At 51.7% G+C, this 141,073-nt stretch overlaps 3 protein-coding genes, 1 long non-coding RNA gene and 1 pseudogene across 4 annotated transcripts in view; 4 read left to right on the forward strand and 1 right to left on the reverse strand.

Moving 5' to 3' along the window:
* The first annotated feature begins 10,447 nt into the window (after positions 1 to 10,447).
* XKR6 (XK related 6) lies at positions 10,448 to 83,203 on the forward strand. Its single transcript, XM_049771108.1, has 3 exons — positions 10,448 to 11,223; positions 75,802 to 75,998; positions 81,042 to 83,203. The coding sequence occupies exons 1-3, from the start codon at positions 10,448 to 10,450 to the stop codon at positions 82,004 to 82,006; spliced, it is 1,938 nt and encodes a 645-aa protein (XP_049627065.1). The 3' UTR covers positions 82,007 to 83,203.
* LOC126007506 (uncharacterized) lies at positions 27,770 to 27,870 on the reverse strand (annotated as a pseudogene).
* LOC126005857 (uncharacterized) lies at positions 38,097 to 40,326 on the forward strand. Its single transcript, XR_007494824.1, has 3 exons — positions 38,097 to 38,369; positions 39,270 to 39,674; positions 40,176 to 40,326. It is a non-coding gene; the product is annotated as an uncharacterized LOC126005857 (long non-coding RNA).
* Positions 83,204 to 115,225: 32,022 nt separating the features above from the next.
* Positions 115,226 to 132,027, forward strand: PINX1 (PIN2 (TERF1) interacting telomerase inhibitor 1). The gene is made up of 7 exons (XM_049771135.1): positions 115,226 to 115,350; positions 116,943 to 117,052; positions 118,194 to 118,286; positions 119,974 to 120,052; positions 120,833 to 120,925; positions 122,386 to 122,462; positions 131,493 to 132,027. The coding sequence occupies exons 1-7, from the start codon at positions 115,332 to 115,334 to the stop codon at positions 131,928 to 131,930; spliced, it is 909 nt and encodes a 302-aa protein (XP_049627092.1). The 5' UTR covers positions 115,226 to 115,331; the 3' UTR covers positions 131,931 to 132,027.
* A 7,824-nt stretch (positions 132,028 to 139,851) lies between these two features.
* The window catches only part of SOX7 (SRY-box transcription factor 7), a 5,119-nt gene continuing 3,897 nt past the window's right edge, over positions 139,852 to 141,073 (forward strand). The window contains exon 1 of the mRNA XM_049771129.1: positions 139,852 to 140,121. Within this exon, the coding sequence (XP_049627086.1) occupies positions 139,884 to 140,121 (238 nt within the window). The 5' untranslated portion in view covers positions 139,852 to 139,883. The remainder of the gene's footprint in view (positions 140,122 to 141,073) is intronic.

The following is a 141,073-nucleotide window of genomic DNA, read 5'->3' on the forward strand; positions in this document are numbered from 1 at the left end:
GCAGGTCATTTGAGGGTAGGAGATCTCTGCTCCCAACCCTCCTGGTGCCAGGGCTGGCATAGCCATGGGGACAGTCCCTGAGTAGGATGTGCCACTTGGCTGGCATCATTTCTGCATGGTGGGACAGGGTCAGGACTTTCCCTGGACCCATTTCTCTGGGAGAGGGAAAGATACTCTGGTGAGGCCACCTGGGATGGGCCTTTTGTTTCCTCTGTGTCTATTGAAAAAGGTAACAAACCCTCAGTTTCCCATGAAGTGATGATGCCCAAGCCAGAGAAGTAAACAAGCTTGGCTAAGACAAACAGCTCAGGGCTGGGCACGCTCAGGGGAGTGTTCATCTTAGACACAGTAGTCCTGGTTCCCCTCACCCACCATCACCATCCCAGGGTCCACTAAAGGAAAAGAGCCTGGGGGAGGGACCTACCAGACTTTCCACCTCATGAGAAAGGACAGAGAGGGCCCTGGGTTGGGAGTTTGAGTGAACTGCTCATAAGCAAGCCCTGCCCTGTGCTGGTTCCATGAGACATGAGGGCATCTGCATACCTCAGGCTCTGGTGGGTGAAATGACACTTTTGCTGGTGCCCAAGGAGAAAACAGGACATCCTGCCCACCTCCCTGCCCTGCCTACAAGCCCAGCTATTTCTCCAAGCATAGGTCATGATGGAAGGTTCTGAAAGGTCTATCCCATGGCACATGATACAAGCTGCCAGGGCCCAGTAGAGTTGTAGTAGGAGGGCCTAGATTGGGCAGAGAAGGGGGCATTTTACCTCATCTCTGCCTCATTCAGGGCAGGGGACAATAAGCACTTACTTATGTATGTGTGGTAAGACCAAAGTCACCCAGAGTTTGATTTCTAGCACACATGGGAGTTTTCAGGGTGCATTTAGGGGTAACTAGGCTCTGGAGGCAGCAGAGAATGAAGGTGGGGGGGTTGGGCAGAGGGCACGAGCAATGTGGTTGCTTTAATCCTATTTGTCAGTGTGAGTTTTGTGGACACAGGAAGGAGAGGAACTTTGTGTTCACAGTGGTCAGGGCTGTAGCACCGTGTCAAAACACTGACTGGTCTCCTCAGCAGCCCCCAAAGGCCAAAGCTCAGGGGAGGGTGAAGCAGAGGAGTTGAGATTGCTCACTACTGCCACTTCCCTCCAGGATTCCAGGAGTCTCTCTGAGGTACCCCAACACTCACCAGTCCCCAGTGTTCCTGTGCTTTATGCAGGCAGTGCTGAGGAAGGGCTGGGGCACTATACTGCCTCCCTGGCCCTGTGGGGTGATTTTCATCAAGTGTAAATTTATACAGACAAACAAATAATTCGTGGAGAGCTAGAAAGCCAGTTCAGTGATTATCACAGAAGAAAATGATCCTCCGGCATCCAGACTTGGAAAAGGGTTTAGGGCTTATTCTGGGAAGATTAAGACCATTGGTCTGTGTTGGGGCCGGTGAGGTGGCACTAGAGGTAAGGTGTCTGCCTTGCAAGCGCTAGCCAAGGAAAGATCGCGACCGAGGTTCGATCCCCTGGTGTCCCATATGGTCCCCCCAAGCCAGAGGCAATTTCTGAGCGCTTAGCCAGGAGTAACCCCTGAGCATCAAATGGGTGTGGCCCGAAAAACAAAAACAAACAAAAACAAAAAAAAACAAAAAACAAAAAAAAACCAAGACCATTGGTCTGTGTATAGTTCAGGCATGAATCAAACAGTTTGAGCAGAGGAGAGAGAGAGAGAGAGAGAGAGAGAGAGAGAGAGAGAGAGAGAGAGAGAGAGAGAGAGAGAGAGAGAGAGAGAGAGAGAGAGAGAGAGAGAGAGAGAGAGAGAGAGAGAGGAAAGGGTGAAGAGGAGAAGAGAAGAGAAAGGGGAAGATGGGGGAGAGAGGTTATGAGGAGTAAGCGAAAGCCCCCAACAGACCCCAGAAGGTACACGGGCATGTTAGCCATCACTATCCAAGAAGGTGAGAGAGATGCTGGAGTAATACCACAAAGGAGAGAGCTTTTGCCTTGCAAGTAGCCCACCTGGATTCAACCTCCCGCATCCCATAGGGTCTCCCAAGCCTATCAGGACTCATTCCTGAGTGCAGAACTGGGAGTAACCCATGATGCCCCAAAACAAGACAAAATTAACGAATCCATTCATGCAATGCTGCCTGTGCCCCCTACAACCCACCCCTCCCTAGCTTGTCTCAGCCCAGGTATCTCTCCCAGCTGCCAACATTGGAGGTCAGAGCATCTCAGGTGTCTCCTTTTCCTGTCCCTGCATTCCCATCCCCATCCTCTTCCTGAGGCAGATGGAGACTCCAGCTTGTAAAGTTTGTATGGAACTGGCTTCTCCCTCCAACAGCACAACCCTTCTCCAGTCGGCACTAAGTCTGGAATAGATGAATAATTCAGGAGTTTGCTGGGCTGTTTGGAATGTTTCCTGACATGTTGAATGTGTTCTGTTTTCTAGAGACCACAGAAACAACATAGCATGCATGCATCAATGCTAAACCATCATAGTGCTTGAACTCTTACAATCTCAGGAACCACAACAGTGGAAACACAGTGGGAACTCAAGGGTCGTGTTGTACATTGTGTTGCCAGCTACAATAATGACCTCACATGCAGGCATCATGGGGATGCTTGGGGTCAGGCTTTTGTCACAATACCAGACATGCCTCTCTCGGAGTGATTTCTGGCATCTGTCACCTCTCCCCCTGCAGATGCTGTGGCTTTGGTCCCAGCCCTGAGGATCTCATTGTGGCAGTGACAACAGCTCTATCTGTTGAAGATGGATGCAGGAGACAGATGTGGAGGGAGCTCAAGGTGGGAAAATTCTGCTCCAGAGAGGCACAAAGACATTCAACATGGAGCTAGTGTCTTTTAGTCCCATACAATTGCCAGGAAGAAAGAAATGTGACCAAGTTCTGGCTTTGTGTTCTCTTGGTTTTCTGGTGTGTCCTTAACAGGGAACCACTTAAGGTGGCACACACCAGTGTCCACAGGACCCCAGGCCCAGCTGCAGCATCACAACTTTGCTATTAGCAAAGTATTGGTTGGGGCTTTGCACTCACCCATAGGCCTGGTCCAGGAGAGTTCTCTCCCCTCAAGGGTCCTGTTAGTGGCATGTTGGCCCAATTCACTTCCCTCTTGATAACTGCAGAGAGTCAGTGTTGGCTGCCTGGTCCCATGAACTTTCCTGGTATGATTTCTTGCTCCATCCACTCACAAATAAAGCCTCTAGCTCAAGATGCCATGTGATCCTGAGTACCAGGTCACTGGTGCTGTGTTCTGGGGCTCAGAATCAAGATCCTGTCTGTCCCCAAAGGGCAGAGGGTAGCATAAGATTGAAGCTAGCGGCAGAAGTTTTATGGGCCCATCTGAAGGTCTTCCTACATGTCCTGCTTATGAAGACAGAGCTCTGGCACAGGGAGAAAGGTCCCAGTTGAATTTTTTTTCATTTCTTTCCAAAGATTCTGAACAGTGATGCGAAACTGAAAGTCTGATGCTGAAAACTGAAAACCCAACTTGTACATTGTGCAGTGCTGTTTGGAAGGACTCAATTGCTTTCATATTGAAATTTAAATTCTTTCTTTTAATGTGTTCCACAAAGTGCTTTAGCAAAATAAGTGATGAGTAAAAAAGAACTATATCTGAAAGAAGGAGCTATTTTGCCAGTTAAAAAAAAAAACAAAGACAATTAGTCTTGTCTGGACCAGCAAAACAATTTATGTCTGAATGAGTTTCAGAAAAATTAGTCTTTACATTGTTACCTCTAAAAAATGTCATTAACTCAGAACACCTGAGTTAGAAAAGTAGGGACAGGAAAGGAAGCGGAGGGCAAGGCAAGGTTGTCTGTGATGGCCAAAGGGTGGGTGGGTGGGGACACACACATAGGAGGCAGGTGCCTGACCCCTGACCCCAGATACAGGTGATTCTGTCTGCCAGAGCCATGTCCTTCACCCACTGCCCCTTCACTCCACAGCCACAACATTGGGCACAACATTGGGCAGCCTCCCATCTCACTTATGAGCCACTAAGATTGGCTCCTGAGCACTTTAGTTAAAGCATTTTTTCCCTTCCTCCTCCCTCCCTCCCTCCCTCCCTCATTCCCTCACTCCCTCCTCTTTTCCTTACATCTTTCTTTCTTCCCTCCTTTTTCCTTCCTTTCTTTACTTCCTCTCTCATCCTTCCCTTCTTCCTCTCTCCCTCTCTTCCCTCCTCCCTGCCATTCATGTCCCTTTCTCCCATTCATCCTTCCTTCCCATCTCTCTTTGATCCTTCCCTTTTTTCTTCCTCACTTCCCTCCCTCCTTCTTTCCTTCCTTCATTCCCTCTCTCCTTACCTCTCTCCTCCCCTCCTTCCCTCCTTCTCTTTCCCATACTATCACCCTGCCCTCTCCCAGGCATTTGTAACCAAGACAGTAGATCAGTGGTTTCCAACCTTCCCGCACTTTCAAACTGTCAGTGCCTGAACTGGTGATTAAAGAATGTTGATTTAGGTTTGGAATTTGACCTAATCCAGGCATTGCTGACTTCCCAGAAATCAGATTGTGGCACTCTATTTAGGAAGATTTGAGTTTTGGAAGAAGATATGAGCCTCTATGGCTTAGGAGAGCATCTGATATGGAATAGCACAATTATTACTATTATTTTGGCTTTGACATCCCACCCAGTGGTGCTCAGGGACTACTCCTAACTCTATACCCAGGAATTACTTCTGGTTGGGCTTCAGGACTACATGGAATGCTAGGGATTGAACCTGGACTGGCTGCATGCATGACCAATGCACTACCCACTGTCCTACCACTCCAACTCCAGAAAAGCATTATTGAGTACTGACTCAATAACTAATTTCAGAATGAACATAGCAGAAAATTTTGCCTTTCTGAAAATAGCAGAGAATTGGGAAGAAAAGTCCAAAGTGCATTCCAAATAGTCAAAATTTATGTCACAATTTTCATATATTAAATATGGCTTCCTTCACTCATTAGAGAGTCTAAAAACCTATTTACTATTTATTCCTTTTTTTTGGGGGGGGGTCATGCTCAGGGATTACTCCTGGCTCTACGCTCAGAAATTGCTCCTGGCAGGCTTGGAGGACCATATGGGATGCTGGGATTCAAACCACTGACCTTCTGCATGCAAGGCACACACCTTACTTTCATGCTCTCTCTCCAGCCCCCACTATTTATTCTTTTATAAATATTTTCACTATATTTTATGGTTTGGTTTCCCAGCTGATATCAGAATCAAAGCACAGGGACTAAAGCTGTTCACCTGATGGAGCCCTGGAAAGAAGAATGGAAATATGCAGATTTATCAACAGCAGAAGGTGTTCATAGAGTTCAGAGTCACTTCTCAACTCCACATCTAGCTGGGGGGGGGGTCTCTCATCAGGAGTTAAAAATTTTTTTAGAGAAAAAATGAACATGTTTAGGGAACACAGACGTGAACTTTCTCAAGATCTGTAGAACTGCTGTGACTGTTAATGATCATTTCCATGGAAGAAAGGAACACAGTTTAAATCTCCCCGCTCAAGGGATCAAGATTAAAGAGTTGTATTAAAAAAAACTACAAAATAAAAATAAATGAGAAAATGAGAGGGGGGGATGATAAAAACGCAGATCATATCCCAATTTGAGGAAAAGGGGCATGATAAAGGAGAGAAGGAAGGGAAAGAGGGAGGGGGAGGGGTTAAACTTAAAGGTTACAGAAGTATTGGGACTGGAGTGGGTCTGAGTGATAGCATAGTGGGGAGGGAATTGCCAACCCAGGTTTGATCCCCAGCATCTCATATGATCCCCAAGCTCGCCACAAGTGATTTCTGTGCACAGTGCCAGAAGTACCATCAGATGTGGCCCCAAAACAAAAGAAAAAGAAAAGAGAGGATTGGGGTTGGAGAGAGACCTCAGTAAAGTCCTTGCCTTGCATGCAACTGACCACTGTTCAATTCCCAGTACTGCATATGGTCCCTCAAGCCCCACTAGAAGTGATTTTTGAGTGCAGAGACAGGAGTAAGTCCTGAGCCCCACTGGGTGTGAATGTATGGTTAAGGCAGCTCACAGGACAATGTTTTTCTTTTTCTTTTTTTATTTCCCCCTTTACAAAACAAGAGAGCCCTTTTAATAATATACCCATGAGTTTTATAAAGATTTACCTAAAAATGCAAACTACGATTCTTTAGGCAAAGTCTAAATTTCAGTTATCTGGAAAAGCAGCGAACTGGGTTATTTAACTCTCATATTTAGTGGTGCCCTCTATGGCGCTCAGTGCTGGGCTCATCTGGAACAACATATTGGATCCAGATTTTAAGCACAAAGAGACCCCATTCACAGTACAGTTCAAATTCATGGTGCACTTCCAGTGGATCTTGGTGCTGCTTTAGTATGGAACTGATTTTAATTTTAGAGCCTCATATGTTCTGCAGTGTGTCCCTACCCCAGAAGGCAGAATGGTAAAATGACAAAGCAGCAAATGTCAAGTTAAAAAAAAAATTCCTAGGCACTCTGGAAACCTGGTATCTCTACTTGAAAATGTGATCATGGGGGCCAGAGAGATAGCACTGCAGCATTTGCCTTGCAAGCATCAAGAATCCGACCCAGGACCTAACGTGGTTGGTTTGAATCCCGGCGTCCCATGTGGTCCCCATGCCTGGCAGGAACTAGTTCTGAGCAGATAGCCAGGAGTAATCCCTGAGCACTGCCGGGTGTGGCCCAAAAACCAAAAAAAAAAAAAAAGAGAGAGAGAGAGAGAGAGAGAGAGAGAGAGAAAATGTGATCATGATGAGCACATTTGACACAGTCTCATTTGTCAGCCTCCATAGCAAGCATAATTTACTTTGTTAATTTCACAACTAGACCATGTTCTCTCAGGGATAATAAGAATCATAAATATGCCACTGTTGTCTGTGTTTGTATCTATTTCATAGTCTCACAGGCTTAAAAAAAAGAAATACATTTAAAAATATAAATTAATTGCATTTATTTTCTAGTTGAATTAAATGTTGGATTTTTTTTCCCCTTTGTTTAACAGAGTTACTAAGTCTGAAACACTAAGATAGAGACACCACTCAATGAAATTAGGAAACTATTATCTTGGTCTGATGTAAACATCCCATTACTGTTGTTATAGTATTAACATAATTGTCATGTTAATACCATATCAGTTGACCACTTATTGAGGTCTTATCTTAGGTATCTTGTTGAGTTTTGTGTGTATTATCTTCAGTCCACTCAATACAGTTTCAAAAGCAGGGAGCCAGAGAAATAGCATGGAGGTGAGGCGTTGACTTTTCATGCAGGACGGTGGTTCGAATCCCGGCATCGCACATGGTTCCCTGTGCCTGCCAGGGGCGATTTCTGAACATAGAGCCAGGAGTAACCCCTGAGAAGTGCCGGGTGTGACCCAAAAACCAAAAAAAAATTTTTTTTTCAAAAGCATAATTATTAGTCTCGTTTTGTAATTAAGGATTAAGAAGGCTGACTCTCTTGTTGAAACAATTTAGATCATTATTTTAAAGGGATTTGAGGCCCTTGGCAGTTTTATACCTTATGCCACCTTTGTGAGGCATTATTTACTTAAATTCAGTAAAGGGAGACACAGAATCCTAACTGTATGTAGAAATCTTACCTCTTAGGCATAAGTTTTCCTATTATGGGGTGTATGTGGAGGAAAATAAGAGACTTAAACCATAATATGAAAATAAAAGATAATAATGTGACTTATTACCAAAGGTAGATTTAGAAATTATGGGTCCTCTCAACCCTTGGTTAAAAAATACCTGCAAGGGTCTGGAGAGAAAGAACAGCAGGCAGGACACTTGTCTTGCATGAAGCTGGCCTGGATTTGATCCTTGGCATCCCAAAGGGTCCTCTGAGCACTACCAGGAGTGATCCCTGAATGTAGAACCAGGAGTAACCCCTGACCATTGCCGGGTGCGGCTCAAACACCCCCCCCCAAAAAAAAAAAAACCCGGGGCCGGAGAGATAGCATGGAGGTAAGGTGTTTGCCTTTCATGCAGGAGGTCATCAGTTCGAATCCCGGCGTCCCATATGGTCCCCCGTGCCTGCCAGGAGCAATTTCTGAGCCTGAAGCCAGGAATAACCCCTGAGCACTGCCGGGTGTGACCCAAAAACCACAAAAAAAAAAAAAAAAAAAAAAAAACCCAACGAACCAATCAGAAAACTTTGAGTACTTTTTGTAATGTCTTCACAAGCTTTACTTAGGCATAAACACTCATGAAAAACTTGTTCCCTACAATGTGGATTCCTTAGTTTGCCCTGCTATTTCCAAAATTTAAGGTGTGATAGTGCCAGAGATACTATTCCTCATAATAACAATTTCCAGAGTTCAAAAGCATTGTACTTCCTTCCACAGAACCTCAGTATCACACAACATTTACCTAATTCATCATCAACCTTCCAAAGAAAGTTAGTGGCATCTTTAGAAACTTTTACTAAAGGAAAAATCAGAAGCATGAGTATGAAAACCAAGGAGGCCAGCGAGGAAATTCAAGGTATGATCTATTTTCTGTTGTGAACTTGGAAATGCTCCTTTCACCCTACAGGTAACAGCTAAAACCATGTGATTCTCTATCTGGCTTCAAACAGATCATTAGAATTCAAATCCATTCAGCGCTGCTTCACTCTAGTAATTTGTCCGTTAAGATTAAGGAGTGTACTCTGCACCTACTTTAATGATATAGCACATTGATAACATTTTGACTCGTTTAGAGCAATGTTTACTGACATTCTTAGCAAGGCTAGCACACGCACACACAGACATGTCCATGTGCTTGGAAGGTATACCAGACCTTCTGGTAGTTGGAGCAAGTGCTGGATACAAACTCACTGTCCTGAGTTTTTCCAACGTAAGGTCACAGTGGTAAAAAAACAAACAAGCAAACAAACAAAAAACATAGTTAAAGAGATTGGGAGAACCCCATAGCAAGGAAGAAAAAAATTCAAGGTCACAATATCTATGCCCCACTCAAAGTTTGTACTATACCATTCAAGACAATCAAGATGACTTAGGAGTTTTCTTAGGTGGGGGGATGCTTTGACTTCATTTTTCTCTGGTTAATTCTTTACAAACAAATAAAAAACATAGTTAAACAGAGTGGGAGAACCCCATTGCAATGAAGAAAAGAATTTCAAGGTCGGGGCCGGAGAGATAGCATGGAGGTAAGGCGTTTGCCTTTCATGCAGGAGGTCATCCGTTCGAATCCTGGCGTCCCATATGGTCCACCCCCCCCTCAATGTCTGCCAGGAGCAGTTTCTGAGCATGGAGCCAGGAGTAACCCCTGAGCACTGCCGGGTGTGACCCAAAACACACACACACACACACACACACACACACACAGAATTTCAAGGTCACAATAACTATGCCCCACTCAAAGTTTATACTACCATTCAAGACAATCAAGATGACTTAGGAGTTTTCTTGGGGGGGGGGGAAATGCTTTGACTTCATTTTCTTCTGGTTAACTCTTTACAAACAAGCAAACAAAAACAAAGGCCAACAAAGTCATCAGGGACAGGAATGTTTTTTGGGGGGGTCAACAGAGATAAGGTACAGAAGAGGGGGAAGTGTCTAAGCAGAAGAGAGGGAGAGCCAACTGTGAAGTGACTCCCAAAGGTGGTTCCTCCACTTCTCAGGCCCTCAACACCAGGAGAGGGAGAAACAGAGAAGAAAACTCCCAGAGGCATCCCATGAGATGAGGCTGAGCCATTTTGGGGGGGTGGGGAGGGGAAGAGAAGAGGTGAGAGTGGAGGGGGGAGGGAATGGTCCAACTCCACAATGAGGTCATCCTAGCTCCCGGAAGTGACTCGAAATCACCTGCTCGGCCGAGCCCCGCCCCTTCCCGCCGAGGCCCCGCCCCCGAGCCGCCGCGACGCGTCAGGGGGAGGCGGGGAGGGGGAGGGGGCGTCTCTCCAGCCGCCGAGCCGAGCCGAGCCGGGCTCCGCCGCGAGACGCGCCGAAGGAAGGGGACCCCCGGACGCCCGGCACGGCCCCCTTCAGGGAGCACCTGGCCCCGCCCCGCCCGGCCCGGCGGGCTACAGACACGCCGGGGGGTCAACCTGATGGGTTTCGGGGTCAACGGAAGAGGGGAAGGGGCGCCCTGGCGGGGAGAAGCGCCCGGCCCCCCACCCCGCGGCTGAGGCGCAGGAGGGCGGCCATCTTGGCCGCGAGGGGCGGGCCCGGGCGCGCCGGGCGCCTCGCGATTGGCCGGCCCGGCCGGAAGTGACGCGCCGGCCCCCGGAAGCGGCGGGGGGGTTCCCGGGCCCGGCTGCCCCCCGGCGCGCGTCGGCTGCCCGGGCGCCCTCCCCGCCCCCCCGCGCCAGTCGGGCCGGCCCCCGCCCCCGGCCCCGCCGGCGGCGCCCCCCGCGCGCGCGCCCCCGCCCCGCCCCGCCTCCCCCGCGCCGCGCCCCCGCCCCGCCCCCGCCCCCAGCGCGGCGCCGCGCCGCGGAGACAGCCAAGATGGCGGCCAAGTCCGATGGCGGCGGCGGCGTGGGGGTGGGCTTCGCCCAGCTGCACAACCTGGACGAGGCGGTGGGCAGCGGCGGCGGCGGCGGCGGCGACGAGGACGCGGAGCCCGGCGGCGGCGGCGGCGGCGGCGGCGGCGGCGGGGACGAGCCGGGCGAGAGCAGCTCGCTGCACATCTGCCACTGCTGCAACACCTCGTCGTGCTACTGGGGCTGCCGCTCCGCCTGCCTGCGCTCGCTGCTGGCCCCCAAGGCGCGCCGCGGCCCCGCCAGGCCCGCGCGGCCGCTCGACGGCGGGGACCAGCCGCTGCAGCCGCCCGGCCGCCGCCCCCCGACGCCCGCCGCCGCGCCGCCGCCCGTGGAGCGGCCGTGGCTCGACTGCCTGTGGATCGTGCTGGCGCTGCTCGTGTTCTTCGGCGACGTGGGCACCGACCTGTGGCTGGCCGTCGACTACTACCGCAAGGGCGACTACGGCTGCTTCGGCCTCACGCTCTTCTTCGTGCTCGTGCCGTCGCTGCTGGTGCAGAGCCTGAGCTTCCGCTGGTTCGTGCAGGACTACACGGGCGGCGGGCTGGGCGCCGTGGAGGGCCTCAGCAGCCGCGGGCCCCCGATGATGGGCGCCGGCTACGGCCACCCGCACCACCAGCAGCAGCAGCAGCAGCACCGCGGCGCGGGGGGCTCGGCCACGCCGGGGGCGCAGCGCCTGTGCCGGCTGTCCGTGTGGATCTGGCAGTCGGTGATCCACCTGCTGCAGATGGGGCAGGTGTGGAGGTAAGACGGGGGGAGCGGCGAGAGAGTGCGGGCAGGACGAAGGGATCCCCCCCCACCCCGCAGCACCCCGGCCACGCCTTTTGGCCCGAGGAGGCCACTGTCCCCCGCCCGCCCACCCACCCCCATCTGACTCCGGGGGCCCTGCGGCGCCCTTTCCTGCGCCCCCACCCCCCCCGAGGATCGCGCCTGGGTGGCTTCTTAATGAGCCCCGGCCCAGACCGCTTTCTCACCACCACCACCACCACCCCCCCTCCCCCGGCTCTCCGCAGTGGCTGCGCCGGGGCCCAGTGCCCTGACCGGCGGGCCGCCGGCTCTCTCCCACGCCCCCTCCTTCCCCGCAGTCGTGCCCCTGCAGACCTTTCCCGCTCGGAGCCAGGAACGGGGGAAAGATTCATTGGTTTGTCAGCTTAGACGTTCCTGGTTCCTTCGGTGGTGGTGGCCTGCCTGCAGGGGAGTGCAGGCACATTCCCAGCCCCTCCTCCCCGCCGGCATCTGGGCCTGGACCCATTCCTGGTGGGCCGCTCTCCTTGGTGGCCAGGCCTGTGGGATCTTGACCTGAGGCCCTGACCGACCGACCGACCGACCGGGACAGAAATCTCCCAGGGCCAGTGGCTCCCTCCCTTCAAGACCGGTTCCCCTTTACCACCACCACCCCCCCTTTAACTGCTGTATCCTTGGCTGGCTAAACTGGGGGGTGGGGGGGGATGAGCCCTTTAAAATCCGGTGAGGCTGTGCACTGCGCTCCAGTCAGTAGGAGAGCAGAGCAAGCGAGCCAGTGAGGTTCTGCAGACTGGAGAGACAGTCTCCCCAAGAGATTGCTCCAGGTGCAGTCGTGGCCTCTGAATGTCTGTTGGAGGAGATGTATTTCCCAGCCTGGGGGAGATTTGAGGTGCTTGGTGTGGCCATGAACGTGAGGTGTTCTCAGGTGAGGGCTATAAAGGAGCAGCTCTGAGCAGTTTGTTCAGGTCTGGGCTAGATGATCCCTGAAGAGGCTCAGGCAGGCCTCAGGGAGTACAAGTGTCCCTGGGTGCCTCTGTCTGGTGCCTGGCCCAGCTGGGCAGCTTGATTCTGCACACGCACACTGGCTGCCTGGTCCTGGGTCCAGGGGACCCACTGGTGTCCTCCCTGGAACCCAGTCACTTTCTTTTCTGGCTGCTCTTGTTTGCACACCATTTTCCTGCTCCTGAGTTTATATGGTGGAGCAGGGGAAGAAAATAGGGAAGAAAGTGATTCTATTACAGTTGTTACCGTGTTCAGAGCCTGGGGTGCACAGAAGCCTTGGAGATACCTTCGTTTGGGTTTGAAGATCTGAATTTACCCAAGGGGAGTGGCGTGTGTATGGTATAGGGAATGCCTGGCCTGTGCTTGGTATTGGGGACACCTTTTATTTGGTTTCTTGCAGGTTGGTGTGATGGAAAAGGGGCTGGCACCCTAGGGAAAGTGTGCGAGCGTTTATCATACCTCCATTGGCCAGCAGAGTCTCAGCTGCAGGTTCGACTTCCTCTCAGGCCAGTTGGGGTGCTATCCCGTCTAGATATTTATGAAGGAACTTTTTGGATTGGTCTGCCTCTGGGATTTGTGTTCAGCAACTTTAGAAAGCCAGAGCGATTCTTTCTACTCCTCCGAGTGTTCTCTGTGTGCACCATGGCAGTTTCGAACTTGAGGACCAAGTGGAAAGTACATTTTAAGTGTAAATTTAGCTCTTCTAGTTTCAAATAGTTTTGTGTCTCTGTTTGTCCTGGTTGTGTATGTGTGTATTTAACAATGATACTGTAACCTCACAGCCAGAATTGTTAGTTGGTTTTTTTGTTTCTTTGTTTGATTTTTGGGTTACTCCTGGCTCTGTCCTCAGAAATCGCTCCTGGCAGGCATGGGGGACCATATTGGGATGCCGAGATTCGAACCACTGTGGTCCTGGGTCGGCTGCTTGCAAGGCAAAATGCTCTACTGCTGTGCTATCTCTCTGGCCCCTTGTGGTTTTTTTCTTTTAAGACAACACTATAACTCCAAATATTTCATAAAGTTATTAAAAGATAAGCAACTTCACCTCAGGAACGTTTTCTAGCCAAGAGAGAAACTGAGGCAGGTTGATGTTTGTGTGTCTTTCCTAGGTTCTGACTAAGCCCACACCTTTGTGTATGGGCCTTGTGTGCCTGCTATTGTGCCCACCCACAGACAGCTGCTCTGTCCTCGATTCCTCTAAGGCAGATGGTATGTGAGAGCTTCAAAGGGGGTGCTAGCTCAGTGACATTACGTGTCTTTGAATTTCCACTTGTGCTTTCAATTATCTTTGCTACTAAGGTTGTGCTATTTCATATGGTCACAGGACATAAAGATTTATGGTCTGGAAATCGTAGAAAGGGTATGTGGTGTTGGGAGTGAATGTGTGTGTGTGGTGTTGGGAATGTGTGTGTTTGTGTGTGTGGTGTTGGAGAGTGTGAATGTGAGTGAACATGCGCATGCGGTATGTATGTATGTATGTATGTGTGTGTGTAAATAGGAGCCTCACACTTTGTGTGTCTGAGCTCCTGCCCCAGCCACCAAGGTCTCTTGGAACTCTCATAACTGAGAAAAGATGTTGCCACAACTGGCCGTGTGTCCCAGGAATGCATGACTGCACCACTCCACCTCCTCCACTTTCTCCTTCTCTGAGGAAGAAGGGTTTGAGTCCTCTCTCATCTAACCATAGTGGGGCATTCACTGCCTGTCCCCTAACAGGTCACCCATGATAGTCAGCTGTTGCTCCAGATAAGAAAGTCGTGTCCTCTACCATACATGGTTTTGCAGAGCCTGAGGGATGTAGTCTGGGCCGCCTGCACTGTCTTGGGGGAGACACTGGTGTCCTATGCCACCTGTGGCTAGCACTGTGCTGGGAGACCTATGTGGCCGTGGCGCTTTCCCTGGTGATTGCAGGAGGATGAGTCACTGACAGGAAAGTGAGTCAGTTGGGGCCCCATTTCCCAGTGTCATTACTAGAAAGTGCGACCATTTTCCTGGAGGTTCCCTCCACAGGCCCGCACTGCTCTCCTGCTGGTTCGTGGTGTCCCCAGTTCCGAACACTACTCCTGGGCCATTAGTCTTGCCTTGTTCTGCTGGTGTCTTTCTCATGAGTGTGCTGTTGCCTCCTGTTTTCCACAGCCAAAGATAAATCAATTCTGTGTCTCCCGAGCTTTTCCTAATGTCCCATGAAGGCTGATGTGTTCTCTTGGGAGACTGGCTGGCAGATAGGGGGCTCTTTCTAGGAGTTGAGGGGAGCTGTTTTCTCCTCTCAAGGGCCCCCAACCCTTGGCCCTAGCACCATCTTGGCTGTTTCAGAATTGGAAATAGCCACATCCACAGGTGTGGGGCCCCCCACTTCCCCAATCCTAACCCAGTGTCCTGCTATGTGCCCTCCTGGACTAGTTTAATATTGTAGGTTGGTACTTGCTTTTTTGGTGGTTTTCTTCTCTCTTGACTATCACACCCAGCAGAACTCAGGGATTACTCCTGGCTCTGTGCTCAGAAATGACTCCTGGCAGGCTTGGGGACCCTATGGGAGGCTGGGGATCGAACATCCTTCTGTGCTATCACTCACCCTGCTTGTCCTTCTGAGGAAGGGCCAGGCTTTGGGTTTAAATCTCTCCATTGGTCTCAGGGGACTAGATTCCACCTTGAGTCACTGGTGACAATTGCTGCTGAGCAGAGACTGGCTGTGGGGAGAGGAAGCCTTTGAGGTCACACTGGCATAAGAGCCAGAGTGCCCCATCCTAGTGGGTGCTACTGGGTGCCTATGTTTTTTCTCTGCTAATTCAAAGAAATAGTGGGAGTCGTCCAAGTGGTGCTGAGGAGGTCAGAGGGGCCTTTATGGTGACTCTCAGCCAGCCTTTCCTATGGGTCCAGGCAGGGCCCAAGCAAGTGGCGCTGCTCTGACCCCAAAGTGCCTGCATGACCTGGGCCTCTCCACAGTGCTAGGGGGCCATGTATGCTGCTCCCTGATTGCTGTACTGTCTGCTGGGCCCTGAGTCTGCACCCCAAGTTCACAGTCACTTTCACAAGCCTGTTTCCTTTTCTGTCCTCAGTTTGTCTGAATTTCAAACGTGTCTCTCAAAGTGGTGGCCAGTTGGTCTGCAGTGTCCCCAGGCCTTATATGTATGTGGTTCAAAGTGGAAAGTGGCCGGCCCCATAACAGGATATGGTCAGTGTGTCTATGATTCAGGGCCTCTAGAACTTTGCTTCTAACTTAGTACTGTTTGTATCAAATCTCTATCAGAGTTCTGAGTCAAAAAAACACTTAAGTGTTTTGAAAGATTCACCTGAGGAGAGTTAAGTATTTTTGAATGTGTCTGAAAGTTCCATCTCTGGAGTGGTGCTGGGCACTAGCTGGCAGGGGTTGTAGGCAAAGGCAGCAATGCAGAGTGAAGGACGGACAGGTTGGGGAAGGTGGGTCATCTCATTATTAGCAAAGGACGAAAGATGATCTGATGACTCTGTGGGGAGAAAATGAGTCTCTACCGTCTAGAAACAAATCCCCCAAAGAATTAAGGACTTTAAAAGCACTGGAAGAACAGGTAGGTTCATTTATGAGCCTTCAGCGGACCAAAGCCCTTGATGCCATCGCAAAATAAAGAGACCTGTTTACCTGTTTATGTATTTTGGCTTCTGGGCCACACCTGGTGGTGCTCAAGGCTCTGAGCTCAGGGATCCCTCCTGGCAGGATCAGGAACCATATGGGATGCTGGAACCCAGGTCAGGCATATGCAAGCACCTTCCCTGCTGTAATGTGGCCCTGTCCCCTTGCTCTCTGTGGCCCCCACCAACCCAAATAGTCCTAGAGCACTCAGTGATCCATGAGGGTGAGGGGAGCATCCTTCTAACTCTAGCTCTGCGCGTCTTCTTTATCTTTGAGTAGGAAGAAGGAAAGATTACATCTGGAATTCCTTTTCAAGGGGATGCCGAGTTGGCATGTTTTGGGGTTTTGGGGGGTGTGTGTGTGTGTGTGTGTGATATGTAACATTGTAACTGACTTCTGGAACAATCCAGGAACGATTAAGGCAACTGCTGCACAAAAAAGTGTGGTCCTGAAGATATAGCAAGGTGGTGTGTGTGTGTGTGTGTGTGTGTGTGTGTGTGTGTGTGTGTGTGTGTGTGTGTGTGTGAATCTGTGTCTCCAGTCGCAAGTCCTGTGTTTTTGTGTTTCTGTTTGGTTTGGGGGTGCCAGGATCAAACACAGGGTGTCACATTTGGGTGCGGTGCCACTAAACTGCTTCTTCAGTCTAGTATGTATATATTTGACTCTCACTTAACAGAGTATATTGTGGAGGACTGTGGGGGAGTGGGGGGTTTGGGCGAGTGCTCCCAGGGCTGGCTGGAGTGCGTGCTTTTTTGGGGGAGCCATGGGTTCCTGGCTCCCAAACATACAGGCATCATATCATGACACAACTTGTCATGGAGCTTCCTGAGTAATGTTCAGTGACCTGGGATACTTTCTCAAGACTCATCTGTTGGGGAGCTGGTCAGTGTGGTGAGAAGGCAGGACAGTCTCTCTGCTGGGGCCTCTTGGTCTCAGCTTTCTCAGGAATTTACTAGATATGTCAAATGGAGTGAACTAAAGGTCTTATCCATTTTAAAAAGCCCATTCATCTATATTTACTCAGACGCTGAAATTTAGGGAAGGAATTTTAGTCATGCTTTTTTCTTTTGTTTTTTTTTTGGTTTTTGGGTCACACCCGGCAGCGCTCAGGAGTTACTCATGGCTCTATGCTTAGAAATCGCTCCTGGCAGGCTCAGAGGACCATATGGGATGCTGGGATTCGAACCACTGGACCATATGGGATGCTGGGATTGGAACCACCGATCTTCTGCATGAAAGGCAAACACCTTACCGCTGTGTTATCTCTCCGGCCCCTAGACATGCTTTTGAGTATGTAAATATTCTAAGAATTCATAGTTTCCCCAAGACCTGCTTTGATGTCCCACATTGTTACTTTGACTTTACAAATAAATTCTCATTCTTTTTAGTCACTTTGCTTTCTTTTGTTTTGTTTGTTGTTGTTGTTTTTGGTTTTGGGGCCACACCCAGTGGTGCTCAGAAATTGCTCCTGGCAGGCTCCGGGGACCATATAGGATTCTGGGGATCGAACCCCCATCCGTTTCTGGTCGTCTGTGTGCAAGGCAAATGCCCTACTGCTGTGCTAGCCCCACCTTTTTTTTTTTTTTTAATGTGCATAACATTCTCTAATGTTAAAATTTAAGGCACATTAGAATTCGGAGAAATTCCTTGTTCTGCTGACTTGGTAGCTAATCTTGTGAACTTGAAATTTTAGCTGACGTTCCTGTATTTCAAAGTAGTTTCTTTTGTAATCTGGTTAAAACTTTTACTGTTTTTTCTTTTAAACTTTTACTATTTGAGTTAAATGAAAAATCTTGTATTTATCTGTTACGTAGTTAGGTTTTCCATGTTTTTTTTTTGTTTGTTTGTTTTTGTTTTTTTGGTTTTTGGTTTTTGGGTCACACCCAGCAGTGCTCAGGGGTTACTCCTGGCTCTATGCTCAGAAATCACTCCTGGCAGGCTCGGGGACCATATGGGATGCTGGGATTCGAACCACTGACCTTCTGCATGAAAAGCATACACCTTACCTCCATGCTATCTCTCCAGCCCTGAGATTTTCCATGTTACTTATCAAGATTAATTTCATTATTAGGGAACTTTGAAATCTCCAGCAACTTATTATTATTTGGTATGTGTCTCAAATAAAAACAAACCTCTAATTTTTTTATAATTAAAAATATTATCTTAGATCGAGTTTAGATTCTTTATTTTGCCCTTTTTATTGTTGAATTTTGGCAGGAGCTGGGATTTGTTTGCAGGAGTCAATGAATATTATGATATTTACTGGGGAAACACCAGCTGTTCTAAGGGCTTAATTCTGCCTGTGAACTCAAGGATACTCCTGGTTGGTCTGCATGACCCTATGAGTTCTTGGGATTGAACTCAGGCTGCCTTTCATGCAAGGCAAACGCCTTCCCTACTATACTGGTTCTGGCCCACATTAGTGATTTTCTGCGTAGAATTTTACTAGGTTTTTCTTCTCTATAGATTTGCCCTTTCCTAATGTGGATAGACCAGGTGTTTTGCATGGTTTTAAACGGACTTTAAACTAGTCGTTTTGTATATTATGAACAGTTTCTCATCCACACACTTGGTGCTTGTGCCAACAGGTTGCTTAGAAACCCTTGTTCCGAGTGCAAGTGCTTTTTCTCATTGTGCGGAAGCAGTTTCTGTTTTATCCAAGTCATTGTGCTCTTGCTCCAGGGCTGGACACTCCTTGCTGGTTCTTGAAGGACAGGAACCCCTGTTAATAGAGTCCACAGAAAGGAGAGGTGCCTGCTGTCTCCTCTGCCCTTGAGTGGAAGGTACTGGAAGTGACTGTTGACCCGGATGCTGGCGAGACTCAGTGGACAGGAAACAGACTTTCTCTTTTATTGTCTGCCCTTCCCCCTTTCATCTTGAACACACTGAGGGGAGGATACCGGCTCATCCAGATGCCTCATTACTGATTGAGGTACTTAGAACCCTGGCGAGCTGGACTGGGGGGGGAGGGGTCATCGCTGTGCAGGCCTTACTATGAAGTTCTCTGAGATGCTGAGAAGTGCAGAGAGGGGTATCGTGCACGCCTGCTCCCGTCCACCTGGAGCTAGCGGTCAGCACGGGTCGATCACCTCAGTCAGCGCATGTCAGACATACATTGTGTGCTTGCGCCTTTCCACACTTCTCAGTACCAGGTCGTAAGAATGAGTCCCCATAACTACAGTAATGTAAGCTCGTCTGGAAAGACTTAGCCTGAACTCTGCTCCTTTCTCTGTTCTCCGGAAGCATCTGATCGCTTGCTGTGTCAGATAGCACTGGTGCCAATCGTTTTTGTTATGTTTTTATTCTCCAAACAAAGTGAATCATAATTCATGTACTACTCTTGTTTTGTTAAACTTGTAACTGTGCGTGTACACACTTTTTCACCTTCTCTCTTTCTCGATCTCTCACTCCTCTCCGTCTATGGCTCACACCCACCAGTGCTTAGGGGCTTATTCCTACTGGGTGGGGGCGGGGACCCTACTTGAGGCCCGAGATTGAGCCTTGGTCACCATAGACAGTGCCCTGCCCACCGTTCACCCTCTCCAGCCCCTAGAGCAGATTTCTGAAGAGTACAGGCATGTTCGGGGCGGGGGGGGGGGGGGCAGTGGGATGCTGCTGGTTCCTTGGCAATTGTCATTTGTCCTTTGTGCGACAAACCTAGTATTACATCCAGGCGCTTCCAGTGACCAAACTTGGGTGCCATGCTTCTATCAGAAGGTTTTTTTCCAGTTTTGCCTCATGCTTCCATCTGTGCTGTTGTGATGGGCAGGCACTACTCCCTGTGTGTCTCCCTGTAACCAAGGTTGCTGTTTTTTTTTTTTTTCTTTTGTCGGTTTGTCTGTTTGGGGGCCTCACCCAGGGGTGCTCAAGGATTACTCCTGGCTTTGTTCTCAGGAATCATTTCTGGCAGTGCTTTGTGTACCATACAAGATGCCAGGGATTGAACCCGGGTGGTTCCATGCAAGGCAAAACCTTCCCCACTGTGCTTTCATTCCGGCCTCCTTGGTAGCCGTTCTCAAGGAAAAGGAAATCAGCATTAGAGTTGGGAAATATATATTTTTTGGCATTAACATATTTGAACTATAGGGGTGGGATGGATGGAGGAAACTTGAACCTCCAATGTGGAAACAGGCCACTCTGACCAACTCTGAGCCAGAAGGAATTTGTGAGCAGCATGTTCATCAAGTCACAGTTATATCTGTTATTTGCCTGATATCATACCTAAGATCCTGGCTAGAAGTCAACATGGCAGAACATGGAATCAGTCCTTGAACTCTGAAACTGCTCGGAAAGCTCGAAGTACTTCAAGGTCATGATCCACAGAGGTGCCAGGTTAGAAGCGTTTTGTTGTGTTGGGGAAATGGATCTTCCGTTCAGAGTGAATTTTCAGAAATGTTAGATTTGTTGAAATCCGTGCCAAGGATAGGATTCCTGAGAAGCAGCTAGCGAATGAAAGGGGAGAAGTGGCCTAATGGCGTTAAATGGGTGTCATTGGAGACATGAAAAAGCGCGTTGGCTACATTTCGCCTGATAGATGCCTAAGAGTCTGGCTGGGTGTCCCCATCCCAGCGCTGGCACCTGGTGAGTCAGCTCAGGTACCTCATATCACCAAACACCAAAGCAACAGCCCGTCGAGCCCTTCCTAGGAATCACCGTGGCAGAGGCCAGAGAACCCCAGGACTTGGGGTTCTGCCTGGTGAGGACCCCAGGGGAGGTGATGCTGCCTGTGGCTGGCTGGTGTTTGGGTCTCCATGGTGGTGTAGCCAAAGAGTGAGGACCCCCCCCCCCAACCCAGGCCTCTCACTAGCTGGCAGGACTTGCCCTGCATGGAGAGGGCTATCATTTTGCTGGAAAGAAGCTTCATTCCAGGCTGCTGATGAAAAAGCCTGCCCTGCCTCCCTGTGAAGGAATTAATAGATGCACCATTGAAGCCTCTCACGTGGCTTCCCTGAGACTGAGGAGAGGAGGAGGGGGCGCCTCTGAACTGGGAAGAAAGAGGCTGCATAAAAGACTCATTTCTCCTGCACATGGAACAAAAGTTGGCAGAGCAAAGCAGGGGTGTGCAAAGCTAGGAGATTGTATAGGGGACGAGCTGAGAATTGGGTTTTGTGTGGAGGCTACACTAGGGTTCCCCTTTGCCAGGGACCACAGGACACCTTTGGTGGAGGTCAAGGTCCCACTGAGCAGGCATTTGTCAAGCAGGTTTTGGGTCTTTTGTTTTTGGGCTGTGCTCAGGGATTACTCCTAGCTCTACACTCAGGGATCACTCCTGGCAGGTGCAGGGACCTTATGGGATGCCGGTGATCACACCTGGGTCAGCCTTGTGCAAGGCAAATGCCCGCCCCAATGTGCTATCACTCCCAGCCCCAGGTTTTGGGATCTCAAAAGTGTCTGGATGGCTGGAGTGTGGTGCTTGGCTGGGCTGCCTGGTATGTCAGTCCCTAGTTTGGGTCCCAACCACCTTCAGAGCTGCCATCACATGACCCATGTGTGCCTGAGTCAGGAACGTAGGATGAAGGCTGGACCACCCTCAATTCTTTCTGGAATGGGAACAGTCACCTCCACCACCACCATCATGGATCCCTAGAACAGGCTCCCATGGCACTTTGGGGGACTTTTGCTCCTTCTGGCCCAGAGTTTCTATCTTGGCCTTTTAAGTTCTTGGAGGTGGCGGCTTCAGGAGGTCACATCCTGGCAGGAGAGGCTCTGACACAGGACCCTTCTTGGTTCCCCCAGGGCTACTGGGTCATTAGGTGCTTCTCAGCCTCAAACCCCCATTAGCCACCCCCTCCCTCCACGAAAAAGTGGACTTAGGGACACTAAGTCTTAGGCTCAGCAGACACGTGAGAAATCTGGTCCTTGCAGCTCCCACATGCTGGGAAGAACCATCAAGTGCCCACACACTTCTCCGAGGGGACCCAGTAACCAGTCCTGAGCTGGTGGGGTCACAGCACAAGCTCCTAACCATGTCATTGTATTGATGGGAGAGTTCCAGGGTTAAGTGCCATGATTTTTCTGGTCAGGCTATGGGCCCCTTATGGAAGTGGGGGGCCCCTTGGGAAGTTTCTGCTCCTGTAGCACCCATTTTAGCTGGGTTGGGGTGAATGTCTGGGGGGTGCATTGCCACTGGAACTCCTGATACTCTGGAGGAGCAAGCGCCGTTTGGAATTTGGGTCCTGTGGAACGTGGGAGTAGCGGGGATGTAAATCCAGATTCATTTGCGTGTAGTGAACAGGGAAGGGAGCAGCGCAGCCAGTTGTCGAGGCCAGACTGACGGGCAGAGGAAGCAGACGGCTCGGAGCCATCCAAGCAATCTGCTTTCATACTCATGCTTGGTTTGTTTATTTTTATTTTTATGTTTTGAGGATGATTGGGAGAAGCTTCCAAATTAAATAGAACGTGAAAGGCAGCAACTATGTAGTGTGGTATATCTGAGACAGGACTGCTGCTTTGTGACTAAGAAAGAACATTTTGGGGGCTCTGGACAGTGCCTGGGGGGGGGCCCAGGAATGAAACTGAGGTCCCGCTTTTGAAAAGCAGGTCTGGGTCTGGGCTGTGAGGTTCCTGCCTAGGGCACTGTTCATGGACAGAGACATCTTCTGATGGGAGTGTCCGGAAGAAATGGTCTCGCTCACCCTTTCCCCACCGCTCTCCTCTGCCCAGCCTGGGGTGTGAGGAAGGGGAACAGATGGCTGGGATGCTGCTGAAGAGACTGTTTATTTTAGAAACTTTTTTGCGGTGAAGGGCAATACCTAGCAGTGCTCAGTCAGGACTTATTCTTGACTCTGAGCTCAGGGATCACTCATGGCAGGGGTTGGGGAACCATCTGGGGTTTCAGGGCTGGAATCCAGTCAGCCACATGCAAGGCAACAGCCTCTACTTTGGAATTTTTTTATTTTGGTGGTGGGGGTACACCTGGTGGTATTTGATTTATTCCTGGCTCTGCACTCAGGAATCACTCCTACTGGGCTCAGGAATGCCGGGGATTGAATCCAGGTCAGCTGTGCAAGGCAAGTGCCCTCCCTATTGGGCTGTTACTCTGGCCCTTTGATTTATCTTTTAATTCAGTTATTTAGGGTACTATCTAGGCCTCTGCCTCATATCCTTTTTAAATTACTAAATTGTCCTTTAATTAAAATTTACAAGTTGTCCTTGGCCAGAATGTCTTGCAGTAATACTGAACACACTCCTCCCTTCTTAAACAGTGAGGTGAGAAAACTTAGCTTTTAAAAAGAATAAATTTGAGGGCCCGGAGAGATAGCACAGCGGTGTTTGCCTTGCAATCAACCGATCCAGGACCAAAGGTGGTTGGTTTGAATCCCGGTGTCCCATATGGTCCCCTGTGCCTGCCAGGAGCTATTTCTGAGCAGACAGCCAGGAGTAACCCCTGAGCACTGCTGGGTGTGGCCCAAAAACCAAAAAATAAAAAAAAAAAAAGAAAGAATAAATTTATTGCTCATGTGATCCATTAGAAATATGCTAAATTAAAACATCGAAGTATTATGTCTTGAGTTCTAAGTAATATTTTTTCACATAATATTTTGTTGAGGTGCGAATGGTCTTGTGTAGTAGGCTAGTAAGTTTTGGGGTCCCCTGTTCCACATCTGTCTGTATTTCAGATCTCAGGGATGAAGTTTCTTGGGTCATTTGGGACCCTGATAAATGCCCATAGTTCAGATAACGAGCACCTAATTTCCATCCTTGGGGACCTTGCCAGCTGTTCTCTTGACAATTTACCCCTCACCCCAAATCACCACTTGATTTTCCTTCCTTAAATCTAATGATTCAAATCACCAAGCAGTTGACTTAATTGTGAGATCTCTACCTGAATTCGGAGGTTTACACTAAAATTGGCTCTTATTTAGTCTTCCTTGACCCTGAGGTGGTAAAACTCACTGAGGTTCTAGTCGGAGGATCCAAAAAGTCTTTATGAAGCATCTCAGTTGATGGATTGAATGTGAAACTGCAACAGAAATGTTTCCCTCCCAACATGTCAGTGTGTGTTATAAGCTCTTCTGGGAACCCACAACATATTTAGAAATGGAGGCACACGCGTCTGTCTGGCTTCAAAGGCAAAGCCGTGAACTGTCTGTCGTGATGTTCTTGCTCTGATACTTCTGAAGATGATTTAGATCACATTTTCCTAACTTGCTTTCAGAACCTAACTTACCAACACCGGTAAGATAATAAACACATTTATTTAGTGGCTGCTCCATTGCAAATATTCCTGGGCATAAGTTCAGCACTAGTCTAGACTTTCCCTGGGATCCAGACTAGGACCCTTGTGGCCTGTGTGACTGAGGGATTATGCTTTCAGTTGGGGTGCAGATTGTGATTTGATGCAAATGCTACACCTGAGACCTTCAGCAAAGCTGTGGAGTGGCCAAGGCCAGGCAGACTCTACATGAGGTGGATAGATTATTTTGCTAGTGGGTGTCTTTGATGCAAATCACCTTTTTGTTTCGTTCTGTTTTTGTTTTGGAGCTCACGGGTTCCTCCTGGCTCTGCACTCAGAAATCACTCCCTGGAAGGCTCAGGGCACCCTATGAGATGCTGGAAATTGGATTGAAGTCCAACATTGTACAAGGCAAATGCCTTCTCCATTGTGTTCTTACTCTGGCCCTCTGTCTTCATTTTTATTTTCTTTGGATTTGGGACCACATCTGACTTTGCTTATGGCTCACTCCTGGTAGGACTTGGGGTGCTAGGGTTCAAACCTGGGTTAGTTGCTTGCTCTAGGCAAGTGCCAGGCCCCTGTATCTCATAGCCACAAACAGGCCAGAATCGTCTAGGCAAGCTGTGCCCATGTCTGGGTTTGATCTGACACTTCTACCCTAGCTCTCAGACCTGGAGATCTTGGCACATATGTGTATGCACTTTGTCTAGAAACTGATTCAGAGCATTTCCATTTTCAGAAGCACACCCATATGGACTCTCAGGAGATCTTATTTAGTGACTTTGGAGTAACTCGAGCCCATACAGATATGGGCAGGACCTTTGCTCTCTAGTCTTTGGATTATAAAACAGGTCAAGAATGGGGAAGCCAGGCAGCACCAGAGCTCTGTTAGCCTGGACCAGAAAAGGGCAGGCATGGTGGGATGAAGAGAAACTGCACTCTGGGGAGTCTTTGGCCAGTGCTGGGAAGGGTCTGCTTGGCTGTGTCCTGTTTGGGATGTGACGATGGTCCAGCAGTTCTAGAAATAGGGCTAGGAAGAGAGCCCAGAGGGCTGGAGGAGTCCACGCGGGACCGGAACAGAGCTTGGGACTCAACCTCCCCACCCCCCATATGAACCACACAGCTCACCTGTTTCTGGAAGAGAAAATCCCATGTGTCTGAGATTAAAGGGACTAGAACCCAATCTTCCTCTAGGACTCAGGAGCTCGAGCTGAGTGTCCCTCTGCCAAGAGGGTGCAGACAGACAAGCAGCAGGCCTGGGCATTTCTGCCCTCTGCGGAGTTCCAAGACACAAGAGTCGCCCTGGAAACCTCTCGGCCCAGAGCAGGGCACTTGGTATCCTTTGCTGCAGTCCCAGCCACTTTGTTCCCTGAATTGGAGGCAAGAACAGAAGGTCTAATTATAATAATCTCCCGATAATTACAATATTTTGCATCCATGTTCTCTGACGAGCCTATTTGAGTAACTACTAGCCTTCAGGAGATGTTGGGAAACAGTGTGGCGACCGTGGTGAGCTGCATCTTCTGCCCTGAGTGGGTCTGACACGAGTGTGGGTTTTCATCGCTGTTAAACCTGACACAGCCGGGGAAGTTGCTGATGAAAGTGTGTGCTGGGTGGACCTGGGAGAACTGGGAGGGCCTGGAAGGGCTTTGGAGGATCTGGGAGGACCTGGGTGGACTTTTGTCAGCTGCTGTTTGGTTTGCTGCTTGCTGAGAGCAAAGCAGGGGCCCCCTGGGAAACAGTGGCTTATGCATGGCTTCTGGGGGAACCTCAACCGCTCTGCCTGGACAGGACATGTCCAGAAGAAGCACATGCCTGTCCCAGCGCTGCTGCAGGTGCAGTATTGGGGTAGCAGCTAAACCTGCCTGAGCTGTTGTGTGTGCTGGGTCTTTCTGCCACTGTGTCCTCCTGGATTCTTTCTGGTCAGAGAGCCTGGGGGTCAACATTACCCCCATAGCTGTGCAGACCCATTGTATGTACTTGGTCCTGACCACTCACTCCAGCATAGCAGTGGATGGATGCTAGGGGGCAGCACTCGCTGCCACCCATGGCCCATCCATCTTATCACTCAAGTTTTACCCATGTGCCCAAAGTCCTAGTAGGGGAGCTTCAGGCCCAGACCACACATTGGAGGAGACCCAGCTTCACCTGGCTGGGCTTCTGGGCACTTTAGACTGTGCTGGTCACTGGGTCATACCCTGGGAGTGTCTGTGTCTGGTCACTGGGTCAGGCCCTAGTGTATGTCCAAGTCAGCTGGTCAATCTCGAGGCCAAGCTTCTGTATCAGCACCAGCGCCAGTGGAAGCCATTTCAGCAGCAACTTTAAACCAGCCTCTCTGGGGTTTTCTTTTCTCTGCAATTTTATTTTTTCTTTCCCCTGTCAGATCTTTTCCTCACAGGCTCCAGAGGGAAGAGGAGTTCGAGTAACATAGACTCAGGGCAGGGAACTGAGGGGAAGGTCCCGGCAGTGCGGCGAGATGCAGGGAACAGAGCGGTCGGCGGGGGGTTGAGGGCGGAGAACTGTGGCTGTGCAGTGCTGCGAATGCCGAGTAATTGGCCTCTTCTGGCCCTGTGTGGAGCTACCCTCGGTCTTCCGGGCTGTGCTGTAGGATCAGAGAGCCCCACACTCTGCGTGTGGCACTTTCTGCCGCCTCCTCGAGGCCAGATCCTCTTTTTGGCCTTGAATGGGCTCCCCCAGGAGGGCAGGTAGCCTGTGCCTTCCTTCACAGCCCCTACATGGGGACTTGAAGGGACTCAGGCTGCAACCCCCACCCACTAAGGGGCCTCAGGCCTGCCTGCATCTCTGTGGACCAAGGGCCCGCATGCAGAGATCAGAGCAGAGTTGCCAGAATTATGAGCCTGTGAGCTCTGTGGCCACTCCTGTCCTTGATTCTCAGAGTGGTCAACATGTGAGCACACTTAGAGGTGAATGACCCGGGCTTGCCCAGCGCAAAGCTGCTGCCTGTAGATGTAGCCAGTGGTGGGCCAATCAATGGCTGTTTCGTCCCATCTATGCTGGGGCATTCTGCTGTGCCAGAACCAAGTTTTGTTCAGATTGGCTGCCAGCAGGTGAGGGTAGGGACTGTGACCCTTTAAAGATGGGCCAGTTGAGAGCAGGTGAGGGTACTGACTGAGCTTATAAAGACAGGCCAGGTGTGATTAGGTGAAGGTCGGGTGTGAGCATTGAGGGTAGTGGCTGTGAGCATGTAAAGACTCATCTTATGAGTCTTTGGGGGTTTCTTTGATTCAGGTGAGAACTGGAAGTAGGGGTGCCAAACAGGACTCAGATGCCTTCACCTACTACCCTGCTCATCTTTCCCCTGGCCTGTGTGGGCTGGACAGTGTTCAGCAGGGCAGCGCCTGCCTTGCAGGTATGGGGTACAGAGCCTAGCCTGCTCCCAGGCAGGGGGAGAATGTGCATGGACATGGGCTTTGTGTAGGAGCCACAGTGGCTGAGCATCATGCAAGTGGGGTGCCTCAAGTTCCTTCTGGACTTCCTGCACTCAGGGCCACATTTTCTCACACTTTTTATTACAAAGCTTGTTGATTTTTGTTTGTTTGTTTTGGGGCTGCAACTGACAGTGCTCAGGGGTTACTCCTGGCTCTGCACTCGGAACCATACAGGGTGGTGGGGATCAAAACCAGGTTGACTTTGTGTAAGGCAAGCACCTCCACGCTGTATTCTCTGGCCCCAATTTTTAATATTAATTTTAATTTTTTAATATTAATATTGATTTTTAAAATATTTTTTAAATATTAATATTAATTTTTTAACGCTTCACGAATTTGCATGTCATCCTTGTGCAGAAACCATGCTAATCTTCTCTGTATCATTCCAATTTTAGTGCTACCGAAGCGAGCACTCTGGCCCCAATTTTTACAAAATCATTTTTAGGGGTCGAAGTGATAGCACAGTGGTAAGGCGTTTACCTTGCACGCGGCTGATCCAGGACAGACCTTAGTTCCATCTCCTGCATCCCATATGGTCCCCCAAGCCAGGAGCAATTTCTGAGGACACAGCCAGGAGTAACTCCTGAGCGTCATGGGTGTGGCACAAAACCAAAAAATAAAAAATTAAAAAAAAAACATTTTTAATAGTCCTGTTAGAAAATACTTGTAGGCTTTTATTGCTCTTTTGGTTTGGTCTTGTGTCCTGTGCTCCCTGTTTTCATGGGGGTGTGATCACACATGAATAAATGACCTGCTGCTCTATTGGAGAACTGTTGGTTTCCTAAAGTGGGGCACTTGGAGGCCTGTGTTTCTGGGAGATTATCTGGGCTCTGAAGGAGATAAGCAGAAAAGTACAGTTTAGGGCCTGAACCCCAGAGCTGTCTCCATTGAGCTGCACTTTGCTCCAGGTGTGAGGCTACTGGTTGCTTCGTCCCAGTACTGCCTCACACTAACATTGGGTCTGGCCAAGGGCCCGTAGGAGAGGGCTTGTCTGTGGCCATGACCCAGCACATAGCTGGTTCTGAGTTGAGAGCCCCTGAGAACCTTTGGCTCTTCCCATAACCCCAATCACCTTTCCTGATTCAGGTTATCAGCCTGGTGGACTCCTGAGAGATTCAGTCTAGGATTTCCCTGGCTTAACCAACTGGCCTTTTGCAACAATGTGTGAAAGTTTCTTACTTGCAATGCCCTGAGAGGAAAGTGGGTTCCTGATCTTTCACAGTGGCAGTGTCAAGCCATTTTCCAGCTCCTAATTAGCTGCCTTTAAATGACATTGAAATGAAACCAGCAAGTATTTAATTGTGGATTTAAAAAGGCAGTTTAACTTTTCATAGAAGCAGGCTGATGTGGGGGCTGTAGGGAAACAATATTGGTGGCGGGAACTGTGCACTGGTGAAGGGATGTTGTGAGAACATTGAGTGAAAAAAAACCCAACTATCGAACACTGTAACTGTATCTGATTCAGTTGCAACAATCGTATCACTGAAACTCAATTGTGTACTGCAGGTGATTCAGCTGGAACATTGTATCGGTGAAACAATCAGGAGCAACTTTGGAACTGTGTATCTTATAGTGATTCAATCGCAATATTGTATCAGTGAAACTCAATCAGGAACAACTTTGGAACTGTGTATCTCACAGTGATTCACTTGCAACATTGCAATTCCTCAATCAGGAATTGTCTCATTGTAATTCAGTTAAAAACTTTTTAAAACTCATTTTTCCCTTTATACACTTGAACATTTTTACTTTGTGATTTTGTAACTGAAAGTGGCCTTAGGAAAATCAAGGCCCCAGTCTTCAACGTAGGGCCTCTTATCTGCCTCCTTCTACTTCTCTGATCTAATGAGAAGGATCTTTTTTTTTTTCTTTTTGCCCACATCCAGCAGTGTTCAGGGGATACTCCTGGCTCTCTGCTCAGGAATCATTCTGACTTGCTTGGGGGATCCTGTGGGATGCTAGGGATCGAACCCAGGTGAGCCACATACAAGGCAAACGTCTTCCCTATTGTGCTATCACTCTGGACCCTGAGGAGACATTTTTTGCCTGTATTTCCTTCTAGTAGTGGAGATCGCTATTGGGTCCCACATATCCTGGAGCTTCCCCCATCCTGCTTTCCTTTACCTCCCTGTACTCTTAATTCCAGCTTTTGTTTCTTTTCCACTGGTGTTTGGGGGACCATATGTGGTACTGGTTATAGAACCCAGACTCACTGCATGCAGGACAAGCACCTTCACGTCTGTACTACCTCTCTAGCCTCTTTTCTTTTAAAGTATTTGCTTTTAGAGTTCCTCTTTTTTTTTTTTTTTTTTTTACTATTATTTCTGTGTGGGAAATATAAAGGGCGCTCTTTAATCTTGGGCTGCTGCCATTTTTCTGGGTTTCTGTTTTATATTTTAGGCTTACATATTTATAAAGCCAGACCGCTTCCAGCTGTGATGGTCTGTGACTAGGATAAAAGCAACTACTCCTTCCCTCGTTTTCCTTTCCATCTGCCTCAATTCCATTTCTTTGCAGCCCTCCCCCCCATAACCCAGCACTTGTTCCCCATGGCAGGTGGACCCTCCTCCGCTCTTATGCCCACCCAAATCGGTGTCATGAACACTCGTTGAGGCAGTATAGTACATACTTGACTGCCATGAAAGTATGTTTAAGTGTACATTTAAGCTCTAGCAGGCAGGGAATGAATGAATGCATATGGGACTGTAGGGAGGAGGCTGTGGGTGACTGGGGGGGGGGGCGCTCTGCATGAACTCAGAGTGGAAGCTAAATGGAGCTCAGACCTGGGCTCATTCTAAATGTTCCCTGTGTGGACCCTTGGGTGCTGTCTCCCCACCCCACTGTGTCCTAGGCAGCACGTGGGCATGGGCATGCAAGAGGGGCCACTGGTGATTTCTCTTTAAAGTCACTCACTACATACTTGGAGCCTCTCTATCAAGAAATGGTTCTTTTTGCCCTTGGTGAATGAGAGGGTTCTTTTGGACAGTGGGTCCTGGGGACTAGAGGGGTGGGGTGTTGATCCTATGAGGTAGGAAGCAGGTGAGAGGAGGCAGAGATTCAGATAAATCCTCCCAACTTCCATATTTGAGGCAGCATGTTTCCCACGAGAGTCATCACACCTCAGCTAAACCTCTCTGAGCCAGCCTTAAGCTGCACCCAATGTCAGCCTTTTTGAGCTCCAGTGGGGTCTGGGTCAGAGACAGTGGTGGGGTCTTGAAAGACTGAAATGGGCTGGCGGAAGGTGGCAGCTGAACCCAGGCTTTGGGAGGGAGTGAGGGAGTGCTGGGAGCAGGTTCCTGCTGAGAAGCAGTGGGGATCCCCTTTCCTGGGCCTTCTAGTGTGAGGCAAACCCCAGGGCTTCATTTCTAGAAGTACTTGGGGTTAAGGTACTTGGGGTTACCTGGAGTAAAGTCTTAGCCTTCCAGCTGGTTTGTGCTTGAACTCAGATGAGGGCTCGAATGATAGCACATAGCGAGGAGGCTGTTTGCCTTGCACAAGGTTGACCCAGGATTAGTCCTTGGCATTCCATTGGTTCCTTTAGGCCTGCCAGGAGTTATTTCTGAGCACATAGCCAAGAGTAACCTCTTGTAACCTGCTTTGTATGGCCCAAAACTAAAACAAAAAGAACTGATTCACAGCCATAAGTTTTCTGTGCAGGCCTATTTCTAGAAAAGTAGTTGAGGCCCTATTGGGTGAGGGACTTAGTTCTCTTTCTGCCTTTCCCCCAAGCACATGACAGTGCTTGGGGCCACTCCTGGCTCTCTTGTTTCAGCTTATTCCTGGGGGTGTTCCTGGACCCTTGCAGTGTTAGGCGAGCGCTTTGGCCCTTCTGTCTCTCCAGCCAACCCTGGTGACTTGGGGTCACGTCTGTTCAGAATCAGAACAGTTGTACAGAATCAAGAGAGTCAGAAGGGATCCCATTTTGACACTGTGCATGACTGCAGGAATTTTGACCAGCACAGTGTTCAGGAGTTGTTCAGGTGAGGGAGAACTGTAGCTGTTTGTTTCTCTTGTTCTACAGTTTCTCCTTTAGAACTGAAGTCAGAGGGTTCTAGGAACGCCCATTTCCACAGGGGTGTCTCTGGAGTTGGGAAGGAGCTCCTTGCTCTGTGGCCTCTTTCCTGTCTGGTGGCCACAGCACATGGCCCATTTTTGTTCTGAGAGACTTGATGAAGGCGTCGTTCCTCCCTGAGGAGAAGGGCTGCAGCAGGTGCAAGGGGCCGCGTTTCAAGCAGAGAAGGACCCTTGACTCAGCCAGAGGCTTCAGTCAGGTATTCACGAGCAACCGTTAGGCAAGAGGGCATTAATGGGCTTTGGACATGAATTGAAAGGGGAGCTTTAGGTCCTGAGCTATAGCATAGCACGCATCAGACCCAGGATGGACCTGAATTTGATCCCAGTGTTCCATATGGCCCCCCGAGCCAGGAGTGATTTCTGAGCGCAGAGCAAGGAGTAACCCCTGAGCATCACTGGGTGTGGCTCAAAAACCAAACAAAAAAAGAAAGGGGAGCTTTGTTAAGTAGACTCCTGCTCTGACTCCAGCGAGAACACAGAAACCTTAGACACATAACAGTTGCTTGCTGAAATTTTATTGGAGAAAGACTAGCTAGGATTATAATGACAAACCACTTGGGTTAAAATAAATTTCCTCTTGTGATAGAAATCTCTGGAAAGAAATGCCAAGAACCCAGGTCCTTTGTACTGGTAGCTTGACTGGTGGGTGATTGACACTTTGTCAGCTGCTGGAGATGCTGGAGTGAGGGAGCAGCAGACCCACCAGTTGGTGGGTGGGTCAATGAGATGGTGCCTGCAGGCTGGGCACCCTTGGGTGGTGGCCAGAGATAGGTCCCAAGGGTCTGAGGACTTGATCTTTTCTAGGCTTCTGAAAGCCAGGCTGGAGGCAGGTGACTGAGAGGCTGGGGCAGGTGGTGGCAACCGTGGAGCCCATTTCCCTTCTGTGCTTGAACCCAGGGCCAGCCACATGCGAGGCAAGTGCTGTCTTGTCTGGTCACTCCCAGCTTCCAGTGACAGTGTGGGCATTTCAGAGAGAGTTGAGTGCAGGGGGTGGGTGGGCACGGGAGCCTGGTCAGGCCCTGCCTTTGGAGAGTGTACCACCACCACTCCTATGTGCCCCCTTTCCCTATCAGAGAACTACTGATCCCCTGGGAACCTTTCCTGATGTTTGTACAGGGAGAAACTCCGGTGTTTAAAACCTTACACCAGGCTTTTGCCCTGATTTAAGCTGCTGCCTCCTCAGATCCCAGCGCCTGCTGCCCCTGGTCTGCAGCTCTCTTGGCCGGCATGTAAGGGGGATTCAATCCCCCTGAATGGCAGAACATAACCAGGACATGGGCAGGCCTGGAGCAGGACAGTGACTTCTGGTGGCTGAGTGGCCTCTGAACACTTGTGAGGAGTATGTGGGATTGGGGCTAAGAGGAGGAAGCTCAGCCAGAGGCTTCGCATCTCCTCAGGAGGAGGAGTGTGCTGGTGAATGTGGGGGGCTGTTCCCTGTGAGGTGTTGGGGTTCACACCTGGAGGTCTTGCTTCTGCTTGTAGAGCCTCCAGCCCTTGTGAGCTGAGGAGGGGCCAGGCCATGGAGTGTGTTGATGAGACTCTGCTAGAACCTTCATTAATGTAGCTTTGTGACCCTAAAGAAGCCAGACTGGATGCTGAGATTGGAAAGGGGATAGACCAAGTCCTTGGAGAGGAGCGAGGATGGGTCGGAAGGAGGGGGGAATGGGAAAGGGCAGCTGTTTGTTTGTTTTGACAGTAAAGGAAGCATCAGGAAAGTAAAGGTGTGGGTGGCTCATGGAAACATCCCTACATCACCTGCCCTGTCCCATTCTGACAAAAACAAAAATAAACAAACAAACAAAAAAAAAAACTGGAGGAAAAGTTGAAATAAAACATGGGCTTGGAGTTCAGCAGCTCAGTTCCAGGGTGGAGATCGTGAGGCCAGAAGTCAGGCTGTTGCTGGTCTCAGCTTGGTCACTGTGCCCCTCACTGCTCCAGTTCTGATCTTCCTAGTTTGTATCAGGACGTTTTTGCTAGGAAATGTTTAGTCACGATTAAAGGGGTGCAGGATTCCAATAGGTTCATTCTTTCCTGATCAGAGAAGATGGAGGCCTTGCCTTCAGGACAGACAGTTGGGAATCCAGGCAGTAGCTTTGTGTTTTTAGCTTTTTGTGTTTGGGTTGTTTGGGAGCTGCAGGTGGGCCATTTGGGTGTATGTGGGAGGGGGTTGTTTATTTATTTGTGTGTGGGGACCTGTTTATTTCAACAGTTGTCTTCCTGGATGTAGTTAACAGAAGTTCTACATAATTCTTTTCAAAACAACATTTAAAAATATTCATTATGATTTTTGTGGGGGAGGGGCCACACCCAGCAGTGCTCAGGGATTACTCCTGGCTATCTGCTCAGAAATAGCTCCTGGCAGGCACGGGGAACCATATGGGACACCAGGATTCGAACCAACCACCTTTGGTCCAGGATCGGCTGCTTGCAAGGCAAATGCCGCTGTGCTATCTCTCCGGGCCCTCAGTATGTTAGTTTTTTTTTTTTTTTGGTTTTTGGGCCATACCCATCGGTGCTCAGGGGTTACTCCTGGCTGTCTGCTCAGAAATAGCTCCTGGCAGGCACAGGGAACCATATGGGACACCAGGATTCGAACCAACCACCTTTGGTCCTGGATCGGCTGCTTACAAGGCAAACGCCGCTGTGTTATCTCTCCGGGCCCTCAGTATGATAGTTTTTTTTTTTTTTTTGGTTTTTGGGCCACACCCATCGGTGCTCAGGGGTTACTCCTGGCTGTCTGCTCAGAAATAGCTCCTGGCAGGCACGGGGGACCATGTGGGACACTGGGATTCGAACCAACCACCTTTGGTCCTGGATGGGCTGCTTGCAAGGCAAACGCCGCTGTGCTATCTCTCCAGGCCCTCAGTATAATAGTTTTGCGTGGCAACCTGCTCTTGCCAAATGTGGCAATGTGAGTCTTTCCATTGGCATAAGCCAGTGTTCAGTAGGGATTATATTGGGGAATGAAGTAGGCAAGTTCAAAATTGCTTTTCTTTCCTAGTAGCTTTTAGTTTTGGGAATATTTTTGGGACAAATTAAAGTATTCCAAATAGCCAGTGACTACAACATTGGGAGAATTAGTGAAGAATTTCAAAGAGATTGGGAAATGTGGTTTTTCCAGGCTCCTCTCAGATTTTGAAGGAAGCAAAATTTTTTCTGCCCTGGGAGAATCCTAATTCCATTCACTCAATATTATGAAGTCTATATCTTGATTCTAGCTAGAGAAGAATGGGGGTAGGAGGAGAAATGAAGGATCTTAGCACCAAAAGCCATTTTAGTTGGTCTTTCTTTTTGTTTTCCCTCCTTGCTTCCCTTTGGGAGACAGGCCGGCTTACATGATAGAAAGGACAGGGTATGGAGGCCTCTGCCTGACATATGGCAGACTCTGGCTCCAGCCCTGGCACCTATTGTGCCCACAAGTATCACCATAAGTCACTTTGAGCATAGAATTGGGAGTAGTCCCTGAGTACTGCAGGTTGTTGCTTCCAAATAGAGTAGGATTGGGGAAGAGATGATCATCAATTGGAGGTGCAGAGGGAAAGGGAAGCTAGAGTAGGAAGTCCTGCCCAAAATTGTTTGATTTGGCCATTGAGACAGGGCAATAGAGAGGGCACTTGCTATCATGTGGCCAAACCGTGTTTGGTTCCAGAATAGGGTTTCCTTAGTCTGCCTTGGATGCAGGAGCTTCCATATCATGCCAGGACATGCTGAGCTTGGTGGCTGGTGAGGTGTTTGTGTCGTCTTCGTCTTCATTGTTAGGTTTTCATTGGGGCTAGGGACAGGGTACATCAAATAGTGCCTGGGACTTCCCCCAGCCTGGTTGGTGCTCAGCGGTTGCCACCAGCGGGGATTGAACTCCGATCTCCTGCAACAAAGCCTGTGCCCCAACCCTTGGGCCATCTCCCCCCCACTCTTGGCCGAATGTGTCTATAGTTTGTGTCTGTAGTTTTTTCATTTCAGAATTTCTTCTTCTTTTTGCTTCTGTCCTCATCAAGGTATACTTTTAGGTGCATTTGAACCTTACAAAACAAGTAGATTGGGGATTTAATGTAGAATTTTATGGAACCTCTAAGCTACTTTCCTCTCTGTGACTGTTTTCAGTTCAGCTGGAGGCATTGTTTGTTGTCCAGTGAAGTCAGGGCTGCTTTTCCATTCCCCAGTTGAGTTGTAGGTAATTTTCCTTTTAATGTGGGTCATATGCATTTCTTACTAAGTAGATAGCATTGTTCTGTGCTTTTGCAAGTGTGAAAGGAACATTTTCTCTTGATTTCCGACTGCAACCAAGACCTCGGTGGAGTGTGTCTGGTGACTATTTTGAGGGCAGTGGCTCAAGACTCTGCCTCCTCTGGGTCCCCACAATGCCCCTCGGGGTGTGGGCTCCTACTTGTGGCTGATTCTGAGTCTGCTGAGACTTCTGCATTTCTGCAGGTTGCAGCTCTCTCTGCCCAGTCCACACTGGGAACTGTTTTTGATGATTTTTGCTGACCTTGTGAGGTGAGTTTCTGCTCTTTGATAGTCTGCCAGGAAAATTCAGCCCCAGAAGGCAGCTGCAAATCCAAAGGTGCCAGGCTGAGAGAGGAGTGGTTGAGCACCTAAGGACCAAGGAAGGAAGGGGCCTTCACTCGTTCACTCATTTATTTTTCAAGCTCTGAAGAGGCAGGAGAGTCTGTCTGTAGAAGGGGAAAGCAAGTAAAACGTGCAGTGCTTCTTGCTGCCCCGTTGAACACTGCAGTGATGAGGCCCCAGGTATCCTGTGAAACATGAGGTATGCAGCTGGAGAGGGGACTAAGAATGCAGGGGTCTCTGGGCACTCGCTATGTGGCTGGAGGGGAGCCAGAAAACAGAGACTCTGGGAAGATCCACGGGAAGTCCTTCTCTCCTGGTCATTCTGACCCCAGATTTCTGACCCGTATAGCTCAAGCATTTGTATCTGCCTCTAGGTGACACAAACATTGCTTGAACAGGAGTGGGGGACGGCAGTGATGCTGTGGAACCCCCAGAACCTTGAAGAACACTTCAGCTTGGAGTGGCTGGCTGGAGAACGTGGGGACGAGGAATGAATGGCATGAGCACCTAAGAAGGAGAAAGTGGGAGCTTGGTGCAGGGTGCTTAAGTTGCCTTCTCAGCACAAGAACGGGCCGTTCTTGACATGGAGGTTCTGCAGACTAGAGGGTTGTGGTTCCTGGCTCCTGTTGATCGTGGCCATCTATGAAGGATTCGACATTCCCTCATCTCACAGAAAGGGGGCAACCAGCATGAATTTCCCCAAGGGGACGGTGGGATCAGCATCAGGTTTTGGGGGACTTGTCTACTTTAACCCCAAGGCCATAGTTGAGCTGGGAGATGCCCTGAGGGCTGCTCATTTAGGTTGCGGATGGAGAGAACCTCCCACTAGGCACAGGATGGGTGTTGAGACTGGTGTTGCAGGTAGAAGCAGGCCCAGAGGACAGGATGATGGCAGTTGGTCCAGCCTAGAGGAGGGACAATGTCTCCAAGATTTCCTGCAGTGTTGTATTACTGGGCCCTACCCTACTCAATATTCATACTCCACCCTAGGGTGTAATCTGGTTCTTGCTAATAAAAGGCCCAGATTTTAGGAAGGCAGGGGTTCATTCTTCAGTCTTCCTCCACTAAGGTGTTTTCCTTCTTAGGATCAAGAAGCCTTGTGTGGTGGGGATTCCTGGTTTGAGTATTAGAATTCCCAAACTTTCTTGGAATTCCCCCTTTTCACTGTGTGGATTATTTCCTGTGTCGATGTTTGCTTCAACCCACATCTCTCCAGATCCTAGTTTTGGAGCCTGAGGCTTCTTTCATACTACAGAGGTCGGATGAGCTGCTGTGTCGGGGCTGCGGGAGCTTTGGTCTCAGCGGGTAGAATTTGAGCATAAACGGGAGCATAGATAGGAGAAGAGACTCCTCATGAGCATGCATGAAAGGAGCTTTCCGAAGGGACTGACCTGATCTTTCATACTCGCAAGTTTGGCACATTACGGTCTGTGCCCACATTCCTTCCATCTGTCTGCACATAAATGGTTCTTCTGCACACAGTCCATAGATCTGAGCAAATGTTCAGTTTTAGCTAGTAGGTGTCTTAGAATTGCTGAAAAAAAATTTAGGACGTTTGTCTTCATTACTCACTAGTTGGGGCTAATTCTGTAAGTGTAGTTTTGGCAGCAAAATCTCCAATTTTAAATCACGTCTTTAACTGGATGAAGTGCTGTTCTATTAAGTGAATTTTTAAAGAAGATGATCTTGGCTGATTCGGCCTGACAGAGGCGCCGGAGACATTAGTTCTTGTGCTGGAAGCGGCCAGTGCTGTCACTGAAGGAGAATTTGTTTTTGGACTGATGAAGCCTACGGGGCTGAGGCATTACATGTGGCCAAAGATTTCAGGTTTCTGGTGGGTAGTGTGGGCAGACCCCCAGTGCCATCTCCCCACCCCCATTCTGCACACTTCGCCCTCCCAGCTCTATGCCCAGAGTTGGCGTTTTTGCTTCACCCAGGACCAGGGGCTCTGCCCCCAGACACTCTGGCTACCCCCATCTGACCATGCTCGGACAATCTACGCACTTCCTCCATGCTGTGCCCTATCATTACGGGTCCCAGGAGGCTGCTGCTCTGCTTGGTGGTTGCCTGGCCTGGGGAGAGGGGCTGCCTAGTGCCACCTGTGTGATGGCATGTGTGCGAGTCATCCCTGGTCACCTGCTCACTCACCTGTGTTTTTGTTTTTAGCTCTAAGCAACAGACATGACGCCTAAGGCTGGACTGGGTGTCCGAGGCACGTGGTCTCTGACTAGACCATGTCATCGCCGGAGCCCGAACTGCTGCAGACACCATGGTAACGGCAGGGCCAGCGGGCAGCCTCCCTCCTTCCTTCGCTTCCTCCTCCCCCCTCCTTCCTTCGCTTCCTCCTCCCCCCTCCTTCCTTTCTCCTTTCTGCTCTCTCCTTTCTTCCCTTTTTCCTTCTTCACTCTTCCCTCTTATTCTTCCCTCTCATCTCTCCTTCCCTCCTCCCTTCCTATGCCTCACCCCCATGTGCTGCTATAGACCATGTGGATGGAGCTGTGGCTCAGACTCTTGAGTGTTAAGTTTACACCTTTGTGAGTGAGCCCAAGCGCCCTCCCCTGGCCCTTGTAGTATCTCTCTGGCGACCTCTGAGTAGCTTGAATCCCTTTTCTCTGTGGAAACCCCAGTTCTTGCTCTGCCCACTCAATGGACTGAAGCTCTTCCCATGGGGAAGGGAGTGCAGGCTCTGGCCCCGCATCCTGTCAACTCCTGTCAGAATCCTGGTACCCTGGGACTGTTGGCTTTTGCTTTTCTAGTGCTCTTGGACTATTTGCTCTGTTCTTCTCTCCACTCTTTGCCACCTCAAGTGCCCTCCAGCACATCAGTGGTGCCTTCAGCGCCACATAGTCGCTCACACACGTAGTTGACTTGTTTTCTGTGGTCTGAAGGGAGGGAGCGCGGTCCAGGGAGCAAATGGGTTCTTGAGGAAGTCTGCTGCCCTGGGCAGGCTTGATTTCTTCTGGGCCATGTGCTGTCCTGGGCAGTAGGCAGGCAGGCAATCTTGTTGGAGCCTTGACTAGGTTGAATTTACCCCAGGAACATAGTTTACCCCAGATCTGTGACCACACTCTCAGTCTTCATGCCTAGTTTTCCTGAACCAGGGGGTCTTGTGGCCCTTCATTCCCTCTGTGGCATGAACAGGAAAAATGTCTTCGCCCTTGGTGTTCTGTAGGCTCAGCCTGAACTATGCACGAGTTTCACTGATGAGAGTGAAATGGTGCTCAGGGTGCCCATCTTGGCACCCTACCACATCTGTGCAAAGCCATGTTAGCAGTTTCCTTCTTGGAGGCTGCTTGGTGTCCGAGGTCTGTCTGTTCCTTCAGTTCTCTGCCAACAGAGAGTGTCACAAGTGTTTGACAAGCTGCATTTTCATAGCTGTTGAGAGTGGCTTGACATTAAGAAGACTCTTCTCTGCACACTGCATGGCCCCTGCTGAGGGCGGGCAGGCAAGCTGACCCTGGTCCTCCCGTCCCTCTGACAGCAGGTGCTAGTGTGATTGGGGCTCCATGGGTTGCTTCTGTTTTCCTTCATCTCTAAAGCACTCCAGGCTTCTGCAAGGGAGAGCTCTGGACTTGAGGTAAAGTTGATGGGTGGTTCTGAAGCCTCCAGAATTGTCCATATGGTTCAGATTGCCATAGCATTGCTCAAAGCATGTGGCTTTGATGGGAAACACATACTAATAATTTTTATGTCCAGAAATTCTCATTTTTTGACATACATCCTAACAAAACCATTTTGTTTTCTTTACACCCCATCAAGACTGACACTTTCTGAAGCTAGAGGATTTTTGGGAAGGGTTGAACTTCTCATAGGTGTTGGAAGTTTTTGATAGAAGGACAGTAGTTAGGACCTCATACAAACATAGTTTCTAAGGATATGAGTATGACTTTTTTTGCTTTATGGAAACTGCTTTGTTTTGAAGCAAAATTTAAACAGGCTTAAGAGAGCTTTAGAACCACAAGAAGAAACACCTTTAACTTCAGAAAACTGTTAGCTTGAAATGAATGAAAGTGAATAATGACCTTTTCTAAAATCTTTTCCTTTTGCTTAATTTTTTTTTCCTTTTTTTGTTTTTTAGGTTTGCTTTTTTTTGGTGATGGCATGTTCAGAATCTTGGATCCCTAAGTTGGCTATATTGGAGATGCTTAGGAAGCCCGGACACTGTTACTGTATATATCGAGACCTTTTATTAGAGGAATGTGTAGGTTTAATAAAAGGTATACGTGGAATAGAGGTTGTGGTTTGGATTGTGGGTATACATGTCTCAAACCCTTTGCTCTCACACTGCTGCCTCACACTGGAGACAGTCTCGGGGTGATTTGGACTCTTACACATCCTGTTTTCCCAGGAGTCTTTTGGCTTTCTTTTCTGCTGACTTGGTGGGTGGTTTTTCTGGTTTTTTCTATAGCTTACTTAGACCCTGAGGCTTTCCTAAAATTGGGAAGAGACATTGTCACAGGACAATCCTGTGAGTGAGCTGTGCCATAATTTCAGCTCGCAAGCAACTTCGGAGCAGTCTTTTGGGCTGGGCACACTGCCCTGGTTGCTTGCATATGTGCAGCCACTCACTGTGGGACAAGAAGCTTCTCTGTCTCACCCTCCCCTCCTTGTTGCTGGGAGAGCGAATTAATGGGTGATACAGCCAGGAGCAGACAGTGTGGGACAAAGGAGAACCGCGACGCAGCACCCACAACCCAGCACCATGTCCCTACCAAGAGTGAAGGCAGCTGTAATCCAGATGCCCTACACGCCTTTTGGATCGTGGATCCAGACTGAGCGGACTCTCGGCCTGTGGAAGACAAGACCCCACGTGGACAGAGGAAGGCTTTGGAGGGATCTTCCGGAAAATCATGTACTTGGGGTTGGGTCACAGCTGGGGGTACTTGGTGGGGACTGTTCCTAGCTCTGTGTTCAAGAGTGATCCTGCAGTGTTCAGGGACCTTCTCTGTTGCCGGGGGTCACACTGGTGCAAGACGAACCCCGTGTCCACTCTCCAGTCAATGCGATTGTAGACAATCACAGGTGGTCAGTGTCCCTGATTTGGCAGAAAGGTTTCCTTAACCTTCCCAGGGCGACTTGCAGCCAGACATGGGGAAAGAGGCAGAGGCCAGGCTGATTGCAGGTCCATTTGTGTCACAATTGATCGCTACTGCTGTGACAGGTTCTGGTTTTGCTGAAGGCCACCCCCGGCTATCCCACACTTTCCTTTTTGTTTTGGTTTTTGGACCACACTTGGCAGTACTCAAGGATTATTCCTGGGTCTGCATTTAAGAATCATACCTGTTGAAGCTCAGGGGACCCTATGAGATGCTGGGGAATCAAACCCAAGTTAGCCACGTGCAAAGGAAATGACCTCCCTACTGTGCTATGGCTCCTACACTCCCTATCCCCGTAAGAATTAGTATGGAGAAGCTTAGTCCCTTCTGGGACGAGTGTTTTAAAGACTCCATCAGCTTCTCAACACTGATTACCAAGGACAGAGACCCAGAGGGGAAATGGAAACCTTCAGAATGCCCTTGCTGGATGCCGGAGCGATAGCACAGCAGAGAGGGCATTTACTTTGCATACAGTCAACCCAGATTCTATCCCCAGCATCCCATAGGATCGCCCAATCCTGCCTAGAGTCATTTCTGAGCACAGAGCCAGGAGTGATCCCTGAACATCACTTGGTGTAACCCAAAAACTAAAAAAATAAGTCTTAGATCTTCATCACACGGACTCTCATCGTTTCCAGTGTCCCTCTCACTGACTGTCATAGTCAGGCCCATCTGAGATGGTTGGAGCGGACTCGTGTCGCCGTGGCTGAGCAGAGCTTGTTACTCAGGACACGGCGGTCTGTGAGGACCCCATGGAGAGACGATGTGACCACTCTGCGGCTTCTCCCTGGACTGAAACATGGATGGGAACTGGCAGTCCCTGAGCCCTTGCTGAGTTTCCCGCCTATCTCCCTCCCCACTCCCAACCAGGCCAGTTCTTAGCCTGGGCAAGATAGGACATCACACTGCTCCCCTCCTATCTCCTGCTATGGTTCTGGGGACAAGCATCCCCTTCCTCCTGTGCTTGTGGGGAGTTCAGGGACCTGTCTTGGCACAGCTGAGAGTGTCCATTGGGGGGGGGCAGGCCTGGGGTGGGGGGTGGCTTGTGAACTGCAGTGGCCTGTGTGGGAGAGGAGAACCCCCAAGCTGCACACTGAAAGGTGATGTGGGCTCACCAGGATTCTCACTGAGAGAGGCTGACCCAGATGAACCCCCGAAGCCAGCCTTACTCAAGAGAAGCGCCTCAGAATTCTCAAAATGCCCATTACTCAGACCTGTTCAATGTGTGTATCCAAGAAACCATGTGTGCGTTGCAAAACGGCAGTGGGGGGTGTGTCTCAGGCCACGTACTATGTATAATTACCGCTGTATAATAAAAACCAAGCATAGGTGGTGTCATTATTAAGAAGTTATTTTCTGTGATGCACAGTTTCTGAGGCAATGTCTCTGCTCTCCCAACGGAGTGTGGAAGGCTGGGCCCACTGGGAGTTTGTCAGGTCCCCTGGAGCACACACACTCCAGCCCAGTACAGTACCTTGGTGCACTGAAGATGCTGTCTAGAATGACATCTCATTAAGTTAAATATGTGCAAGATCAGAGAGGCACGAACAGCCAGAACTGGAGGATACAGCAGGGAAGGCATTTGCCTTGCACAAGGCCGATTCGAGTTCAATCCCTGGCATCCTATAGGGTCCCAAATGACAGACACACACTGAGGCACAAACAAAAGGGAGAGCCATGGTTTTGCCTGCTTGTAGCCTTTTCCTAACCAAGTCACAGTGGGGCTCAGGAGTATTGCAGAGCTGCCTGGAACTTGCAGAGGGGAGAAAGGGTCCTGGCTGGCACCTTCACTGTGAGTTCACATGCTTTGATGCGGAGCTTGAGTGCACTGCTCTGCTCCATCCTCCAGTTTCATCCAGCATGGGGTGGTTTAGGGCTCAGGATAGCTTCCAGCTGAAATGGCCTTTTATATCCCTGACAGGGTTGGCCCCTCTCAGGGCAGTGACCAGCGTTTCTGCAGTTTCCAACCAACCTGAAGGCTGGAACTAGTGATCTTGAATCGCCATCAGTATTGGGCTTATCAGGACCAATTAGGACACCAACCAGGAACAGTTTCCCTGGTGTCCACACAGCTCTGGGACAGTCACTGTCTCAAAACCCAAGTCCAGAAATCTCGAGTAAATCCGGTTGTCTATTGAAATGAACTGACGCCCAAGCAGAGACATGGAGAAAGTCGCTTGTATCAATTGTGTTCGATCACTGGTCCACTGGTGTAGACAGGCTGAAATTCACTGCTGGACCCGTGGCTTTTCCCAGCTGCTGACTGTGGGCCAGCCTGCAGGAAAGTGTGGGTCCTGGTGTAGATAGGTCAAACACTGGTCCTAATCCTACTCATTCAGCCTGCAGAGCAGAAATGTCCTCCCCAATAGCAGGGACAAACATTTCCACTTTTTTCCCCTTCCAGGGACTTATGCATCCTGGTGTAGTGTGATGAGAAGGTTTTTATTAGCTTAAAAGAACTAGGCACAGGGACCCTGAAGACAGGGCTGGGAGGAGACTGAGACTGGTGGAGATGGGCCTTCTGGCCATCCCCTTCCTCTTCTTGTGGGGAAAGGTAAGCAAAATGATGGATTTTTCTGTCTTATTCTAAGTGGGGGTGTTATATCAACCTACCTGCTGTTTCCTCTCCTATCCATTCTTCCCCTCCCCTCCCCTTTCTCATCCTTGCCAGACTGGAAGTTCCTGGTGAGGCCATATATGTCCCTGTCCTGGTGAATAGCAACTCTGCAGTCACTTCCAAGTGCCTCCCTTTGCCTCTGATTAAGCAGCTCATTAGGGAAAACTTGCTTATTCTGGATTAAGTGTTTCCCTGAGAGACTTTCTTGGGAGACCCAACATGGAATTCTTCAACCTAGGGCTATGATTATCAAAGCCAACACTGGCTTTCCACGCTCCTGGGGACTTGAGTGGCAGAATAAAATGACTGAGTACAGCGAGGTGGGATTGGGAGCTGGGGACTTTCTATTTGCTAACTGCTCAGCCTCTGGTCTTCGGGGAGCTGGTCCCCAGGGGGCATTCCTTTGCTGTTAGTTTTGCAGATTACGTATATTAGCAGTCCCAGTTTCATTGGAGAAGACATTGACACTGATGGGAGTCCTGTGAAATAAGACAGTGTCAGATGTGGTGGATGTATTATTCCGTGTTCCCAGCACACAGAGTTCTCCGGGTGGGCCCTTGGAAAGTCTGGGTGAGGAGGTCGGCTGCGTTTCATCCTTTTCTGCATGGAACCTGACAGCCAGGCCAAGGCCCTAGCTGCTTGCTGGAAGGATCTAGGACTTGACTTGGGATGCAATGGCCCCTCCTGGTCCCGTACGTGGTACTGGCTCTGGGATCCATGACAAGAAGATGGGCGATGAAGAGGGGTGTTGCTAGACAGGGCACTGTGGCATGAATCTGCCCTGCCCCAGACCTCACCATGGGCACTGCAGACCAGTCGGTCCTTGGTCCAGGCCCTGGGCTGATGGGACCTTGTCTACTTGTTTTCCTGGCCACTGCTCTGCCGTCTCCCACGGAACAGAGGGGTGCCATGGCAGCATACTTGGTGCTTCCTGCCCCCTTGAGGGCCACAGGGAGCCCACCAGCCTGGCCTTGGTGCCCTCTTCTTCGACTGGGTATGCCATGGTTTACAACTGAGTTGCGTGTTCCGAAGTAACTGCAGAGCATGACTTTGGCTTTTTGTTTGTTTTGGGGCCACACCCTGTGGCGCTCAGGGGTTACTCCTGGCTGTGTGCTCAGAAATCGCTCCTGGCTTGGGGGACCATATGGGATACTGGGGATCGAACCTAGGGTCCATCCTGGATCAGCCATGTGCAAGACAAATGCCCTACTGCTGCGCTGTCGCTTTGGCCCCAGAGCATGACTTGTTGACTATGTTGCATGCATACATGTATGTGTGTGTGTATATTCATATATGCATGCAAAACACACCTTAGCGGGGGCCGGAGAGATAGCATGGAGGTGAGGCGTTTACCTTGCATGCAGAAGGACGGTGGTTCGAATCCCGGCATCCGGTATGGTCCCCTCAGCCTGCCAGGAGCGATTTCTGAGCATAGAGCCAGGAGTAACTCCTGAGCGCTGCTAGGTGTGACCCCCCCCCCCCCCAAAAACAAAAAACAAAAAAAGCACACCTTAGCCATGGCTCATCCTGTTTCTTTTTTGTTTGCACCCAATGTGCCTTACTCCTGGCTCTGCACTCAGGAATCACTCCTGGCAGTGTTAGTGGGGGCCACCCTATGAGATACCAGGGATGGAATCTGGGTTGGAAAATTTCATGTGTGTAAATGAAGCTGGTGAAGAATGTAGAAGTCACTGGTGAAGTTGAATCCCAGGTGAGCAGAGCCCCCACAAAGCATCCACCAGTCACTTTGGAAGAGTAACTCAGTTTATTGTATGTGGGAAAGGGATATTTATATTAGGGAGAATGAGGTGTGGACTCTAAGCCAATTGGGTAGGAGATGAGGGGATTAAAACTGTATTTCTGTGTTTATGGAAGACAGGGTAAGGGGGTTAGGGAAAATAGAGTATGTGCTCTGAGTGTTAGAATAGTATGTGCTTAAAGTGGTTAACTACATGTGCACACTTGCATAGAACATACATGAACCCGGATTGGCTGCATACAAGGCAAGTGTCCTCCCTGCTGTTCTGTCTCTGTGTGTCTGTCTCCAGCCTTGAATTTGAAAATGTGTGTGTGTGGTTTTTTTTTTTGTTTGTTTGTTTTTTTTGGTTTTTGGGCCACACCCGTCGGTGCTCAGGGGTTACTCCTGGCTGTCTGCTCAGAAATAGCTCCTGGCAGGCACGGGGGACCATATGGGACACCGGGATTCGAAGCAACCACCTTTGGTCCTGGATCGGCTGCTTGCAAGGCAAACACCGCTGTGCTATCTCTCCGGGCCCTGAAAATGTTTTTTAAAAAAGGTCTTGGGGGGCCGGAGAGATAGCATGGTGGTAGGGTCTTTGCCTTGCATGCAGAAGGATGGTGGTTTGAATTCCAGCATCCCATATGGTCCCCCAAGCCTGCCAGGAGTGGTTTCTGAGTGTAGAATCAGGAGTAACCCCTGAGCGCTGCCGGGTGTGACCCAAAAACCTAAATAAATAAATGGATAAATAAATAAAAGGTCTTGGGGCCGGAATGGTAGTAGGGCATTTGCCTTGCAAGTGGCTGACCCGGGACAGACCTGGGTTCGGTTCCTGGCATCCCATATGGTCCCCCAAGCCTGCCAGGAGTGATTTCTGAGCACAGAACCAGGAGTAACCCCTGAGCGCCACCGGGTGTGGCCCAAAAACCTAAATAAAAGGGTTTTTGTTTTTCCTTTTTGCCCACTTAGTGTTCACACAGCTGTGTGCTCACATAGCCTGTGTTAATAAGGATTTACTGTGTCTTGGTGTCTCGTGTTATATCAGCGATTCTCCCCCTCTCCCCCCATTTTCTGGCTTATTGGTAATCCCCCTTTGTTGAAAATAAAAATCACTCATCACCCCCTGGAAACCTACCTCCTTCAGAGGGACAGTGCCCCCCATAATTCCCTACCAGGGCCAGTACCACCCATGCTAAGGAACAGTGTAATAGTAACTTTGGGGATCCTCTGTACACACCCCAATTAGTTCTTTACCACGGTACTGAGGTAACTGGGATTCCCAGCTCAGAAGGTGCATTTACCTTCTGAGTTGACTGAAGGTTTCTTGATAAGTATTGACAAGTGTCTTCTGGAACAGTGTATCAGAACAAAAAGTACTTTTTGGCTAGTAGAGGCGTTTTGGAGGTAAACTTTCTAACAATTTGAAATGATTTTTCTTTTTCTAACTTTGCATGTGCTACTTCCCAGGCCAGTGAAATCTCTCCCGTGTCTTTCTTCTCTGTGAACTGCTTCTTAGGGTTTTGTCTCCATTTTCTCTTCAGAGTTTGTTTCCATTCATTCTTATTAATGATCCCCAGAAGCTCTGTTTGTATGAGGATTTTAGCCTTCTCTGCTCGGACACATATTTTCTCTCCTTTGTTATTTAAAGGACTTTTTTTTTCCTTTTTGATACTCAGAAAATGTTATATCTTTTAAGGCAAAGTTTTCTGTCTTTTGAATATTCTGTGCTCAGACTTAAAACTGTTCTGCTGATCCTAAATAAAGTGATCATCGACTTCCTTTTAATCATAGGCTTAATTGGAAAACAGTGGCTTTAGGAATTAACAGCAGGCATCTAGAGTAATTAACAGAGGCCTCTAGTAGTCTTAACCATGCGTCCATGAGAATAAGTCACAGCACCAAACTGACACCCCCGAGCAAGGGATCTGGGAACTAAAACTTGAACAACGCTTGTCTGAAAATACATGAAGAAATAAAAGCCCTCAACTAGGTGCCTATATCTTTGGAAAAGAGTTGGCAGGCTTCAGACTATCTTGGGGGTTAGTTTTGCTTGATTTAAGAATCATGATGAACTATGAAGATGAATTTTTTTGTTTTGTTTTTGTTTTTCAGCCACACCTGTTTGATGCTCAGGGGTTACTCCTGGCTAAGCGCTCAGAAATTGCCCCTGGCTTGGGGGGACCATATGGGAAACCGGGGGATTGAACCGCGGTCCTTCCTTGGCTAGCGCTTGCAAGGCAGACACCTTACCTCTAGCACCACCTCACTGGCCCCGAAGATGAATTTTTTTTTTGTTGGAGGTGGAGGTTTTGGTCCATACTAGGCAGTGCTCAGGTTACTCCTGGCTCTGTGCTCAAAAATCACTCTGGCCTCAGGGAACCCTGTGGAATGCCAGGAATCAGATCCGGGTCAGCCACATGCAAGGCAAATGCCCTTCCTTCTGTGCTGTTGCTCTGGCCCCAAAAGATATATCTGATCTATATACTAAGACATACAGGTGAGCTTTTGCAGCTTGATGGGGGGAGTTAAGTCCGTCAGTTTGGCATTCATTCCCCTGCCAAATGTCAGCTGTGCTCATTAGCTCACTGAAAATAATTTCTTGTTCCTCTGACATTGGGTGGGCTCATCAAAGGTTGTAGAGGAAATGGTCTTTGAATGTGTCTGCCCTGGAAGTCAGTCTGCATTTTTGAAGACCAGCCAGTCTGCCTGGTCATCTGAATCAGATGATATATGGAAGGGAAGGACAGATTTTTACTTTGGGTAGGAGACTTGTTATTATAGGACCTTAGAAAAGACAATGGTGGGCCGAAGTGATAGCACAGAGGTAGGACATTTGCCTTGCACGTGGCTAATCCTGGTGGACCCAGGTACGATTCCTGGCATCCCATATGGTCCCCATGAGCATAGCCAGATGTGGCCCAAAAATGCAAAAAAAAAAAAAAAAAAAAAGACATGATGATGATGGTAAAGATGGTGGTGGTGGCGATGAGGATTGGTGGTAGTAATAGTGGAGATTATCATGGCAGAGATTATGGTGATGCCGATGATGGCAAATTGCAGTGGAGATCATGGTGGACACAGTGATCATAATGGTGGTGGTAGTGGTTATGATGGTGGTCAGGTTGGTGGAGATGATTGTGGTGGACATGATGGTGACTGATGGTAGCGGTGATAATGATGGTGATTATAACGACAAGGAAGAGAGTAGTGGTGATTCTGTTGAGGACAGAGGTGGTCATGATAGTGGCGATAGCCATTATGTTGGTGATGTTTGTGACGGTGGTAATAAAGGTGATGATGCTTGTGATTATGCCCTGGTGAGGATGGTGATCATGATTGTTTTCATATGCTGGGGTTGATGTTGGTAGCAGTAGTCATGAAGGTTTCAAATAGTGATGAAGGTGTTTGTGAAGAATGCTTGTGGTGCTGATGCTGCTGTGATGACAGTTGTGATGGTAGTGGTTTCGGTGATGAAGGTGGCTGTATTATGGTGGTAGTGGTTGTGGTCATGATGGTTGTGATGAAGGTGGATATGTTATGGTGTATAAGGATACTGCCGATTCAGATCCAATGCCTCATGGTGAGTTCAGTCCAATATTAGCAGTGAGTCACTACTCAATTAATATGGGCTCTATTATCCCCCATTGTGGATTATTTTGAAAGGATGTTTGAGAGTTAAGGACAGGAAGCATGACTCCAAGATGTCCTCTGGTTTTGAGAATAAAGCTCTATATGCCAAAACAAAATACCTTTTTAGAAGTGGTTAATAGGCCGGAGATATGGCATGAAGGTAGGTGTTTGCCTTGAATGCAGAAGGACAGTGATTCGAATCCCGGCATCCCATATGGTCCTTTGAGCCTTCCAGGAGTGATTTTTGAGGGTAGAGCCAGGAGGAACCCCTGAGTGCTGCCGGTGTGACCCCAAAATCAAAAATTATAAATAAATAAATAAATAAATAAAAGTGGTTAATAGAAAGGTACCAAAGTGTATGTTGTTAATTTTTGTTGCATGTAATAGATTTATTATTAATTGGTAGAACTCAAAAGGAAGATGAACTATAGTTCTTACGGCATTTCAAATGTCATTTTCATATATAAAATTCTTCAATAAATCTAAATGTGTCTCTAGGTTGAGGAAAAGAAGGCAGTATTGCCCAGAATCTCTGTTACAGTTGAGGGGGAGAGGTTACAGTGGGGGCTGACGATCCCCATCTTTGAGGGCACTTTGGAGATGAGGCTCACAGTTTCCTGCCACACTCTTCTCCTTCTGTGCCCATCTGTGTCCATCTCTGTGCTAACTGGGGTCTAGGACCAGACTTGTTCAACAGAGCGTCTGGTGGGGCCATTCCAAAGGAGGTCTCTAGGTCAGGGCCTCATCGCAGTTCAGCATTTGAAAGTGAGGCCGGTTTTCCCGATTGCCCTGTGGGAGCCAGGACCTCTTCGCTGTATGGTTTAGGCCTGAGCGCTTTGGTGAAAACCCAGTGCATTGATTCAGATTCTTGTGGACCAGAAAAGTGGAGTGAGCCTGGTAGGGATCCTGAGTTCTTTACTGGCTGAGATTCCTCCAGAAATAGAGCAAAAATGAGTTTCTTTTTCTTTTTTTTTTTTTTTTTTTTTTTTTTGGTTTTTGGGCCACACCCGTTTGACGCTCAGGGGTTACTCCTGGCTATGTGCTCAGAAATCGCCCCTGGCTTGGGGGGACCATATGGGACGCCGGGGGATCGAACCGCGGTCCTTCCTTGGCTAGCGCTTGCAAGGCAGACACCTTACCTCCAGCGCCACCTACCCGGCCCCGAGTTTCTTTTTCTTATCTTTTCTTTTCTTTTTTCCTTTTGGTTTTTGGGTCACATCCAACAGTGCTCAGGGGTTATTCCTGGCTCTATACTCAGAAATCGCTCCTGGCAGGCTCGGGGGACCTATGGGATGCCGGGATTCGAACCAATGAACTTCTACCTCCATGCTATCTCTCTGGCCCCTCTTTCTTTCTTTTTTTTTTTAAATGGGTTTCTTGATCTGATCCAGGGAAAGGCTTTCTCTTTGCACCCTTTTCATGGTCTTCAATCCTACCTAGCAGGGCAAGATCCTAGTTAGCTCTGGGTGAGCGAGCAGAGAGCAAAGCAGTTTCTCCTGTTCATCTTCTGTCCCTCAGAATATCCCCTGAGTGGGTTCTTCGACAAACACTCAGCTCACATGCATATCGGCCCAGGGTGGGTCCTACAACAGACACTGAACTAACTTGGGTTTCCATCCCACATTTCCCTCTCAGTTTCATGGCTGCGATTGGAATCTTAAAAATATAGCCAAGTGAATAAAACATTAAAATGCCCATGTGCTTCACATAGACAAAGATGGAGTATAATTTAGGGAAGTGCTTGCTTTGGTTTTGCATTTGTGTGTGTGTACCTGTATTTATGTGTGCACGTGTGTACATGTGTGAGTGCACATACATTTTTGGGCAGAAAACAGGAGTTTTTCACTGTCATCACCATGAGCCAGAAACAGCTGTGGGCTTGGCTTCCCCTGCCCACCCCAAGCATCAGAACTTGTGTTGGGAAGGGACTGGGAGGGGGGGGTCCCTGTATCTCCTGTGCAGAAGCACCATGGCCCTTGTCCTCTGCCCCCAGGCTGCTTTCCTTTGTGGTGTCTTTCAGCACCCTGGACAGGTGCAGGCCACAGTGGTGATTGAGATGCCACATACACTAAACTTGCTCATGTCAAGCGTGAGCATGAGGTCAGTGTAGTGAGGGAGAGTTGAGCATGAATATGAGCTAAGTGTGTGTTCAGGGTACATATGAGTTGAGAGTGAGCTGAATGTGAGGTGAGTGAATTGAGTTTGAGTGTGAGTTGAGTGTGTGAGGTGACTTGAGTGGGGTGTGTACCAGTGTGGTGATTCAGGCGCTCCACAGTGCTGAGTACTAAAGGGGACCATGTGGATGGGGAATCCGCTTCCTCCCCATTGCTAGACACGTCCGTCCATGCAACTCATCCAGGTGGGAGTGAAGTGAGATCCAGGGCCTGGCACCAGCCCTGCCTCAGAAGGTCCAGCATTTCTGGCAGCAATTCTGGACCTGGCCCCGGAGCGTCTGCTGGGGCCACTCCTGGCAGTGCTCAGGGTTTATGCTCAGATTTGTGCTCAGGGCTCACTTCTGGCAAATTGCTCAGGGGCTATCTATGGCGCTCAGGTGGACCCAGGAGCGCCGTGCCCCTCTGCTCCCCACCCCCAATCCCCCAGCAGGAGCTCTGATCACTGTACGTGGGGTGAGTGGTGGAGGGTGGTTGTAGTTGTAGTCGCTGCAGGCACCAGGTTTGGGGGTGCTCTGTGCCCTGCCAGCCATGGAAGAGCAGATCTGTCGGGTGGGCGGGCAGCGGGTGCCGTGTTCACACCTTCCCCGCTCATTAGCAAGAGGTGCTATGGAAACAGCCTTTCCTGCGTAAATATTTTTCCTTCTCTCATCCTCCGTTCGGATATGCTTGGAGGTAAACAGTGGATCCTTAGAGCTCAGAACTTCCTGGAAATGGGACAGAAATTAGACTCGGGCTGGGCGAAGCTGGCAGCCACTCCTTTGCCCAGCTGTGTGTGGGTAGCCCTAGACCGACCCTTCTTAGGACTCTATTCAAGTCCCCCCTGCTACACCCTCGCCCCCATCAGGATTTATTAGAAATTCAACTCCGGATTCTTTTGATTTCAAAGTTCCCCTTCCCCCCAGGCATGGAGAAGCTCTTGTTTCTCTGCATAGATACTGGCTCAAGACACACTTCTGTGCTTCCTGGCTTTCTGGGGTTGGGGGAGAGCAATCCTCCACATTCTGCCAGTGCCCTGAGAATCGGAGACCCTCTGTGAGCCCACACACTCGGCCAGTCCCAGAGAATTGCGGGATCATGAGCCCCAGGGGACGTTTGAAAACCTTGCTGAGAGTGAACTGAGTTGTCTAAAGTTCCACGCAGTGCTGCAGCAGTCCAGAGACCCCACAGCCGGGCACGGTGCCCACAGCCGGCATCTACATCCGGACCAGGTGACTAGGAGCTCTGGAGATGAGCCGTTTCCCCTCTGGGGTTTTGTCTTCCTGCTCTCACGGGCGCCGGCCATGCCATGGATGAATTAAGCGGATACAAAATCAATCTCTAAGCCAGTTTTCCTTCCCAGACCAAACGTTTTCATCAATAATCGAGAATTAAAAGCGGTCGCTGAGTTGTGGAGCGTGCGCGGTGTACAGCTCCCTCGTGGGCTGTGGGCTGGAGGAAGGAGCAGGAGGGGCAGGCGGGGGTACTGTTCTGTTTGGGGGGGCCTCGGGGTGCTCTGCTCCCCCCTCCCCAAGTAGGCAGGAAGTTCTGGAACATTAGCAAGAAACTGGCCAGAAACCCAGAGAATTCTCCGCGCGGCCTACAGGGTTGGTTAGTTGAAGGAGAGACAGAAAACAGGGTCTGGCCCACCTCGCCAGGCTCAGCCTCTCCCACTGCAGGGATCCCCTGACCTGGGCCCAGGAAGACCCCCGCACTATCTCCCACAATGTTCCCCACATTGTCTCCCTCAATGTCTCCCACAATGCCTGTCTCAAGCCCCGACCCTGCCTCTCCCCACACTCCCCTGCACTATCTCTGCTATGGTCAGAGGAAGCCACAGGACCTGGGCAGGACTGGTCTGGGGCCTGGGGTGTAAAGGGGAGGGTGCTGGCCCCAAGCCTCTGCTCTATCAGTAGGAAACAAGACAGCAATCTGCCAGATCGCTAGATTCTAGTCTCAGCAAACATAAGAATAGATGTGGCTTTTACTGGCTAGGATGATGCCAGCATTTCCGGAGATGCAGAGCGCTCCTGCTGCAGCTATGTGACTGTGCGTGTGCGTGTGTATGTGTGTGTGTCTGTGTCTGTGTGTCTGTGTCTGTGTCTGTGTAGGTCTGGGTACATGTAGAGGCATGTATGTACATGCACGCGTGTATATATGTATATGTGCGATGTGCCTGTGATGTGTAGGTCTGAGTCTGCACACATGTATGTCTATGTGCATGAGCATGTCTGTAATGTATATGTGGACATGCGCATATAGAGACAGGTGAATGTGCGAATGCGTGTATATGTGTGATTGTGCGTACGTGTGTGTGGTGTGTCTGTTGGCAAGGCTTGCACCCTGCTAGCCCAGCCTCCCTCTGCTTCTGCCTTTCTCGTGCTCAGCATCCTAAGGGCCCATGGACTCTGCCAGCTGTCCCAGGAGCACTGTCACCTCTGTGTGGTGCAGAAGGAAAGGCTGGGGGTGCCTGGACCTGTCTTGGCCGGATTAGCTGAGCTGCAAGGGTAGGGGAAACCCTACCTGGCCTGTCCCCAGGGCTCTTCTGGCCCTTCCCCACTCCAGCACCCAGCCAGTGACTGTCCCAGACGGTTCCTGCCTCCACGGGTGCCCTCCCGAGTGCCAGCTGAGTGTCAGCAGTCACGGGGCGGGTCTGACTCAGTGCAAGCGTCTGGAGATCCCATTGATAAAAGCAGCATTGGGCTCGGGCAGGCAGCCGGCCAAGCTCCTCATTCACCACTGCAGCCTGCGGGGAGGGCTCTCAGGATACAGGCTGGGGGAGAAAGAAGGGGAGAAAGAGGCAGGGGTGCAAGGGTGCAGGCTGGAAGTGGCCATGGGGTGGAGAGGCCTGGGGGCCGGATCTTTGAGGGAAAGTTTGTTCCTGTAGCAGAAGGTTCTGCATGTTCTTTTGGAAAGAGGGTGTTGCTCTGCCTACTCCCGATGAGGAGTGAGTGTGAAGGGAGAGTTAGGGTGCAGGCTTTGGGATGGAACTAGGATGCAGCCCCAGAGGTCCCCCCCTCCCTCAGGCCAAGCTGAACAGAGCGTGATTTCTCCCAGTCCAGGAAAGATGGAACCCATGCTCCTCAGAGAGCTCAGGACTCACACACATTCCTGCTGTTCCCTCCTGTGTCTGTGGGTGACTGGAGCAGGAAGATGCAGAGGCAGGTCCTTGTAAGTCTGAAAGGATGGCAAGGCTGTCTGTAGGAGAAAAGTGAAAGGATTGGGGGCTATAAAATGGGGCCTCCATCATTCCTGATCTTCATCACCACCACCAGCAATTCCACCATCGTTATGTTCATCATCACCATAACCACCACTATCAGCACCACCACTATCACCATGATCTTTACCATCATGACTACCACCAACACTACTACCACTGTCATGATCTTCATCGTTACCACTACGATCATCACCATTCCCATCACCAACATCACTACCACCATTGCCGTGATTTTCATCATCATCATTGTAGCCACTCAGGATTGCCTGCCCGAGTAGCCTGGAATGGGGAGGAGAGCCCAGAGATAGAGAGGTAGAAACTACCACCATCATGATATTCTTCATCACCAACACATCCTTAGCACTGCCATCATTATTGTGATCTTCATGGTCACCAACATGATCTTCACCAACATTCTCATCATCGCTGCCATCATCTTCATCACCACCACTCTAGACATTCTTCTTATCATCATGACCATCATTGTCATTCTCACATCATCGTCACCATGGTCTTCATCACTCATATGATCACCATTCTCATCGTCACTACCAGCACCACCACCTTTGGTATCTCCACCATAAACATTGTCACCATCTTTATCCATATCATCACTACCTCCACCATCTTCATCATTATTGTGTCTACTATCATTGCCATCTTTGTTGCCATCGTCATTGCCAGCACTGCCATCTTTAGCATCACCACACACACCAGCACCATCACTACCTCAGCATAATTATCGACCACTGTGGCCCCACTGTGACTACCAGCATGACCACCACCATTGCTGTCATCATCTCCAGTGACATCACCAATGTCATCTTCATGAGCACCATCACATTCACCACGTTCTTCACCAACCCACTAAGCCACCATCTTTCTCCATACCTCTCCACCACCATCACCACCATCACCACCTTCACCCCATCATCATCACCTCCGTCTTCTCATTCTCATCATTATTTGTATGACTGGCTTCATCTTCAGCAGCACACCATCCTCGCTCATCTCTGTTGCCCCCTTCTTTTTTCTTTCTTTTTTTTTAGATCCTTTTGTTTTCTTGTGGTGGTGGTGGTGGGTGGATGGTGGTGAGTGGTGGTGGTGGTGGTGGTTGCCCCCTTCTTTAGTGCTTCCTTGGGCCTGTATTGTGTTCCTCCATCCTTCCTCCTCCTGCAGAACCTCTTGATGTCGGTGCCTGTAGTGCAGGAGGTGGGGCCAAGCCACAGTGCTCCTGGGATGTCCTATCCCTCAGAGCCCCCAGCCGAAGCTCCCAGCCAGCCTGCATGCAGACCCCTGTTACTGCCAGTGCTGGAAGCCAGATTTGCATTAATGTTGATCCCAGCCAACATTACTATTCTGTCCTCAAAAAACAAAAGTTCTGCTCCCCCTCCATTCTGCCTCAGGGCCAGTCTCCGTCTGTCTGTGTGTGCACAAACGCTGTCTCTTCACACCACAAACAGCTTGACTCAGGGAAAACATGTTTTCTCCACAAAACTGCCATTTTCGGGCCACATAGCGATGGCAGAAAGAGCTGACTTCCGTTCCCTCCCCCGAAAGAGCCCCCCAAGATGCTGTTTTCCCTGGCGGGCTCCAAAGGGGATATATTTTTGACAGCTTTCGCTGCTTCTCTGGCTCCTAGCCCTTCGCTGGGTGCCAAGTGGTGGAGGCTGCACAGGGAAAGGAGATGAGCAAAGTAGGACTCACTCAGAGGGGGGTGGGGCGCCAAAGCACAGGAAGTTTGGGGTTTCCACCCTGCTGGGAGCAAAGCTGGGTTCCTGAGCCAGCATCACACTGCTGAACGTTGGACCGAACTGCCCCATCCTGTCTGGGCATTTGCACTCTACTCAGCAGGCAAAAACCAAGTCTGCCCAGAGCAAGCCTTTGCCCTGCCCTGTCCCTGGACTCTGCTCACCCCTCCCCAGGACTGCAGGAACCCCTGAGTGAGGCCTCTCTACAAGGGGCACATGGAAGAAAGACCCAATCATATGTGGTTTTCACTAGACCTCCTGAGAATGTCTGTTGTCACCTGAGGGAGGGATGAGAAAATGGGATTCCCCAGACATGCAAAAGACTCTGCGTCATGGTTATTGAGGGGTGACTGGGAACACATGGAGTGGGACAGTCTACTGAGTCCCCAAATACTGGCGAGGGGCATCCCTCAGAACAGCTGGACTTGGGCCAAGGCTGGGAGACCTCAGATAGGTCTTTGTGCAGAGGCCGAGTGGTCCTGAGAGCAGCTGGGTGAGGTGTGTGGGGCAGTACTGAGCAGGTCTGTGTGCAAGACAGGCTGAGGTGGGCTGGTCAACTCACTCTGAACTGTGTAGGGTGGACAGCAAGTGGCCCCCTGGGAGGTAGTGCTGGGGGAGCACAGGTAGTCTGGGAGCAAAGCCATCCCCCATCAGTCACACCAGGGCACCCCTACCCGTGGGTTCTGGCCTGTGTGCATTTCATGGAGATGGATGAGTATGAGGATGGGGGACAGAAAAGGGGCCAGTTGGAGGCAGGAGCAAACCATCCAAAGTCACAGCATCAATTTGTGTTCACATTAAACACATACACACACACACACACACACACGCATGCAAACAAGCATGTGCATGCCCCTTTGCTAACAGCAAGTGTTCTGCACACACATACACATATACACACCCCTCTTCTCAGAGCAGGTAGCCTACACACTCGTACACACACATGCGCGCACACATGAACACTCCTCTCAGAGCAGGTGGCCTGCCAGAAGGCAGACATCACTTACCAACACTTCACCCAGATTGCCTGGAGAGGGAATTCCTGCTGGTATTTCGGAAGTTGGGAGGCGGCTGGGCAGTAAGCTGTAGTCTCATGTGCCATTGTCTGTACGAGCTTGCGTGCGTGTGTGAATGAGTGTGTGAGCATGCATGTGTAAGACGCTCCTGGTTGTGACCCAGGCTGGGCAGTAGGTGGACAGGAGAGCAAAGACTTTTCTCTGTTTTGTTTTAGTTTGATTTCGAGGCCTCTTGGGGCTCTTCCTGCTTCTCTGCTCCAGGACGGAACCTGGACTTCCTTTATCCACCCTTAGAGCATGTCCCCAATGCCTTGTCAGGACTCTCCCCACCCCAGTTCTGTAGGCCATGGCACCCCCACTGTCTCCTCCAGGAGGGCTCAGCTCCCCTCTGCAAGGATCTCCCCAGAGCCTCAGAGATACCACAAGCCAATGAACCAGGAAAGTGGGGAAGGGCCTGGGCATGGCCAGTGTGGAGACACATGTCCCCGGCACCACACAGGGCCATAGCGGGGACACGTGGGCAGTGTCAGTGGAGGGTGGCCATGTGGAGGGGCACTTGAGAGTTGCATGTGACTAGCTTCTCCCAGGACTGTGCTTTCTTCTCCCTCAGAGTGTGGGGCTCTGGTTCCCCAATCTCCCGTGATTAAGATAGAACCTCTCGGGGCCAGGCGGTGGCACTAAAAGTAAGGTGCCTGCCTTGCCTGCGCAAGCCTTGGACGGACCGAGGTTCGATCCCCCGGTGTCCCATATGGTCCCCCAAGCCAGGAGCAACTTCTGAGCACATAGCCAGGAGTAACCCCTGAGCGTTACCGGGTGTGGCCCAAAAACCAAAAAAAAAAAAAAAAAAAGATAGAACCTCTTATCCTTTGATTGTTTTGTTTTTGTTTTTTGTTTTTTTGGGTCATACCTGGCAGCACTCAGGGGTTCCTCCTGGCTCTACGCTCAGAAATTGCTCCTGGCAAACTCGGGGGACCATATGGGATGCCGGGATTCAAACCACCGTCCTTCTGCATGCAAGGCAAATGCCCTACCTCCATGCTATCTCTCCAGCTCCTCCTTTGATGTTTTTTAAGCGAATAAATTCTTTACTTGAGTCACCATGAGACACACAGTCACAAAGTTGTTCATGATTGAGTTTCAGTCATACTATGTTCAACACCCTTCACCAGGACACATATCCCACCACCAGTGTCCACAGTTTCCCTCCTGCCCTCCCTTCATCCTGCCTCTGGGGCAGATCTCCATATCCTCCTCCACCTCTTCCTCCTTCTCCTTTTTTTTTTTTTGGTTTTTGGGCCACACCCGGCAGCGCTCAGGGGTTACTCCTGGCTGTCTGCTCAGAAACAGCTCCTAGCAGGCACGGGGGACCATATGGGACACCGGGATTCGAACCAACCACCTTTGGTCCTGGATCGGCTGCTTGCAAGGCAAATGCCGCTGTGCTATCTCTCCGGATCTCTTTTTTTCTTTTAGAGTCTGTCGTTTGCAATACTATTCCTAAAGGGGTATCCTGTATCTCACTTTCCTTCCTTCCAGCACCCACATCTTGTCCAGAGTGATCATTTCCAACTGTCATTGTCCTAGTGGTCTCTTCCCTTCTCTCACTTCACTCCCCATTCTGTGGGAAGTTTCCTCCCATGGACCAGTCCTACTGAGACTGTCTATCACTCTATTGTCTCTAGATACTATTCTCATACTATTGTTTTAATATATTCCTCAAATGAGTGCGATCACCATTCTATGTCTATCCTTCTCTCTCTGACTCATTTTACTCAGCATTATACTCTCTATATATCCACCATGTATAAGCAAATTTTATGACTTTTTTTTTTCTTTCTAGCCCAGGAGCTCCCCCTGGAAGCCATGTGGGCGGAGCTTGAAGTGTGGGCAGGGCTTGAATGTTTGGGCGTGGCTGGGATATTCGTGGGGGCTGAGAGGTGTGGCTGAGAGAAATGAGGGCAGGGCTGCGGTGTGTGGGCGGAGCTTGGAGGAGTGTGGGCGGGGCGGTGAGGTCTGCTGGAGATATTCTGGGATGACTTGTCAGGGCCTTTAGAGCACAGAGATGTGGGGTGCCGCTGTGTGCTGCTGCGGAAACCAAGCCGGCGGAGGTGGAGTTGTCCTCCCCCGTCACTTTCCTGATTGAGACAAGTTCCAGCTCCAGCGCAGTTCAGCACATCAGAGCCCAGGTGGAGCCTTTGGTCTGGAATCGGAACAAATTGGAGCTGAAATTGCCGCGGCGGGTGCCCGGCAAGTGAGTGCAGCGAGAGCTGAATCAGTGAGAGAGAGGCAGGGAAGGGAGGAGCCAGCCCACGGCTGGCCGCGTGCCCGTGCCCAGGGGCGCCTGGCCCCACCCCCACCATCAATGCCACCAGTCCCAGAGCCCCCAGAAGGAAACGGACCCTGGGCACCGAATCGCCATCGGAACAAAGAACTGTGTCTCCCTCATCACCCGAGCCCACTGCAGGTCTCCAGCAAGGCCATCTCTGGGCCATCTCTGCAGCTGGGACCAGGGGGGGCTCCAGCAGGGGAACAGAAAGCCTGGTGCCCACGAGTGCCCAGCCGCCGCAGCTCCTTTGACACAGGATTACTCTCTCTCTCTCTCTCTCTCTCTCTCTCTCTCTCTCTCTCTCCCTCTCTCTCTCTCTCTCTCTCTCTCTCTCTCCCTCTCTCTCTCTCTCTCTCTCTCTCTCTCTCTCTCTCTCTCTCTCTCTCTCTCTCTCTCTCTCTCTCTCGATGGAGGGCTATCACACCATCTGTGCTCAGGGTTACTCTTGGCGGTGCTTGGGGACCGTATGTGGTGTGGGCATTAGACCAGAATGGGCCACGTGCAAAGCGGGCTCCTCCCTCCCGTGCCCTGTCCTGGATGCTCCTTTTTTGTTTTTTTTGTTTTTGTTTTTGAGCCACACCCAGCAGTGCTCAGGGGTTACTCCTGTCTCTGCGCTCATGAATCAATTCTGACGGTGTTCGTGGGAACCATAGGAGGTGCTACTGTGTGCAAAGCAAGTGCCCTCCTGCCTATGTTGCTCCAGCTCCCTGGACACTGTTTGGGGGCAAACACCAGCTTCTGGCCTTGGCTCGATGTCATGACGCCTCACACCTTCAGGGTGACCCTCCGCTACTGTAGACCCATGGGACCCCTCGGACTTGCAGGATCACTTGGGTTCAGTGCAGGGTTGATGTCTTTCGTGGAAAGCAGCTGAACCTTGTTAGTGCTCCTGTCAGAAGGACAGAGCAGGGGGACACGTGCCAGTCATTGCCTGAGGCCCAGCCCACCTGCCTTCCCATCACTTTCTGCAGTGCCTGGCTCAGTGCTGTGGGAGGGTCCAGGCTGGAGGCTGAGGGGGATATAGACCCGTGGTGACTCTGTCTCTGCCATCGGTGGTGGTATCGGTAGTGGGGCAGATGGACAGGAGAGAAAACACAGGAAGGACCAGGTCCCAAGAGCTGGAGACCTGTTAGGCTGTGACCCTCTGGGCACCTGGACTTCCAGTTCCATCTAAGTGCAGGGACAGGGCTGTGCCCCATCTGACTCTCTCTCTCTCTCTCTCTCTCTCTCTCTCTCTCTCTCTCTCTCTCTGTCTCTCTGTCTCTCTGTCTTTCTCTCTCAGCATTTATTTATTTACTTTTATTTAGTTCAAGAACAGTGATTTATTCTCTCTGTCTTTCAGCGTTCATTTATTTACTTTTATTTAGTTCAAGAACAGTGATTTATCAAGTTATTGCTATTTGAGTTTGAGGCATATCCCATCACTAGTGTTCCCAGATTCTGCCCTCCCACCTCTGCCTGCCATCTTGACAGGCTCTTTACGAAGTTGGGTGGCGGCGGCTTTAATCTCCTGTTTTCAGTGTTTTGGAGTCTGTGCTTTATCTGGAGAGCTGGACCATCTCTCCTGCATCCCTAATAGAACCAAAACTCAGTGCCTGTTCCCCCATTTCTCCCTTGCTCATCTTTCTTTCTGCCTGATTTCTTTCCTTCTCTGTTCTTCTCCCTGAGCTCTGGGTTCAAGGATGAACTAGACAATGTAATGTAGTAAAACATTACATTCCCTCACCTAGTCATTCTGTACACACACATCAGTGAGCTCTTTCTGCACTGGATAACCTCATTCAACTCTGTGAAAGTTTTTTTTCTCCACTCCACTTAGTGGAGTGCACTGTATATGGACCTGGGATGGGATTTTCCTCTGCTCAGAGGTCAGGCACCTTCACCCCAGGCCCCATCTCTGCTCCTACTCTTCCTGCAGGTGAGAATTCAGGATCTGGGTTGGCTGAGTCTGTGGGGATGACTTTCTTCTTCACCCCTGGCCTCTGCAAGGCCCAAATCTGTCCACAAACTGCCAGATTGTGCTCTGGGGTGGGACCTGGGAGTTGTGGGTGCCCTTTGTGGCAGCCTGTCCCATTTTGTATCCTTGGCTTGTCAGAGCTCTCAAAGCCCATGTTCCTGTCTCCTGTGGGGCAGGAATGACTGAAGAGCTGGAGGAAGGACCACCAGGAGGTGACAGTGAAACCCAGAGCAAAGGGATATGACCTGTTGTTCATTTCTGCCCAAAGGGTGATGGGTTGAGTGTACCCCAGGTCTGCTTTGGTGGAGCAGGGACTGGAGATCACAGCAGCCAGCCCCCTGAGGGCCAGGGGACACCAAATAAAGCAAACTGCTTTGGCAGAGGCTCACTGCCAGGGGACAATGTGCCAATCAGGGGTGCTCAAATACCACGGGGAAGAAGGAAGAATTGGGATTATTGGGGGCAGTGAAGGACTTGGGCCCACACCTTGTGGGTGAATGGAGCACAGGTGTCTGAGGCAGGCAGGCTAGCAGGGAGGCTTTGGGTCACAGACACGGGCTGAAGAAGGACAGTGGGGAGCACATCTGATCTCAGCTTTAAGCCAGGAAGAGGATTTGGGTGCTTTGCATGTGTATGTGTGTGCCAGTGCCCACATATGCACACAGGTATGCAGGTGAGAATGTGCATATGTGCTGGTGCTACATGTACCTACATATGTGAGTACATGTGTGTATGTACGTGCATATGTTTCTGTTACATGTGAAGCTGAGTGTGGGGGTGTCTCTCCCCAGAGTGCATTTCTGCAGCCGTGTCACCTTCTGAACCCCCAGCCCTGTTTCCTGCTCTTTGTGTCTCTGAACCCCGCACATCTCCCACCCAAAAGTGCAGGAGAGAAATGATGGTGAGTCCTGTGGGGAGACGGTTCTAGCCCCATGCTGCAGCCTGCAGGGAACTTGTTGGTGCTGGGAGGTGAGCAGCTGTTTCTGGGGTTGCCATGGTAACCAGCCTGAGGACTGTGATGGCAGGATTGGAAGGCTGGGCTTTTCCTGCCTCACCAGGGGCCCTGGTTTCCACCCCGTGACTCATTTTTTTGTTTGTTTGATTTGGGGGAGGGGCACACCCCGTGATGCTCAGTGGTTACTCCTGGCTATGTGCTCAGAAATTGCTCCTGGCTTGCAGAACTATATGGGACACCAAGGGATGGAACCATGGCCTGTCCTAGGCTAGCGCTGGAAAGGCCTTACCACTTCTCGCCACTGCTTTGGCCCCCCACCCCCGTGACTCTTTAAGTGCCTGAGGATGAGCTCAGCTGAGGACAGAGGACAGGGTAAAAGAGGTTGGTGGGTAGGGCTCTTTTGTCTGGACACTATGTTCCCCATGGTTCTGTCTTCACCTTGGGGGCCCTCAAAAGTGGTCAGTGTGGGATGGACTTTGTGGTCTGTGTGTTAGTGGACCCCTGTGGTCAGTGTGTGGGCTTGGCCCTGTAGTTAGAGTGTTCAGGACTCCCCCCCCCCCCCAGGAGTGCTGGACTTTGGGACTGAGACCTTCATTGAATGGGTGATTGGGTGACAGCCTGCAATCCAGGGGCAGCTGTCCAGGGGCTCCCTTGGATTCTGCACTCACATCTCATACATCCTGCCCCCATTTGCTGAGCACCAAGGAGACAGACCCATTTCCAGGTTGGAGGAGGCCCAGAGTCCTCGACTTCCTGTCTCTGGTCCCCATCCCCAGGACATCCCCATTCCCCATTGCCCTATGATGGTCTCTAGAGTCTGCGGGGACCAGGGCTCAAGCACAGCCTCCTCCAACACCAGGGTGGCCATGTCATTTCCCTCAGAATCTTCTCAACACTCCAGTATCACCTCCACTGCCTCTGGTCTTTCTTAGTGAGACCATGTAGCCAGGCTTGAAAGGGTTAAGGTTTCAGGGTTATGGGGCAAAGGGGACCTTTTTTGCATCCTTCCGTGACCTTCCATGGCTTGGAACTGGGTAGGAAGTTGGCAGGGCTGGGGGAGATCCGAGGCCCACCTGAGGCACCCTCCCTGGTGATGGACCAGGGCACAAAGTCAGCATATCGGAGTCAGGACCAGCTCTTTGGTTTCCAATGTCCAATCCATGCATGGCAATGAAGGCAGCAACCTTTGCTCAAGGTCATGTGGAGGGAAGGCAGGGCATGACCCCCCCCATGGGTGTGTGTGTGTGTGTGTGCATGTGCATCCATGTGTATCTCTATGTGCTCCTGCATTTCTTTCTTTCTTTCTTTCTTTCTTTCTTTCTTTCTTTCTTTCTTTCTTTCTTTCTTTCTTTCTTTCTTTCTTTCTTTCTTTCTTTCTTCCTTCCTTCCTTCCTTCCTTCCTTCCTTCCTTCCTTCCTTCCTTCCTTCCTTCCTTCCTTCCTTCCTTCCTTCCTTCCTTCCTTCCTTCCTTCCTTCCTTCCTTCCTTCCTTCCTTCCTTCCTTCCTTCCTTCCTTCCTTCCTTCCTTCCTTCCTTCCTTCCTTCCTTCCTTCCTTTATTGTAAATAGTTGACAGCCAAACAGCAACAGGCTGGAAGCTGATGATCTCATGGGGCGCTATTTATAGGCTTATAAATAGCGGTGGCCTGGGGCTGGGGCTTCTGCCTCACTCAGCATGTCCTGCTGTCTCCTGCCATCCACCACTGCTAACCACCTGTTTCTGCCCAGGAGCTGAGACTGGGGCCAGGTGCTGAGTCGGGGGCAGGGAGGGGCTCGAGGTATCCAGGTCCCTGATTCCGCCTTACCTCCTCTCGAGCATGGCTTCACTCATTTCAGTCTATTTGGAAGGAAAGTCAGAGAAACTCATGTTAGCCACTTCTGACCTGGATGTGTGTCCAGGAGCAGGAGCAGGAGGAGGAAGGAGGGAGAACAAGTGAGAGAGGGAGATGCCATGGGTAGTACGGGGAGCTCAGATGGGACCAGCTCTGCCAGCTCATGCTCTGTCCTTATGTGAGGGGTCAATATTTTAGGCCAATGTCTGGCAGATACAGATACAGATTGGTCATGATCCCAGGGCCTGGAAAAGAGGTTCCTCTTGCCCAGATCTTGGCATTCATGTGACTCTGTCTTGGGCTTTGCCTCCGGATCATCCTGACTTCCCAGGCTACTGGCTGAGCCAGAAGAGCCTGGAGAAAGCTGTAGCAACCCAAAGAGCAGGAGAAAGGCAGCTTCAGTTAGAGCAGAACATGGGGTTCAGGGGGCAAGCCAAAGCCGCACCTGTCTGTGATGGCTGGAATTGATGGTTTCAGGACCTCGGCCAGCGGCACTCACCCCCAGTGACTTGGGTGATGACTGTAACAATGAAAGCACTCAACAGAGGCCAGTTGCATCTTGTTCCAATTTGTGTGTGTGTGTGTGTGTGTGTGTGTATGTGTGTGTGTGTGTTTTGGGCCACACCCAGCAGCGCTTAGAGGTTACTCCTGGCTCTGTGCTCAGAAGTTACTCTTGGGGCCAGAGTGATAGCTCAGTGGCAGGGCATTTGCCTTGCACGTGGCTGCCCCTGTTTTGATCCCTGGCATCCCATGTGGTCCTCTGAGCTTACCAAGAGCACACACACACAGACACACACACACAAAGTCTCTCCTGGCAGTCTTGAGGAACCCTGTGGGATGTCAGGGATCAAACCTGGGTTGGCCACATCAAAAGCAAACACCCTTCCTGTTGTGCTATTATCCCAGCCTCTTTCAATTCTTTTAATTTAATTTTAATTTTTAATCTATTTTTTTATGGGTGGAGGTCACACCCAGTGGTGCTCAGGCCTTACTCCTGGCTCTTCACTCAGGAATGACTCCTGGCAGTGCTCAGGGGACTCTATGGATTGCCAAAAATTGAACCCCTTTAAACTGTGTGCAAGGTACACACCCTCCCCACTCTCCTATGGTTCTGCCCATCCCAGTTCTTAGCACATGCAACTCCAAACGTCCACAAAACCAGATATAGTACCATGGCCAGTGCCCATCTTTACCCCTGGGGCTCAGCCCCTGTGCTGACACCCCGGGGTGAGTCTCCTACAGGGATTACAACTCACTTCTGGCTCTAGTGGTGTTTTAGTTCCTTCTACTCCCATAACCAGAGAGTTGGGTGTCCAATGGACTTTTGTCAGTTTGGTCCCAATGGCCCTGTTACTTCTCCCAGCTCTCCTGTGCAGTGGCAGAGTCATGTCCCCACTCTTACAGGCCCAGAGATGCCCTCCAGTTTGTCGCTGGAGTGTCTGACCCCAGACATGTCTGCCATGGGCTCACGGACCTCTGACCACCCATGTCCAGAATTGCAGGCAGAAACATGAAACACAGTGTCTCTGGGAGGCTGGGGTGTGCCCAAGGCCAGACTAGTAATGCCAGGAGAGAGATGCCAGGAAATTCATTTCTTTGGCCACCTCCACCCCACTGCTGGCCATGATCAAGGAACTTATTTAATAATTTTTTATTTACTGGACTTAAGCCACACCTGACAGTGCTCTGGGCTGACTTTCTTGTTTGTTTGTTTGTTTGTTTTTCGTTTTGGGGCCACACCCGGCGGTGCTCAGGGGTTACTCCTGGCTGTCTGCTCAGAAATAGCTCCTGGCAGGCACAGGGGACCATACGGGACACCGGGATTCGAACCAACCACCTTAGGTCCTGGATCGGCTGCTTGCAAGGCAAACACTGCTGTGCTATCTCTCCGGGCCCTCTGGGCTGACTTTCTGGTTATTTCTTCAGGGATCATTCCTGGTGGGGCTCAGGTTACCATATGGGGGATCAGGAATCCCACCCAGGTCAGCCATGTGCCAGGCAAATGTTTGAACCCCTGTATTATCTCTTCAGTCCAAGGAATTTTTTTTGTTTGTTTTTTTTTTTGTTTGTTTGTTTTTGGTTTTTTGGGCCACACCCGGCGGTGCTCAGGGGTTACTCCTGGCTGTCTGCTCAGAAATAGCTCCTGGCAGGCACGGGGGATCATATGGGACATCGGGATTCGAACCAACCACCTTTGATCCTGGATCGGCTGCTTGCAAGGCAAATACTGCTGTGCTATCTCTCCGGGCCCAAGGAATTGTTTCTTTAGTGATCAGGCTACCTGTATGTTTTGCACTGATTGGCCATCTCTTCTATAGTATTTTAGAGCTAAAACTGGCACAAGCTTCAGTTTTGTGAGGTAGCTGCTGACACCAGCTCAGTTTCATAGCTCTGGCAACTGTCTAGAAAAGAAGGTTCGATTCTGTGGAAGGACAGGGGTCCCTGGATACCATTCAGGACAAACAGCCACCCTTGAAGGTTCTGGAAGGTCTGAACCAGATTCTGGCCCATAGGGGTATGCAAGGCTGGCCGTGTAGTATACGATTAGCTTGGCCCGCTATGTGCCTTTTACTTGATCCTTATAATAAACTGTGAAGGAGTCTTGAGTGCTCTGACTTCATAGGCAGAAAACTGAGGCTCAGCGTGATTAACAGAAGTGCTCATGATGGCCCATGATGGCTCAGCTATAGGACGGGGCAGGTGAGGTAGGGGAAGAATACAGTGTAAATTGAGGTATATCTAAATCTAAAGCTTTTTCTCTTGCAAAGGAAGCCTACATTTTTTCCCTGGATTCAATCTCTGGCATCTCATAAGGTCTCCTGGACCCATCAGCAGTGATTTTTGAGTGTAGAGCCAGGAGTAACCTCTGAGTGTCACTGGATGTGGCTCCAAAACCAAAAAAAATAAAAATAAAAAAATAAATAAATAAATAAATAAAAAATGTCAAAGCCATACAGTCATGAAATATAATGATAATGGTTTTTATCTTTGATGTGAGTTATAAAACATTTTTCAGTTGGTGTGTGTCTTAAATTTGAGGCCCCATTTTCTTTTAATTAAGGGGAAATTTTATTTATTTATTTTTTAAATCATACTTGTAAATCCCTCTATTTAACCTGGATATGGCTTTGTTGTATTCATAAATTCTGTTAAAAAGATGAGAATATCTATCTATCTATCTATCTATCTATCTATCTATCTATCTATCTATCTATCTATCTATCTATCTATCTACCTACCTACCTACCTACCTACCTACCTACCCATCTATCACACCGTTCTCATGATGGCTTTTAACTCTATTGTCATTTCATTTTGTGTGTCAATGTTTGGCCTAGTGTCATATTTGATCTTTGTCCATTGGGACAAAGTCTCCACTTCCCCATCCCTGTGAATGGCCAGTCCAACAGTGCCCAGCAAATCCTTCCCACAGCTCCTGAGATTTGGTAATTGCTGCCTTTGTTGTTGATAATATTCTAGCATGATTTCCTGTCTATTTCAGTCCCCACCCCCACCCCCTCCCCCGTTTTGTAGATTTTTCTGTGCTGTGTGCCATGGCCACCCTACTTTGGGCTCATATAACTCTGTCCCGTATTGGTCATTTCTCCTTCGCCCTCCTGTTTTGCTCCTTTGTTTCCTGGACATTTAGTTTTCCACATGAGACTGAACATCAGTGGATCTACTTGAGCTCACTTGTTGGAAGACTCATTGCTTGTGAACAGGGACTCCCCTGGTGGGGCAGGTGCTTCCTGTCTGTGAGTGCAGCTAGCTTCCCAGTAGAGCTCTCAATGTGGTCATCACCCATCCTCCTCTGCCATCTACCTCCCTGTATCCCTTATCTTTTGCATGAACTTTTAGTGCCACTCCATACCAGATGTCTGTTTTCATGTAGAAATCAAAGGATTTCTTGGGGCTGGGGCGATAGAACAGCGGTAGAATGTTTGCCTTGCACGATGGCTGACTTGGGATGACCCCAGGTTCGATACCTGGTATACCATATGGTCACCCAAGCCTGCCAGGAGCAATTTCTGAGCACAAAGACAGGAGTAACCCTCTGAGTGCTGCCATATGTAGTCCAACAACAACAACAAGAACAACAACAACAACAACAACAACAACAAAAACTAAGGATTTCTGGTGATAATGTATTTCACAACCTAGTTGGGATCTTTGACTTATAGTTGATTTTTGGGAGTTTTCCTCTGAGAATAATCATTTTACCTCTTCCTTTACAGCTTATTTTTTTTGTTATCTGTAAATAAATTCACACACTGTATTTCCAACCCAGTGAGCGGGTCTGAAGCAGGGTCACCGTGCGAATTAATAAGCAAAGACAGTCATGAGGGAGAGAATCATGGAATATGGTGGCTTTTCACCTCATGATTTCTGGGCCCACCAAACCGAAACCTTTCTTTATGGACCAGCTCAAATCCCAATTGGGAGGGAAGGGTTAAGTGAGAGATAAAAAGTGGACTTTTACATGTCAAAGAGATGAGTGAGAGGAAAGAAGCTTGGAAATACCTATGCTTTGGGTAAAAGTAGAGTATAATCTAACAGTTGCCTCCCCTTGCATGGGCCAGTTCTTGAAGTCAGTGCTAAGAATTTGGGTGGCTCGTGATGGTTCTTGGGTCACATCTGACCTGGTGTTTCACAGGGGAACCCATGGGGTTGTCTGAGGTGAACACTGGTGAGAGTTGTATGGCTTGTGAGACTTGTAATGAGCAGAGTTTGATCTTTGAGAATGAAGATGGAACTTCATGCAGAAACCCCGTCCCACCCGTGGAGTGAAGCTTATGCTCTTTTCTCCACATTCTCTTCCCACATCCCTGTTTTTGGGAAATACCTTGTTCTTTTATCTATACCATTTTGCTCTTTTGCTGGCATATTGGACTCTGCTAGGTAGAATTTTGGGAGTTTTGTCATGGTACCACTGAAACGGACCTATAGTTTCTTTTTTGTTTGTTTTTGGGTCACACTCAGTGGTGCTCAGGTGCTCCTAGCTTTGCGCTCAGGAATCTCAACTGGATGTGCTCCAGGGACCATATGGGATGCTGAAGATCGAACCTGGGTCGGCTGTGTGCAAGGCACGTACCCTCCCTGCTGTGCTATTGCACTGGCCCCAAAATCTTATAGTTTTAGTTAAGTTTTTTGAGGAGGATCATGCCCATACTAGGCAGCTTTTTTTAGGGAATCTGTCATCCATTCTCCTCTGTGTTCAAGAACTATTTAAATAGCCCCAGGGGGCTGGAGACAGCACTCAGGGACTGAGCACAGGCTTTGCCACAGGAGATGTTCTTTCTTATTTGGGTGTGAGGGGTTTGCTAATCTCCAAGCCATGCTGGGAAAGCATATGCAGTGCAAGGGATCAGACCTAACCTGCTGCTCGGCCTCTGAGAAACCAGGCTTATGGGTGCCCAGACTTCCTTCGTGTGGGAGCCAGCATTAGGTTCACTTTGTTGGCCTGGATTCTTGGGGATCAGTCAGAAAATCTGTTCCTGACAGGCCCACTCATGTTCCCTTGATGGCCTTTGGAATAGAACAAAAGCCTTGGACATCATTCGACCAAGGGTTCTGCTCATCACAGAGAGGTGGGGACCCTTGTGCTGGGGAAAGAAGGGTGAGTCAGAAAAAGTGATTCTTTGACGTGCTTGGGAAGAAAGTCCAGGCAGAACCTTGCCACCGAAAGAACAAATTGTACGGTTCGAAACGAGGCGGCCGTCTCTGGCCCTGTGGTGGTAGCCCCAGTCCAGTCCAGGGGGTCATGTCTGTGGCCTACAGAGCTGGACTTACATCTGCAGTGCAGCCAGTGAAGTAGTCAGAACCTGGGGCCAGGAGCCAGGGCCCTGCAGCAGACTGAGAAGGGGTCTTGGGTTCTGGCAGGTGCTGAGGTTCTCCGGAGCTGGGGTGTAACTGGGCCCCCCAGCACTGCGCTGAGGGTGTGAGGTACCATCAAGTGCAGATAAGAAGTGCTGGGCCAGCCAAATCCTCCTCCCTCTGCCTTTACTCTCCCTGGCTGTCTCTCACACTTGGGCAACAAGAGCTATGTGTGGTATGATGTGCGTGTATATGTGTATGTGGTCTGTGATGTGTGGCCCCTGTACCATGCATGTGCAGTTCATGTGACGTGCGTGCTTTGTGATGCATGTGTGGTATGTGTTTGGTGTGTAACATGTGTGGAGTGCATGTGATGTGTGAGTGTAGTGTGGCCCACGTACAATGCATGTGGAGTGCATGTAGTATGTGTCTAAAGCATGTACAATACATGTACAGTGCATATGGTGTGTATGGTATGTGTTGTGTGGGCCACGTAACAATGCATGTGTGCTGTGTAGTGTGCGGCCCATGTATAACACATATACAGTGCATGTGTGGTATTGTGTGATGCCTTACAGTGCATAAGCAGTGTGCATATGCACCCCAGATCATCCTGACAGCCATTGTTGCCTGGCAACATGGCATAGCTGCACCTGTGGGAGGGGGAGCACTGAGGTCCCAGACCCCTCCCCAGAGTTTGCGGCTGTCTTGTCTTTGCTCCTGGAGGGACTTGTTGCTGCCCCAGGCCCAGCAAAATGCCAGACCCCAGCAACAGACCTGCCTGTACTACCAGGTGTAGGGTGGGGGCCACAGTGACAAGTTGGAGCAGTTGAGGCCTCCAAGGACCACAGTGCAGGGCAAACCTGGCCCATCCCTATCCGCACACTCCTGCATGCATAGTGCTTGTGGAGGTGGCAGAGGGTGGGCAGAGGTCGTCCAGCCATGCCTAATACTCTCAGAACTGAGTTGACAGTCCCTGGGCCCTGGGGCTGCTCTTGGGAGTCCAGAGCTGCCCATGTGTGGGTCAGGGGCCAGCTTGTGTCCCACACACCCGAGAACCCTTCTGTCTGCCCTATCCATGAAGAGGGATGAGACAGGGGAGGACCAGGAGCTGCCATAGCCTTCCCGTGTGAACATCAGGGAAGCCACCGTCTCATGCACTCAGCTAGCCTGAGGGAGGCCGTGAGGGAGGCCAGTCCCAGAGCAGGCAAAGGCCAGCACAGATGGGCATGGAGTAGGTGGCCCGGCTGGCATGTCTGCAGGCACCATGCCCTGGGTAGCTGCTGTTCCTCACGAAGGACATGTACCCAAATAAGGGACTCTTGAGACCTAGAGCAGTGAAGCCAGACTGGCCATCACGACCTTTGTCATCACAGTGTCCCTGTTCATTTGTTTCCCTCAACAGAGGCACTGGAAACCCATGGGCCCTGGGGGTCCCCCCAGGGTGGAGAGCAGGAGTTGGTTCAGAGTGGGGGCCCAGCTACAAGCCATCCATACTGGAGATTATCAGCCAGAGCGGCTGGGTGACAACCGACCTACGCCTTCTCCAGGCCACCCCCTCCCTCTGTCCTCCACCACCATTGTCGCTTGTGATTCTACCATCTGGGGCGCCACGTGTGTGGAACCAGAACAGGGCCTAATCCCATAATGACATTAGTGCTGCCTCATGGCTTGTGCGATGCTCTTGCCCAGTGCTTCTCAGGCCACTCACAGGTTCCTGTCCAGACGGAGCCACACAGGGAACATGCTGAAATCATCTGAGATTATTTAGAGGCTTGGGGAGGTAAACTGAGACGGAGCCCCTTATTCTCATAGTCTGTGTGCATGTGCATACATGTTTATATGTGCATGTGTGATGTCTGTATGTGAAGTTAACAATCCCAGACAGGCCAGTACTGCACCCTGTCCAGATCTTCCGATTCCTGGTTTCCCCACATGTCCTGCCCTGTATAGGCGCTCAGTCACAGTGCTGTCTCAGGGACTGGTTCCTTTAAAGAATTTCAGGAAGACATGTTTGAAGACCTGGTGGAGTTGGCCTGTAACTTGGTTGAGCTCAGGTTTTAGACCCAGAAGCCAGTTCTCGTCTGCATGAGCCTCCCCAGACCCCAGAGGAAGGGAAGACACCTGGACACCTACCCGTCCTCCCCCGCAGCTTTGCACATTATGCTCTGCATCTCTGCATTGGGCCTCAGAGAGACCTGGAGTAGGGAGCCTGTAGAATTGGGCGGTGCCCACTTCTGCCCGCCTGCTGCACTGTCTCCTTCCCCCACCTTGCTGCCTGCCTTAGTCTTTGGTCTGGCACCTGTCCCCTGCCACTGGCCATAGGAGGAGCAGGTCAGTGTCCACTTTTTATTTTTGGTTTGGGCCATACCACCAGGTGTATTCTGGGTCAGCCACATGCAAGGCAAGTGCCCTACCACTTTGCTACTGCTCCAGCCCCTGACTTACTTATAATAGGGAACAAATGCTCAGTGGCACCCCCCCCCAAGTGTTGGCCACACCCCACCTGGCTCCCAGATGCCTGGTCTCCAGAGTCCCAACACCCTACTTCAGCCCACAAGTTTCATCCCCTGTCCTGCAAAGTGGCATAGAAGGGGCCGGAGCACACAACATAAAGTTCACCACAAAGAGTAGTGATGCAGTTAGGGAAATAACTACACTAACAACTATCATGACAATCTTAATGAGTGAGAGAAGTAGAATGCCTGTCTCAGACAGGATTGACAACGGTTGGGATGGGGGGGGTCATTGGTGGTGGGAATATTGCACTGGTGAAGGCGGGTGTTCTGTCTATGACTGAAACCCAACTACAATCATACTTGTTCATGGTGCTTAAATACAGATTTTTATATATTACAAAAAAAAAGAACTGTACTCAAGAGACCAAAAACAGACCCTTTAGCAAACAAGGAGATTGAGATATTTATATAAAGTTATTATGCCTTAGAGTTTCAGCACTGAGTTAGAGTGAGACAAAAGTGCTAGAGGTGGACAGGGTGCTTCTGGAAATGATCAGGGCCATGTTCTCCAGACCAGAATAGGTGTGTCTGTGATCTGTGGAGAACTCTCAACAATCCTGTATTGCTTGAAACAACTGTAGAAAGTGGATCTAGAGAGATAGGTTAAGGGTTAAGATATGTGACGTATACACAAACAACCAGACCCTACTTTCTTTCTTGGCATCACACAGATTTCTCTGAGCATAACTAGGAGTGATCTCTGTTATGGCTTGAACAAAGTCCCAGGAAACCACTAAGTAAAAGATTGTGGACATTATTGAAAATATAGGAAAAGTCTTGTTAATGATCTTGATATTTCTATTCAAGGAAAAGGTGTATAAATATATTTATATATAAATATGAGATATTTCTATATGCATTTATGTCTATATGATGTTAATGTAACTTCAAAGAAATAAAAAACGTTAGATTAAAAAAAAAAAGAAGGGGTCGGAGTCTGGTGCGAGCCTAAAGTGAATCACAGCAGCCAAGCCTATCCTGGGCCTACCCACCCCCCTCACTCACCCACCCACCTCTTTGCCATCTCTGGAGTGTGGGGATCAGAGGGCACAGGGGACCCTGTAGGGAAATGCCCGTTTATGCCTGAGGTCTTGGATGTGCACCCGCTCAGATGCTGGCTGGGCTGGAGAGGAGCTAAAAATAGCTGTGATGGGCTGAGCCACCCCATGCCCTCTCCATGCTCCTGTTTCAGCTCAGGCCAGGAAGAGAGCAGCCAGCAGAGGGTTGGTTGTTCAGGCCCAGCCATAACTCACGCTCCCTGAGGTCCTTGCAGGGCTGCAGGTGGATACTCTCCTCGCTCTCGCTCAGTAGCACCTGAGCTGGCTCTGTGGCCTGCAGGGGGTGTGGGTGGGTGAAAGCAGAGTATGGATGGCTGAGTAGCAGGGACAGCATCGCTGTTAGACTCTGGTTGCCCCATAGATGAAGTTGGCAGGGCCTGGAAGCAGCCCATGCTGCAGCTGCTATAGGCTCTGTGTCTTGCTTCCTCGGGGGCCTGGGCACTCCGCGCCCCCCACTGCCGCAGCGGAGGCGCAGGCTGGAGGCGGCTGGCTGGATGAGATCACCGCTTCCCACGTCCCCAGGTCGCCGAGGCGCGGGCGCCCTCGCGTGGCCACGGCCGGGATGGGCGGGGCGCACGCGGTGTCAGCTGGTCTTGGGAGCAGAGAAGTAGACGTGCCTTCAGCCCCTGCACTCAGCCTGCCTGGCAGGGGGAACCAGGGGAGCTGGCCAGACATGTCCCTGCGCCACTGACTGTGGCCACCGGGCCTGTGAGGGCTGCGGAGGCCCAGGGGACCCATCTGAGCGCGCTGGGGCTCCTCACTGGCACCCCGGAGAAGTGGGCGTTGAGCTGCGCCGCAGATTTTCCTGCTGCACTGGGCGCCCTGGGTCTTGTACTGTGGGGCCACACTACGCTCCTGTCGCTGGAGGGTTGAATGCTCCGTGAGCCCCAGGGCCGGAGCTGCGAGGTCCGGTTCCACTTAGAGCCGTGCAGGGGCGTGATCTGGTTCCACTTGATGCCACGCAGGGGGTGTGATCTGGTCCCACGTGGAGTAGTGCAAGGAGATGGTCTTGTTCCATGTGATGTCAGGCACGGGGTAGTGCAGGGACGTGGTCTTGTCCCTCGTGATGTCACGTAGAAACGTGATCTGGTCCACATATAGGGTAGTGCAGAAGCTTGGCCTGCTACTATATGGGTAGTGCAGGGGCGTGGTCTTGTCCCACATGATGTCACGCAGGAGTATGGTCTAGTCCCATGTGGAGTAAAGCATCGGCGTGGTCTAGTCCCACGTGTGGTAGAGGTGTGGTCTGGTTCCATGTGGATAGTGCAGGGGCGAGGCCTGGTCCCACGTGGTCTGGTCCCATATGCTGTCACATGGGATTGTAGCTTGGTCTCATGCAGTGTCCTGTAGGGGCAGGGTCTGGTTCCACTTGGTCTTGGGCCATGTCCTACGTCCCACGTGGGTCCTCCTGAGCCTACATCTGACCCCTGCGATCCCCTAGGACCTGGTGCACTGCCCAGGACTACTACTGTGGTCCTGCTTGGGTAGCTTTGTCTGCCTCCCCAGTGTGCCACCAGCCCAGCCTCTGTCAACCCCACAGTAATCCACCCACCGGAGTCCTACCCCTGTGGGCCCTCTTCCTTGGGACTCCCACAGAGAGAAAACCCCTTATTGGGGTGGACCTTGGGAACACCTGGACAGACAGCAGACAGCTGTGGGCCCACATGTGTGGGGTATGTGGTGTCCCCCGCCCTGTCACATGACCCGAGTCCTCGCTTGTGGGTGCCATCCTCAGCAACTCACAGCCCAGTGCCCTTCCCTTGTCCACCCTTTGGGCTGTGCCTACCGATCAGGATGACCCTCCTGACTCTACTCACCTGCTCACAGGCCCCCCGCCCCCCGCCCAGTGGCCACCGCAAGGATGGGCAGCCCAGGCGAGGAGAGATACATGGTCCTCCTGCAGGGACCCTTTCCTGGAGCACTCACAGCTCCAGCATGTGAACGCAGAGGGGACCCCGAGGATTGGGAGTGCGTGGACCCGGTGCAGCCCCTCCGACCCACACTGTCTTCTGTCCCCCGGGCAGGTACATCCGCACCATGTACCTGGGCATCCAGAGCCAGCGGCAGAAGGAGCACCAGCGACGCTTCTACTGGGCCATGATGTACGAGTACGCCGATGTCAACATGCTGCGCCTCCTGGAGACCTTCCTGGAGAGCGCGCCCCAGCTGGTGCTGCAGCTCTGCATCATGGTGCAGCGGAGCAGTGCCGACACACTGCCCTGTGAGTGCCGCCCCGCCCCGCACCAACCCGCCTCATGCCAACCTGCCCTGCATGTCCTGCCCTGCTGTGCCAGGTGTGCGCCGTCTGGGATATGGGGGAACAGTGCACACCCGCCCCATATCTCATATTCCAGAGGCCAGCAAAGACACACCTCTGTATCGGATCCCTGAGCAACCCATGTCTTGGATTCAGGGTAAAGCGTGGGTGACCCCATGTCTTGGATTCAAGGGGGCAGTGTGGGTGACTCCATGTTTTGGATTCTGGGGAGCAATGTGGCTGACCCTGTGTCTTGTATACCTTGGGACAGCATGGGTAAACCCGTGTCTTGGATTCCGGGGGCAGCGTGGGTGATCTCATGTCTTGGATTCTTGAGAAAGCATGGGTAACCCTGTGTCTTGATCCCAGGGGGGCAGTGTGGGTGACCCCATGTTTTGGATTCTGGGGAACAACAATGGTAGCCCTGTGTCTTGGATCCCAGAGCAGCACGGGTGACGCCATGTCTTGGATATGTTAGGAAAGCATGGGTGACCCCATGCCTGGGACCCTGAAGTGTGGTGACCTGCACCCTGTTCCTTCACATTTGTGTTTCTTCAGCTCCTCTCCCCCACTGTGCCTACTCTCCCATTACCAGTCTAGCAGACTTGAGGTCTCTGGCATCCTGGAGCAATAGTTTCTGTGTGGAGGGTTGGTTCCCCCCTTCTCATTATGTAGTTTTGGGGCCACAGCTGCTTGCAAGTGATACATAAACCATGGAGTGTCTGCACTTGTAGATGCTTCTGCCTCAGTGCTCTGGCACATAGAAGTTGATTTGGGGAGGGTGTGGAGTGATAGCACAGAAGTAGGATATTTGCCTTGCATGTGGACATTTGGAATGGACCTGGGTTCAATCCCCATCATCCCATAAGGTCCCCCAACCCCAAACCTACCAGGAGAAATTTCTGAACGCAGAGCCAAAAGTAACCCCTGAGCACTGCCGAGTGTGGGCCCAAACAACAACAGCAACAACAAGTTGATTTAGGAAACAGCAGTTCTGCTCTGTAGATGAAATACGGAGATGCATGCACCCTCCCAGCAGCCTCCAGCCTTTGGTTCTTGGGGTCCTGAGCCAGTGAGGGAGGCTGGTGTGCTCAGCAGAGCACATGGATGCCACCTGCAGTCCTGACCTGTTCCACTTTGCTGGCCAAGACAGTGGGTTCTGGAGGTTTCAGTGGCCTGGAGCACCTGTACCTTGGTGTCCCCACTAATAAAAGGCAGAGGTGACTCAGGGAAGATGGGGGACGTGGGAAGTGCAGGCTGGGAAGCAGAGAGGTCACCTATAACTGGGACCGGCTGGCTCAGGAGGTTATAATCTCTGACCCTGTGACACTCAAGCAGGGACTGTCCCCTGGACACCCCAGAAGATGCCAGGCTTGAGCATGTTGGGGACAAGGTGCCATGAGGCACTGTCTAAACTAAAGAGAAATACTAGCTGTGATCCCCAAGAAATGAGGGACTGGGACCATTTCACTTAGCAGCATGATGCTTCTGAGAAGGCAGTAGGCCCAGCATGGGTGTGTATGGATGTCAAGGTGTCATGAGATATCACAGGGCATCATAGGATGTCACATGGTACCATGACACACCTGATGGTGCTACCCACAATGCCCCAGCTACTATTCAGTGGTGCCCAAGGCTTGTCCGGGCAGCTGGGAACCTGGCTTTATAGCATATGACTGCGGGGTGGAGCGGTGAACTGAAAGAAAAGTTTGGGGACCACTTCTGCTCCAGTAAAGCTCCACTTCCCAGAGGCTGGAGACTGTGAGTCCATGAGCTTGTGTGCTCTTCAACTTTAGAAAGTATTGAGGATGTAGAGTATTACTGAGTATGTAGGGAGTATTGTTGAAAGTAGAAAGTATTATCGAGTATATAGGTACTGTTGTTGAGTGGAGAGAGCATTACTGGAGAGAGCATATATAGAGAGCATTGACAAGGAGAGTATTATTGAGTATATAGAGAACATTGCTGAGAGGAGAATATCATTGAGTTTTCTGAGAGGGGAGTATTATTGGGTATAGAGAAAGAGTTGTTGAGAGTGGAGAAAGCCTAGTGAGTATAAAGAGGACTTGTTTTTTGTTTGTTTCGTTGGTTTTTTTTTTTTTTTTTGGTTTTTGGACCACACCCCGTGACGCTCAGGGGTTACTTCTGGCTATGCACTCAGAAATCGCTCCTGGCTTGGGGGACCATGTGGGACGCTGAAGGATCGAACAGTGGTCCATCCTGGGTTAGCACATGCAAGGCAAATGCCCTACTGCTTGTGCCACCACTCTGGTCCCATATATATATATATATATATTTTTTTTTTAATTGAATGCTTTGGGGGCCACACTCAGTGGCGCTCAGGGGTTACTCCTGGCTCTGCACTCAGAAATCGCCCCTGGCAGATAGGTGACCATATGGGATGCCGGGAATAGAACTGGGTCCCTCCTAGTTGGCCACGTGCAAGGCAAATGCCCTACTGCTATGCTATCTCTTCGGCCCTATTGAGTTTATAAAGAGTATTCTTGTATATAGTCTATGTATTGTGAAGAATGACTATGTATTGAGTGTATATAGGATATATTAAATATGTTCCAGTGTTATTGCATGTATAAAGATAAATACTAAGCATAGAAAGTATTATTGAGCATAGATTGAGTATAGTTGCATATAGAGTATCATTGAATATATGTAGACTAAATATCGAGTGGTATAGATAATATCGAGTGCATATAGAGTATCTATTGAGTGGGTATAGAACGTATATAGTATTGAGTATATAGTGAGTATTATTGTGATTATTGTGTCTAGTGTATTATTGAGTATTTAGTGGCATGTGAACAAAGTCCATGGAGAATGTGTGCGGCATGTACAGAAAATGTATTGTGAATAGAGATTTTGAGTGTTACTGCATGTGTTTGCAGCACATACTGAGAGTGTATAGAGAGTAGCTTCAGTGTAGCTGAGCGTGTCTCAAGTGGAACAGTCCCTCTGTGTAGATGGTGATAATATGCTGCTAATTTGCTATATTGCCTGTTAGCTGGACCTCGTTCGAGAGCAGGAAGTGAGTATTGGGGTGCATGTCCACATGTACATGAATGGCAACTGTCCTCATCTTTCTGGGGTCCCCTGTGGTCCCTCTGGGATGGGAGCTCCATGATGTGTGGTGCTGGTCTGGGAGCAGAGAATGCTGGCAGTAGGTGTCCCTGTCAGCCTGGGTTCTGGAAGCCCAGCGGTGCCTGGGATCCTTTGCTTTTCTGCAAGAGTAACTAGCTGCTGAGGCATCTATCCAGCACGCTCCCATTCTGCTGCGACCAGGCCCCTGTGTGTCTCATGGTGTGCCAGCTGCACCACTGACATTTGTCCTGGAAGCTCTGAAGTTCGCCCATCTCCCAGGGCTGGGTCTGTGCAGTTTAGCAAGGAAGCAGCAGCTGCGTGTACTGCTGGGTGGGGTTTGACCTTGAATCACCCTCGGGCAGGTCAGGGCTGGTATTGCCCCTGACTGTTTAGCCTCAGACCTGTTCCCAATCCTGTACTTGGGGGTCCAGTTTCAGACTTACTCTTCTCGTGAGTCACTCATGGGGTGTCCTGACTGACAAACTTCAGGGTCCCTTGCACGGCCAGTATCAGACACAGGATTGTGGTTGGGATTAGGTTTGAGTTAGACCATGCCTGCAGTGCTCAGGGCTGATGCTAGACAGGTTTCCCTGGCCACACTCAGCTCCCGGGGGCACAGACAGAGCCGGATGCCACCCACGGAGCATGGGTAGGCATCACTAGAGAGTCTTCGGTTGGGTGAAGGACTGTTGGAGAGACTGGGGGGGGGGGGACACTGGGGTTGAGAGGTTTGTTTTATGAGTGTTTGTGGGTAGGAGGTATGGATGACAGGGTTCTGTGGCTCACCTGCAACCATCATGGGACATGCCGTGTGCTACCTGGGAGACTTGTGTACATCGAGGTACGGTACATTGATATGAGGGAAGGAGAGAGGGAAATGCACTCCGAATCTTCATGGGAGTTCTCAGTTTGTGGGGACTGTTTGACTCATCTAGTGGGGCCCAGAGATGCTGGAGTGAAGCATCTGTCTGATTCAGGTGCACACACGGGGTGGGGTGGGGGGCTTATGTGGTGGCTCTACCGGGTCCTCGATCTTTTTTTTTTTTTTTTTGATTACATCCGACAGCACTCAGGGGTTACTCCTGGCTCTACAATCAGAAATTGCTCCTGGCAGGCTCGGGGGACCATATGGGATGCCAGGATTCAAACTACCGTCCTTCTACATGCAAGGCAAATGCCCTACCTCCATGCTATCTCTCCGGTCCCAGGGTCCTCGATCTTAAAGTCAGCAGCCTGCCTGGAGCTAGGGGTTCTGGGGTTCATCTCTAAGTATGATGATTGGGGGGTGGACTGATAAAGATATGAATTGTGGGGACCAGAAGGATGCTTGGGACCACGTCTAGTGCCTGGGGAGGGACAATTTGGAGAGAGCAGAACCTAGAGGGGATGTAGAGGGAAGCTGCATCTCCCCTGGACACTGCTAGGAGAGGGGTTGGGGTCCCTGAAGGTGGGACTGGGGTATGGACGGTCATTCACAAGACCTGAGCCATGTGACTGAGCAGCACACAGCAACTCCTCAGGGAAGGCAGCTGGGCTTTATTCCTTTTTCTGAACTGGAGGACAGGGAGGATGGAGGAAGGATGGAGGCAGCTTCTGGAATTAGGTTGGCCCAGACCGGGCCGGGCTTTTTGCAGACAACTTTCAAGGCTCCCCAGGCCAGACGCCTATTCCTTCCCATTTCCTATAGAGTGTATGGAGGAGAGCAGGTAGTCTGAGCCGCACTCCCAGCCCCTGGACAGAGGCGTTGCTCACCCACAGGTGGGAATTCAACACCCTTTCTACCTGCATAGGGAGCTGTCCTGTGTGGTTTGTGTCCCCCTCTCACCCAGGAGCAGCCCTGACTTTGCGGCTGTGTGAATCCTTCCCGCCCAGGAGCACAAGCCCTGACAGCTTGGCCATGTGTCTCCACAGGTGTGTCTTCTCTGGCCTCCCTGATGTCCCTGGCCTGGGTGCTTGCCTCCTACCACAAACTGCTACGGGACTCGCGGGATGACAAGAAGAGCATGAGCTACAGGGGCGCCCTCCTGCACCTCTTCTGGCGCCTCTTCACCATCTCCTCCCGCGTCATCTCCTTCGCCCTCTTCGCATCCGTCTTCCAGCTCTACTTTGGCATCTTTGTGGTGGTGCACTGGTGTGCCATGGCCTTCTGGATCATCCATGGCGGCACCGACTTCTGCATGTCCAAGTGGGAGGAGATTCTCTTCAACATGGTGGTAGGGATCGTGTACATTTTCTGCTGGTTTAACGTCAAGGAAGGGCGGACTCGATACCGAATGTTTGCCTATTACACCATAGTCCTGACCGAGAATGCGGCCTTGACGTTCCTCTGGTATTTTTACAGAAACCCCGAGACCACAGACTCCTTTGCGGTGCCGGCCCTCTGCTCCGTCTTTGTTAGCTTCGTGGCAGGGGTGGCCTTGATGCTCTTATATTATGGCGTGCTGCACCCCATGGGGCCACGGGCTAAGATTTTTGCCAGCTCCTGTTGTGCCGAGCTTCTCTGGGGCATCCCTCTGCCCCCTGATGTAGAGCCCATGGCGCCCCAGACCCCTGGGTACCGGGGGCCCCAAGTGACGCCCACCAGAGCCGTCACAGAGCCACAGGAGGATGTCACAGCCGACACGTGCTTGCCTGTGTTCCAAGTGAGGCCCACGGAGCCCTCCACCCCATCGGGGCGCCCTTACCACCCAGAAGGCCCCCTCATTAAGATAGACATGCCCAGAAAGAGGTACCCAGCTTGGGATGCCCACTTTGTAGACAGGCGGCTGAGAAGGACGATTAACATCCTGCAGTATGTCACACCCACGGCCGTGGGTATTCGGTACCGAGACGGGCCGCTGCTCTACGAGCTGCTCCAGTATGAGTCCTCACTCTGAGGACTGCCGCCAGGTCTGGTTCGCGGTTCACACCGCTGGCAAGAAATAGAACCTTCCCTCACCCCCCAACCGCACCCCCAGTACACAGACCACCACTATCATCACCACTACCACCCACGCTACAGAAACAAACAAACAAAACAAAACAAACCAGAGAAATAAGAAGTCACAACCCCTTCAGATAAGCTTTCTTTCCAGTCACTGTATGTATACAAAGATATTCTCTATGTTTTGTGAGAACAAGAAAACTTTCCTCTTTTTTTTTTACACATAGAAGCAGTATTGATAAATCCCACTATCTGTTCCTAGTGTGGAGAAGTGTAACTCTCTCCACTCCAAAAGAGAAACAAAAACCACAACAAACACAAGTTTTATACCTTACACTCACTCAGTGTAGACCATTCATGGGATTGGTGCTGATTGAAAGAACACAAAACAACAACAAAACAAAACCTTCAACTGCCTTATGCCTGTGGGTGCTGAGTTTCATTAAGTACTGTCAGGTTTTCTCATGCAAAACTCTTCTCTGGGACTTTTGCACCCTGAGAAGGAAAAATTAAACTATCAAACTAAACCAATCTAAAGACTAAACAAAAACCAACCAACAAATAAAACGCAACACATCACTTTTTGTTTATTTGTTTTGTTTTTTTTTTCTTATCTGATGATTTGTCTTGAGGAACAAACAAAATATTTTTTTAAAGCAAAAGCATAGAAACCTCCCTTCTCCTGTTTTGGCTTTTTTTCTTCTTCCTCTCCTGCTCTGCCCCTAACATAACAGTGTCTTCCAGGAGCCAAAGAGCCTTTGGAAACTCAGAGCTGGAGGAGTTCCTGGGAGGCAGCTGCCTGCCGGGATCAAATGCCCTAAGAAAAATCACATTTGTTCCTTGGCAAATAAACAAACAGATAAACAAACAAATAAAGGCAACACAGAACAGAACAAAAGAGCTGCCATCCCAATTGGCTAAGAATAGGTAATTTTCAAGCCAGTGAAGGGAGATTTCCATGTGTCATCCGAGAGTCAGTAATAATAAAACTCAGCATTGTAGCAAAAGAGAATAACATCAATTTTGAGGCACACGCTTGGCCCAGGACTGGCAGCAAAGATCTGTCCAGTGCTCCAAGCCCCAAAAGGTGCATGCGAAAGGGCCTCTCTCTTTCCTTTGGGTGGGAAGCCTTAAATCAAGCTGGAAAGAATTCTTCATTTTTCATTTGTGCTTTTTAAAAACTATTCACACAAAGAGGAAAATTAGAACATACACGCACACGCGTATATTCTAATTGACATATATATAGATATCTAGATATATTTATATATATATGAGACCCCCAAACCCGTCCAATCGTGCTAACTGACCCATTTCAAAGACTGGTGCTTTGTCTCTCGCCGTGTGGTTGGCTGACAGCCATTCAGCTTACTTGGTGCATCCGGGTTGAGTGGGGAAGCATGTGTGTGTGTGTGTGTGTGTGTGTGTGTGTGTGTGTGTGTGTGTGTGTGTGGGCACGCGCGCATGCGTGTGGGATGTGTGTGTGTGTGTGTGTGTGTGTGTGTGTGTGTGTGCTGCAAAGTTTTGCCAGAAGCCTAGAACACCACTGTGGATGGGCTCCACCGAGGTGGCTATGAGGGGCAGAGAAGGGTGTGAGGGTGGTGGTGGGTGGTGCTTGAACTTCAACCCTTGACCCGACGGGGGGCACCACCAGCAGCAGCTCTGGCCTCCCAGCCTGTCATCCGGGAGAAGGTGCGCAGCTGCCTTTCTTTCCACCCCTTCTACAGTGGAGTTCAGGGCCCTGGCACCTGCCCTGTCGGCCCCTGTCACCTTCCCTTCCAGTGTTCTTTTCTCTCCCACATCTGGTGGCCGTCAGGACATTGTCGCTGCCCCATCCCTGTCTCTGTACTCGGGCACACACACACGCAAGCAAAAAATAAAAACAAAAACAGAAAAAAAAAACAACAAAAAAAGAACAAACAGAAAAAAAAAGAAAAAGAAAAAATGAAAAAAAGGAAAAGAAACAAAACACAAAACAGCTAATCTATATGAGTATATCTATACACACACACAATTGTTTTGCTGAAATATGGTCAGTCCTTGTGGTGTGTACGCGTTTCTTTCTCTTCTTGATTCCAGATGTAACTATTTCCGGTGCAAGCCCTCACTTTGAACTCTCCTTCTTAAGAGCCGTTCAAACACTGAGGATTATTTTTGGGGGGGAATTGTTTTCTTCATGTTTGTGGGGTTTTTCTTTGTATTTTTTTTAAAGTATTATTCAAAGAGGCTTCTCCCGCCCTTCATTATTTATCTAATGCTGTAAAAAACAACACAAGAACAAAAAAAAAAAAGAAAAAAAGAAAAAAAAAGAAAAAGGAAAGAGAAGAATCTTTTGGAAAGATTGGTCACAAAACTGACCCCCCAGGCTTTTCTCATTCAAACTCCTCAGGATGGTCCCCCCAACCCCCAGAATCCTGAGGGGCTGGGTATCCCCCTAAATCAAAGGAGACTTGAGCACACCAGGCTTGGGCACCCTAGAGCAAGCTGCCAGCCAGGGTTACATCTGGTCTTGGGGACCCCAATCTGTTAAGAGGTGCTTTCCCCCCAGAGGGTTCAGCTCTGCTGAGGCTGGGTGGTGAGGCCATCTAAGGGGGCCTCTGCTCTCTCTCCCGAAGTCTATGCCCTGTGCCTGCAGGTGGCCCCTGTATTCCTTTGTTCTTGGTCACTTCTCAGACTCGCTTCCTGGTTGCTTTTCCTCCCAGCTCTGACTCCTTGTTCTGTGCATGTGGGGTTCTCTGCATCCAGGATGGGGAGCACTAGGTTTGGAGCTCAGTCTGGGGGGGTGGGGCTGAGGTATCAGGCCAATCATTTCACCTCAGCTGTGTGGGGCCTGCCTTGAAATGTGCCCCCAGACAACATATTCAGAGAAGGAAACCTCACTGGGCCGGCCTGGCTAGTTTTGCAGAGACACACAGAGGGACCAGATTTCAGCTTCACGGGGGTAAAGCCTGCCTCGAAGGACCCCTGTTTCCATCAGGGGGCTCTCTCTCCCCATTAGTCACCCCTGTACCCTAGCCAAGGGCACTCTCTCCACCATCCATCCTTCCATCCATCTGCCCACTGCTACAGGGTGAACCCTCTTAGGAACTGTCCCAGACCCCTCTCCAGCAGTGAGGACTGTAGTGGCCCCTGTACTCTCTGGCACATAGGATGTAGTGTGTGTTTATGTGTGAGCATGAGTATATGTGTGTAGGACCTTGAAGATGTGTGTTTATGTGTGTAAATGTATGTCTTGTGTGTGTATGTGTTAGTGTATATATAGGATGTTGGTATGTGTGTATGTTTGGATCACAGGATGCCCAGGCCAGAGATACTGTTGCTTTACATCGGGGACAGGATTTCAGTGGCCTTGGCAGGGTCAGCTGTGTTAGAGGAAACATTTTGGGGGAGGGTCACCCCATTCCAGGCGCCCCATTCATTTCCTCCCCGGCCTCATGGGAGGGTCATATGCCTCCTTGCCCTGTGCTGGGGGGGTGGGGGTGTCTCTACTCTGTCTCCTTGACCCCAGGGAGGAAGAACTCCCAGGCTGACATTGATCGTCAGCTGTACGTGGGTCCTGCAGTGACCCTCCAGTGTGTGCTGACCCCCTAGCTGCCTTCAGAGTCTTGTGGGGGCCGACAAAGATGCATCTTCTCCAGTTCCCCACTTTCTTTTGGCTTGGGTCCGAGTGGCTTTCCTTCTTCCTGTGCTAGGGGCCAGAGGCAGCCTCTGAGGTGGCTGCTTATCCCTCAGCCTGCCTGGCTCTGTTGGCCTTACCCCACCCCAGGCACTCTTTCTCCTTCCCTTTCTCAAGGAGAGCACCTGTGCCCTGCTCCTCTCCCCTCACCTGCCCTGGTGGAATGTTCTGGAGCTGAATCTGGTGCTATTCATGGCAGCTCCTGGGAGCAGCAGATGGGGCCCCCCCAGGGGGCGGGCCTGTTACATCACAGCACCACGTCCAGGCCTAAAAATAGAGCCACTCTGAAACGGGCAGAAACCCCACTTAGCTCACCTGCCCCCCAATGTGCAGGTACTGAGAGCCCCCTGGCCAAAAAGGCCCTGAGAACCCGACTCTTCAGCTATGTTTTCTTGGAGTACTGCACCAGGGGCAAGGTGGGGGGCACCTCAGAGCTGGTGCAGAAATGGGGGTGCTGCAGCCTGTGACCCCCCAACTCCAGGTCGAGATCAGGGAAGGTGCTTGAACCCCAGACCCACTGTCCCCCATCCCTGCCACCCTGGAAGCTCTTCCTTGGGCCCCCCAATCAGGAGTTCTCCCCAGCTGCTTCAAAGGCGCCACTGTGACCTCTGCTATCTGGGCTCCCACCCCTAACCCCCTCCAACATTCCCCTCCCTGTGCCTTGGATTCTCCGCCTGTTAGTGCAGAGAAGGGCGCACGGTGCCTTTCCTGCAGGGCTGCTGCTTGTAGCGAGGGCATCACATCAGGGCCATTGGGCACTGGGACAGCATGTGCTCCCAGGGCTAGTGTTCCTGGAACCCCTCCAGACCCCTCATTCTTCCCCCAGAGTCCCTAGATCCGGCCCACACCAGCAGCTCGTGATTCCAGACCCAAATGTGCGGTCAGTCATTTCCCCTGGAGCACCCGGGACAGCAAAGTAGCAGGTGAAAGCAGGGTGCAGGGGATGAAGTGTGAACTTTTGGAGGTTGCTTGTTAGCTGTTTGAAAGGTCATCGGGTAAGATCTTTCTGCACCCCCTGCCCCTCTTTCCTCCTCCTTCCTGTCCTAGTCAGGTGGCCTCGCTTCCCTCAGCCACTCTGCAGAGCATGTTTGCTGTTAAGCCACCATTTGCTCAGCCCAAACCTGGGTCCCCACAGCCAGCTGTCACCTCCCTGGTGTGCTCAGAGTGGGGTGTCAGGTCCGAGACTCAGAGAGCACCAGGGCTGAGGGTGTGGGGGCATACTCCTGAGGTTTGGTTCAAGTTAGCTCTGGTTTCTGTCCCCTGAATTGGAATTGGAACCGTTCAAACATTGAGTTCCTTTTCTTTCCTTTTTTTCTTCTTTCTTCTTGCTATGGTTTGACTGTTATCAATTCAATTTACCAATATACCCTTTGGACAGGGATGCAGTACAAGGCCCCACTGTCTCCTTAAGGCTGCACTAGGGTGAGGGCAGGTGGGACCCACAGACACCCCATCACCCCTACCCATCCCCAACCCGTCTCCAGGAGGGCAGCTTCTGCATGTTTACGCTCAAAGAGCAAAGTTCCAGAGACTTCCACTGGTTCTAGATCAATCAATCGGGCTTCAATCCTGGCCTTTTCCTTTAAGTTCATTCAGATATAATCCGGGGTGCAGATTCCATCAGACCGATCAAACAACAAACTGTGAGATCAAAGGCCTCGTGATCAGAGCTCAGGGGTTCAGCTCTTGCCTTGCAAGCATGAGTGAGTCCCTGACCTCTCTCCCTGGCACCCCCAAATTGAAAAGGAACTAAAGATTAACTAAAACTTTAGGACATGCATGTGCCCACCTGCCCTGACTGCAGCTGATGGGTTTCGACCCAGTTTCGGTTTCATGCTTGCTAGAGGTGTGATGGTGGTGAAGGGAGGAAGCATGGGCCCTGGTGACTCCCAGGCACCAGGAACTGGACTAGTGGTCATGGTTTGGCAGGACAGGACGAGCGACGTGGTGGACACAACCAGCATTGCTGGAAGGGATGGAGCCCGGGCAAAGGAGAGAATCAGGAGCCGGAGAGAGACACTGAGTCAGCTTCGCAGTGGTCACCCCCTTCTCCCAACAAGAGGATCATCATAGGCAGAGACTGGACATGTTCTGAGCACCACCTGGGAGGACCCCCAGACCAAGAGAGCCCCCCACCAGGGAAGGAAAACCTGTCTCTGCAGTGCGCAAGCACAATCCTGGGCGCCGCCCTCACGCCCGGTTCTATTGACTCTGTCCAGCTGCCAGTTTCTTCATGTCCAGCAGAAGGACATGCTCAGGCTGTGCAGGGCTGCGGTGCTGCATGTGAGGACAGCTGTGCCCTCTGGCCACCAGACCTGCTGCGTGTGGCTGCAGGTAGCAGCAAACAGGCCTGTGTTGGACATGGACAGATGGATGTTGACTGCAGGACCTCGGGACTCAGATGGCCGTACTGTGACACTGCTTGGGCCCCTCCTTCCTACCTGCTCAGCAGCTCAGACACAGACACGGGCCTGGTGGGTCTCAGTGCCCAGCGGACCAAGTGCTTCAGGAAGGCAAGTGCATGGGGCCGGTCCTGGGGGACCCAACTAGGGATGGGCTCGGCGGTTTCCCTAGAGGTCTGGGGCATTGCTGGCTGCTGGAAGGTTTGGTCCCCCCAGGTGGGGGTCTCCACTAGGAATTGGATCAAAGTTGCATTCTGGCCTTGCAGGGGAGTCTGCGGGGAGAAGTCTTCCATTTCCTCGGTGCTTCACAGAAAAGGGGCACCTTTGGGCCCATCACCCCTGCTTTGGCCATATGAGGTGCTTCTCGAACAACCAGAGGAGCCTGGGAATGCAGCTGTTCTGAGGCCCACAGAACTCAAGGCTGTGCGGTGCAGGCCTGTAGTTTTGGCAAGAGTTGGACTGCCAGTCCTTCCGGAATCTTCAGAAGGTCCCCATCCACTCCCCCAAGTGGGTTCCCCCTGGGGCTCATCTCTGTTTTGGAGTTAGAAGCCACTTGCTTGTTCCTTTGAACATTTCTGAGATGCAATGTTCGGCCCCCTTCCAGCACCTGGGGCTAGAGAAAGGGGAGACAAATGGCTCAGAGCCAGCCTAGACCTGATGTTTGGCCTTGGGCTGGGACCTGCATTTCTTTCATTCTTTCTGCCTCTTCCTCTTTCTCCTCATCCTCCTTGCCTCCCTCCCAAATTGACAGCAGTGCTCAAGTGGTTCCTCCATGCTCCCAGCCCCCTGACTTGCATTTTGACTGTGCTCCCAGGAACTCCTGTGCTCCTTCCCACAGGGCCTGTACTGGTTTTTTTTTTTTTTTTTACATCAACCTCTACCCAGTTCTCACCCCAGAAAGGACCCACCCAGAAGGCCTCACATCCTTCCACCAGTCCAGTCCAGACCTGTACCCCAGCAAATGCCTTGGTCACCTGCAACCCCGGCCCTTCTCTTGCTGGGCAGTGGCTTCTCAAGACGGAGTGGGTAGTTTGTCTGTCTGATGCTTCACCTTAATTGATGGAAACAGTAAACAGTAGGGAATGCAGGGGGAGGAAGAAGACAGAGAGATAATTAAAGGGAGAAAGAGAGAGAAAGAGAGAGAGAGAGAGAGAAAGAGAGAGAGAGAGAGAGAGAGAGAGAGAGAGAGAGAGAAGGAAAAGAAGGGAAGGGGGGGCCGGAGAGGGGCCCGGAGAGATAGCACAGCAGCGTTTGCCTTGCAAGCAGCCGATCCAGAACCAAAGGTGGTTGGTTCGAATCCCGGTGTCCCATATGGTCCCCCGTGCCTGCCAGGAGCTATTTCTGAGCAGACAGCCAGGAGTAACCCCTGAGCAACGCTGGGTGTGGCCCAAAAACCAAAAACCAAAAAAAAAAAAAAATAGAAGGGAAGAGGGGAGAGAGGAGAAAATTTGGGAAAAGGAGAGAGAAGGAACAGGAGAGGAATAGAGAAAGAAAAGAGAAGGGAAAAGAGAGAGGGAGGAGAGAAGGGCAGAGGGAGAGAGTTGAGACCAGCACACCGTGGGGCTGGGAATAGAAGGGACCCCTTCCCGTCCTGGCCCTCCCACTCTCTGAGCTCAGCCCCACTGGGACAACTCCCCACTTAGTAACTTGGAGCACCCTGCCTGGTGTCCTGCAGGCAAAGGGTAAAAATCAGGTCCATCTAAATCTCTGGACTGGCCTTGCCTTCCTATAGAGCAGACCCCATCTAGGCTGGCTCTGGGCCCCGGGATTCTTCTCAGGGACCCCCTCATGCGTGAGATGACCTGGACCGATTCTCCCTCTCCCTGTTCTGACCCTTGGCCCAATGGGCTTCAGGGCAGGCAGGGATGGACTTGGGAGCCCCACAGTGCCAGCCTAGAGTGCAGTTTGTCCTTCCCATCGAGGCCCTTGGAGGTGAACACACAGCACCCTTAGGCTGGCCCTCCCCGCTGCACCTCACTTCATCCTCCTCTGCAGGGACACCGGGCAGTGTCCCATGGGTTCGAGATGTCCTCAGAGGAGGTTCTGACCAGTTTGGTGCTGGAAGAACCAGCTACATGTATGGCTCTGAGTCAGTGGGAGGGAGCCCAGAACAGGTCACTTCCAACTCCTCTTTAGACTCCACCCACTGCCACACTAGGCATGGCTACAGCCTTATGCCTCACGCCACACTCTGATCCCAGTGTTGGCCCCACCTTCCTGTGGGGACTGGGGCCTACTAGGTATCCAGAAATCCACTTTCCTGGTGCTAAAGCCACACAACTCCTGTTGGAGGAGAAATGGGTGCAGGGGTCATGGGGCAAGGTGGCACCTCTCCCTTAGGTGGTCTCAGCTTTCCTTAGGACAATTGAAGAATTATTAGGGAAGGAATAGGAGGGAGGTAGGAGGGAGGGAGGGAGGTAAGAGGGAGGGAGGGAGGAAGGAAGGAAGGAAGGAAGGAAGGAAGGAAGGAAGGAAGGAAGGAAGGAAGGAAGGAAGGAAGGAAGGAAGGAAGGAAGGAAGGAAGGGGGAGAGGGAAGGAAAGAAGGAAATAGAAGAAGGGGAGAAAGAAGGAAGGAATGGAAGGAAGGGAGGAAGGAGAGAAGGAAGGAATAAAAGGAAGGATTGAAGAAAGGGAGGAGGGAGGAAGGGAGAGAGGGAAGGGAAGAAAGAAGAAAGATGAGGCAGGCAGGAAAGCAGGAAAAGTAGAGTCTGAACACACACACACACACACACACACACACACACACACACACACACTCACACACCCGTGTCAGCTCTTGTTCCTGTGGCTGTCTTTGTCCTGCTCTTGTCCCTGCATCTGACCATGAATCCTGGCATGACCTGTGCCATGTGTGAGGGCAGCCATGCTTTATGCAGGGGGTCTGGAATCCTGCCCAGTCTCTCTTGTTGGGTGATGGTGCAGGCCACTCTCCTCCCTTATCTCATTCCTTGGATACATTTCCACCAGTTCTTCCAGTTTTAACTTCAAAAATATGCCAGGACTGTTCATGAACCAATTCTTGACAGAGCAGACCAGACCCCTGGAAATTCTCAGGTTAACTCAAGGCCCTGAGTACATGGAGCACGTCACTTCCCTTAAGGGCTACAGTTCTCTGATACTTTCTCTACTCTGAGCATTAGCAATGCTGGAAAGGGGACAAGAGGAAGCCAAGTTTCTTAGTGTCAAAGATTCTGACTGTTCAGCTATGCCCCACCCCCACTAAACAGAGTCAGGTGTCTTACCTCAGAGAAATGTTCTAGAAAATGGCCCATCCACCAGGATGGTGCCTGCCCACCCGCGCCCCATCAGTTTCCGTGAGACGGGGTTCATGAGGCCCTTGGTGCTTCCAGGCAGCTGAAATCCTCCTTTCCTGTTTTCTCGATGCTTCCCCTCAGCTCTGTGCCCTGAAACTCATTAAGGGACAGTTGCCCAGCTGCCTCTCACAGGAGGGAAACTGAGGGCTGAGAATGGACCATGTAGGCCACAGCCATGTCCAGTCCAGGCAGGGCCTCTAGGAGCCCCAGAGAGGGGTATGACAGAGAAGGAAGAGACCTCACACACACACACACACACACAAAACCCCATCAACATCATCATGTTCCTGAAGAGATGGGGAGTGGCACCAGGAGGGACCAGGGCAAGGGGATGCATAGGACGAAGCCCCTACAAATACTAGAACCTCTACAACCTCTGGAACCTTCTGGAAAGGGCCTTGCTCAGTCCTGGTGTCTGTGCCCCAAAGAAGTTTTGGTGCCAGACACCTGCTCCTAATTCTATACATAATTATCTTCAGAAATGGGTTTCCTGGGGGCCAGAGCAATTAGCACAGTGAGGAGGGTGCTTACCTGCATGCTGCCGACCCAGGTTCTATCCCCCAGTGTCCCATAAGGTCCTTTGAAAGCCCCCTGAGGAGGGATTCCTGAGCTCAGAGCTAGGAGGAACCCCTGAGCACTGCTGGGTGTAGTCCAAGATAAAAAATAAACACAAAGAAGTGTGTTCCTGTGGTCACTGGATTGAATTGAGAGTCAGAACCAACTGGGTCCTCACCTTCCCCCAGAAAGCCTCCCTCTGTGGCTGCTGTGTGGGAGCCCCGGGAGCCTTGGAAGGCCTTGCCTAGACCCTGTCCCTCTACCTGGCTCCCCCCAGTTCCCCCAGCCCACCCCGCCTGTCCCTCTCTCCAGCTCCTGCCCACCAGCGTCTACCAGCTCAAACACTTGTCATCTTGGTGCTCCCTAGGGCCAGCGGCTTGCAGGGCACCTGGCCCACCTGTGAGTGGGTGACAGCTCCCAGCCAGCACCCACGGGCCTCAGCTAAGGCCCAGCCAACATCTGCCCTCACTCATTTAGACTGGTGCTACTTACGGCAGCCACACACCCTGCAGCGGAGTCCGTACACGCCTCTCCCCTCTCTGTCTCTCCATCTCTCTGTCTCTTTGTGTGCTCTCTGTGTATGTCTCTCCTTCCTAATGCAGCCTCACCCACGGTCAGCTTAAAAGGCATGAATCCAGGCAGGACTCACACATACAGACACACATGTATGCACACACATATAAACACATACACACATGTGGAATTTTCATTTGTTCACTGCCCCCTCACGGCTCCTTCTCTTTGCTCTGAGCCCTAGAGCCGAAGTGGATGGAAGATGCGGTCTTGGGTCTGTTTCTAGAGCAGCTGCTCCAGGCTTCCGGCCCTGGACCCCAGGGCCCTGGGAGTTCCAGTGGGGTGAGATCAGGGCCTCACTGATTGCAGTGCCTTTCTCACGGTGCTTGATCCTGGGCAGCCCCTTCCAGCAAACAGCAAAGCCAAGACTTACCCCAATGGGCACTGGGGGCCAGGACAGGCTCCAGGCAAGGGTCTGGGGTGTGGGAGGGGGGGTCCCCAATTTTCCTGTGAAAGTTGCTGTCTCCACCTTGGTGCTGACCCCCCAGATGTTCCTTTCCCTCGGCTCCCTCCTTGACTGCTCCAAATTCCACACTAACTCCTGGAGTCCTCTGTGACCCATAGGTATCTTACAGACTCAGTTTCCCCATCTGGCATGGATCAAGGCGGCGGAGAGTGGGCTCAGTGGCTGAGTGGCTCCAGGCCCGCAGGAAGCTCTGAGCTCATCCCCGGCACCCGTGACACAAAAGAATGAACGGATGGATGAATGAAATGGCTCTCAGCATCTTTCCCTACTCCTGGGAAGGCTCATACAAAAGAGTTCAGTCGTGGCTGTGGGTCAGATGACCGGTTTATGTGGAGACGGCAACTTCAATGTGGTTGTTGTATAAAGTTGTCTGCACGTGGCTGAGCTTGGAGGTGCGGCATGAGGTTGTGCTGCCCTCACTCCTCCATGGGCACTAGGCTGGGGGGAATGTCCCCAATTTGGACAGATGCCTATGACAGTTGTTTCAGTGATGGGGGACTCACTGAGAGGACCGGGCAGAGAGTGCTGCTTTCTTCCAAGGAAACACCATCTCTTAATATTGTCTAAGGTGCTAGAATCAAACCTCATTTTATAAACCTTGGTTCTTAGAGCAAAACAAACATGCAGAATTCTTCTGTGACGCCTTATTCTAGATCATTGTAGCCAACTGTTTTGCCCCCCCCCCCATCAATAGCTAAATCAATAAAACAGAGCATGGGGTGGGGGCAGCAGTGTCGGAGACCCGTTTCCCGCACGGGTGTCAGCTGCCATGTCCTGTGTGGATATGAATTGGCATGTCCTGCACGCCAAGCTATGTCAAGTGTGAGCGCTGGAGGCCAGCAGAAAGAACAGAAAGAGCATCAAGGACTCATTTTTATTTTCATTTCCAGTAGGGTCGTGACTTTGGGGATGGGAGCGAGTGAGGCATGTTTCTGGATGGTGGAGTTGGGTCCCTGTGGACTGATTCTCCCCACCTTCTGCTGGAGAAGGGTCGGGTGGCTTCCTCTGGGTGCTGGAGGAAGCCCCCCCCCCCCCCCGTACCGGCCCAAGCGGTTTCACTTCTCTCCCTCTAGACTCCCGCCAGCTTGGCCATGGGGGTGGCTCCTTTCCCCACCTCGAATTCCTCCCAGAAAATCCTGAGAATGCCACTTCTGTCCTCTCCCATCTCCTCCACAATCGAGTGGTCCCGAGTACCAATTGTGAGACTCGCTCGCAGATATCTAAGAAGAGAACAACTAAGAACAAGCTTCTGGTGCTCTCCTGCAGAGCCCCAGCCTCCATGAGGGGTTTTGGAGGGGGGGTGGCCGCTGTGAGGAGGGAGAAGAGAGAGACTCTGTGGGGGGACTCTTCTTCCCCACAGCGTTTTGTGCAAGCATGCGTGTGTGTTCTGTGTATGTGCTTCGGTGTGTGGTAAGAGCAAAATGAAGCAAACTAAGCCGAAAACAAAACCGCAATCAGATGAACCGGGAGGGGGTGTGCCCCCATCCCCCCCCTGCTGCTGTTTGACAAGACTTGGAAAGTCTTTCACTCTGGTGAGAAGCAATGGCTCACAAAACTATGCAATTCTCCAGTTTCTGCCCCTTGGACACCCCTCCCTGCCCCGCCCTGACCCACCCACCTTTCCTTTTATCCAAGCACACCCCCCCCCCCCACCAATCTCCAGTCACCCTGATATAAGGAGAGCACCGCTCCCATGATTCTTCTTCTCCGGTGATTTTTTTCTCTGACAAGGCAAAGCTACTGCACAGAGCAAATGCGCAAGCACTCTCTTCTCGGTTCTTTTCTTTTTCCAGGATGCAATGTTTAAAAACAAAACAAAACAGCAAACACACACAAACAAACCCGTGTGGTTCTGTAAGTGGAATGATGTGTATTTGACTGTTTGGGTGGATGTTTACAACTTGTTTTCATTCTCTTCGGGACTGTGGAGATTGTTATTTTCCAGATCAAGTTGGCTTTTCTAGACTGTGTTTGGGGAGGAGTGGGAAATGTGTTTGGTTTGAAGGCGAGAAAAACAAATTTGGCTTAAGTTGAGACCATGAGCATGTGAGCTGTGGGGCTGGGGTGGGAGGTGGGGACCTGCCCTCTGTGAGCACCTGCCCTGGACCTGTTTGTGACAGAGACCTGGGGCCGGAAGGCTGGTATTCTGGAAAGGAAATTTCTTTCTTTCTTTTTCTTTTTCTTTGAGTTCCTCACTTGGAGTAACCTGTCTCCAGATGGGTGAGGGAAAAAGATCTACTGTATTTCACCAAGTAATTGTCACCCCCACATTACATCCCACCCTCTTTTAAAATACTGGCACAAGTATTTTTTTTTTAAAAAACCTTTCCCATATGATTATGTCCCAGTTTTAAAAAGAAAAAATAATTAAGGGGAGCAAAAAAAAAAAAAAAAAATCACTGCAACTAACCCTACGCTTCTCCCCTTCCTCCCCACCTTGCTCCACCCCCAGTGCCAAATCCTAGCCCAGACCTGCCTCCCCCACCCCCTCTGCCACTTGCATCCCTCTCTCCTGCCAGCCAGCTGTGGAGGAGGTGGGGTTGGTGGTTTCTTCCAACCCAGGAGGCCAGCCCAGGGGTTCTGAACTTAGGTTTATGGGGGCAGGCTCTCAGAGCGAGCAGCAGAGTGAGGAAAAAGTGAGGGGGTGAGGAGAGAGTTTGGGCTCTAGACAAAGCACAAGCCGGCAGGGGCCCGGCTCACAGATGTAGCTTCTTTGCCCCTTTGGGGGTGTCAAGGTGTCACCCATAGCTTTGCACACTTTGGGACTTGTGAAAGGAACCTTCTTCTCACTTCCCCCATCTCTACTCCTCCCACATCTCTGACAAGGAACATCCCAACTGCCCATCTGAGCGCAGCACAGCTTCTGTGGAGGCTCTGGGGCCTTCCATGCCCCCAGATGGGGAGGACAATAGACCGGCTGAACCCTGCTCCCCATCCCTGTCCTTTGTCCTTTGCACACTCACAGTGACTCAGGGGATTTGCAGAAGCGCTGGTCTCTCTCAGCACTCATGGGGGGCTCTCCATCCACTCACTCTTTCTTCCCCTTGTCTCTGGGGTGGGGCAGGCCTACTCAGGCCCTTATGGCTCTACCATTCAGAACCTTGGCCATGCCCTGTCTCAGCTCGGAGCTCAGTCCTAAGCGCCCCCAAGACTTTCTGACTCCAGGCCTCCCTCGCCCTCGATTGTAGTTGGGTAGTCAAGGGGCCAGAGCCAGGAAGAGGGCATCCAGTTCCTGCCACACACCCTTCTCCTCCAGCTGCCCATGGGTGCTGTCTTTAAAGGCATCAGCCCCTCTGTCCCCAGTGCTTCAGGATCCTGCCCGAGGGTCCCACATCTGTCTGGGATATGGCCCTGTCTCAGAGTAGGGGAAAGGTCTGTCCTTTAAACAGAGGCTCCTAAACTTATTGAATTTTGCCCTCTTCTCAGAAAATAAAATCTCCCAGTGCTCCCCAGGGAATCTGCCTTCTTTAAATGAACAAGCAGAAATCACCCTGATCTGTGCCAACACCCCCATCCTCTGCAGGGCAGTTCCCCTACTTTGGGAAACACTCTTAGGTGGCCCCGGGAATGTTGGACTTGGCTGACATCCCCTGAGCAGGGTTGTGCAGGGAGAGTGGCTCTTCAGCATCCTGTTACCTCGTCCCATGCTCAGGAGGGGTCTTTGTTGGTCCTTAACCTGAGAGGAAACTGCGTGGTTGTGGGTCAGAGCTGAGGGCCAAGGCCGGGAGGACCATAGTTCCCCAGAGAGAGGAGGAGGATGTACAGACCAGAAGGGCTGGCAAGGCAGTGAGTCAGGGTGTACATGCCCTTTTTGCACCCAGCCCTGGACCGGTCATACTGGCCTGTTTACAGTAACTACCCAGTGCCCCTGGGGAGTCCCAACCAGTCCCTGTTCTCCCAACCCTCACCTCAGCGCCTCTTTCACAGGGACAGTCAGAGCAGGGCTCGGCCTTTCAGAGCACAAGGAACTCAGGAATCTCAGGGTGAGGGAGCCCGAGGGTCTCCACATGATCCCGCTCAAGCACAGTGTCACGACAGAAGTGACCCAATGGAGGTTCCCGGACCCCCATGTAGGCTTCTGGCCCCCAGTGTAGACTCTCAGCTGCCTGGGACCCAGGCTCTGTCCCCCATCCACCACAAAGGCCTGGCAGTCAAGTAATATCTCCAGGGGGTGTCCCTGCTGCCCCCCCACCCTGCCAGCCACCCTTTGAGAATAGAACCCATCTTAGCAGCTCCCGTGAGCTCCTGCCTGCCACCACAGTCAGAGCTTGGGGCTTGATGTGGGTGGGATTGAGTCAGCACAGTGGGGAGGGAGGGGTCCACAAAGTGGGAAGGGGGTCTGCACAATGCTCCCAACACCGGGGTCCTTCTCTCCACCCTGGTTGACCCCATCCCACAACTCAAGCAGAATCTATCCCCCTTCCTGTCCTCCTCACACCTGCACTCGCCTGGACCACAAAGGGGCTCTAGTTTCCCGCAGCACCTGCATGTCCCTCCGTCCCCTCTCTGTCCCCTCCATTCCCCTCCCTGGTCCCCACTGCCCCTTCCCACTGCCAGGACATCTCACCAGGCGGAGTCACTCTTTGCTTGGCACCCACTGTCCAGCTGTGCCTCCTGCAGAGAAGAGACTCTTCTCATTAAGATGGGGGCTGCCCTGGGAGGGGTGATTGTACACAAGAAGCAGGGGGGCCTACCCCGTGCCTCGTCAGCTGGTCTTCTGTGCCCTCCGGCTGCAAGAGCAGAGGCCAGAGACTGGCAGCCAAATTGCATCCTGGGATGGGGGTCCCAGCTCAGGTGGCAGAGGTTGAGATGCCTAACATCCACCCTCCTGGGACAGGCTACTCCTGATGCTTCCAGGGTAACAAGACTTTTGTTTTCCTCCTGGACATAGGGGGAAATAAGCACCTTCTTTTGCCCAAATTTGCAATTGAACACATCAGATTCCCTAACTTAAAAAAAATTTTTTTTTTACTTTAAAGGAGATGTTTTGGGTTTTTTTTTTTTAATGGGGCTTCCTTGGGGGGTTGAGACCACTGGGCTTCTCGACCTGGGAGTCCTGTCGCTGTTGAAAATGCAGACATTGCTGACCACAGTATTAAGCCAAATTTAAACTCTTTTTGTCCCTTCCATCTGTAAGTGTTATGTATCTACCTCATTATGATTTTATTTTGATTTCCTGTGCTTTCGTGTTGTGTACAATGTCAGAGGTGAAAATGTAGATAAAAATATATATAAAAATATATATTTTTTGCTTTGCAATAAAGTTCAAAGCTATAACACAGACTATTCATGAATGTCATATATCTCTTAGTTGTGAATTGTCCCGGGCCCCTCTTTTCCCCTTACCTGACCACCAGAATCAATATTGTGTTTGTCATTTGTTGGATTCTTTGACTCACTTTAACTGTCATTTAAAAAAATTTTTTTTGATACATCGACTAAGAAGCCCCTCTGGCTCTGATGGTGCTTTATTTCTGTAAACTCTAGTGACCGAATGGATGGGGATGGAAACTCCCACTTGGAGGGGCCCAACTCCCCTCCCCCCCAAAAAAGAAACTGACCCTCTTCCACTCCTCCACACCACTGGGTTTAGAGTGAGAAGTGGGTGTCCCATGGGGAGTGAAGTGGGGGGAGAAACATATTATTTGGCTTTGACCCTGGGAAGCTTTCGATCTTGATTTATGTTCAGCGTCACCTTGTGAAATTTTAGTTTCTCAGCAACAGCCACAATGCTTCCCCCTTGCACTCCCGCTGTACTAAGCCTCTTCACGGGGCTGTTCTCCAGAGGCTGATGTTCCGTGTCCTGCATCTTAGAGATGAACCGCTGCTCTCTGCCTGGCCCCCACCTCCTCTCTAAACTTTCTGGAACCTTCTTCCAGACCATTGAGTTCAGTGGGACAGTGATTTGGAAACATTTGTAGTCGACAAACCAGCATTGCCAAACAGACTCAAAGTTTTCCGAAGAATCCGGCATGGTCAGCACCCAGAGCAGAGGGTTCTTGACCAGGATACGAGGCAGATGGTCTCGAGATGGGCCAGGTCGCCCTCCCCTCCCCGCCAGCCTGTGCACCTGAACAGAGTCAGCGAAGCACCTCTTGGCTGGGAGATCATGGTCTGTATGGTCCAGCCTCCCTATGTCGCTGTGTCTTTGCCAAAATATGTAAGTCGTTTCTCAAGTTCATTAAATATGTTTGCACTGGAATAAAAAGCAAAGAAAGGTCTTTAAGGTAAAATAAAAGATGCTTCCAAAGGAAGCATTCTGTTCTGCAGAATGGTGCATTCCCCAGATCCTGAAGGCAGGGAAGGGAGTGACCAAAAAGGAGGTCCCTGCACACAGCAGGTTTCCCCTAGGGTCACAAGCAAGAGAGAAGTCCAAGTGACACTCGGCAACTTCCCAAACTTTGTCTTTTTTTTTTTTTCCTCTCTCTCCTCATCCTTTTTTTCCTCCAATGGCCAGAGGGGACTGATGAGTCATTTGGACTCTTGGGGTAGGGGGGGGGGGAGGCTTTGGGTGTCCAGTCACTGGGTCCACACCTCATGCACGTGCCTGGCTTCACTCTGAGTGGCTTGTTCTGGGCATTTCTCTCCTTTCCCAGTGTCTTGGTCTGTCAGTGAACTCAGACACAGATCATACATGTCCTATGTGACTGTAAGGGGGGAAATCTAATGACAAATGTGAATTTCTAGAAATTGTGTAAGTGGGGACCATCCAGTGTTGACACACTTGTTTGATATGTGGGATTCTGCAGTTCACACACACACACACACACACACACACACACACACACACACACACACACACCCCTCACATGTTAGGGCTGCTTTTTCGGTTTGGAGGACTTTGTCATCTTTGTGGGCTTCCCAGGATTCCGAGATTTATTTTGGGCAGAATTTGTGCTTAAGAAAAAAAATTTGTTTTTATTTTATTTACTTATATTGACTTCAATACTTAAAAAAAAAAAAGCCCCAATTCTTATTTATTTGGTTTTTGAGCCATACCCTGCTGCTCTCAAGGATTACTCTTGGCTCTGAGGTCAGAAATTGCACCTGGCTTGGGGGGACCATATAGGATGCTGGGGATTTGAACCCAGGTCTGTCCTGGGTTGGGATGCTGGGATTTGAACCCAGGTCCATCCTGAGTTGGCTGTGTGCAAGGCAAACGCCCTACCGCTGTGCTATCTCTCTGGACCAAAAGCCCAGTTCTTATCACCTCTAAGTCCTTTGGTGACTGAATTCAGGGCAGCCTGCCTGGATTTTTTTATGGGTTCTAATTTTTTTTGGGGGGTGACACCACCTTCCACCCAGCAGGGTCATCCCATCCTTCCTCAGGCCTGCTTACTTGTCTTTTTTTTGTTTTTGTTTTTGGGTCACACCCGGCATTGCTCAGGGGTTACTCCTGGCTGTCTGCTCAGAAATAGCTCCTGGCAGGCACGGGGGACCATATGGGACACCGGGATTCGAACCAACCACCTTTGGTCCTGGATCGGCCGTTTGCAAGGCAAACGCCGCTGTGCTATCTCTCCGGGCCCCTGCTTACTTGTCTTATGCTCTCCTTGCTCCACTTCCTGGGCTCCAGCTCCACTTCTGAATCTCCAGCTCTTTCAAGATGCCCAACTTGGGGACTGGAAAAAATCTGTTCCCAGGAATTTTGAAACCGGAGGCAGGAATTTCTCTTCTGACAATCGAAGGACTGAGGCTCCCCCAACTCTGGGCCTGCCCATGAACCCAACAGCCTGGTGAGGACACAGTGGCAGGAACCTCGGATTGAGTTTCCCTTCCCTCACTACCACCCCCTTGCTTCCATAGCAGAATCACATGCCCAGCCCAGATTCAGGGCTTGGGCCTTATACCTGTCTCAGATCCTCTTCTGCTGGGCCTGCAGGGCCAAGGGACAAATGAACGTACTCAGAGATGTTCATGGGTATCCGTAGGTCAGTGCAGCAAAATCTAGTTCCCAGAAACTCCCCCCTTTCCAAGCCTTGAGCCTCCAGAGCAGATGTGGGTTTCCCAGTGCATAGTGAGGGTCAAGCTGGATATCCAAGCAGGAAGTGGGTTGACCTAGGTCATCTGTGCTGATGTTAGCCCTCAAGGTTTACTGCTTTCAAGCGAGGAAGTGGGACCTTCTCCAACCTCACCCACTTTCACTGTCCAGGCCTGCTTCACTGGATCAAGTGCCAGAGCAGCTTGCCTGATCCTCACTTTCCTGCAGATGCCAGTTATGCCCCTAGTCGCCAATCCTGTACCTCTCTACAGGCTTTGGAGACACCTCTCAGGGCCCATGCCCGAGGGACCTTTATCACTGTCTTCTGAGTTATTTCTGGAATCCACTGTCCTATTAGTCTGCAATAAAATTCATTCCGAGGGCCCCTCACATAGGTCCCACTAAAAGGGGGGATCAGGCCAGAGGAGCGAGGGGAAAAAGGGGATGGAGCATGTCTGGGACCCTTCCAGGCTGGGATTCTGGGGCTGAGCAAAGTTTAGCTTTGCAAAGTTTGGCTGAGCAAAGATGAGAGTAGCTGGAAGGACAATGGAGTTTCTTTGAATCGGAAGCCCCGTGGAAGGCTTGAAAGAGCTGGGCTGAGGCCTTGGTTCCTGATGAAGCTGCAGTTGGGCTCAGCTGGGCCAGAACTGAGCATCCTCACCTCATTGCCAAACTCACCTCTACACAGCGGCCTGCAGGGCTCTGGAATATGGGAAACATCCCATTTCTCCTCTAGTTGGTGCTGTATTTCTGGGTCTTTCCAGAAAGAGCTTCCAAAGCACATGGGGGCAGGGTAAGAATTGTGAGTCTGGAACCCCTCTTTCCAGACCCTTCTACCCCCAGTCTGTTCTAGGAAATCCACCTTCTGAGACTCCTGACATTAGAATCCTCCTGTCAGAGGCCCTTCCCAGATTCCCATTTCAGCTCTGAGCTTCATGACTTTTGCACTGTGAGCCTTTCCATTTCCCACCCCATCAGCCCCCCCAGAGCTTTCAGGTTGAGGGGTTACTTCCAGATACTTGTGATGGTGCCAATCCCTGCCACACATTATCAGCGTCAGGACATGTGGCCAAGATGCCAAGCCTAGTCACTTTTGGTCCCATTTACCGCATGAGGCTTCACCTGTGCTGTACATGCCGGTTCCCAGAGGGTAAGAGGTGGTGGTGCCAAGCTCATTCTGTTTTAGAAAGGTGCTTAGCAAGCTGCCTGGGCTCCTTGATTTCTGTGTGGCAGAAACCACTCTGAAGGCCTTGATTAAAGTCCCCTCTGCGTTTCCATCACACCACGAAACCTACATCTTTTTGCTTCCAAATTGGAGGGTTTCCTCTCCTTGCACCCCCTCTGCTATGGTCCTTGATGTCACTCTTCCTATAGTCTACTTATGTGGCCTACAGCAGGCCTACAGGGCTAAATTATGTCTAGACAACACCTCCCAACTTCGAGAGAAAGTAAACTCTTGCCCCGATTCCCAGCAACTTTCCTGGGGGGAAAAAACGCCTCAAATGCTATCAAAGAAGTGGGGACTCTTGTCAGTCCTCCCCGTGATTGTTTTCTAGGGTCCAGGCTACTGAGGCAGACAGCAAGCCCTTGGCCTCTACAGGCAGTTGCCCCCAATCACCTGACCCCAGAGCCAGCAGTGTTTCTGCCTATCTCATTGGTTTCTAAAAGCTTGTGAGGGCCTGTGCTCTGCAACTACTAAAGTAGGGAGTACTTCCATTAGATCATGGGGGTGCTCGGCCCTCAGTGACTTCAGGTCCTGGATTGTTGGAGGGGGTCATACATCTCTTCTCTGCTTGCCCAGCCATTTGTCCCAGGTCCTGGCTTTCTTGCCCATCAGCTACCAGCTAGATCTTACCCTGGCTTTCACCCCCAGGGTACCTGTGAACCCAAGACTCCACCCAGACTCACCCCAGCCCTTTGGAATCACAAGATCTTAGAAAGAATTCCTGTTCACATGGAGCCTCTAGAGGTCTTTGGTGGGAGGAAGCACTTCAGCACTTCCATTGTCTCAGATAAAATCAGGCCTTCATGGCCCATATACACTGCAGGATCTGGATGTGATGAGAAATAACATCGTCTTGTTGCTCAACCCTTCATCTCTTGGTCTGGCTGTTCCGCTCTGTTGCACCAGCCCAGTAGAACTGTTCTTCCTGAGCAGGGCTGTGAGAAGAGAATGGCTCATCTAGGAGAAATGCAGGTGGCTGGAAGTTGGGACTGTGGGTGGCCGGAGACGACCGACAATGTCCTTGGGTTGCTGGCTGCCTGCTCCTTCCAAACAGTTGTCCCTCTCCTGCAGATGCTTGGCCCCAGTTTTCCGAGGTTGTTCCCTTAGAAACCCAGGCATCCAATGTCCAAATGTGTTCTGTGTTCGGGTTCCTTCTCAGACAGACCACCCATGTCTCAGGATGGGGACAACCAGCTGCTGAAGGCAGGGAGGGGCTGATTAAGCCCAGGAGAGCAAGGACAGGGAAATGGCGATCACCGTCGGTGTGAGCTCCCCTGCTGCTAAGAACACGTGCAGGTGAAAGGCCATGGGTTTGGTCACCTACAAAGGGTGACTGTGGGGCCAGGGAGGACCATTTCATTCTCCAGTCAAAACAACTGAAACACAAAATCAAAACACTAGCATACAGAAAGGAGGATTGGGTCTGAGGTCACATGGTTTCCAGTCAGGGCTGCAGGGGGGGACAGGAGACAGAGAGCAGCTGCTCCAACCTCAATGGCTGAGTGACTCAGCCTGAGCTCTGTGACCTCATTCCCAGAATCCCTTTCACCTAAACACAGCCAATGGCCCCTAGTGAGACTGTGACCTCATTCCAGAACTGCTTTCACATAACCCCTAGTTGAAGGGGCTCTGTGACCTCTTTCCCAGAATCCTGTTCTCCCTGGACACAGCCAATGGCTTCTATTGATTCTCTGAGCTCCACTCCTTAAATCTCTTTCATCTGAAAACAGCCCATGGCTCGAGCTGAGAGACTCTGTGTCCTCATTCCAGAATCCCTTTCACCTGAGTTCAGCCCCATGGCCCGCTATCAAGAGACTGTGATCTTATCCCAGAATCCTTTTCACCTGGACACAGCCCCATGTTCCTTAGTTGAGGGGGGTTCTGCGAACTTCATTTTCAGAATCCTTTTCACTTGGGCTCAGCCCATGGTCTCTTATGAGAAACTCTAACCTCATTTCCAGAATCCTTTTTACTGTGTGGCCACTTATTGAGAGCTCTGTGACCTCATTCCCAGAATCTCTTTCACCAGGGCTCAGTCATTGGCCTCTAGTTGTGAGGACCCAGGATGGTGGGGGGGACCCAGACATTCCCCCACAGGACAGCTGGGAGGGGTCCCCACTCAACTTAGCCCCCACATGCTTCCACCCCCAGCCACTGTGAGCTGTCGGTGGTGCAGATCCCTCAGCTCACTCATCCTGGGACCACAGAATCCTGGGGACATCCGGCCCTGGCATCCACTCTGTGAGCCTCAATCCCACCCCCATTGGAGGGGGTCCAGCCCCAGCCTGCTGGATGGCAGAGCCCTAGTTTCCTAGACAGCTCAACACTATAGCCCAGTGCTGAGAGGGGCTGTTGGGAGAGGCACAGCTGGGGTGGGCACCAAGGGTGGGCTTTAGGCTGTGCTCATCCCTACCACCAACTCCAAGGAGCTTTTCCACCAGGCAGAGCTGAGGGACCCTGGGGCCCAGTGGTTTGGAGCTCTGGGCAGCAAGATGAACCCCAGACCTCTGCTTATCTCCTCCTCTTCCTGGCAAGGAGCTGGGGACTCCCCTCCCTTGCCCCCCCGCGCCAGCACCCCCCCCACCCCCCCCGTCTCTCCAACTATCCCTACCTGAATGTCAAGATGGTCCCTGTGTCTTGTCCATTCCGGCCCTCATGTCTTTCCCCTCTGTGTCCTGGGGTCTGAATTTTCCCTTTGTCTCCCTATCCCACACCCCCACGAGGGCATCTTTCGTCCCCAAGCCCACTACTTGCCTTTTCTGATGGCACTGTCAGTGACCCATAGCCCCAGCACTTCCCTGCAGTTTTCCTTTGGAAGGTGGTGTCACCCCACACACAGTGCTCAGGCACTTCTGGGGCACTTGGGCACCCACACTATGCCCATGAAGCCCCTGGGAAAGCTCAGTGACATGGTGAAAATCTCCCTCTTCAGCCCAGATGCCAGCCTTTTTGTTTTTTCTGTCACTGGTTTTGGCTCCTTCTGTTTTTCATGGAGAAGGTGCCTCCACTGACCTTGCGTAGAGGAGAACGGGCAGGGGGTGCAAGCAGGTGGAGGATGGCAGAGTGGCTGTGCTGGGGGTGCCCAGCATGCCATTCAAGCCTGCCAGACCCTCCACCTCTCAGCCAACCATCACTGACTCTCCTCTCAGACATGACCACATCATTTACTGCAGGTTGGAAAGCCCCTTGTGCTGTCACAGTGACAAAGAACCCACAAGAAGGCAGACCACACCAGAGGTGGAGTTTGCTTTTTCGATGCTACCTAAAATCTCTCCCTTTTTCTACCTCGCCATGACATGGCAAGCCCTAAGTCTTGTCCCCTTGCAGGTTTGACTCGAAGGACTGGGTGGTCTCTCCACTGGCTGGCCTTGGAGAACATAGGTCGGGCTTTGCCCCCCTCCCTGTGAAAGTCCCCCCCCCCACCTTCCACTGCTCTGAAGTTAACCCTTTTGACTGACTCTTTGTCGAAGGTCCCCACACATCTAGGTGGCTCTGCCCTGAACAGCCTTGCTAAGGGGAGAGTTTTGAAAAACCAAACTTGCAAAGTTGTGATTCTGGTTCTTTCCCCTGGCTGGGTAGGTGCCAGGAGCACCTGGCACTCGCCGTCCACCATTCCACGACACACCTCCTTGTGCTCTTTGCTGTCTCAGTGGGTCAGGTTCTAGACACAGGCTGAAGAGGTGCTGACCGCTTCCTGTGCTCTCCAGACCATTCCTCCCTGCAGTTTCGTTCATTTGCCCTTCTGCACCTCAGTGCTCCTATTTTCTCCCTTTTGTTTGGCTTTCTTTGTTTACTGAGTAACACCAACCACAAAGTAATGGAACAAATAATCTCCTTCCTCCCTTTCCCTCTCTGGTGTGTAATGTTGTGATGTCCAGATTCTGTATAAAATATGTAAATGATGTATCTGAAATCCGCGGCCGCCGTGGATCCTTTAACCAATATATTGAACAAAGATACATAATGTCAGTGTTTGATTTTTTTATTTATTTTTACAAAAAGAAGAAGAAAAAAGAACTTACCCAGCCTAGTTGAGACGTTCGTGTATTTTTGCATGGTTCAAATGTGCTTCGTGCATCAAGAAGCTCCGTGAAGGCACTTGGCTGCAGCCCAGGGGACATTTCCACACCTGTGGCATCCGTCGCTGGCCAGACTGTCTTCTCTGCCGTCCGCCTGTGATTTAGCACAATTATCGCTTGCTCGAAGTCATCTCCAGACTCAGCACAACGCGCGTCTCTGTTGCACCTGCTGCTCCTTCGCACCTGGCCGTGGCCGACGTCCACCCATCATCCGTCTGATGTGTGTCCCCAATGTTTGCTGACTCGGGTGCCATCGAATGGGTGGGGCCCCACCAGGACTCCAGATGCCTGCTGCCCTGGACTCTGGGTCCCTGTCCTTGCAAACCTGCAAGCACCTGTTTTTCCTGGACTCACAACATTGTTGTGTTGTGTTGTTTGTTTGTTTCCTTCTGCCCCAACCTAGTTATATAGAGCAGGATAAAAAGACAGAATGTGAAGCAGGAATCTAAGAAAGATTTATATTTTATACCCAATAGTACATAGAATATATTCTAGATAGCTTAAGAGGCAGACAGACTAGAAATGTGATTGTAGCCCAAACCTGGAATTTCCTAAGAAGAGAGAGAGAGAGAGAGAAAGAGAGATTGAGAGCAGGATTGAGAGAGAGAGAGAGAGAGGGAGAGAGAGAGGAGGGAGGAGAGAGCAGGTTTTTCTTGGGACACTTGGGGTGCCCTACCGCCAGGTATGCATAGCAGGATTTGGGGTGAAGAGGCACCAACCTTGTCTGGGGATGCTTATGCCCAGCAGGGGTGGTCTCAAAATCCCTGGTGGCTGCCATTGGCTGCCATTGCCCATGACCACTGTATCCTCTTTCCCAGGCCAGAGTATTAGGACAGGAAGGGGTCTTCATGGATGTCACCCAGCACCCTGAATCTTCCAACACCCTGTCGGAGGTTCTCTGAGGAGAGTTTGGTAGTGAGAACTCAGGGGGCCACCCTGATCCTCAGACCCAGGTTCCTCAAGTCCTTGCCCCCACACCTAAGATGCTGAGCCTCCTACCACACAGAGCCCTGATCTCATCCACACTCACTCCAAAGCAGCCCGTCCTCAATGGGCCTTTCAATGGCATTGATTTCTTTTGATGTTTTTTGAGTTTTGGGTTTGGGGCCACATCCAGTCATGCTCAGGGAGTACTTCTGATTCTTCGCTCAGAAATCACACCTGGCAGGCTTGGGGGACCCTAAGGGATGCCAGGGACCCAGGTGTAGGCTGCATGTAAGGCAAATGCCCTTTCTGTTGTGCTATTTATTGCCCAGCCCCTTTTTCAGTAACTTTGATTCTGGATTCACAGCCTATCCTTAGAGGTGTCAGATCTGCAACTCTGTAGACCTGGGGGGTGGGACTTTCTGCTTTCTCCTTCTTCTCTAGTGGGGCTCTGAGTTCAGATGCTTCTGAGATTCCTTAAGGCTACATCACACACATGTACACACACACACACACACACACACACACAACAGGCACAGTTGCCCTGCCTGCAGCCCAGGGAATCCCCACCCACCATCTATGCTGCAGAACATCTTGTCTACAGAGAATACACTCTCCCCAGCTTAACAGACACAGTGCTCCCCTGCCCAGATGCCCCCCCTCCCCCCCAGATGGAGCAGCAGGAACACGACAGCATGGGCATTATGACAGGAATTAGGAGCCTATTGAAAAGCTGCTTGTTTCTGCCTCGGGAGCACCAGATGCTGCCTGTTGAGGAGGGGGCTCACACAGTCCCATCTGTCTGCCATGGAGCCCAGAAGGGGCACCCCAAGGCCAGAAAGGGTGAACCACACACTCCCCCCAACCACAGCCAAGTGGACACAGCAAATTCAGAACCAGAATGAGCCACCTGCACCCCAGGTCTCTGTGGCTCCTCTTCACGGGGACCTGGGGCTCAGCATCCCTCCTGGAAACTGGCAACAGGCAGGTGGCATGGCCCAGACTCTCATGCTCACATGAAAAGGCAAGTTTGCTCTTCTTACTGAGAGCACACATGTGAGACACAGAGGCACACGCAATGCACATACATAAACATGCACAACAGAAGCACACATTGCATATAAGTATGAACACACATACCTCTACCCTCTCCACACCCACCTTTCCACAGACCTTGTCCATAGACTCCCATGTTCTGTAGGCTCCGAGACACCTGTTAAGGAGAAGGTGCTGAAGAGCAGGGCTGAGGAGGGCTGAGGAAGAATGAGGAGGGATGAGTAGGTCTGAAAAGGGCTCAGCAGGGCTCTCCCTCCTTTGCAACTCCCCACTCCCCTCAGGACTCGGGCTCTTGTGCCATCTCTGCAGATGCCTAGCCTGGGTAATATTTGACCCTGAACATGGCACCCGATGCCTCATTGCCAAGCCCCTGTGAGTTCATTGCCAAGCAGTGCCTGGAATCTTCCTTCCAGACTCTCAAAAACAAGTAGGCCCAAGGAAAAGGGCATTCCGGGGACCCCTGTACCCCAGACAATGAAGAAAGACCAGCCCCCCTGTGGGAGCTATCCCAATTACCCTAAATATCCCTCTCTGATATCATCCCGCATCTGATCCCACAAACCTTCCCTTCATGTGACCTTTGTACCTGCTGTTCCACATCATCTAGGCAAAGATTCCAGAAATGTTAGCTCTGTCCTCCTGCTGGGCCTGTGTGTGGCACCCTGGTTCTCCAAGGCCCCGAGGTCGTCAGGGGCCTACCCTACCCTCACCCCATCCCTGCTGCATGAACCCCAACATGGTTGGCCTCAGAAAAGGAAGGAGTTTTGAGGGGTAAGCCCTGGTAGCAAACACACCTACTAGATCTTCAGAGCTTGAACCTGAGACCCCTGCCAAGCTTGGTGGAATATTGCCGAGGAGAAAGGAACCCACTCACTCCACCTTTTGTTTGCCTTCCATCTGGCTGAGTTGAACCTGCCTTTCACTTCTAGTTTGCTCAAGTCTCTGTTGCCTTAACAGCCACCTACCAAGAAGTCAGAAGGAGAAGGAACATCCCTGGGGGTGGGCCACACCGCCAGCATACCATTCTCCATGCTGCTGTGTCTGCAAAAGGGACTGGTCCAGTCAAAGCTAAAGCCAAAGTGCTGGCCTCTTGGCAGATAGAGAAAGGGGGAGAGAGAGTAGAGAGAGTGAGAGAGAGAGAGAAAGAGAGAGAGGAAGGGAGAGAGGAAGGGAGAGAGGAGAGAGAGAGAGAGAGAGAGAGAGAGAGAAAAAAGAGAGAGAGGCATGCTTTTAGGCTGATGTCTACCGGAAGTGCTTGGGCCCAGGCCCTATTTTCTCCCTGCCCTGGGCCGTGGGCAGCTTTGCCTGACTTCGGATCCAGATTCTCCCAGCACACACCCACCCCAGCCCAGCGCCTCTGACTCACCCTCCTTATCCTGCATTCATCCTGGCCAGCGACCTGCACCTTCTCCAGAACATTCCAACCCTGCCCGTGGCAGCCTCCTGGTTTCCTTCTAGGCTGAGTCCCTTTTAGACAGGCTGTGCTGCCTCTAAGTAGGCCCTGAATGTACCCCCGTGAGAGCAGACCTGCCCGCCAGCGGCTGAGTCACCCACAAAGAGGGTTATTTTGTAAAGCCTGTTTATTTTTTTAAGTCCACTTCTAGCACTTCCATCTTGCTGCCCTCTACCTGGTCTTGGGGACCCACATGGTGTCATGGTGTCACGCTGAAGGAGCCCAAGGTTGCGTCCTTTCCCTCCATGTATGTGCCACGCGCAAACCGGCTGCTTCTGCGTCATACCCCATGTTTCCCTGTGACCTGGACTGACGGTCAGAGTCATCTCGACAAAGCAGATTTATATATGAATCAGAAAAGTATTTATTTCAATTTTGTACCTTTCCATTTTAATACATTCTAATGTATTGGCTCAATGGAGATAATATAAACAGTTCATTTTAATAACATGCATGCATTCTCTTTTTGGCTTTTGTTCCTGGGGAGGGCAAGTCGCCAAGTAGAAAATTCCAGCCCCAGATGGGCCTCCAGCAGAACAGCAGGTGATCTGTGACCCTGGGAGAGGCCAGTGAGCAGGTGCCTCCAGATGTGACTCCACCATCTCCAACACACACATAGATGAGAAGAGTACTGGGCATAGAGTACAAACCAAAGGCTGGGTTTGGGGAATGGAGGGACACCCAAAGCAGCCACTGAGAAAACGGGAGTCAAACGTGAAATAGGGCTGAAGGGGAAAGAAAGAAGAGTCTCACGTTTCGGAGTTGAGACCCTGTAAAATATATTCCACAAGTTGTGAGGTCACCCTACACACCGTATCTCCAACCCCAGGCAGACAGGTCTGAAACAGGTAGGGTAGCCATGAAGAATTAATAAACCAAGCAAATCAAGAGTCATGGAGTCAATCTGTGCTTTGTGGTATCTCTCTCTGACCCCAAAGCCAGAACTGCCCTGTTTTGTTTTGTTTTGTTTTGGCTTTTGGGCCACACCTAGTGACAATCAGGGGTTACTCCTGGCTATGCACTCAGAAATCTCTCCTGGCTTGGGGGACCATATGGGATGCCGAGGGATTGAACTGAGGTCCCTCCTAGGCTAGCACAGGCAAGGCAGATGCCTTACCGCTTGCACCACTGCTCTGGCTTCTGCCCTTTGTTTTTATTAAACCTGTTCCAATTCACCAGGAGGGGAAGATCAAGTGAGAAACAAAAGTACATATATAGGTGGGCTTTTAGATATCAAAGGAGAGGTTTAAGGAAAAGAGAAAGATGGGGGAATGCCTTTGTTTGGGGTCAGTAGCTAGGTGTTACCTTACAGGACCTCACTTCTTTTGCCTGCCACCTTAGGGAGAGATTCTGGAGTGAGCATTTAGGGAAGGTCACCTTCCTCTAGGGGTGGCCAGGGGGACTCCAACCACTGCCACAGCTCCAGTTCTGGGCTTTTGTTAGAGGGGACAGGTGAAAGGAGAATGGGGGAGAATGTGCTGGAGGAAGAAGAGGAGATGCAGAAAACCAGAAAGCTGGAGCTGGAGGAAGAGGAGAAGTTGGAGGAGTAAGGAGAGAGAGCAGAAGAAAAGGAGAAGGAAGATAAAAGCTGCTGGAGGAGTTTGAGCAGGGGTCCTCAAACTTTTTAAATGGGGCCAGTTCACTGTCAGACCTTGGAGGTCTGGACTATACTTTAAAAAAAACTATGAAAAATTCCTATACACACTGCACATCTTATTTTGAAGTAAAAGCAAAACAGGAGCAAATACAATATTTAAAATGAAGAACAAGGGCCAGAGTGATAGCACAGTGGTAAGGCATTTGCCTTTACTCGGCGAACACAGGACAGACCTGGGTTCAAATCCCGGCATCTGCTGGGTGTGACCCCAAAACAAGACAAAATAAAATAAAATGAAGAATAAAGTTAAATCAACAAACTTACCAATATATGTATTTTTTTCCTTGAAGGGGGGGGCACACCCAGCGGTGCTCAGGGGTTACTCCTGGCTGTGCACTCAGAAATCACTTCTGGCAGACTCGGGGGACCATATGGGATGCTGGGGATTGAATCTGAAGACTCGTCCCGGGCTGGCAGCATGCAGGGCAAACGCCCTACTGCTGTGCTATCACTCTGGCCCCACCACCAATATTTTAATGGGAACTATGGTACTGCTTTGGCAGGCTGTAATTTGAAGACCTCTGCCAAAGACTGAGAGAAGTCAAGAGACAGAGATAAGGAGGGAGTCAGAGAGTGCACCACACATCTCACACATGAGCACTGTGGGCCTAGGATGAGTCTGCTGCTAACCGGTACAGGCAGCAGTGGCAAAAACACCGGATGGGCCAGATAATTCTCCTCAGTGGGCCACATGTGGCCCACAGGCTGTAGTTTGAAGACCCCTGAGTTAGAGGAAGAGAAGGAAGAGTTAGATAAAGGGGAGGAGTCAGAGAAAAGGGGAAGGGCTAGAGAAAGAAGAGCTAGAGGTGAGTGGCCATAGAAAACGGAGGACCTAGAGAAAGGGGAGGAGTTAGAGAAGGGGAGGGGCTATAGAAAACCGGGACAAGTGGAAAAGGGAGGAGCTAGATAAGGGGCGGGGCTAGGGAAAAGAGGAAAGGGAAGAAAAAAGTGGAAAGGAGAGGGACTAGAGAGGGGGAGGGGGCTATCAAAAAGGGAGGGGCAGTCAGGGGTCTCAAACTCAATTTATCTTCGGGCTGCAGGAGGCAAAGTCGGGGTGATCCTTGAGTGCAAAGTCAGTAGTAAGCCTTGAACATTGGGGGTGTGACCCAAATAACTAAAACAAAACAAAACAAAACAAGATTCCTCTAGGGCAGGGCCACAAAATGTTGTACGGAGGGAGGGCCATTTGCGGCCTGCAAGACCCCTGAAAGGGAGGAGCTAGAGAAAGGGGGAAGGGGGAGCTACTAAATGAAGAGGGGAAGAAGCTATAGGAAAAGGGATGGGTTAAATGAAGAGGGGGGGGGAGCTACAGGAATGGGATGGGCTATAGGAAGAGAGGAGGAGCCATAGGAAAGGGGAGGGCTATATGAAGTAGTAGGGGCCAAAAGAGGGAGAGGAAGAGCTGGAGGGAGAGTTGCAGGAAGTATGGCTTTGCAGTACTCAACATCAAAATCATCAAATGTGCTCCTCCATCTGAGCCGCACTGTCCCCTCCACCTCCAGACACATTTGGGAGCACACTTGGCAAAGGAGCTGTTGAGTCCTCCAGGAGTCCTTCCCCTACACATGCGGCTTAGATCCTCCAAGGACTATTCTCCTGCACTTGGGCTTGGGCACGGTCCACACAGAGTGCCCCTCCCTCAGAAATCAGCCCTTTTTCCCTGCTTCTTTGCCACAGCAGTCAGTCCTCTGACGGGGAGAGAGATCAGGTTGCCCAGGAAAGGACAGGGGAGTGAGGGGGAGGGAGACCGTCTGTTCTGGGTACCTACATCTCTGGGGAGAGGGATAGCCATGGAGTGCCCTGGTCTGCCCCATCTTCCCACTTCCTCTCACCCACCTTCCCTGCCTGACTTCCCACCGAGGAGGGATGCTTTGAGTTCTGGGTCCCTTCCTGGGTCCCCCCTACACATACACTACCTGCCTCACCTCTTCCAAGACCATTGGGGTTGCAGGACTGCAGGTGGATTTTCTCCTCATGATGACATAGATCTGAGGCTTCGTCTGCAGGAGAGCAGCTGGATCTGAACCTTCCTTTCCTGAACCCTGTGCCCTGCTGGCCAGTTTACACCTTGCAGAACCTTTGCACATCCCAGGGTACATTCTTACTTAGTGCTCAGAATTTCCCTCGGAGGCACAGAACATACCCTTTCCAAGCTGCTTCTCCCCAGAACCAGTGTGTGTTATGTCTTTTCTCTGCCCTGGAACTGGTACCCTGATCAGACTGTGAAACCTCCAAGCCCTCTCAGGCAGGGATCATCCTCACAGGATCTTAGAGTGATTTTCTGCATCATTCCTACAAGTAGGGGGCTGGCACCCACCTGGACCCCAACCAACAGGCCTCACCTGGCAGTCATTCCCCCAGCAGATCAGAGCAGGACCTCTGGGCTTAGAGCACATCAGAGCATATAGCAGCCTCTGAGCCCCAGGATACATGCACAAACCCTGCCCTGCTGCATGTCTCTCAGGCCAGGGAGTACCCCCAGCCTCCACAGTAGGGAGGAGACAAATCACTCCATTTCTAGATGCAGGAGAGATGACCAAAGGGAGGGAGGGGCCTGACACATGGGCCCTTCCCAGAGAAGCCCCGAAAGGAAACACTCAGGTGCACCTCTATGCTGTATCTGTTGATGATGCTCTCATCTCGTTCAGCAAAACATTCCTCCTTGAAGGTTCGGATGCTGCCACAGGAAATAGTGCAGCTGCCACCTTGCCCTCGCTCAGAAACAGCAAGGAAATGAAGCAGGGAATGAGAGGAAACAATTAGACACATGTGTTTATTTCCAGCTGTCTCTGAGAGGGGCCAAATTCGTGAGGGCGATCCAGACTACCAGCTAGGCCTTGGTTGGAGGCCTTACAAGCTGACCACCTGTAGGCACACCAGATTCAGCCTACAAAGTTGTCCTTCATGGGGCCAGGCCATTCTCAGGGCTAGAGTTAACATTCAAAATGTGGCCCCTGAATGGGCAAAAGATGGGCATAGACCAGTGGGGTGGAGAAATATTGCAAGGTTGGGGGTGATTGTCTTACATGCAGTGACCTCGATTTGATCCTTAGCACCACCAGAAGGTCTCCTGAGCATAGCCAGGAGTGACCCTTGAAAACAATAACAATAATGACAAGAAATATTAGTAAAATCTTATCTGATTATGTTTCACAAATTTAGTACAGCCGGCTTGGTCTGTGGGTAGCACATCCTGTATGACTTTGTAGGAGACTTTTGGATCTCCGGGATGTTTGCTTTTCACATAGAGCCGGTCTCTTTGGGAACAATTTGAACTTTGAGTATCTGCTTAACATGGCAAATGCCAGAAGGAAAAAAAAAATCTGTCACTACGTGTCTCTATAGATGACAGCTAGAAGTAGCACCTGGAGAAAAGAATTTTCCCCTGCAACGCTTTCCCTCCAGCCGAGGTCCCCAAATTCCTCATCTGCACCACTAACAGCTCTGACTGCATAGGGACGGCTTGGCTTAAGCATTTCTTTTCCTCCTTCGACTGGCACTTGCTTGTCCCCAGAGTCCCCACATCTCCCTTCCAGAAAGCACACCCTTGGCCTTTCTTAACTGAGGTCCAGTGACACAGGACAAGTCATTGTGGGGATACCGGCGCTGCAGAAAACGCTCTCTGCGTGGATCTGAACCTTCGTTGCGGGAACCTCCTCCTCCATATAAATAAATGTACACCGGACGGACGGGACCTTGCTGCGACTTGGGTCCAGCCCAAGTGGCAAAGCTGCACCAGCTCAGGCCCCGCCCACCGCAGACACCACGCCCACTCGCCGCCCATTGGCCCAGACTCGGTCGCGCCTCTGACGTCACTGGTGCGCGCCCGGCCGCCAGCAACCCCGGCGTGCGCGGAGGAAGGTCTGATCTCCTGTTGCTCCTTGGCCCTAGGCCCGCCGTGTCCCCGGCCTGCGACATGTCGATGTTGGCTGAGCGTGAGTGTGGGGCGCGGGGCCAGGGTTCACGGGAAGGGGTCGGGGTCCCACGAGGGGCGGAAAGAGATCAAGACTGACAGACACTGACTCGTGCTGGGGACTCGTGGGACTAGTGCTTAATTGGGGGCTGATGGGAATCGGGGCCCATTTCTTTGCGGGGTGTGTACGGCATCCTTCCTCCCGCTGCCTGAGCTACTTGTAGTTAGGTTCGCTGGCCACCAGCTGGCAGTTGTGTTGCCCACGGAAGAAGCCTGCCCTGCTGCCCGCCCCCAGCCCCAGGTGGTGAAGCTGCGGCCCTGGGGTGGGAGGGGAGTCTATTTTGTTCACCTAGATATAACTCAAGGGTCCTTATCCAGGGGGCTGCGGAGGCTGACAAATTGCCTTTTCAGCCCAGCAGATATAGAAGTGCACTTTAGGAGGAAATATAGGTTCCATTCACTCCAGGTCTTTGAGCTGGGAAGGGACAGACCCCACCTGTTTCTCCAGCTTTCAGCACGTTCCTTCTGTTTCTGCATCTTGCAGACTGGGACTCTTTAGGCTCTAACTCTGTGGATTCGTGGCCTTGGGCTCAAAGCACAGGCCGCCAGAACCTCTTCGGAGTCTTCCTGGTCTCAGAATTCTGCTGCCCCAATTCTGCTTCTCACTTCTGCCTCATTTTCCGTTGCAGTAACTTCTGTGAATCTCTAAAAATTGTGCCCCTGAGCTGTTGGCCGAGGGAGACAGCAGCCCTCACGTGAGCACTGCTTTGGGTGCCATTGGCCCTTAACCACCAGGTGGCAGGACCTGACCAGTCTCCCTGTTGGCCTCCACCCCAGACCTAAGGCCCATGCCTGGATAAGTCCAGTCCCGGGTCTGTTGGCTTTAGAAAATTGCTGCATGAGGATCCTGGTGTGGCGGATGGTCGGACGAAGTTATCGGTTGGTGCCTGCCCTGCAGCACCCAAACTTCCATCTTTATCTCCAGGAGGCTATTGCCTTTGTCTTGGGGTCTCTCTCACTTTCACGCCTCTTCAAACCACAGGTGCTCCTCCTGTTTTCACGTATATACCTGTTTTTTTTTAGTTTTTTTTTTTTTTTTTGAACACACTCAGTATTGTTCAGGCCTCACTCCTGCCTCTGCACTAAGGGATCACTCCTGGCAGGGCTCAGAGGACCCTATGGGATGCTGGGGATCAAACCCAGGTTGGCCATGTGCAAGGAAAGCCCCTTCACCGCTATGCTATTGCTCCAGTCCCTGAGAATGATTTCCTTAAAAAAAAAAAATAAAGTGCTCTTGATCCTGTTACTTCTCTAAGGAACTTTTTTTTTTTTTTGGTGCCTTCATCCTCCAGTCCCTTGAGACCCTTTTATTTGCTGTTGAAGGTAGGTTTAATCATGAGGATGTGCTGTTAGTGAAGGGCCCTAATGTAGAATGACCATGGTGGTCCTGAAGTCCACTACATCCCATATCAATGTAGTGCACACTGCAGCCCAGATCATTGCAGTGCACATTGAGGGCCCCAGATTACTGCATTACACACTGAAAGCCCTAGATGTATCAGGCTCTAGGGCCCAACTGCTGACAGCTTTCTTTGCTTCCTTTGTCATTTCCAGGCCGGAGGAAGCAGAAATGGGCCGTGGACCCCCAGAACACAGCCTGGAGCAACGATGAGTCCAAGTTTGGCCAGAGGATGCTGGAGAAGATGGGATGGTCAAAAGGAAAGGTACTTGGAAGCAAGTAAGGGTGTATCAGAGTGGCTGAGAACTGGGTGGTTGGCCCAGGAGGTACTTGGGAGAAACAGCTGAATGACGTGCGCTATTTGGTCCTGTTTACACCTTGATTGGTTATCGGTGTATCCTCAAAGAGTTCCCAGAATGAGAAATTGACTCCCATTTCCCTATTCCCTTGTGTGTGTGTTTGTAGGGAGATCCTGGTAATATTTATTTATAGCAAATAATCCACACAGACAGGAGGGTAAAGGGGTAAGAAGGTTGGGTGCAGAGTCCTTTGTAAGCCTACTATCAGCTCCAAAAAAGACACCTGGAGCCAGCTAGTAAACTTTACCAAAAGACCCCTAGCACCTCACTCCCCGACTATTTATTAGGTTCTCAACAGAGCCCCCACTTGAAGGTAAGGGTGGGACAACAGGCAGAGGTACTAAGCTTATAGAAATGCTTTCATATATAACACTGCATGTGCGTACGTGTGTGAAAGGTACTTGGGAGTGAATAAGGATACATCATGGTGGAGGGGGAGAGAGAGAAAGGAAGAAGGAAGGAAGGGAAGGAAGGAAGGAAAGAAAGAGAAAAAAAAAAGAAAGGAAAGGAAAGAAAGAAAGAAAGAAAGAAAGGGGCCGGGAAGGTGGCGCTAGAGGTAAGGTGTCTGCCTTACAAGCGCTAGCCAAGGAACGGACTGCGGTTCGATCCCCCAGCGTCCCATATGGTCCCCCCAAGCCAGGGGCGATTTCTGAGCACATAGCCAGGAGTAACCCCTGAGCGTCAAACGGGTGTGGCCCAAAAACCAAAAAAAAAAAAAAGAAAGAAAGAAAGAAAGAAAGAAAAGAAAAAGAAAGAAAAATGTATTGGGAGCGAGTAAGGGTACATCAGGGTAGCTGAGAATTGGGGGGTCAGTCCAGGAGGTACTGGGAGAAACAGCTGAATGACTGTGTGTGTGATGGGTGCGTGTTTGTCTGTGAGTGTGAGGGGTTCCTGTCTGTGAGTGTGATGGGGACATGTCATGATCTGGACATGTCCTGGGTACCTGAACTGTGGAGATCCCATGGATGAGGCAACTATAATTCTCTTGTGGGGATCAGTAGCACAGGGCTCTCTCCACCCATGCTGATAGATGCTCTCCCCACCCAGGGCCTGGGTGCACAGGAGCAGGGGGCCACGGAGCACATCAAGGTGCGGGTGAAGAATAATCAGCTGGGCCTGGGGGCTGCCATCAGTAATGAGGTGAGTGCCATGGGGAGCAGATGGCGCTTCCAGCTGATCCTGTCCTGGTGTGTCTGTGTCCGGGGTGGGACCTGTCCTTGTGCCTGCCAGCTGCTTCGCCCACCTTTCCCACCATTTTCTTCCCTGTTGCAGTCAACAGCCAGGCTAGTTCCATGGTTCTGTGGGCACAGAGGGGGGACACGGGGTCACAGAGATGCTCATTTCAGGACAGGCTCTGTGCTGCACTCTGACGCCAGGGCTGAGACAGTCTTCCTCATCCCAATCTGGTCTCTGAGGCTGGTGACAGCAGTTGCCTTTCTGTATGTTTTGCCCAGCACTGGTGCTCTGGGCAGTCAGGCGCCCCAAGAACGCAGCTTGGAGGATCCCCTTCTTCGCATGTGTTGGCTTCAAAGAGGGTGGATGTGGGATGAGCACTGTGTTCTAGAGTCTGACACCAGCAGAAGCTTGTTAATTTCTGTGGGCTGACCTGCTCAGCTAAATTCACTGGCTTGGAATCATGCACAAGAACTCGGCTCTCTGGACTAAGCAACTTCAGCTGTGTTTTCTTTATTGTTTTTTTTGGGTGGTGTTCAGGGCTTACTCCTGACTCTTCACTCAAGAATTACTCCTGGTGGTTTGCCCGAACCCAATATGGGACCAAGGATAGAATCTGGGTTGACTATATGTAAGGCAAGCACCCTCCCAGCCGTACGTCTCTTTGGCCCCAATGATCCCAGTTTTCAGCTAGAAAAAGGAGTTGATGTCAGGCTGACTTTGAAGGTGGGAGATGTGATGGGAGTAATTTTTTTTTTTGTTTTTTGTTTCTTGGGACCCACACCTGCCGATGCTCAGGGATTACTCCACTCTGCACTCAGGAACTACTCCTGGTGGTGCTCTGGAAGACCCTCTGCGATGTCGGAGATCAAGCCCAACTCAGCTGTGTGCAAGGCAGGCGTCTTTCCCACTGTGCTACCGGTCTGGCCCCACTGGACTGACTGGGAACAGCTGCCCACCAAACTTTCCCAGCTTGCCTGGGTGATGGGGCATTCTCTGAAGGGATGAGAATCCAGTGGGCTTGAGTACAGAAAGCCTGGGCCTGGTGCTTGGCATTGCCTGGTCCCTAGAGCCACTGGCAGGTGTGAAGCAGAACCAAAAATCACCCTTCACGCCGCCCCTTCCCCACACTCAGCCTTATTTGGAGACATCGGCCCCCAGTTCTCTGTGTTACTTCCTGCCCGGCTCAAACTTGCTGATCGAGTAAGACAGAACTTGACTGTCCCTCCCATCCCCTCTGTTTGGTAAATTAGGCAATGCAGGCAAAAGAATCGGGGAAATATTTTAAGCCCAAATGAAGAGGAGAGCAAGGACTGAGTCCTCACTGCCTCTCCCATGTTTCCTATGAGTTTCCTTAAGAGAAAAGAGTTTGCTTTGCTTTATTGTAGCTTCAGCTTCTCGTTCGCTGACCCTTTGACTGGAAGTGGGTCGGGGCTGGGTTCTCTGCTTTTGGGGTTGGGGCTGAAGTGTCAGGAAAGTTCATTTCTCAATGGATACATGTCATATTTGTTATTTTTTCTTGTCCCAGTATTTTAACCTAATGGGATTTCACATTCACTTCTGGCTTTTTTGTCCCAGAATGGACATGCCCTTTCCCCCATGGATAAGTCACAGTCTCGTCTGATTTGTATGTGTATCTGTGTTCTATTTTCAGGACAACTGGCTTGCTCACCAGGATGATTTTGACCAGCTTCTGGCGGCTCTGAACACGAGGCATGGGCAGGAAGCGACAGGTGAGGGAGCCGAGGCTCCTCCACGTAGGCTCTGAGCACAGGCTCACTCTACTGGGCATCAGACCAGATGAGCAAGTTGCGAGTGTTGGTATTAATTCCCCCCTCCTCGTCCGAGCGTCACTGCAGTCCCAATCCACCTTTATTCCCAGTCAGGATCTGGGGGAACGGCAGGACAAATGATTCTACTGATAGTAGCCTCAGCTGAGGTGTCAGTCTGATGTGGCCAGAAATGGATCTAATGAGATAGAGCCTGGGCCGAGGCTGATGCCGTGGACAGACGCGCCCTTCGTTTGGGGCTGATCTGGGAATGAGAGTCAAATCCTCCTGCACTGTTGACTCCGATCCACTGTGACCTAGCTGGTCCGAGTGCTTCCTGTATCTCGAAGGCTATTCAGTCTTGTTCAAGTGGGACCGTCCCTGCTGCTTTCATTTGGCCATTAGCTTGTCTAGCTCCCAGCCTTTCACTTGGAGCCTGTGCTGATCATGAGAATTCAAGTCTGTTTCCCTCTCTCTTCTCTCTCCCCCCACTCCCCCCTCCTCCCTTCCTCTTTCCTTCTCTCTTCTTCCCTCCTCTCTTTCTCTCACCTCCTCCTCTCCCCTCTCACTTTCACTCCCCTTTCTTGCATTGACAAGTGCAGAGTAGACTGAAAGTGCAGTGAGGCCTGAGGAGCACTTTGCACACACAAGTCTGGAGAATCCCTGTGGCCGTGCTTGGACTCCCTGGACTGTAAGGAGCCACTGTGCAGGAGTGTCATGGGACTTTCTTTCCTGGTGTGACAGATGCCTCGGGCCCCAAAGAGAAGAAATCGTTCGGCCTTGAGCAGAAGTCCAAGGTGTCCAGAAGCCGGGTCCATTACATGAAGTTCACCAAAGGTACTGCGGTTCTTCGGTTCCCTCTCGGGCAACTCCTGAGGGCACATGGGCCTCCCCTACTGATGACTGGGTATTCGGTGCTCTCCCCTCCTCACTCCTGCATTCCTATCCTCCCTCCTCTTCCAGCCCTCCTTCTTCCTCACTGCCTTTTGAGACCACTGGGTGGCAGGCTTGTACCAGGAAGCCTTGGCCTGAGCAGAGCCTGTTAGCTCCCTTATAAACTTGAGGGCTCCTGGCGATTGCATGTGGGTTCATGTGGTCTCTTCCCTGGGAGGTGCTCCTCTCCCTCTTTCCCAGGGGTTGCTCTTGCTCCCATAGCTTTGCTGGCAGGCGTGGACGTCCCTGGTCAGCATTTCCTAGTATCGGAGCCCCGTCCACCATGGAAGTCTCAGTTCTCTCTCTTGTCTGGGGCAGGACTTTGTGGCACAGCGTGTGGGATGGGGGTAAAGGGCAGACTGAGTAGGGGGTCCAGTCCTCTTGCAGCTAGGGAGACCCAGTCAGAGGGCAGAGGTCTCTCACCCTCTTCTCTGACCTGAGAGCTGGGCAGCAGAGGCTGGTGAACAGTCCTTCTCAGCTACAGGGAGAACCTTCTTGTTTCCTTGAGTGCCCTCGCACTGCCCCTCTAGTGGTTACTCTCACTTTGCTCTCAGGCCCATGGGACCTTCCACTTCCCCTGTCTCTAGCTCAGCCCCTGGCACTCTGGGCTACCTTTTCTCTGCTCCTTCCTGGCTGCTGGCCACCCCCGGGTGGGTCTTCTGGTTCTTGAGGCACTTCAGGTTGTGGCTGATTCTCTGTGCTTTGGCCCTCTTAGGTGCTCTGTCTTTCTGTGGGTTGTGCTTGGACTGTCAGGTTCTCAGGGCTCTTACTCAGGTTCTGCTCAGCTCACTTTCCTCCCAGCAGGTGTCATGTGCTCAGGAGAGGCTGGGGCTGCTGGGCCACTTGGGACCATGTCTCTGGGCAAAACCAGGCACTCCAGCTGGCCAAGATGGTTTTGAGCAGGGCCCGGAGAGATAGCACAGCGGCGTTTGCCTTGCAAGCAGCCGATCCAGGACTAAAGGTGGTTGGTTCGAATCCCAGTGTCCCATATGGTCCCCCGTGCCTGCCAGGAGCTATTTCTGAGCAGACAGCCAGGAGTCACCCCTGAGCACTGCCGGGTGTGGCCCAAAAAAACAAAAACCAAAAAAAAAAAAAAAAAAGATGGTTTTGAGCAGAATGTGGAGTGCTTGTTTCTCAGTTTTTGGGGGGGTGTCTGACTAGGACTTTGGCTGCCCCAGGGAGTGTCAGTGAGCCAGAGCCTCCTGGATCATGCCACAGGGGAGCAGGGAGATTAGCGTGTGGCTGTGACCTTTGCCTTGGGGATAGGAAGTCACTCAGATTTTCTCCCAGCTTCTTCCTTTGCCTGTGGAGTTTCCTGCCATTCCAGTGGCTCATGATGCTACAACTGTGCCATGTCTCCACAGGGAAGGACCTGTCATCTCGGAGCAGGATGGACCTTGACTGCATTTTTGGAAAGAGGCGCAGCAAGAGGCCCCCTGAGGTATGGGGTGGGGTATTCAGTGTAGAGGGATGCTCAGCGATGCTCAGGGCTTATACCTGGCTCTGCTCAAGATTACTCCTGGCAGTGCTCAGGAGACCAGATGGGATGCTGGGTCCAATGCAGATTGGCCCTGTAAGGCCAAGCACCTCCTGCTGTCCCCTCCCTCTGTCCTGGCATTTTTCTGCCTTTTCCTGGCCTTGGAGTTTGACTCTTGCTCTGGGTCGTGTTGAATCATATTGGTTATGGGCAGGCTTTGGGGAGGAGATGCCCATATAGATGTGCCCTCCCCCCCCAATTAGGCTGCAGCTGCAGGAGAGCACTATGGGCATCCTCCCCATCTGGCCAACCTCATCTTTCTCTGGACATGAGGCCCAGCCCTGGCCCGAGCTCAGGCCGTACCCCTGCCGTATCCCTTCACACCTGCCCCTGCCCCTTCCCCCAACTCTTAATGGTCCCACAGGCATAGACAGACTGCGTCCACACCACCTTCTGCTCTGGGGAGTCCTGGCGAATGCGGTGTGTGGGGGTCAGGAGGTGGATAGCTGGATGGTGGTGGACACAGGATCAGAGGCATTCGCCATGAGGGTGAGGGCCAGTGTCTCCAGTCTTGAGGGTTGCGGGTGGTGTCACCTCGGGCTTACAGCGCTTCTGCTTGCCCACCTTGGGTTCCAAGAAGGAACCTGAAATGCAGACAAATATAAGCTCTGCCTCGTGTGGTCCGGGTCTGAGCCCTTCCTTACCCTGTGCTCAGGGTGGCCCCAGATACCCACATACAAGGAAATGGAGTGCTTAGCTCTGCTGCGCTGCCTGAGGTGTTGAGCCGCATCTCGGCCTGCCTTGGTCCTGGTGATCCTGTCGAGGGGGAGGACGCATCTGTGACAAAGGGAGCCGCCAACAGGGATGGGCTGCTGGATGCCCACCGCTTCGCCTGCTAATCAGGCCGATGGATGGCTCTGCCCGGGGCTCTTGCGGCCCCTCCGGCTTTTTTCTGGGGGGCCCCTCCTGCCACGTGCTCCTTGGGGGTTTTGTTAAGGGCTGAGGGGAGATGGTAGGGCGCGGTGATTTATCTGCTCCTGTCCCCTGGGTTCACTCCCCGGCTCTGAAACCGCCGACGTGGCTCTGTGGCGTCTCCATTAGAGACCAGACCCGAGCCCGGAGCCGCGTCAGGGCCGATGAAGAATGTGTCCTGATCGCCTAATTAAATCAGTTCAAAGCCCAGTGACATGGCTCTCGGGCATGAGGTGGGCCGTGCAGGGAGAAGCGGGCCATTGATGAATGGGCTTCCGGCGAATTCATATATCAAGGAAACTTAGTCATTTTTTACCTCGAATTTGGTGATGGCAGCATCTCCCAACTTTGGCTTTTCTGCTGCCCTTGCTGTTTTAGCTCTGCTCCTGTCTCTTCTTTTTGTCGTTGATAGAAAAACAGGATTTTAGAGAGAGAAAAGGAACACCCTTTTCAGCTTCTTGTCTCCTGAGCTGTTCGTTTTCCGAACAGTCAGAGTCAGTTGATGACAATTGGGGGCTTGTTCCCCCCAAAGAGTTTCTGGACTCGAGTCTTCCCCAGCCCTCTTGCAGCTAATCCCTGTGGGTGCAGCCAGAACAATGAGGCCCTGACCCTGCTCCCTTCTTCATCTGTGAATTGCTTCCACGTGTATTTAGGGGGTGAAACAGCGGAGGCCTATCTGAGCAAAGAGCCATCCAGTGCCTGTGGAAGATGAGAGATGATATCAGCCATACTCACCACACTCACTTTCACTCACATCATACACACAAACACACTCAATACACATGTACCCTTCACCATGCATGTCTCACACCATACAGTCACACTACTCCAACACTCATACGCATTCACACACTCACACATACAGTCACACTATCACACTCATACGCATTCACAACACTCACAATAGTCACTAATACTCATGTACGGTCACACCTCTCACACTCATTCTCATTCACAGCGTGCGCACCCACACACATACACGGGGCTGGGCAGGCATTTTTTTTTCTGCCCAATCCCTTGTCACTCAGGTCGGCTTCTGCCTGCCCCTTGCGCCATGTGCTCCCATGGGCCCCTGCATGGCCACTTGTCAGGGCCTGCTGTTGGCCATCTTTGCGACCCCTGCACCAGTTTCAGGCTTCCGGCCCTTGTCCTGCCACACAGCTGTGCCATTCTGATTTCAGTGATCATCTTGGGACTTCTCATTTTGGAGGGGCAGAGAGGCACCCTGCCCAGAGTGTCCAGCTCAGTGCTGAGGAGAGACCAGGGAGAGGGCACACATGTCCCCTGGGTTGGTGGAGCAGGCCAGCAGGTGGTGCGCAGGGCCTGTGAAGAGGGAACTCAGGGAAGTCAGTGCTGTCCCAGGAGCACTGCATGGATAGGCAGCCAGGAGGAAGGAACTCTCCAAGACCTCGTTCACTGGGACATGGGACAACTCTGGGCTTCCTGGGAGAAGCACATGGTGTTGGGAGTGGGGGGGTGCCATGCTCTGTGACCCTTTAGCACTGACTGGGGGAATGAGTCTTTCTGCGACTTCCTACAACGCAGAGATCCCCTTGGCGAGGTGACCTATTTCCTCAGATCTGTGCAGCAGGGCTGGGTGACATAGCAGGTACCAGGACTCCCAAAAGGTATGCCTCATGGCCCCTGCAGCCGCTGGGTCAGGTGCATGTCAGGGCCAGGGTCCCCCCTAGAAGAAGCATTTCAGGGCCAGGACTAGCCTCTGCTGCTGATGTCTCTCTGATAGCTGCCTTGTCCCAGGTGGCTCTTGAATAGATTTGTTTTGATCGATGCTTAGGGCTTCCTCCTGGCTCTGTTCTCAGGAATCACTCCTGGTGGTGCTCAGGATAACTATATGGGATGCCAGGGATCAAACCCGTATCAACCTCATGCAAGGCAAGTGCTCTCCCCATCTTGCTGTGATCCCAGAACCCCGTAATGGACCATTTTGATGCAACCTTGTCTCCTTGAGATAGAGAGGATGGATACATGAACCAGAGGGCTGAACTTGTAGTGCAGAGGTAGAGAGACGCGGTGGGGGTAGGAGGGTGTGCACCATCATCCCATCCTCATAGGTTCCTGGGTGCTCCCTGTGGAGTGGGGGGCAGTGGCTCCTCTCAGCTAGTGCTGAAGGAAGGAGCCTTCCCTGTGGGGGAGAGAGTCCTGCTCCTACTGACCACGGGAAAGTAGAGTGTGTTCTGAAGAGCTGGCACTAGGGGGGAGCAGCGGTGCAGGAAATCGGGACCCGAGATTCATCGACCAGACAGCTGAGGAGAGCCAGGAGTAAGCCTTGAGCACCCACCCTCCAACTGGGGCCCAAACCCTTAGTCTGCCTTGTCCCCAAATGGGCTCTCAAGCACAATCTCTTCTAGTCTGAGCGGCTGGGCCCTGCCTGCACCACCCGCCTGTACTAGTGGTGGAAAGGGAGATCATAGGAATGACAGGTGATGGATACCTATTTATTTTATTTTTTATTTTTTTTTTGGTTTTTGGTTTTTGGGTCACACCCTGCAGTGCTCAGGGGTTATTCCTGGCTCCCAGGCTCAGAAATTGCTCCTGGCAGGCATGGGGGACCATATGGGGCGCCGGGATTCGAACCGATGACCCTCCTGCATGAAAGGCAAACACCTTACCCCTCCATGCTATTTCTCCAGCCCCCAGGGATACCTATTTCAACCAGCTTGTTGGTCAATAGCCTTAGCTTGGTACGTTTGGGGGATGCCTGCCCCATGCACCCAGCCTGAATGATGCTGTCATAAAGGCAGAAACTTCAAAAATAATTTTCCCTGGGTCGGAATAATGTGTCCCCACACTCTTCATGTACCTAAAAATGTGGGAGACTTCCCCATGTCTGCTAGCTACACAGACCCGGTGAAAAAGGTTCTCTGTCCAGAGATCAGCCCTTCTTGGGGTTATCGGCTGCCAGGAAAACTTGTGTTCCTGGGTATCCTTTACATGCTAAGTCCTGCTGGTGGGCAGTTCGCCCTTGTCTTGGTCATTTAGAAGCGTGGTCAGGGCCAGAGATCTGCAGGAGGGTGAAGAGGACACCAGTTCCTAGAAACACTGGCTCCTTACTGCCTTGCTCATTATACAGCCACTTTTGATGGAAAGAAAAAAAAAAAGAATCAATGAAGAGAGTTCTTGACAGTGATCACTAATGACAACCCACTTCTCAGCAGCTTGCCTTGCTCTAACTTGTTTTGGTTTGGGGGCTGATTCCTGGCTCTGTACCAGGAATCACTTCTGGCAGGCTCCCGGGGGAGGGAGAGGTGGCATATGGGGCACTGGGATTGTCCCAGGTCAGCCGTGAGCAAGCAGGCACCTCCCTGGCTCTGCTGTCTCTCTGGCCCCTTTGCTCTAAAGTGAGACTGGTCTTCTCTGCATGTCCAGGGTTGGCGATGGTTACTAGAGGCTCCGAGGCTCTGGAGCATGTGTGTGGGTTTATCTCTCGGTCAATCTCTCAACGTCAAGGCGCCCAGTGACTCACCTCACAGACTTGTTCCCTGGCCTGGCGGGTGACGGGGGTAGCACACCCACAACTGCTCAGGGGTTACTTCTAGCTGTGCACCCAGGAATCACTCCTGGCAGGATTTGGGGGATCCTATGAGGTGCTGGGGATTGAACCCAGGTCAACCGAATGCAAGATAAGTGCCATCTGTCCTCACTGTGCTGTCACTCTGGCCCCTCCTCTGCTTATTTTTCTATTTGACTCTGGCCTGGTCGCCCTTTGATGGTGTGTAGCATCTGCGAGCCTGCAGCGCCCCCATACACATATGGGCGCATGGCTGAGCACCTCCTCAGCTTTCAGACCCCCAGAAGCATGCCTGAGCATCTCCAGCATCTGGAGGGAAGGTCTGGCCCGCAGACAGGAGCTCGGGCAGGTTTGTGGGGACTTATCCTGAGCAGGAGCTGGGGTGGATGGGTAGCCACTGGGGCAGTGCAGCGCCCACCTCAGGAGTTTTTTTCCAGCTGAGATCTGGCACCGGGAAAGCACCGGGTACAGGGTTGGCACTGAGCCTGGAGACACCTCCGGGAGCGTGACAGGGCACATCTGTGGGGAGCAGAGTCTCCTCCTCCTGGCATGGCTGGGGGAGGGGCCACACTTCGTGGAAAGGGGGCTGGAGGCTGGAGCTCTCACTGGTGGCAGCTGGCAAAGCGGCCCACATGTGGGAGGTACTCCCAGTGCCCAGGCGCGCAGGGCACAGACCTGTCCCAGGGGTGCGCTATGCGTGTGCGCGCATGTATGTGTGCATGCATGTGTGTGCATGGGTCACCCTGAGGTCAGACTTCGGCAGGCAGGGTACTCTCTACATGTGTAGACATGCGTGTGTGCAGATTACCCCGAGGTTGGGCCCTGCACGTGTGTGGACAGACCCTGTGCTTTGAGACCGGCTTCACACTCACTGCTCTGCAGTGAAGGAATTGGGACTAGGGTGGGGGGGGTCCTGGCCAGCCCCCTCCAGCTTCTCCTGTTCCCCTGTGCCCCACCCCTCCGTTCTGGCCCCCACCCCTGGCATTACATAAGATTCCTGTCGGGAGCTTCCTGTTTTGCCCGAGAGAGGAATTGTGACTCTTTGAGGGAAAAAACCCTGTTCTAACATTAGCTCATGTGGGAAGCACCGGCCAGGCTTCTCTGCTTGAGTGTCTGCGCACACACGCGGCTCCCCTCCACTGTGCTAGAGCACCCCTGGCTCTCAGGGAGGCGACCTGGGTGGGTGCCCCCCCTTGCAGAGAAGCCTGGTCACCCTCATTTTCTGAGTCTCACAGCGGGACCAGCGGATAGTCCGGAGGAGAAATATTTGCTCTGTTGCTTGGTTGTGGGGCCATGCCCAGTGGGGCTTTAGCACTAGCTCCTGTCTCTGTGCTCAGTACTAACTCCTGGTTCTGTGCTCAGGGGACTGGATACAGGCTGTCTGCAAGGCAAGCACCTTCCTTGCTGTACTATCTCTTGGCCTCCAGGGGCATTCCTCTGAGGCCCTGTCTTTTGGGGAATGACCCCCCCCCATTCTTTGGGGCCCAGTTGCTCATGTAGACCTGCCTGCTCACCCTCCCAGCAGTGAGTCTTATTACTGTTTGCCTGTGTCCCAAAATACGGCCCTGCAGCACTGGACCCGGGAAACCAGTGTCTTGACACCTCCTGCTCACTCCTGGCTCACCACATACAAGGCAAGGGGCTCAGCTCTAGTGGTTTAAAGAAATTCCACAGAAAAAGCAGCCCCCTCCTTATTGTGGGCGTCTGGACAGGAGCCCAGGAGCACCTCTGTGGCCCTCACTGGGCAGCCCTGTCTTCCAGTCGAGCCTTGTTGCCTCCTGGTGGTCCGTCTGTCTGAGCTATGTAGACGCTGCCCCTCCCAGCTATCCCAGCTCTCCTGGCTCCGGCTGGGTCGCTGCCTCCATCTGCTTCTTCCCTGCTCTGGGAAAGTGCCAGCGCCGTGACTGTTCTCACCTAGGGAAATGCAATGGGCATGTCGGTCAGAAACTGTAGATGACACACTCATGAATCTACTCAGAAACAGACTCTCTTCCCTTTCTCACAAGTGTAGATGACTCTGGGGCCAGAAAAGTCAGTTCCCTGGTATCTGGTGGTCCAGACTGTTCTCTGCAGCTTCAGTCTGGGTCTGGCTAGACACGAGCCCCCACTGCCCTCCTTTGCTGGCTGGTGACAAACACTCCACATGGCCCAGTTGGACAGACCTCACCGGACAGGCTGCTGGATCCTGAGGGCCGACCTGTCCTTGTTCCCTTTGCAACTTTGTGGGGCTCTTATCTTTTACCTTCAGGTGTCTCTGTGGCTGGGGCTGGCCCCTGCTGTGCTCTCCACCTCAGTCCCACTTTCCCAGCTGCCCTGACTTTGGCCTTAGGCCCTGGTGCTGGCTTGAGGGTAAGAGTAGATCTGGGTGCTTCTCTCCCCACCCTCACTCCTACTGCTCCTCTTGGGAAAGAAGGGTCAGGAGTCGCTGTCCTCTGCCCTCAGGCCCATCGCCACCCCACGCATGCTGTCAGCAGGGGGATGCCTCCCTCTGGGGCCAGCCAGGACTCAGGCGGGCCTGGTACCCTCGGAGATGACAGGTGTGTGCGTGCGTTTGGGGACGCAGCGTCTTCCGTGGGGGCTTTGACTCCTTCCCTCCTTCTTCCCCTCTGAGCTCCTGGCAGGAAACGCTGATAAGGTGCCCGGGACAGAGTGCCTTATCTGCCCACACACACGGGCTGAAGTGCTCCCTCTTCCTGCCCGGCTGGCCAGGAGACATAAACCCACTGGCTCCTGCAGCCCCCCTGCCCGCCACGGGGAACTGGAGGGAGAAAGTGGGGCACATCCCTGTTCCAGAGACTCATCTGCAGCTATGGTCTGGGCTGTGCTGGTCGTGGCTGGAATATCTCTCCACTCTCCTCTTTCTCTTTCTCCTCTCTCCTCCTCTCTTTGTCTTCTCTCCTCTTCCCTCCCTCCCTCCACTCTCCTCTTTCTCTTTCTCCTCTCTCCTCCTCTCTTTGTCTTCTTTCCTCTTCCCTCCCTCCCTCTCTCAGAGATACACACAACAAGGCTCCGGTCCATCCCCCCCCCACCCCCCCCCCCGCCACTCTGCTGCTTCTCTGCGTGTGGCCCATCCTCCAACCCCTAGCTGTCCCATATGTCATTAAGGTTTCATTCTCTGGATAATATGCAGCTTAAAAAAGCCTCAGAGGGGGCCGGAGAGATAGCACAGCAGTAGGGCATTTGCCTTGCATGCGCTGACCCAGGAAAGACCCAGTTCAATTCCTGGCATCCCATATGGTCCCCCAAGCCTGCCAGGAGCAATTTCTGAGCTCAGAGCCAGGAGTAACACCTGAACATCACTGGGTGATCACCAAGAACCAATCAATTAATAAATAAATGAACTGCCAAAAAACCCCCCAAAAAAGCCTCAGAGGTGTGCAGGAGGAAATCCCAGGAAGTCCAAGTGGGTCTGTGGGGTTCCCTTCGGGAGAGCCCTGGCAGGCTGTGGGAGGCCTGGAGTGAAGGGGTGAGCAGGCTTTCCCTGCAGTCTTATCTTTGCCTGGAAACCTCGAGCGCAGCTGAGGGCCTGAGTGATAGCACAGCAGTAGGGCATTTGTCTTGCATGCTGCCGACCCAGGACAGACCCAGGTTTGATCGCTGCCATCCCATAGGGTCCCCTGAGCCTGCCAGAAGCGATTTCTGAGTGCAGAGCCAGGAGATATCCTGAGTGTTGCTGGGTGTGTGTCTCCCCCACCCCCCAAATGTGCAGCTGAGTGAGGCAGAATAAGGTGATTATTGTCACCTGCAGCTGAGAGTGCTCTAGATGTGAGGCAGTGCTGGGCAATTTTCCAATTTTCCTGAAAGTGTGGTCAGGGCTCTCTTACACAGGCTGTTTCTTGTTTGACTTCTTCCTGTTCTCTCAGCATAGTCTTCCTTTTATTCTAGTTTGAGCACTGAGGAGAGATCACTCCAGACCCATGTTTGTTGATTGTGCTGTGAGTCTCACTCTGTGTATTTGTGTGTGTGTGTGTTTGAACGTGGGCCCCACTCACCAATTAAGGCCCCAAGACCAGGTATATTCAAGTGTTGCTGCTTAGAACCCTGCTGTGCAGACTCAGAAGCTCTCTCTAACCTAGTCCTGACAGAATTGAAAGAGGGCCTTTCAATGGGTTGTTTTATCCTATTAAAACAAAACATTATGTTATAATACCCCAATGGCCAATTTGTTAGTAATACAGTTGTTCCGTTGACTTAGGTACAGCCACATACGTGTGTCCTGCTGACCACCTGGGTGCAGTGAGGGACAGACACTGACTGGCCAGCAGCCTTGTCCACTTGATGGGCCCTGGGGAGTAGAATTCTGAACTACCATTGTGCCCTGCGGGAGCCTGGTCATTCTTGGACTTGCCCAGAGGCGAGTCCTGTCACCTGTACCATGATTGTGTTCCTGGTGTGCTGGTATGTCTCACACATGCTGCTCTTGTCCCTGTGGGGGGCACTGTGGCTTTTCGACCCCTGCCAGCCCCTAATTGTGTGTCCTCCTTCTTCCCCAGGAGGACCCTGATGCTGTCCCTCCAGATGCCTCTGAAACCTCCACGACCACCACCAGTGCCATCAGCATCCAAGAGTACTTTGCCCAGCGCATGGCTGAGCGGAAGGGCAAGGCTCTGCGGCCGGGGGCAGGGCCAGAGTCTCCAGACACCCCCATGGCAGGGAAAGTGGCCAAAAAGAGGAAGAAGGCGGCCCAGGACCAAAGTGTGGATGCCCCTGCCCAAGACGGGCCTGAGAAGCAAAAGGACAGCGACCAGGATGGACAGAGCATCGTCCCTTTGGAAGCCAGAGACGGGGACACATACAGCCCCATGTGGCCCAGGGAAAAGCCTGGGAAGAAGAAGCGTTTGAGGCAGGTCGAGGATGGGTTAGCGTCAGATGGAGACTTAGTAAAGAAGAAGAAGAAGACGATGAAGAAGAAGAAGAAATGTTCTGAGTGAATTGCCCAACCCTGTGTCTGCGTGTCCTGCCAGGGCTCCTCACGGGCCATGCGCGGGAACACGAGCAACACTGGTCACTGGCAGGACTGGAGAGGCGGCTCTGTGCCTGTCCTACGTCTGGGTGCCCCTCTCCGGGACCCCCTTCTCTTCAGTGGAATCTGCTCCCTGCTGAGGACTCACCCTGATTAAAGGATTAAGAGCCCAGTGTCGGGGCTCAGAGTCTTTATTCTGTGGGGCTCAGAGTCTTTATTCTGTCGCCAGCCGTACCTCCTGCCAAATCCTTTTACCTGCTCAGCTTCCCCCGTGCTAGTGGACTAGGCTGGCAGCTGATCTGGGCATCGAGGCACAGCTGGATTCTGGGAGTGGGGAGAGAGAGAAGGCTTGGCGTGTGGGTGGGAGGGTGGCAAAACCCTGGGGAGTGGGACCATGACCTAGAGGTGATGAATTCAGGGGTGGCTCTTTTTCGATTGCTGCTAGCGAGTGAGATGGCCCAAACTGGCACCAAGGGACCACCATTGACCCTACCCTGACCCCTGATAGGAGGGAAGGGCCAGGCAACTCAGTGGTCAAGGCCTTGCCATGAATGAGGCTCTGGGTTTTGTGCTGGGTAGAGATACCCCCACCCCCACCCCACTTCCTGCTTTGACACACAGGAAAGGGGTTTCTCCTTCCCAGGATGAGACACTGGTTGCCAACAGGCTCACACAGTTGCTAGAGAGCACTTGGGTCGGGCCTCGTGGGGCAGCTGCTAGGTGCCCTCCATGTCCTCTCAAAGCAGAGCCCCAGCCTTGAGGATCAAGTAACGAGGTCTTAGGGTTCAGGAGCCTGTGGTGGGGCCCAGGGGCGTGGCCTAAGAAGCAGGGTGCCTGCACCTCACATGGGATGCCCCTAGTTTGGTTTTGGAACCCCATGCAGTGAGATGGGTCAGAGCCCCCTTGGCTCACTCGAACCCTGGGCACCGTAGCTTGCTTGGGGTGGGGGAGGTCCCAAAACCCACCAGGAATGAACTCTGAGTTCTGAGTTCTGAGCCAGGCAGTAGCTCTGAGCACCACATGTGGCCCCAAAACTGAAAGAATGGATGAATGAGCCTGGAGCACTCTGACATGAGCACACTCAAACTCCAGTGCCATCCAGCCTGAGGCCAGGCCCAGCTGTCTAGCAGTAACTAAAAAAGCTCTCAAGTAACTGACTCCCAGGACTGGGTTGAAAGAACTTGGCTGCCTTGTGAGGTCTGCCCTGATTCTCTGTCCCAGAGGCCTGCCAGCTTTCCTGGAGAGCAGGAGAGTGGAGACTGGAGGCCCCAGGGAGAAGCTCATCTGGCTCATTCCTCTCAACCCGTAGGAAGAAGGGTTTGAGCCCTGAGGAATAGGGCTGGAGTCAGCATCTGGAAAAGCTCTTCCCTAGCACATGGCTGAACTGGGTTCCATCCCTGGACTCAGGGTCTCCCGTGGCATCACTGCTGTGACCCCCAAACCAAATAACAGAAAGGTGCCCTAGGCTTAGGTGGAGGGAAGGGACTCTCAGTCCTGTGTCCCCTCTAGCTCCACAGCGTGCCAGAGGATCCCTCATGGGTTTCTGCATGTGGCCCTCACATTGGGGTGTCACTGTGGGGGCCCTCATGGGTTCCTTTCTATTTTGTTTTTGGCCACACGGGACGGTGCTCAGGTTACACTCCTGGCTCTGTGCTCAGGAAAGCTCCCGGCAGGCTCAGGGAATTCTATGGGGTTTAGGAATCAAACTGGGTCAACTTGCCTTGCACATGTCTGTCCTGCTATGTTACCTTCCTACTCCTATGGGCCTGTTCCTCCCTGGAATAGGTCAGAAGGAGTTGGGGTGATTTAGCTCCTCACCTGCTGTCCCAAAGGAGGCAGTCAATTCCCCAGAAAATGGGGTCTAAAGGGAGCTTTTCTACCTTGTCCACCCTCTGCTCTAACCTGGGCCACGCACTAGGAAGAAAGTGTGCTTGGGTCCTGGCTGGCCAGTGAGTGGGTGGGGACTCAGCTGGAGTAGGGCCACCCCATGTAGCTCCAGTAAAGGCTCTGTTCCATGAACACGGTGCTTAGAGCTGGGAACTCTGGTCTCACCTGGTACTCTTACCAGGACTCTGGTCTCACTCAGCAAGGCTCTGTGGTCTCACTGGGGACTCTGGTCACAATCCAGAACTCTGGTCTTACCAGAGACTCTGTGGTTTCAGTCAGGGGATTCTGTGGTCTTACCAGGAACTCTGTGGTTTCAGCCCGGGGATTCTGCGGTCTCAGCCTGGGACTTTGTGATCTCACTAGACTAGAGACTCAGCCTAACACTCTGGTCTGTCTCACCAGGGCCTCTTAGGTCTCAGCCCAGGGACTCTGTGGTGTCACAGGGACTGTGTGGTCTGATGAGGGACTTGTCTTACCAAGGCCTCTGTGGTCTTAGCCCTGGGACTCTGTGATCTCACCTGGGACACTGTAGTCCTGTTATGCAATGCTTCATATGAGATTATGGTCATATGTGGGGATTCTGGGCATGTGTTGTGGAATATGATTACATGTGTACGTATGTGAATGATCATGCTGTGTGGGACTTGGTTATGTGTGCATGTCACTGGTCACATTTTTGTAATCTTTGTTCATGTGGAGGGCTTGTCAGGAAACAGCTGCCCATCACAGCTTTGATGGGCAGTCCCAACTGCCTACCCTGCCTGCCTTGTAGTCCTCTGCTCTCAAGCCCAAGTCAGTTCCTGACACCCCTGGCTCCCTCATGGTATAGGGGCTGCTCTCTGCATCCACACAGCAGTGCCCGCCATTCATGCTGGACTTCACCCCTCCCCTGTGGGCTGAGGTGCTATTCTGCCACATTTAGCAGGGTGGCAGAGGTTGGATGGCCCCCAGAGTCCTGTCTGAGTCCACAGAGCCTGCAGGGGGACCTGGGGGTCTCACATAACCACATCCTCCAGTCCCCTGGGTGCAGGCTCTGGGCTGTGCTTGGTTTGATGATCCACCTACTGTGCGTGGGTTTGGTCCACACTAGGAACCTGGCAGTGCCCTGGCAAACAGGGATGGTGGGCGGGGAGGGAGACAGGTAGCCTTGTTTCTCCTGCACTTCCTTCCTCTACTGGCTGCACTCTGCCCCAGGACCCACAGGGCTGGACCTGTGCTTAGCTGTGGGCACCAGTGTCTCCAGGAGTTTTCACAGAGATACCTCTGACCCTGCTGTCTTTCTGGCTCGAGGGTCACTGGGTGTCTCAGTGTGTGATTGTTTGTGGCTACCCAGCTACACCCTGGCATGAGTGAGGATGGACAGATGGAACTGGCACAAACTCCTGCATGACCCGTCCAGGCCTGAACCTTGGTTAAGAGGTGGAGTTACTCAGCAGCTACAGCCCCCCATCTGCCTGCAGGGCCCTGTAGCAGCAGGTATGGGGTCCTCAGGGAGGAGAACTCTGGGCATACACTTAACTCATCCTTTTTTTTTTTGTTTTGTTTTTTGGGCCACACCCGGCGGTGCTCAGGGGTTACTCCTGGCTGTCTGCTCAGAAATAGCTCCTGGCAGGCACGGGGGACCATATGGGACACAGGGATTCGAACCAACCACCTTTGGTTCTGGATTGGCATTTGCCTTGCAAGCTATCTCTCCGGGCCCGACTCATCCTTTTTGACAAGATCTGAAGATGTTGCAGTCTGGCCCAGAGGGATCCTAAATCTGCCTCGTGGTGGTGGTGATGGGGCAGAGGGTCCTGAGCTCACCTGGGCAGTGAGTACATCCTCGGCTTTGCTGTTCTGGGGTGTCCTCTGCTTGATCAGCTCAGACATACCCCACACACACATATGCACTGCAGGAGGGAGTGAGGGGAGAGTGAAAGCAGGGCATCCCTGAGTGAGCACAGCATCAGGACTGCAAGCCCTGGACCACTCTTGGATTAGACTCAGCCAGGATAGGCACTCTGGACCAGGAGCTGATGCAAGCACTTGGCCCAGAGGTGGTGGTGGGTGATCCCCCAAACCACTAGCCTCACACTGGCTCCTGGAAGCTCACAGTTGTAGAACAGGAAGGGGCCTGAGGAGCATCCTAGCACCACACCTCTCTGTCCACTTTCCGTCAATCTGACTGTCCACATGTCCATCATACATTTACTTTGTCCATTCATCCATCCATCATCTGTCCATCCCTCCACCTTTGTCACCTTTGATCTGTCTCTCTGTCTGCTTTTTGTCCATCCATCTGTCCCATCTTCCATCTGTCCATCCATCCATCTCTGCTTGTCTATCTGTCCATTGGTCTGTCCATCTATCTGCTCTTCCACCTATCTGTCCATTCCTGGCAGGTTCTGGGGACCATAGGGGACGTTGGGATTCGAACCGTGGTCTGTTTGTACTTGAGTGTAAATGTATATGAGTGTGTGCGTGTCTATCTGACTCAGGACTGCAGTGCAGGCCCGGCCTTAGTCTTTCGTGGGGCAATGGATGGGCACAGGGGGGGTGCTGTGGATTGTGGCCCCTCCTCAGAGACCCAGCAGCAGAGGTAGAGAGGAGCTGGCCTGGGCAACTCTGTGGGCGAGGGCTTCCCTGGGGGGACCAAGACTCCCCTCCCCCACACCCATCCACCCTTCTTGCCCCTCCTCTGCCCACCAGTCCTGCCCACTATGCAGCACTCAGGGAGCCAAACCATCCAAGTCAACTACAGGGTCTTGCAGGCTCAGCCCTGGGGCATGGGGGGTAGGAGTTTGATCCGGCTGCATCCCATATGTGCCCCAAAGCCAGGAATGATTTCTGAGTGCATAGCCAGGAGTAACCACTGAGCCTCACCGGGTGTGGCTCCAAAACAAAAGCAAACAAAATAAAACAACCAAAAAAAAAAAAAAAACAAACCTGAAATCCTCCCAGTCATACTTGTAGAGCCTTCCCTTTCCACACACAGCTGTGTCCCCCAACACTGAAAAACAAGACTCCCTACCTCTACAGTCCAGGCAGGTGGATGGGGGGGGCTGGAATGGATGGGGGCTGCTTCTCTTGTGTGGTCCTGGCACTCCTTGGAAGAGTGATACTGTCCTCTTGGCAAACCCAGGGGCCCTTCTAGAAGCCCATGGTGCTGGCCAACCTCAGAAGGGAACATGTGGGTTCCACAAAGAACACCCTGAGACCTAGCAGAGCCTTGGGCTAGCTGGGGCAGCCCTTCTCTCCCCTGAGCACCATGACCCCCATGGCCTGGCTCTGCACCCGCCAAAAGGTCCAGGATCAGAGAGACCTGGGTAGGGGTAGCTGGAGACAATCCCCAAACTGACTCCTAATTGGTCTATTTGCATCTTTGCTTTTGTTTTCTTTGGGGGCCACACCTGCATAGCTCTGGGAGTTACTCTTGGCTTTAAACTCGGGAACCCTATGGGGTGCCTGGAGATGGGGTGCCTTGAGTTGGGTGGAGTCCTGGGTTGGCAAAGAAAAGCAAAGCCCTCCCCATCCCACTGGACTTTCTCCTGCTCATCCTGGTTTCTGAGAAGTGCTGCTTCCTTAAAGCCTGTGTGGAGACTCTAGACAATTGAACCCGATTCCCACGACGAGATGGCCGGACGGGGACATACACCCATGTGGCCATCACTGCACCAGGGCAGTCCCTGACAGGGGTCAATGTGATGAAAAGTGACTACAGGGGAGAGGGTGATGAGGGGGTTAAGGGGAGAAAGTAAAGATAGAGGAGGGAAGGGGCTAGGGAGAGAGGAAGGGAGGAAATCAAGTAAAGAAAAAGGAGAGAAGGAAGCGCAGAGAAAAGAGGCAGGGACCTCCCAGAGGGACTCAGCAGTGTGTGCCTGTTGGGGAGTTGGCATTGCCCAAGGGTCCTGTCCATATGCCCTGGAGCAGCCCCAGCCTCCTCTTGTCAGAGGTGATTTGTTGGTGGTGTGGGGGGAGTTCCAGGATTCTGCAGCAAGAGCATCCCTTGCTCCTTGTACCCCGGACCAGCGGACCAGCGTCCAGACTGATGGAGGAGTGTAGGGTCCAGGCAGGAGAGTGGGATTTCCCAGGGGTGTGTGGAGTTACAGGCCTGATCCTCTGGTAGATCCAACCAAACCCCAGGCTGCCTGGCTCTCCCGGGTCTTCACAGAACCCGGGAATTACTGGGGGTGTGCAGGAAGTTACCCTAGTTAAAAAAAAGGCTCAGGCTCAGATTAGAGAAGAGATAGAATCGGGATTCTGAGGAGGTGTCCCAGGTTCCAGTGTGCTCTGGGGGAAATGGAGATATTCTGGGGTATAGCTCTTCGGACTCCTCTCCTCTCTCCGAGAGCGCTGCTCTGCTGCTCTCTGGAGAGGTGTGTGTTCCTCAAGTTTTCCAATCCTGTGAGTTTCCAGTGCTCCAGGACTGACCTGTCAGAGGCCAGACAGAGAGAAACTGGCTGCTATCAAAAGGTGCAACCAAACCCTTGGTGACTCTGACTTGGAGGGGTAGCTGGGGCCCAGGAAAAGGGGGACTGGACTATCTTCAGTCTGAGAGGCACAAATGCGTTTCCAGGCTCCCTTCTTTTTTGAGCACTAGCTGTTGGGTGCTGTCCCCCTGCAGGGTTCCCACGGCTCCCTAGGCTGGGGGGGGGGTGGTTTTAATTTGAGAAATTCTACTCTAGAAGGCAGTGAGGAGGGACTCCCAGATTAGGATCGTCTGTGAAGACCACACACATTCTTTCTCGGTACAACATTCCCTGTGCGCGTCCCTTAAGTCTCTCAGCTATAATCCAACTGCACTTCACTTCCTCCCCTCAAAGGCTAAGGGGGAACGTTATGGCCTCGGAGGTTGGGACTGGGATGGAGGCGGAGATGTACTTTAGGGTGGCAAGTCGGGATGCGATTTACTTTAGGGTGGCAAGTCACGTCCTGTTCCAGGCTCCATCGCCCCAGCCGGGACGGGCCCGTTCTGTACCTACCCACAAACTCCAGGCTGGCCACCGAGCAAGTGCCCTGACGCAGGGCACCCTGGACACTCCTGTGTGCCACTGCTCTCCCCATCTGTGTGGCAGCCGGGCCAGTGCCGCCAGCTGAAGATCCTTCCAAACTTGGGGAGCTGAGGCTGTGAGTCGCTTGCATTCAGTAGTTCTGGTTCCCGCTCTTGCTCTGTGCGGCGGCTCACGGCTTCATCTCTGCTTTCGGCCCCAAGTCCTGGGACCCTGGACGGTCAATCGGAAAGGCCGGTCCGCCTTGGGGTGCCCAGGAAGAGCTCCTAGAGATTCCCCGTGTCAAAACTGTGGGCGAGAATGAGCTGCAGAAGAAGCGGGGTGGGGGGGCCCGGAGAGATAGCACAGCGGTGTTTGCCTTGCAAGCAGCCGATCCAGGACCAAAGGTGGTTGGTTCGAATCCCGGTGTCCCATATGGTCCCCCGTGCCTGCCAGGAGCTATTTCTGAGCAGATAGCCAGGAGTAACCCCTGAGCACCGCCGGGTGTGGCCCAAAAACCAAGAAGCGGGGTGGGGAGGAGAGGAGGGGGCAGCCTCCCTCCAGGTAGGACACTGTGGTCATCCCTCCAGGCCGGGCGCTTAGGGATGCGCACTCAGTGTCCATTCCCTGACATCCAGACTTGGTCCACGGCCGTCCTCCGAGGACTCGGGCGCGCAGGCAGAGCTGGAGCGGGGCCCAGGGACCCTGGAGGCGGCTCCCGGGCCTGGCGGGCGCACCTGCGCTCGGCTCCCCAAGGCGGGCGCACCCCGCGAGGGTGGCGGAGGGGCGGGTCAGGGCGGCGCTGGTGGGGCCGCGGCCCTCCCTGCGCGCTGGGCTCCCTTCGCGGCAGGTCGGAGCGGGGACACGGCGCGGAGAGGGGCCAGCGCGGGCCGAGGGAGGGGCCGCGCCGTCTTGGAGACTCATTGGAGGCCACGCCCGCCCTAAGCTGATAAATAAGGGGCCGGCCCGGGCCGCCGGCCAAGTCGGACGCCCGCAGCTACCCGCGCACGGTCCGGTGCGCCAGGCGAAGCGAAGCGAGGCGAGGCGAGGCGACCCGGTGCACCATGGCCTCGCTGCTGGGAGCTTACTCGTGGCCCGAGGGGCTCGAGTGCCCGGGGCTGGACCCCGAACTGTCGGAGGGTCTGTCACCGCCCGCCGCCCCCCGCCCGCCCGGGGACAAGGGCTCCGAGAGTCGCATCCGGCGGCCCATGAACGCCTTCATGGTTTGGGCCAAGGACGAGAGGAAACGATTGGCCGTGCAGAACCCGGACCTGCACAACGCGGAGCTCAGCAAGATGCTGGGTGAGCGACCCGCCCAAAGGGACCCGGGGGCGCGCCCGGAGTGGGCGGGTGGGCGGCGAGCGCGCGGGGCTCAGGGCGACCACTCGGGGTAAATGGGGAATAATTAGGCTCGGGAAGGCGCTCATGGGCCTCGGGGACCACTCGGCCCCCCGGGGGAAGCATTGCACACGGAGGAGAACTGGCCCCGGACAGCGCGGGAGCACGGGGAACACCTGGACCCTGGAGGCGCAGGGAGCACAGGGAATACTCAGTACCTGGGTAGAATCTAGGGACGCAGGGACCTCTGAGACGAGGTTGGGCACCAGGTTGGGCATCTGTTTCAGTCTGGGTGCAGTCCAGAAACCCGGGTTTAGGAGCATCTTGGAGAGGCACCTTGACGAGGCCCAAAGCGAAAGCGCCCAGCGCGCACCAAGGTGGCATCAGAGGCGACCATCAGAGGTGGCCCTCTCGCCCCAGGGTCTGAGTTCAGGGGTCCTGGGGGCGCGGAGGGGCCAAATAGGCCCCAGTCTCTGGCCTAGCAGCGGATAGCGGCGGGATCTGGCGGGGACAGAAACGCTCCCCGGTGGAACCCGGGTTTGCTCGGAATGGAGCCGGGTTTAACCATCGTCTTTCCCGGAACCTGAGTACTGACTCAACCTCGGGACCGCCACTGTTCTCAGCTCTCAGTTCTTAGCAGCGTTGTCTTCTACTGAATCCTGCTTTCAAGTAATGAATGATTAAACCAGCAGGAAAAGAAACAAAAGGAAAGAAAGAAAAGTTCGCAAACTGTTGGAACTTTGTGGCAAGCTGCGGCTCCTTAAACTGGGATGCTCAGGGCGGTGGGTTCTTTTTCAGGGAGGAAGTAACTGGGACGGAGAGCCGGTCCCAGCCTAGAAGCGGCCAAGGAGCGGCTCTCCACTAAGTGGGACCAAAGCGGGAACTCCGCACTTTCCCAGTTCCAACGGCTTCGCCC

This window comes from Suncus etruscus, chromosome 4 (genome assembly GCF_024139225.1).
Source record: "Suncus etruscus isolate mSunEtr1 chromosome 4, mSunEtr1.pri.cur, whole genome shotgun sequence".
NCBI lineage: Eukaryota > Metazoa > Chordata > Mammalia > Eulipotyphla > Soricidae > Suncus > Suncus etruscus.

What these genes read in the sequence shown, in the direction of transcription:
- XKR6 (XM_049771108.1), top strand. Translation starts at nt 10,448, where the DNA reads ATGGCGGCCAAGTCCGATGGCGGCGGCGGCGTGGGGGTGGGCTTCGCC. An exon ending in CAGATGGGGCAGGTGTGGAG is followed by an intron (nt 11,224 to 75,801) that starts GTAAGACGGGGG and finishes TCCCCCGGGCAG; the next exon opens with GTACATCCGCACCATGTACC. An exon ending in CAGTGCCGACACACTGCCCT is followed by an intron (nt 75,999 to 81,041) that starts GTGAGTGCCGCC and finishes GTGTCTCCACAG; the next exon opens with GTGTGTCTTCTCTGGCCTCC.
- PINX1 (XM_049771135.1), top strand. An exon ending in TGGGATGGTCAAAAGGAAAG is followed by an intron (nt 117,053 to 118,193) that starts GTACTTGGAAGC and finishes CTCCCCACCCAG; the next exon opens with GGCCTGGGTGCACAGGAGCA. An exon ending in GGGCTGCCATCAGTAATGAG is followed by an intron (nt 118,287 to 119,973) that starts GTGAGTGCCATG and finishes TTCTATTTTCAG; the next exon opens with GACAACTGGCTTGCTCACCA.